Source organism: Curcuma longa, chromosome 8 (assembly GCF_044706935.1).
Source record: "Curcuma longa cultivar G26 ecotype Majalengka, Jawa Barat chromosome 8, ITB_CL_G26_1.1, whole genome shotgun sequence".
In the NCBI taxonomy this organism is placed as follows: Eukaryota; Viridiplantae; Streptophyta; class Magnoliopsida; order Zingiberales; family Zingiberaceae; genus Curcuma; species Curcuma longa.
The window spans coordinates 8,712,431-8,842,395 of NC_133868.1; the positions used below are offsets into that span (position 1 = coordinate 8,712,431).

The 129,965-nt window shown below is 39.8% G+C and overlaps 21 protein-coding genes, 1 long non-coding RNA gene and 2 pseudogenes across 27 annotated transcripts in view; 12 read left to right on the plus strand and 12 right to left on the minus strand.

The window, feature by feature from the left end:
* LOC141833686 (14-3-3 protein 6-like) overlaps positions 1-715 on the plus strand; it is a 3,237-nt gene extending 2,522 nt beyond the window's left edge. Inside the window, exon 4 of the mRNA XM_074721173.1 lies at positions 484-715. Within this exon, the coding sequence (XP_074577274.1) occupies positions 484-543 (60 nt within the window). The 3' untranslated portion in view covers positions 544-715. The remainder of the gene's footprint in view (positions 1-483) is intronic.
* Positions 716-1,377: 662 nt separating this feature from the next.
* On the minus strand, positions 1,378-2,577 carry LOC141833823 (homeobox-leucine zipper protein HOX4-like). Of its 2 annotated transcripts, none has more exons than XM_074721321.1 (3): positions 2,448-2,577; positions 2,024-2,361; positions 1,378-1,948 (listed from the first exon to the last, which is right to left on the minus strand). In XM_074721321.1, the coding sequence occupies exons 1-3, from the start codon at positions 2,500-2,502 to the stop codon at positions 1,523-1,525; spliced, it is 819 nt and encodes a 272-aa protein (XP_074577422.1). In that variant the 5' UTR covers positions 2,503-2,577; the 3' UTR covers positions 1,378-1,522. The 2 variants fall into 2 exon arrangements, with proteins under 2 accessions (XP_074577422.1, XP_074577421.1); XM_074721320.1 differs by having other exon boundaries at positions 2,024-2,364.
* A 1,607-nt stretch (positions 2,578-4,184) lies between these two features.
* Positions 4,185-5,708, plus strand: LOC141832851 (RING-H2 finger protein ATL52-like). The gene has a single exon (XM_074720218.1). It carries the CDS (start codon positions 4,276-4,278, stop codon positions 5,290-5,292), a length of 1,017 nt encoding a protein of 338 aa, XP_074576319.1. The 5' UTR covers positions 4,185-4,275; the 3' UTR covers positions 5,293-5,708.
* Positions 5,709-7,109: 1,401 nt separating this feature from the next.
* On the plus strand, positions 7,110-8,462 carry LOC141832770 (serine/threonine-protein kinase-like protein At1g28390). Its single transcript, XM_074720153.1, has one exon. It carries the CDS (start codon positions 7,179-7,181, stop codon positions 8,286-8,288), a length of 1,110 nt encoding a protein of 369 aa, XP_074576254.1. The 5' UTR covers positions 7,110-7,178; the 3' UTR covers positions 8,289-8,462.
* A 3,345-nt stretch (positions 8,463-11,807) lies between these two features.
* LOC141833402 (cyclin-D4-1-like) lies at positions 11,808-13,829 on the minus strand (annotated as a pseudogene).
* A 3,510-nt stretch (positions 13,830-17,339) lies between these two features.
* LOC141833775 (uncharacterized) lies at positions 17,340-19,161 on the plus strand. Its single transcript, XM_074721272.1, has one exon. The coding sequence runs from the start codon at positions 17,724-17,726 to the stop codon at positions 18,843-18,845; it is 1,122 nt and encodes a 373-aa protein (XP_074577373.1). The 5' UTR covers positions 17,340-17,723; the 3' UTR covers positions 18,846-19,161.
* Positions 19,162-22,451: 3,290 nt separating this feature from the next.
* On the plus strand, positions 22,452-30,080 carry LOC141833398 (ubiquitin carboxyl-terminal hydrolase 17-like). Its single transcript, XM_074720829.1, is given in 12 exon segments — positions 22,452-22,990; positions 23,994-24,960; positions 25,056-25,144; positions 26,150-26,235; positions 26,328-26,490; positions 27,723-27,840; positions 27,964-28,121; positions 28,411-28,495; positions 28,619-28,828; positions 29,237-29,298; positions 29,383-29,424; positions 29,426-30,080. Coding segments are annotated over 12 exon segments (2,871 nt in total). The 5' UTR covers positions 22,452-22,664; the 3' UTR covers positions 29,991-30,080.
* Positions 30,081-32,171: 2,091 nt separating this feature from the next.
* LOC141832794 (AT-hook motif nuclear-localized protein 28-like) lies at positions 32,172-33,540 on the plus strand. The gene is made up of 2 exons (XM_074720176.1): positions 32,172-32,480; positions 32,554-33,540. Exon 2 carries the CDS (start codon positions 32,555-32,557, stop codon positions 33,434-33,436), a length of 882 nt encoding a protein of 293 aa, XP_074576277.1. The 5' UTR covers positions 32,172-32,480; position 32,554; the 3' UTR covers positions 33,437-33,540.
* Positions 33,541-37,440: 3,900 nt separating this feature from the next.
* On the plus strand, positions 37,441-40,368 carry LOC141832804 (zinc finger protein ZOP1-like). Its single transcript, XM_074720183.1, has 4 exons — positions 37,441-37,485; positions 39,370-39,570; positions 39,672-39,792; positions 40,124-40,368. Exons 1-4 carry the CDS (start codon positions 37,477-37,479, stop codon positions 40,366-40,368), a joined length of 576 nt encoding a protein of 191 aa, XP_074576284.1. The 5' UTR covers positions 37,441-37,476.
* Positions 40,369-42,457: 2,089 nt separating this feature from the next.
* On the minus strand, positions 42,458-43,949 carry LOC141833744 (uncharacterized). Its single transcript, XM_074721240.1, has one exon. It carries the CDS (start codon positions 43,760-43,762, stop codon positions 42,641-42,643), a length of 1,122 nt encoding a protein of 373 aa, XP_074577341.1. The 5' UTR covers positions 43,763-43,949; the 3' UTR covers positions 42,458-42,640.
* Positions 43,950-47,265: 3,316 nt separating this feature from the next.
* On the minus strand, positions 47,266-48,241 carry LOC141832792 (uncharacterized). 2 transcript variants are annotated; one of them, XR_012602144.1, is made up of 4 exons: positions 48,006-48,241; positions 47,748-47,942; positions 47,611-47,660; positions 47,266-47,292 (listed from the first exon to the last, which is right to left on the minus strand). It is a non-coding gene; the product is annotated as an uncharacterized LOC141832792 (long non-coding RNA). The 2 variants fall into 2 exon arrangements; XR_012602143.1 differs by lacking the exon at positions 47,266-47,292 and having other exon boundaries at positions 47,406-47,660.
* Positions 48,242-50,725: 2,484 nt separating this feature from the next.
* On the plus strand, positions 50,726-52,172 carry LOC141833239 (heat stress transcription factor B-1-like). Of its 2 annotated transcripts, none has more exons than XM_074720635.1 (3): positions 50,726-50,920; positions 51,011-51,234; positions 51,347-52,172. In XM_074720635.1, the coding sequence occupies exons 2-3, from the start codon at positions 51,022-51,024 to the stop codon at positions 51,929-51,931; spliced, it is 798 nt and encodes a 265-aa protein (XP_074576736.1). In that variant the 5' UTR covers positions 50,726-50,920; positions 51,011-51,021; the 3' UTR covers positions 51,932-52,172. The 2 variants fall into 2 exon arrangements, with proteins under 2 accessions (XP_074576736.1, XP_074576737.1); XM_074720636.1 differs by having other exon boundaries at positions 51,350-52,172.
* A 2,506-nt stretch (positions 52,173-54,678) lies between these two features.
* On the minus strand, positions 54,679-56,330 carry LOC141833468 (aspartic proteinase nepenthesin-1-like; annotated as a pseudogene).
* Positions 56,331-56,907: 577 nt separating this feature from the next.
* LOC141833238 (putative glutathione S-transferase DHAR2, chloroplastic) lies at positions 56,908-60,465 on the minus strand. Of its 2 annotated transcripts, none has more exons than XM_074720634.1 (6): positions 60,178-60,465; positions 59,857-59,947; positions 59,618-59,761; positions 58,557-58,632; positions 57,819-57,959; positions 56,908-57,346 (listed from the first exon to the last, which is right to left on the minus strand). In XM_074720634.1, exons 1-6 carry the CDS (start codon positions 60,398-60,400, stop codon positions 57,260-57,262), a joined length of 762 nt encoding a protein of 253 aa, XP_074576735.1. In that variant the 5' UTR covers positions 60,401-60,465; the 3' UTR covers positions 56,908-57,259. The 2 variants fall into 2 exon arrangements, with proteins under 2 accessions (XP_074576735.1, XP_074576734.1); XM_074720633.1 differs by having other exon boundaries at positions 58,557-58,674; positions 60,178-60,463.
* A 1,179-nt stretch (positions 60,466-61,644) lies between these two features.
* Positions 61,645-68,201, plus strand: LOC141833702 (aluminum-activated malate transporter 4-like). Its single transcript, XM_074721190.1, is given in 7 exon segments — positions 61,645-62,055; positions 62,642-62,779; positions 62,881-63,150; positions 63,504-63,640; positions 63,724-63,870; positions 67,126-67,743; positions 67,746-68,201. Coding segments are annotated over 7 exon segments (1,740 nt in total). The 5' UTR covers positions 61,645-61,679; the 3' UTR covers positions 67,800-68,201.
* Positions 68,202-69,352: 1,151 nt separating this feature from the next.
* LOC141833081 (protein PLANT CADMIUM RESISTANCE 3-like) lies at positions 69,353-70,550 on the minus strand. The gene is made up of 4 exons (XM_074720478.1): positions 70,256-70,550; positions 70,089-70,160; positions 69,785-69,997; positions 69,353-69,673 (listed from the first exon to the last, which is right to left on the minus strand). Exons 1-4 carry the CDS (start codon positions 70,446-70,448, stop codon positions 69,600-69,602), a joined length of 552 nt encoding a protein of 183 aa, XP_074576579.1. The 5' UTR covers positions 70,449-70,550; the 3' UTR covers positions 69,353-69,599.
* A 1,261-nt stretch (positions 70,551-71,811) lies between these two features.
* On the minus strand, positions 71,812-72,703 carry LOC141833029 (cell number regulator 2-like). Its single transcript, XM_074720413.1, has 4 exons — positions 72,508-72,703; positions 72,360-72,431; positions 72,057-72,272; positions 71,812-71,976 (listed from the first exon to the last, which is right to left on the minus strand). Exons 1-4 carry the CDS (start codon positions 72,701-72,703, stop codon positions 71,894-71,896), a joined length of 567 nt encoding a protein of 188 aa, XP_074576514.1. The 3' UTR covers positions 71,812-71,893.
* Positions 72,704-72,819: 116 nt separating this feature from the next.
* LOC141833028 (zinc finger protein CONSTANS-LIKE 16-like) lies at positions 72,820-74,443 on the minus strand. Of its 2 annotated transcripts, none has more exons than XM_074720412.1 (2): positions 73,330-74,443; positions 72,820-73,239 (listed from the first exon to the last, which is right to left on the minus strand). In XM_074720412.1, exons 1-2 carry the CDS (start codon positions 74,287-74,289, stop codon positions 73,018-73,020), a joined length of 1,182 nt encoding a protein of 393 aa, XP_074576513.1. In that variant the 5' UTR covers positions 74,290-74,443; the 3' UTR covers positions 72,820-73,017. The 2 variants fall into 2 exon arrangements, with proteins under 2 accessions (XP_074576513.1, XP_074576512.1); XM_074720411.1 differs by having other exon boundaries at positions 72,820-73,242.
* Positions 74,444-77,563: 3,120 nt separating this feature from the next.
* LOC141833710 (uncharacterized protein At1g66480-like) lies at positions 77,564-78,864 on the minus strand. Its single transcript, XM_074721200.1, has 2 exons — positions 78,035-78,864; positions 77,564-77,713 (listed from the first exon to the last, which is right to left on the minus strand). The coding sequence occupies exons 1-2, from the start codon at positions 78,617-78,619 to the stop codon at positions 77,669-77,671; spliced, it is 630 nt and encodes a 209-aa protein (XP_074577301.1). The 5' UTR covers positions 78,620-78,864; the 3' UTR covers positions 77,564-77,668.
* Positions 78,865-82,478: 3,614 nt separating this feature from the next.
* On the minus strand, positions 82,479-85,707 carry LOC141834113 (replication protein A 70 kDa DNA-binding subunit B-like). Its single transcript, XM_074721561.1, has 10 exons — positions 85,459-85,707; positions 84,998-85,271; positions 84,826-84,922; positions 84,602-84,726; positions 84,432-84,510; positions 84,199-84,328; positions 83,900-84,051; positions 83,636-83,756; positions 82,742-82,997; positions 82,479-82,626 (listed from the first exon to the last, which is right to left on the minus strand). The coding sequence occupies exons 1-10, from the start codon at positions 85,597-85,599 to the stop codon at positions 82,505-82,507; spliced, it is 1,497 nt and encodes a 498-aa protein (XP_074577662.1). The 5' UTR covers positions 85,600-85,707; the 3' UTR covers positions 82,479-82,504.
* Positions 85,708-89,085: 3,378 nt separating this feature from the next.
* On the plus strand, positions 89,086-99,170 carry LOC141832906 (putative 1-phosphatidylinositol-3-phosphate 5-kinase FAB1C). The gene is made up of 11 exons (XM_074720272.1): positions 89,086-90,180; positions 90,267-91,037; positions 91,123-91,276; positions 91,352-91,696; positions 92,724-93,551; positions 93,647-93,981; positions 94,075-94,201; positions 94,284-94,445; positions 94,553-96,064; positions 96,139-96,396; positions 98,660-99,170. Exons 1-11 carry the CDS (start codon positions 89,741-89,743, stop codon positions 98,912-98,914), a joined length of 5,187 nt encoding a protein of 1,728 aa, XP_074576373.1. The 5' UTR covers positions 89,086-89,740; the 3' UTR covers positions 98,915-99,170.
* Positions 99,171-106,012: 6,842 nt separating this feature from the next.
* On the minus strand, positions 106,013-107,321 carry LOC141832992 (myb-related protein Zm38-like). Its single transcript, XM_074720366.1, has 3 exons — positions 107,147-107,321; positions 106,934-107,063; positions 106,013-106,838 (listed from the first exon to the last, which is right to left on the minus strand). Exons 1-3 carry the CDS (start codon positions 107,277-107,279, stop codon positions 106,313-106,315), a joined length of 789 nt encoding a protein of 262 aa, XP_074576467.1. The 5' UTR covers positions 107,280-107,321; the 3' UTR covers positions 106,013-106,312.
* Positions 107,322-108,298: 977 nt separating this feature from the next.
* Positions 108,299-109,433, plus strand: LOC141832788 (prohibitin-3, mitochondrial-like). The gene has a single exon (XM_074720169.1). It carries the CDS (start codon positions 108,351-108,353, stop codon positions 109,200-109,202), a length of 852 nt encoding a protein of 283 aa, XP_074576270.1. The 5' UTR covers positions 108,299-108,350; the 3' UTR covers positions 109,203-109,433.
* A 15,755-nt stretch (positions 109,434-125,188) lies between these two features.
* Positions 125,189-127,564, plus strand: LOC141833262 (protein indeterminate-domain 16-like). The gene is made up of 3 exons (XM_074720662.1): positions 125,189-125,633; positions 125,741-126,140; positions 126,584-127,564. Exons 1-3 carry the CDS (start codon positions 125,543-125,545, stop codon positions 127,377-127,379), a joined length of 1,287 nt encoding a protein of 428 aa, XP_074576763.1. The 5' UTR covers positions 125,189-125,542; the 3' UTR covers positions 127,380-127,564.
* The last annotated feature ends 2,401 nt before the right edge of the window (positions 127,565-129,965 follow it).

Here is a 129,965-nt window from a genome sequence, read left to right on the forward strand (position 1 = left end):
TTCACATCTCTACCATTGTAGAAAATACTTCTGAACTTTACCTCAAAAATGACATCATTTCAAGTGTTCAATATTATAAAACACGTGTGAGAATTATCAGCCAACAAGTTTATTGTACTTTGGTGGTAAACGCAGCACAATAACACAATATTCCAATATTAGCATACTGAATAACAAATAATTTAACTTTTGTATCATGCAAATATTTCATTCTGAATGGGGATTTCATAAGTTAACAAGTTCAAATGATTGATGCTTAAATTGTAAGTGGTAGAGGTAGGTATGCCAAAGAAAAATCGAATTATGTAATTAAAAGTGATTGAATATTAGTATCGATATAATCTTCAATCCAGTTTAATAGAAGGATAATATTTATGTAGTAACTTGGTTACAATCAGAATTAACTTTGTAGTTAAGAATATGTATGTTTACGCTAAAACTTTTTTTTGGATGACTGATGCGGTTAACATTAAACTTTTACAGGAGGATGGTGTAGACGACATCAGAGAAACTAGCAAGCCAGAGGATGAAGATGAGCATTGATTTTAAATGGTTGATTATATATGTGCTTTTATTTAAGATTTATATGGTGCTTTAGCTTGCAGATTGAATTTACTATCAGTACATGAACATGAAGTGTGTAATGAACCACCTGCGTGCTTTTTCACAGAACCATTTGTGTGTGTTAAACCTTTGCCTTGTCTCTTTTCTTCAATCTTTGTCTGCTGTCTTAAATCTAATCTAATTTCAGCATACCACATTTGTGATACAATTATTTGGCATACACATTGCATTTGGTGGGGAACAATGAAGCTCTAAATATTTCTGGCTACTTGCTTGCCTTTAGTATATGCATTTAACTCGAGTTGAAATGCCAAGAATTTGATGTACGACATTGTTTCCTAGGCATAGACGTTTTTAGCTCTGTTCCATGCAAACTCTTTTTCCCATGATACTTTAACAAAAGTTTATTGTAAAAGGTTGCTGGCCCAAACATGTGTTAATTTAATATTTCTTTGTACATAAACTAGTTAGTATTGAGGAATAGTTGTTTTCGGAGTATAATTGAGTTGGTTATGACGGAACAAATTTATTGAAATGGATAAGGTTGAATCTCGGCGAAGTCGAAGTAATGTCTTCCTTCATTGTGGTGATCAACTACAGTTTCTTAATTGACTTCCTCATAAATAATCGTGAGATAAATTTCTGAAATGATGGATTTTATCTTTTTGTTGAAGATGAATAGTTAAATATGCCTTTGGAGTATAGTTGGATGGGATAGAATTATTGAATTGGATAAGGGAATTTGGACTATGTCCTCTCTTATAATGATTAATTATGTTTTTTGATTTATCTCATATGATCCACTGTCTCGGAGCGTTTGGAGGACCGATTTAACTTTTTATGATTAGTTAAATATAAATTCAGAAAATATAATTGTTGCGGATAACCCCTCCAATTCCCCTGATATTGTTTTCGAATCCTTCGACGCGCTTCTCGATTAGCTCCCGCGCTCGCCGGACTAGTACCAGCTCAGCATCGCCGCCATTTTCTCGTCGGCGAAGAAGTCGAAGCAAGACGCACCGATGAACTCCTCCTCATCCTTGCCCTCCTCCTTCATCTTTAACGTCGCTCCAGGGCTCTGGTATAGGAATTCGGTCCTCGAATCCACGAGGTTCACCAAATCGGGACAAGAAAATTCGTCGGCGGCCACCTCGAGGGACAGTGTGTCGGAGCCATAGGTCAACTGGGTCGTATTTCCGACGAATTCGTTGGTCGCAGTGGCGTCAGTCACGACGGCGCTCGAGTCGCTGTCTGACACGCCGTCGGCCTTACCGACTGCCGCAGCCGGAGGTGGCTCTTCCGATTCCTCAGCGATCTTCATCGAAGTATCGGAGTTAGCCGTGGGATCTTCCTTCATTCCGAGCTTCGCCTGCAATTTCTTCATCTGCGTCGGAATCAAGAGATCAAAAATTATCAGTTCATCGAGCATAAACGACAATTGTGTCTCCTTCCTACTAACTTGGGAGAGGAGCGACTGGTTGTAGCGGTGCAGGGAGTCGAAATCGCAGCGGAGGGCGTCGTGGGAGGCCTTGAGGGCAGCGTAGTTGCTCTCGAGTTGCTTGGTCTTCCACCGGGCGCGGCGGTTCTGGAACCAGACGGCGACTTGGCGTGAGTGGAGGCCGAGCTCGTCTGCCAGCCGCACCTTGCGCTCCGGCTCCAGTTTGTTCTCCTCTTCGAAGTGCTTCTCCAGAGTTCTCACCTGATCTGCGCTCAATCGCCGCTTCTTCGCCGTCCCACCTCCGCCGGCTTTTTCCTCCTCCTCTTCCTGGATCAATCCAGCTGCTTCCTGCTCTTCTCCTGCTGATTATAGCTCAACACTTACAACTTGACTCAAGATCTAAGGAAGAAGAACAGAGCACCAATATATATATATATATATATACCAGAGGAAGAAGGGATCAGAGAATTCTCTGAGATGCTGATCGCCCTCCTCTTCATGTTTGCTTCTGACAGCTAGCTTCCTTCTCGAAGAACGCTGAAGAGTAATGGCATGGCCGGAGAAGAGAAGAGAAGGAGAAGGGGAAGAAGGTGGCAGCACTGACGTGAATATTTGAGTCGGAGTATATATAAACATTAAAAACTACTTCTAAATTTTGTGGAATTAGAGAACTAATAACACTAATTAACTTTTGTGAGAGCGACATTGCGGTCATCTACACACTCAGTAATTGAAAGCTACTTTTTCTTAACCAAAGAATTAAGAAAAGATTAATGTTCTCTTTCATGCGTCAACGTCCGAGCTGTGGAACTCTAGAAGAAAACGAAAGCAAAGGAAGAAAACGAGAAGAACACGACAAAGTTCATCCTACTCTGTCAATTAAACAAATTTTGGAGACGCTGAATAATTTCTGAGCAGAAAGAACAGTGTAACCTATTAATAGCAGAACAAATACCATATTGCAGCAGTAATTACTCATTAAGAAACACTAGATTTCATAGTTACAGCACTCCTTGAGAACTATCAGCTGATGATTACAGAAATAATTGGTTCAGTACCTAAAACAAAGGACATGAGAAATCTAAGAGTTCACCATGTGTTTGTCAGATTGCGAGGTGCATCTCTTTCCCTGCTTAGTACTCTAAGCTTCTGAAAGGAGGGTGAAATCTGAAGTAGCAGTGAGCAGACAAGCAAGCTGGTCTATTGAGTTACATGAGATTGATTCCAATTGTTTTCTTCTCCTTTTCCTGGTATTTTGGCAGCGCCCGAAGAGTCAAAAGCACAATGGACCCAAAGACGAAGAGGGACGGAAGACATGAAAGTGGAGTTTCTTTAGGGATAAAGTAACTTTACTCGATGAACTGCAAAGCAGAAGCTAGACTTGACGTCTCCCTTCAAAAATGGCTTGCAGTTGCAGGAAGGCACTGACAAAACAAGAACATGGAATGGAATGGGGATGCAGAAAATGCAGCCAAAGCGTCCTCGATTGACAGGGAAAAAGAACTTCACTTGGTTAATCTTCAATTCCTGCATGTTCTAACTTGGCAGGGAATCTAAAACGAAGCTCACAGGACAGAACAAGATGTCGTCTCACTGAACATCGATTGCGATTTCAACGCTCTGCGAATGCCGAGCCTCTGTTTTTCCACGTCTTGGAGCAGGTGGAATCCTGCACACGTAAAGAAAGAAGATAAAGTGGAACCGGAAAGAAATTTTTGATATAAAAATATTTTATATATAATATTTTTAATTAAATTAAGTTAATTTTTATATATTTTAGTCTATTAATTAAGGATGTTTTTAAAAAAAAATTGAATGAAGATAAATATAATTAAATAGTTGGGTATTATTTTAATTAATTAATAGTTGTTTGAAAAAAATCATTACTAACTTTAAGCTAACAGCTTTGGTCCTTAAGCGGGGCCCACCTCGCATCCAATAGAAAGGGCCGGTTATCACGCGGTTTCCGCTTTCTTAAATGAAGCGTCGTACCCGCCCCACCAACGACCTCACCAATTCCAGTAGGGGCCCACTAATGCCTCTGGGGTAGGCAACGGGTATGCAGTCGAAATTGCAGGGAAGGTGAGCACCGGCACCACGTGATCCGAACCAGACGATGGGCCACGTGGCTATTTGTGGGTGATGCGGCAGAACGCCAGGATCATTGACCTCGCCGATCGGAAACCGACGCCTTCTCTTTCCCATCGGCGATGCCGACAGAGCAGTTCTCCGGTCATCATCCGCCCTCTGATCGTGCGTGAGATCCACTCCCAATGGCTCTCTACCTTCGGATCCTTTCCGATGAGACTGATCCCGACGAGGAGGTGGAGTATCAGCACAACCGCCGCTTCTCCAACGTCCTCCTGATCGGCGCAGCCTTATTTGCGGCGAGCCTCCTCCTTTGCATCATCTACTACGCCGTACTCCGCCGCCGCCGTCGCCCCTCACTCGCTGCCGCTGACATAGGCGTCGGAGGCAATCAAGACGATGGATCGTCGTCGGAAGAAGGGGATCCGCTCCATCACGTGTGGTACATCCGGACAGTAGGCCTCGAGGAGTCCACCATCATCTCAATATCCGTCGCGGAGTACCGCGCCGGGGACGGCCATCTTGAAGGCGCCTCCACTTGCTCCGTGTGCCTTGGCGAGTTCTGCGACGGGGATCGTGTCCGCCTGCTCCCTAAGTGCGCTCACGCGTTCCACGTCCCCTGCATCGACACCTGGCTCCGGGCTCACGTCAATTGCCCCCTCTGCCGGGCTCCCGTCGTAGATCCCCAGGGCGAGCCTGCGCTCGCTGGCCTGGACCCCTCTACCTCTACTTCCAGGGACTCGATGGACTCCGTCTCAGTATCCTCCGCTGTTGCGGGTCGCAATATAGGAAACCCTCTACTTGATGAACAACAAAACGGAGGATCACAGACCTCGATCAACGTGGTGATTCCCGTCAACCCTTTTGGAGAATTTGATTCGCTCCCTGAGAGTTCATCGTCGCAAGAGAAAATTGATATGGGCGCCAACAGTCTGCAGCCAGTTACGCGATCCATCTCAATGGACACACCATTAATGAATTCTGTCGTTGTTAGAATCGAGCCAGGACAAACAATCTTTGATAAGGATGGTAAAGATGCAAACTTTATTGGCGGAGAGAGTGCAGGAAAGGGTACTTCCTCCAAAGAGCTTTCGAATCAGAAGGATCGTTCTGATATGGAAAGATCGGTTTCTACCAATGGAAGGGGGTTCTTTTTCTCCAGACATGGGCGGGTTGCCAGAATACACAGTATGCCTATGTAACATCGGCATCTATTAGTTTTCAGACTGCGGTATACGCAGATCATGGATACAAGGAGCAGCCAGCCAATTCAGGAGTTTCTCATATCTCTGTTTTATACGTGATTTTATTAGGAAGAAGGTTCAAACATAGTTTTCCCGAGGACTTTGTTGGCAGTGAACTCCTGAATTATTGGATGCATAGCTTCATCAACTTTCTGCTCAGCAAAGCAATGATTGTCCAGTCATTGGATGTTGCAGAATAAACATTTTGTTTGCTTCTCTAACCTACTTTGTGTTTTATTTCATAGATTGCTAGCTCATAAGGTATAATTGTGCTTGAGATTCTGTCTATTAGCAGAGTTTATTTGCAATGTGATATTTTGCTCTCTGGAACCATGCATGCATGCTATTATATATGTTTCTTTTTGTTTGCATAATTGCATTAGCAATCCAGTCTATGTTTGTCTTCAAGACACTGCTTAGCCGGGGCATCATCTTAGTCGGTTTTGCATTAGCACTGGACTTAATTCTAACACATCATCATACATTCAGTTTGAATTACTTAACAGTTTACAGAATTTTACTAGGCTTTGCTTGTTGCAGGTTACTTAATAGAATTCTACTAGAATTTTCAACTGAGTTCTTTTTATTTCCTTTGCAAATCACAAGCTTTCACAGATACATTCTTGCTATGCTTTTGCTCATAATTGCAGAACCACCTAATTTGGCTGCACTTTTATTTATTTTCAAGATATAACCAATTAAACTTCTTTTATTGGAATATGCTGCCTGGTAGTTTTGAATTGGCATGCTTACAGTTTCATTTTCTGTTGTGCTGCAACTGCAAAACAATGTTCCTTTTTTTGTTATCTCTCTTACTGTAACATCGCCATGGCCGGATCCATGGCGATGGAGTTGGGGGTAGCTTGGGCTTCGATAGTTCGCTCCCTTCCTTGCGGCGGTGGCCTCCCGTGTCTCAATTCGTGCACTGGGCCGTTCGCAGGGCCGAGTTCTCTATACACGGACTTGATCAGTGACGCCGACACACATAAATAACGGCGTGATAACTGGTATCGTTTTCAAAACAGATTTGAAATTTCGTCCGTTACCAATAAATAGCGCTCGATATATTTAACGACAAACGTGGCATGTTACTGTGAAATTAATATCATGTTTTTTTTTGGCATTTGTGAATAATTTCATCATCTACAAAGAAAAGCTAAAAGAATTAAATTAAAAAGGTTAAGGCTAACAAGTCAGTGGTCGGTTTTAAATCATAATAAAAATGGTGGCCCACGAAACACAATTAATTGCAGTAACTACAGCAGACAGACGCTCACGTGCTGTTTGATCATCTTTGATTGAGGGAGAAAAATAAGTACGTTTGAAAGCTGTCCTTGGACCAATTAGATTACGTTGGCTTTTGACTCGTGTAGCGTGGATATCTTCATGGATGCATGCCAGACCTATGGAACGGGTAAAGTCAACCTTGGTTGACTTCGCCAGCTTGTACAAGATCTATGACAGGGAGGCAGGATAACACTATCGAATTGATAGATGCGAACACCAGCGAAATGCCATAATCCTTTGTGTTTTTCCTCGCACTTATTCTCACTAAAAATAATTCTACGTGCTTATTGCAAATTTTCATCGACGCTAAAAATGAAAAGAAAAAAAAAAGAATATGTTTCTGTCGCCCAATTTGTAACTTGACGATCACGCGTGGGTCCCACAAGTTGGTTGGACGAAAAATCGGGTGGGCGGAAGAGTTAATTAACTTAATTCGCAAGTTGGTGGTCCGTGGATTAGTGGAGTTCACGGTGTCTAATTAACAGGCATCCTCGGCGGCTCTGCCACCGCCGGCACGCCTTCCCCACTGATTCGCCACCGATCAACTTCGCGAGGGAATGAGGCTTTCCGTCATCGCCTGCTGCAGCGCGCCGCGTCGATGGGAGGAGGAGGAAACTAGGAGAGAGAAGCAACACAGGGTGTTTACGTACGACGAGATCGAGGTCGCCACCTCTGGCTTCGCTGCTTCCTCCCTTCTCGGCCGTGGCAGCCACGGAGCCGTCTTCCTCGCATCTCTCGACGGCGGCCGCCTCCTCTCCGCAGCCAAGGTCCCCTCCCAGTCCTCTCTCCTGTTCGACTCTCGCTCCCCCACCGACGCCGAGATCGACCTCCTTTCGTCCCTGCCGTGCAGTCCTCTGTTCGTCAACCTCGTTGGCGCCACCTCCTTCTCCCCCCGCATTGCTGTCGTCGAATTCATGCCGCGCGGCTCCCTCCACGATCTCCTCCATAGACCTCTGCATCCACCTCCGCCCTTCCCCTACCGTCTCCGCCTCGCCCGCCTCTCCGCAGTCGCCCTTTCCCAGCTCCACTCCCTCCGCGTCGCCCATCGCGACGTCAAGCCAGCCAACCTCCTGCTCGGCGCCGATGGCTTGCCTCGCCTAGCAGACTTCGGCCTCGCCGTCCGCCTCCCAGGCCCCGGCTGCCTCGGCGCAGCTTCTTTGCCGCCGCCGGCGGGGACCATGGGCTACCTCGACCCCGCCTACCTCCGCCCGGAGGATGTAAGCGATAGGACCGACGTGTACAGCTTCGGGGTCGTCCTCCTAGAGGTCCTCAGCGGGAGGGAGGCGATCAACATGGAGCACAGCCCCCCGTCGCTGGTGGACTGGGCGACGCCTCTGGTGGCGGAGGGGCGGTTCTGGGAGCTGTGGGATCCGCTAGCGGCCCCGGAAGGGAAGAAAGAGGAGGAGGCAGCAAAAGCCGTGGCGGAGATTGCAGCTAAGTGCTTGGCGGAGGACGCCAGGCGCAGGCCGTCGATGGCGGAGGTGGCGGCGGCGCTCAAGGCGGCGGACTCGCGGGTGGGGCCGCGGCGACGCCTAGCAGGGTGGGGCCCGAGGAGGGGAGAAGACAGGTCGTACGAGCCCGGCAAAGGAAGCGTCCGACGTGGCGAGGTCGTAGCGATTCCTGTATCATTCCCTCCTCCTGGATTGGATGACGTGGCAGTCACGTGACAGACAACAGTCTTATCCGGTGGTATCCCAACAGTCGAGTAGTCTCTGTTTTGGATCTGTCAAATTCTGTCATTTTGTCATTTCGTCTTGCCCTCTTAAAAAAAATCAACTATACAGTATTCATCCAGGTCATCCGATCAACTATACAGTATTCATTCAGGTCATCCGATCGAAGCCTTACAGAGTATAATTGAGTTGGTTACGATGAAGTAAATTTATAGAAGAGGACAAAAATTTGAATTTCTACGTCGAGTAATACTTTTTTTCGTCTTGATCAATTATAATTTCTCAATTTATTTCATTATAGATAATCAGTGAGATGACAGAAGAAGATCAAAGCCTTAGTCCTTCTTCATGCACAGTGGGCTCCTCATTTCCTCGTTTCTTCAAGATCCTGATTGAGATAGGTCCTCCAATGGATTCGCTGTCTACGTCTTGCAAATTGAAACACGGCGGTCAGGAATCAACATTACCACTAACGTAGCCACTAGCCAAGTTACAACGATAGGGTGCCACTGCCTCCCTTGTTTTTTTTAATAATACTAATTAAAATTAAAATATATTTCAAATAATTCTCAGTTACTTTAACCAACTGATTCACCGTTATCCTCATTAAAAATTTGAAATTGACATAATATTTAAAAAAGCACTCGACCTAACATATTCATTGACATCATTTTTGTAAAAAAATATCAGGAGACCATCTTCTCTCTTCGGAGTTGCATGATGCATTTATTTATCATCATGGAGTTCTTCTTATCAAAAATCATAATTTGAGAAAATTTAGATTTGATTTTAGTATCTACAGTGTGATTTTAAAGATTGTAAATAGAATCTCAACTTATTTTTTAACTGTTGGTTCGATTTTTAAATATTTATAGTCGAAAATTTTGAACTCTAATTAATTAATTAATTGAGTTGTATTGTGTTCTTAAATACGTTTAGAAAAAATAATTTCGGATATCAACAAATCATTGCTTCAACTAGAATCCAGGGTTGAGATTGAAATTTTTGAATTTAAATTCATTTATTCCTTAAATTCAAAATTTAGGCTTTTGAATTGTAAAAATTGAACGTTTAGAATTTTCAAAGTTTTCAATTTGTTTTTAAGTATTTTTGAATTTTTAGAGTTGGTTAATTCGATTTTAGAAGTGTTGATGCATTATAATTGTGACATATAATTTTTTAAAAATATTGTATAAAAATATAAAATTTTAGAATTTTAGAAAATTTAATTTGAAGTCGCGCCTCCTAATTTAAAATCCTAGCTACGCTACTGTATCATTATCGACGCGACTCCTCCAACAATTAAGCTACTGACAGACTGAAAAGAAAGGTTCGCGTGCATGCGCAAGAGAGCGTAAAAGCTCAAAGAAGAAGACAGAGGAGATAAACCTTTGCATGAGAAGAAAATCATACTTTCACTTATCATGGTTGAACCGTTTATAACTGAAGGGAAAGAATCTCTAGTGGATTCTCACATAGGATCTGCAAACTGATGTGCGAGTTATATAGACAATCACACGAATGAAGCATTGTGAGCCGGCGAGTGGGCGACAACAATTGGACAGTACCTCTAACATGGTCAAATCGCTAGTCAGGTGTCGCTTTCAGTATAGACTATTTTACTATGATCGATAATATGCCTATCAGGAATTGTCAGAGGTTGAGGTCAAAAAAAAGCCCATTCAGAATGGATGTAATACATGATTTGAAGTCGCTAAGTGGCCGAGCAAACAAGTGACTAGTCATTACAGTCGAACTGGATGGAGAAGTTGGGGCCCAACAAAGCCCTTAAAGTTATAACATCCCGAGCATTGTAACTCCTTGAAAATTATAATTTATCGAGTAATTAGCATCTGTAGTATTCCAGACACTATAGTTTCTCAGCCACTGTAGCATTACGGGTCTAATAGGACCCTTAGAAGGTGTCAGACCATGTGGGCATAGAGATCGGGTTCGCTCGAATTGCATCAATAGTTAATTCTCAATCAATCTCACGGCTCAAAGTTAAAATGAAAGCTACAGATCCACCTACAGTTAGCAGCGTATACACGCCAATCAGATAAACTCATCGATCTGAGAAAAAAATGTATTATTTATATCATAAAGGCTATAAAAAATAATCCGTTTTTCAAAGTTTTAGCAAATCGTCGCTTTATGCTTAAACTTCTTTAGGCAAATAAATTCAGAGTTTAGAAATACTGTACAGCCCAAATTTACGTGTTTAAGATACTAAAACTACATTTTTAGAATATAATTATGTATTAATCAAATATTCTTTTGGACAAACTAAATAGGAGTGGCATGAATAATAAAATATATGTTACCATGTGAAAAATGAATGATTGAATTCCAAATTTTTTTAAAAAATATTTTTTACCATATTATATTAATAAGGAGACTATTGACTGATAATATTTCTATGAATTAAACATTAAATATATATATATATATATATATATATATATATATATATATATATATAATTCAGTTTTTTATTGTTTGGAGTCTACGAACCATAAATACCATTAGAGAGTTGTACAGCACTTAGTTTGTCTGATTCATTTGGTATAGCCAGCTCAACTCCACCACTTCATTGAAGTGGAAAATACACTGCCTCTCTCTGCATCTATCTACATAAAACCAAAACAACAACATCATGCGCAGTGATTCCACATGTCACACTGAAGAAGAAAGAGTTCATGTGCCACCATCTCTGGGGCTGCCATGCATCTACTCAGAAAACCTTCATCTTTAAATGGGCTGTACTGTATCTGACCAGACACTATCAATAAGCTTACATAAAGTATGACAATTTCAGGCACAGCACAGCACAGCTCGAGGGTCAAGTTAAGTTATATTTTTCTAAGAAACTATCACCCTATCCTATGAAACGCCATTGGATATTGGTGGATTGGATCTCTCGCCATGATTGTTAACTCTAACTAAAGATGCTTAGCCATGGCAATAAGAAGCTGCATGGAATCATTCCGCTAGTCTTTTAGTACTGCTATTATTCATATCTTTATATATCTTAATGCAGAAACTGAAACTTCCAAGAGAGGTCCACCTGCTGCAGCTCCACAGATCCTTCAACAATTTTATATTTACTGACGCCACATGGCGAGCAAATTCTAGATTCTAAGCAGGCAATCAGTCAAATGGTAGGATGGTAGGCACTGCAAAAGCCAAAAATTGAATTCTTGGCAGCAATAAATGAGGAATAGTGCCCACACTAGGGAGGGGTCATTGTTAATGTTTTACAATGCTTTATCTTTTCCTCTCTGTTTTGTTTTCGGGATGCACAGCTCACTTTTGATCCTCAAAATGATTCTGTTTCATCTTGAAAAAGAACGAGTAATACATTATTGCTCACTGGCAATGCTCCTCGGAGGCATTTCTGATCTTCAACATCACTGGTTCTTGTTTCTTTTCATGGTTTTAAAAGCTTGATTGCCCAGGAAAACACAAAATCCTCCTTGACTAACCCAAAAACTAGCCCTGTCTTTGTGTTCATCATCTGCTCGTTTTCCTCCTTTTGCTGGCTGGAGATGGTGCACCATGACTTGTGGATTGCGAGACGACAGTTGCATCGTCACTCTTGTAGCTCAGGCATGCAGCATCAAGCACCCCGAATGGGCTTCGTGGCACAGAGGACACTGAGGGGCTAACATTACCTTTACCTGGTCGTCTTCTCATCAGCACTTTGTTTTCAATTGCTTCGAAACATTTCGACACCTCTTCCTGATCGAGATATCCACAGTGAATTAATCCTCAAATCATTTCTTTTTAATCGAAATGTGCACTATTTGTAGGAAAAAGAATCTACCTTTGCTACAAGGGAACAGCAAGACAAGGTGCTCTCAAAATTCACAACCTGAGTCTCTCCCAGAACAGTCACTGCAATGGCAGCAGCAATTACTGAAGGTCTGAATTCTAAGAAATCAGCACCTGCATCGAGTAACTTGACCCTTAATCATTTAACTCAAACCCATCTGTTCTTCTTCTGATGAATCAGAATGTACCTCGAATCGTTGCTAATACGAGTTCAGCAGAATGTGAGAGGGATAGCTTGGAAGGCGCATTGCCGCCATTGAATTTGTGAAGGAAGAAATCTATGAACGAGAAAGGAGTCACAGTTTGCATTCTCCATTTGAGGGTGCTCAGCACCAGAAGCTCCATTCTCTGGATGGTTTTAGCTTCGAACACAAACTTTGCCTCGCTGCCGACCTGTTCCATACAATTCACAGATGGTTAAAACACCGATTTTTCGTAGCAGATTACATGGTAGACTACTACTTTTAGTTCATATTTCACTCGCCTGTAGATCCAAGATCAAAGGCACTTCAGTTTCCTCCATCTTGGCAGCCAAAGATAAGCAGGCAACTGATAGTAGTTGTGTCATCCAAGACTTGCCTTGCTAAAGAATAGAATTGATAAAAGATATGAATCATGCATCAAACAAACATCGGAATGCAGGGAACTGTAGAGATTCTTACTGGAAGCTCATAGGCATTGAGGAACCGATCCACGTAGTTGACACATAAATAGGCACTCAGTGCTCCAAATTGATAGTAGGCATGGGCCTGTTCATCAATTCAGAAACTTTGTCAATTCATAAGTGAAACTGCGAGAACACAATATTGAAAGAGGAAAAAAGAAAAGTTAGAGGAGGATGGAATCAATAGCTCAGGATAGATATAAAAATACGAAGGAAAAGCTATCCTGTAAATTTGCAGTTATCAATATATATCACAAAGAATCTCAGAAGAAAACATATCTGGGTCAAATGATCCAAACACAATTGTGAATCTCGATGCAACGGATCGTTAAAAAAATTGTTGTAAAAATAAAATAATGGGAGGATAGAGGAGGCAGACAGAACAAAATGGAGATTTCTTAGTTCTTCGTTTTCTGATTAAACAGAAATGTAGGGGGAAATCCACCTTCCACATCCAATCGATAATCTCTCCCCTGACGGCGAGGTTTAATGCTCCTGAGTGCAGCCGCTCGCCGTAGTCCTCCCTCGGAAGGTACTCCATTTCCCTCTCAACCAACAAGCTCAAGCACTCATCTGATTGCAGGGGGAAATCCATGAAGCAATCTCTCTCAAAAGCGCAGCTTTTTGGTTCAGGAGCCCAACCAGGGCTCCGCCCGCTCTCCTCCTCCTCATCAAATCGCAGGATGCTGCCGTTGTCCTCGGCGCAGAAGAGGATGGATGGAGCGTAGTGAAAGCTTGGACTCATGGCGCAGGGAGATGGAAAGAGATGAACGTGCGTAGCAAGAGGAGCAGTGAAAAGACCAGCCGGCGGAGAAAAAAAATGCCTCTCCTCTTCCTCCTCCCCTCCAAAGGCGACTCCTTTTCGTATAGAAAACCAGTTGTACCTTAATAGGGCTCCAATGGTGAGGCAGAGGGGCAGGCGGAGAGGAAGGCCTCACTGTTGCATAGAGAGGAAAGTAAAGGTTTTGCAGTGTGCGTATGGGAGAGAGAAATGGTTATAAAAAGAAGGGTCCAACTGTGGGCGCTTGAGCTTGCATGGCGCGGTGTTTAAGGAGTTGATGATGCATCATGGATGACAAAGAAGAAGAAGATGATGACATAATAATGGATTGGCGGCAAAAATTTTGGGTGATAACTAGATTTGCATGATTTGATTGTCCTAACAATAGAGAAATAATTCGAAAGAGTCAACCAACACAAACACAAACACAAACAAAAGCAAGATGTTGGCCTCTCATGGCTCGGAGAAGAAATGAAAAAAGGCATTTTTGTAGCATGAGGAATCAAAAACAATTTGCCGTTGAGAGAAAAGAAGGAAAAACATTAAATAAAATTTGTTTATTAGAAAGTATTGAACAGGAACACAGCTCACCAAGCAACCACCTTCATCTCGGGCAGTCAAACAGGCTTAAATAGAGGGAAAGGGACGTCTCTTTCGATGGACCTTTTCAGGAAAGAGGAGGGCGTTTCTGGAAAGAAACATGGTGAGTGCTGACCATGAAAATTTTAACAGCAGCCCTTTTGCCATAACATAAACTACTTTTCTTAAATTTCTCCTATCATTTTTTTTAATAAAAAAGTGATATTTAAATCCTTTTTAACAATCTTATTATATAGCTTCCATCCATGTCACGTCATGTCAGTGCTCCCATACCAAAGGCATGCATGGTGCATCTCTCATAATTCTATTTGTATCTTTTTCTCCAGCCCCTCCACGCAAGTCAATTATATTCAAAACGAACAAAGGAGTTTTGATCATTGGATCTCAATCAGTAATTTGTTTTGTTTCATCTGGAATTAAAAAAAAAGAACTTGGAATTTATATCTGAAAATGTAATACTGAGAAACAGCAAGGAAGCTGCCTGAGGCTTTTGCTAGGGTTCTTGCGAGCATCTACTTTTTTCAGAGATGAGGTTCTCCTCCCTCTGCAATCCTGCTCAAATGCTCCTTTGTTCCCTCACTGCCATTCACTTTAAACCATCTACCTTTTGTGACTCGATTTCCAACATCTCGTTCGCTTTGCATGATCATTACATTTCTTTGTTTGTGATGATAAATTAAATTCCAAAATGCTTAACTTTGCGTGTTTAATCACCATCTAAGCATTGACTGTGACAACATATTGTGTTTCCTCAGTCTTGAGGCCATGAATTTTTCACCGGGCTTAATTTTCAGAATCTGGGACAGTTAGTTTCATTTAAGAAAGTAATTAAGTTTTTGACAGTAATGCAAGTGAAAGAGTTTCCCTTAACATATATATGTTTAATTTACTTGAGTTTGTTCAGTATTCTCCGAACCCTAAAGCTCCATAACACCTGCGTGTGCTAAATTGCATGCCCCATGCACGCATGAAACAACTTCACATTGAGTTTTTCAGGATTCGGATCGTTAGTTTAGTGCAGTGCCCATATGATACGTTCCTGTTTGTTCATTTGGCAGTCAAACTGCAAAAGTACTGTACCGGAGATTAAAGAATGGGGACTCGTGCAGAGGCATCCATGCACGGTGGGCACGCATGTGCTTCTTTGCGAGCATGGAAATGGTGAAAGTGGTTTTAGTGGGGATCCATGGTAGCAGCACACAGCCATGGCTTTTGAGGTGCTGATACGTTGCTTGCTTGCTTCCTTCCTGCTCTCTTTGGATCGAGTTGGTGCATGCAGCAAGCTGTGTGAAGGGTTTAAGTCTTTAAGAACACACTGTTAATTATAATTTCTACTGCACTTTTTCTGTTTATAACTTAAAAGGAAGAAGAAAGAGGTTCGACTGCCAAATTGAAGCTCCTTTGACTAAAATTGTGCTCCCATGATATCCCTTACGTGGGCCTTCGACTATCCATCAAAAGCCCACGTAGTTTGCTAAGTTCACTAGACCCATCCTTACGTGGGCCTTTAACTATCCATCGAAAGCCCAAGTAATTAGCCCAATTCACTAGATCCAGCTATCTTTCACTTTAATCTCATCTATTTAATGAAAAATTATTGAGTAAAAGTCAAAAAGCGTTTTTTGTTTTATCGAATGGTAGAGGTATTTTATATTATTTTTGTTATCAAAAGTACATTTCATCCTTTTAAAATGACACAATTGTCATTAGTACTATTTTAATTATTATTTTGCCTATATATTATAACTAAATTTTGAATTGGTCGGACGAGTTATAGCAGCTATAAAATCATAATTACTATGTTATATAGCTATGAAATTATATTATAATATAAAATTTTTTTTAAGATAAATTCTTAAGAGTTAAAGACTTTAAATGATATTTTTTAAGTTTAAAATTGAGTTGTTTTGAATTTCACTTAGTAATTTGTTGTAAATCTCTGAATAAACTTCGATTTAATATATTATACGTCGCATGATTCAACTTGAATAAAAAATTATAATATCTCAAAGTTTAAATTTAATATTCATGTTATAGTAATTATGAAATTATAGCTATTACAACTGTATAACAGTTTTTGTAGCAACTACGAAATCCTAATTGCTATATTATGAAATATTAAACCTTAAATTTTGAAAGACCATAACTTTTGATTCGGATTGAATCACAGAATGTACAATATATCAAATTGAAGATTCAGAGATCTACAACTAATTATAATATGAAACTCATAACAATTCAATTTCAATCTCAAAAAAATTATTTAAATCTTTTTCAGAGATTCCAAATAATATTTAAAAATTATTACCGTGTTATAGTAGTTACGAAATTGTAACTACTATAATTGTGTAATAGCTACAGAACTATAACTGCTAGAATTATGTGTTGCAACATCTACGATTCTATAGTTAATTATTATAACACGTCTAATTTAAGTAAGGAATAAGATAATAATAAGAATAAACGAAGGATAATTATATTATTTTATAAGAGTATTTAAATATTCTTTTAATAAAAAAATAACGTATATGACATTCTTTCTATAATTTGATTTTAAAAAAATTATGACTTTTGTCAAAAAAAAAAAAAAAAAAAACTTACTCGAATGCGCTGGACCTGAGCCCATGATCAATTTCCAACACCTCAAAAGTGTATAAATAATTGATGCGTCACTATGAGTGTGTCGCGTTGGTTGTCATAGGTGAGAATGATGGGCTCCCTAGTCATTACTTTCTTAAGGAGTCCATTATTTAGTTTCCAACCATCAAAATTCTAAAAATTCAATTTAAGCTATTTTTTATCGGGTAAACAAATACTAAATGTATAGCAAAATTAAAACATTACCTTTTGGAGAGGAGGAGGAAGATGCTTTATGTACTTTTTTAAAAATTGAATTTGATTCGAAATGATTTCAGAAAGGACATATTTAGTGGGCAAATATCAAATGAGGGTCCTATTGAGAATTTATTTGAAATAAAGGGCGCCCTTAATGATAATCTAAAATATATGCGCCATTATGTGTTTTTGTTCTCTCCCACCGTGGAAGGACAGCGTGTCACGTACGGTGGTTTAACGCGATTCTCTCTCACCCGAAAGTTTACCTCCTCACTTCTGTTAAATACTCTCCTCCTGCTTACGCCCAATTCGAAACCCTTCTTTCGTTCCACTCCGCTTCACTCTCCAGTCGTCGGGATCTCCGCCTCTTTCTTCCCACTGCCATTTTCCGGCGGTGGAGGCCATGCGCTGATCCGTCCGATCTATTCACCGCCGCCGTGTCTTGGTCGTCCTCCGCCACCATGGAAGCCGAGCGGATGCGCCAGTTGATGGTCCTCTGGCTGAGACGCCTAAGTACCCGTGTGGCCCTCGTGGGTGGAAACCACACCGCCGCCCGCTTTTGCTCCCGCTAATTGTTTCGCCCGCCTCGCTCTCCGGCATTCTCCTTCCTTTCGAGGTTTGTTTCCTCATCGATCTTGTCTCTCAATTTGATCCGGCCTCTTTTCTCTTAGAGAAATCGACAAAGAGAGCACTGTCTCTGGAGCGGCGCACCGCGATGAAGAGCTATCCGTGGGCTGTTAGGGGCCACGGGGAGAGCCACGCCGCCCACCCCGTCGCCCGCGGAGGCGATGAACTGGTCATCAGACTTCCACACCCGCTGCTACTCAGCGTGATCGCCAGGTCGGTGCTGCTAACGACGGCCATTCTGGCCTTCCCCTGGCTCCGATTCATACTTCCGCATGCCGCAGCCGGCCTCATTTTGCCTTCGCCGACGCATCGCTGGGCGGATGAACCCTTCTTTCTCCCAATGCTCCTCCGCGATCTGCGGCGCGAGGGGCTTCTCGTTGCAAGCGCACGCGGCCCTGCCATCTTCCTCGGGAACCCCGGGGCGCGGATCGCACTCGTGAAGCAGAACAAGATGTTCCCTGTCATGACGGAGATAGGCCGAATGGCCGTTCCTGATCACTCCGTCGACTTCGTGCTCGACGCTGACGGGTTCTGCGACGCCTCTTTCGTGTTTGTCGATAGGATTCTGAGAATTGGGGGCGTCGCCATCATCCGATTGAGCGTGGATCCTTCGCGCATCTTTCATTTGCCAACAAATTATAAGATCGTATACATCCGGCAGTTTGGATCCACCATCGTAGGGATCAAGAAAATGACCCATGCCATTGCCCGCGGGGACGCAAATTCAGCTGAGTTCGAGGACATTCATATCGGAAGGAAGCTGCTCGCTGTCCCAGAACAGAACAATAAGCTGCCAAAGAATCAAATTGGGAGAAAACTCCTCGCTCGGTCGAACATTGACTTGCTGCGCGCATCAAAGAACGCATTGGCACTGGATCTGAAATCATTAGCCCTGTTCCATAAGAAGATCAAGAAGAGCGTTCATCGACATTGGGCTCCCCGCACGAACGAGCAGAATCCCGAGTTCGAGGTGATCAGACTTAATATCATGGAGGAAGGAAATGGTGCAATCGAAGTCACAGGAATCGGCCCAGATGAGCTCGAGCTGATGAAGTTCGAGGCCGAAGTGATCGAGTTCTTGCTGGAGTGCACCAGCCAGTGGAACAATTGGGGAGGAGGAGGTCGCAGGAGGGCCTACTGGGAGTGCTTGACCCTCTACGGGCGGCTCAGGAACGAGGTGGTCGCTGTCCATCAATGGTTCGAGGAATGAAACCGAAAGAGACCAACAACAGCAGCAGTGGTCTAAGACAGTCTTCAGGAACCAATAAGAGCTTTGCTCAGTTCCCATGAATTAGAGAGTAAGTTAGTGTCGTAGACAGTGGGCTGGATCAGGTCGATTCCTTCCCAGTCTACATCATCTCCTATTTAGTATTTGATCTGCATCGTGTGGTTGTTGCTTTTTCCTAAACTATGAATCTGGGGATTTCATTTTCGGCGACTGGTTTTTTCTTCCAAATTTCAATCGGATGATGCCTCCCCCAGCAACAACCTTCGAGACGAGTTTCCACATCTCAATCATGCTGCATCAGTCCCACGAGCATCATCCTCCATTCTTCGACACGTATGCGGTAGTAAGACGAACAACGTGCTACCTGGAAACGAGCAGGCAAGCCAATAACGCACAAGAAATGGCCGGTGTGATTGCCAAAATTGTATGGGAAAATTGGACGGACGATCTTTGAGCACCGACAGCGCTTCAGCTCAGAGAAAAGGAAGGCAATTATACACAGGACACGCGGCCAGACAATAAATGACAGCAGAACCGAAGATAATGCTCAATAATTGCATCCTTCTGGCTTCTAGTTCGTTACTTAAAATAAATTTTTTTTGGGTGTACGAAAACTGTGGGCCGGAATTGGGCCGAGCCAGGAAATTATACGAACTATTTAAAGTAGAAATAATAAAATCAAACCTTAATGATTGAAAGATATATTAGATGGACACGAGAATAAAATCCTTGTTAGTTAGAGATAATCCAATCTGATATTACTAGATTTGGCTCGATTTTTAGATGAAACTACTAAATCATGGTAGTTTAGCTTTAGCTTTTGATTAGTGTGTAGAATGGATGTGATTTAAAGTATAGAACGAACGAGTCTTTTTTTTTTTTGTTGTTGTTGAAATTTTGTGTTTTTTTCCCCTACTTTCCCACTAATTATGATGTGAGGATATTTGGTGTCGGCTTGTCATTGTCTAGGTATTCCATGCTTCCGCTCAAAGAAAAGTTCAATGCTAATCGTCAATCTTTCATAAAAAAACTTTTTTGATGATAAGTTAATTTAAGGAGGAAAATTAGTAATTTTCCTTTCTGAACTATTTCTTTCTTCATTTCTTTATTTTATAATTCAGATTATTTTTAAAAGATAATTTTACTTTTAAAAAATAAAATTTTAAATATTTTTAAGAAGTAAAATTAGTAATGAAATTTTTTATTCAAATTTTGATAATAATGTTTTTAATTAATAAAATTACTAAATTATAATTAATCTTTAGACATTATTAAAAAATTTATTAATTTTAATTTTAAAAAAATTCTTTGGATTGAAAATATACTAATAGGTATTATTAATAGTATTTTATAAGTTATTTATATATTGAGAAAAAAATATTTTTTATAAGATTTAATATCTCAAGTATTATTTTTAATTATAAATTTATTATTTCTTTTAAAATATTTAATTCTGAAAATAAATCTAAACTATCAAATAACTGTCATATTTTAAAAATATTTAAAAATTCAAATACGCTAATTGTAAAAAAAAAAAGTCATCTAAAAATATATGAGGAAAAACTAAAGGTGATATTTTTGAATTTATATAATAAAAAAATTAATTTGATATTTAAAAAATTAACATACATCTTTACTTTTTGTTCTCATCGGAAAGTGAAAGTCTATGAGACAGAAAAAAAAAAAAAATTCTCGATGCAAGATCAATGGAGAGAACAAAAAGTGCAAGAATATCAAAGAAAGAGAAAAATAACATGAGAACATCCACAACTATCAAAGCACATGTTTTTTGAGAGATCAATAGAAGAAAAAATATTTGATTAGATTTAAAAAAATAAGATATATAATAAAAAATAAACAATAAATAAAATTTGAAATAATCTAACATTAAAAATAGATGTTTTTTAAATTAATATAAAATTAAAGTGAATGTTTTTTTTAAAAATTAAATATAAATAATATAAAAATATTAAAAAATTAGGGGGTCTCAATAAAATTGGGGCCCACATAGGCCTTACTTGAGCCCGACACTAAGCGTTTTACTTTTACATCATGGAGGTACCTTTCTATACTCTTAATTGATAATTTCGTGAAGCTCCTCTAATCATCAATTTCATAATTCATGATAATTTATATTGTAGGCTCTTTTAAAAGGTACATAATAATAATGATCATGCAATCAAGGTGTTGATTGTTAAATTACTTCAAGTCAATTTTCAATTCATCATGGATATTTATTTGCTTTAGAATATTTTAACTAGTTTAAAAATCATAATGAGTAGCTATGACTTATTATCTTAAATAATTATATTATAAAATGTTCATATATACTTAATTTATTGACTTTGTAGACATCAAGCTATCATCTATTAAGAAGGGTCCTAGTAAACTCGAAAAATATTCTTTCCTTCATATGCTCAACCAAAAGACAACCTCAATGTTCACTTGTTCCCCCCTATTTCATCTAGCAAAGTGATTGCCATCTCGAATCTCCACTTTCTTACTCTTTTTTAAGATATGTAGAATCGAAGAAAGATCAATAGTTATCGAATAACTAGTGGAAGTAGTATTTACCTATTTCTTTTTCTTTTCTTTTTCTGTTTCTAAATTGAGATGATTTTAAAATAATAAGCCTCCACAAGAGTTGCCATGAATAGCAAGTATCTACCTTTTCACAATATATAATATCACACACACAAGTAATGCTACATAAACACAAATTCTCCTTCTAAAAGTTAAAAGCTTAAAGATCTTGAAAAAAAAAAACTTTTAAAAAAATCACAGGGACCTAACTTTCTGTTCCAAGTGATTTAGAGAACCTTCCCATTACACCAATAATGCCACACTAATAAGACAAAAGCCATGACTTGGATCCAATGCCTTTGCTCTTGGTCATTTCGGAGAGAGAGAATATGGGCATAAGACGCAAGAGACCATTCACCTATCGAGTAAATTCAAAATATAATTTATACACATTCAGAAGTTAAACTCGAAACAAAGCCTCTAATGTGACACCGAGAGGACTAGGTTTGAATTACTTACACACCCACATCACAATATAACATTTTTTTCAATGACCTATTGCATCCAATTTCAAGTCCTAGTTATTGTTTTTTCAATTCAAATTTGCACGCATGAAAAAGATGGCTTCAAAAATTCCAAAGGTTGAATGCGGGCTTCAAATTTTTGACCACTATGATTTTTCATAATTATTGATTAATTTTCTAGATTAATTGTATTAATGGTGACGTCATCAATACAAATGCTCCTCATTCAATGGCGGGCATAAATGGCAACGACCAGCGTCAGCAGAAGGACGCAGAAAATGGAAACATTATGACTATACTTTCGATATGAATAAAATATTAGCGTTTTAATTATTGATATAATAAAAATATTTTGTAATAAAAGAAGAATTATTATTTTTTTTTTGAAAAATGGAACTTTAATTTCATGATTCACGGCATTATTGGAGGAGTCCTGTTGGAAGGCTCGATACGCTTTTGTGAGTGTTGGCATTTGTGGTGTCACGGAATTAATTGCCCCCGATAAAAACGTCCTTGGGCCTTCGTTTTGCCTTCCCTTTTGTCTTTTCGTTCGTTCGTCCGTTTTACTCTGGCGACGGTTCTTATCGTGTTCCAGCGGGCGAGTCGAAATTGGGGATCGCTGCCTGGAGATCCGGCGACCGCGATCCTGATCTCGTCGGTTGCGGGCGGCAGCCGGCTGATCTATGAGCGCTGTCTTACGGACCGGAGCAGGTCGGAGATCGGGAGCTGACTGCCGGCGAGCGGCGACGGGTAGATGCCCCTCCACGTCGATCTAGGGTTCTTGGGGGCCGCGCTGCTTCTGGTGTTTTTCGTCGGGCCCGTGGTCGCCTTCGTGGTGCGCCGGAGATGGCGCATGGTGACGGCGAGGCAGGAGGAGGTCCGGCGGCTGGCGTATCTTGCGGCCCAAGAAGCCGCGCTGGCGGAAATGGATGCGATGGCGGCCTACTCGGCCACAGCATCTGTGGGTGCCTACTCATATCCTACTTCCGTAACTAGGGAGTCGGTGGCTCTGCCGGAATGTCCCGTGTGCTCTATGCCTGCCAGCGCGAGGTGTGCCCGATGCAAGGCTGTCAGATATTGGTAAGAAAAAACTGAGCTCTTCTTCTTCCTTCTTCAATGTTTTTCTTTTTTACTTTTCATTCAATTTAAGGTTTTTCCTTGCTAATTTAACTCCTTGCTCAAAATTTGGTTGCGTTAATTTCATAATTTCACTGTTGATTTCAAATGCTGGCTTGTAAAAACTGGAACCTCGATTATAGATCTGAAGAAATTTCTAGTCATAGTTTTATTTTTATTCGTTGTTCACTATGTTGAGTCAGTTTATACTTATCTGTGGGTTTTGGAATATTTGTTACCTATTCAAAAGATGCTAACTTGGAGTTCAAGAAAAATCTGGCGCTACCTATAGTCACTGTATAGGTCTCATGTCATTGTTTGTTCCCATCTGCATTATGAAATTGCTTCCTGCCCTCCTTACGTCTTTGGAAAACGAATCAAGTTTAGGCTCTTCGTTTTCACACATGATGTCTATAGGATAGCTCTTTGAACTATCATTGTCTATTAATTTTAGTCATAAAAGTGTTAGACTTTACAGATAACATCACCATCTCCCATCGATAACCTCGTTGGTCTTTCTATGTAAAGAATATCAGCCATCTTTATTTTTTTCCAAGATAACTTAAGCTGTATGGTAAGTTGATTTATTTATTTATTGATTTCCGTCTAAAGATCATCTTTTCTTTTATTAGAAAAAGAAATCACTAAATACATAATAATATCGTTGATGGATTTAATGCAGACATTTTAAAAACATTTTGACACTTGATAACGTGATGGAGAAGAATATAACTTTTGATTGCTCAATGTAACTTGTATTGATATTTAGCAATTTTGCACCACTTGCATTCTTCCATGTTTATTGGTGGCTGAGAAGTTAAAGTGTTGGCTCATATGAAATTGATGTTCAAAACCATAAGGTTTGCATTTGTTCCCCCTTCCAATTAGTTAAAGAAAAATTTGCTCTTTGATAAAGTCGAGTAATGCGAACTCATGTGGCTGATATATTTTCCAATGTTCATTTCAGCTCTGGCAGGTGCCAAATCATTCATTGGAGGCAGGGCCACAAGGATGAATGTCAACCTCCACCTGTTAATGATAACGGTGAAGACAAATTGAGTTCTTCTAGTCTCAAGGGAGTGCATTCCAAACAGTCTGGCTTATCAGAGAAGAGGGTAGATCCCAAAGAGGATCTAACTGCAAAGGTTGAGACATTTCTTGAGAGGCCTTTTGCATCTAAATCCACTTCAACTGATGATGAAATTGATGGAGACAAACATCAGGACAGCCGTTCTAAGGACATTTCTGCCAATAAAACATTTTCCGGTTCATCTTCTCCAACAATACCTGCTCAATCAACATTTCCTAAGATCATTAGTTCTCCTGATGATGCTTATGCCAACAAGTTAATTTCCAAAGAATCTCCATCTTTTGGTATTTATACTGGTGGTCTCAGAACTGCAGTTGATACCAGCAATGCGAGTAGTACAATGTCTTCAACTCCTGAGTTGGTTACATCAAATCCTTTGGCTAATTTCACCACATACTCCAGTCATTTAAGGGTGGAGACATCCACATGCAAAACAGAGGCAGATGAACAGATAAGTAGTAATTCATCTGGCTTAAAAACCACTTTATCTCACAATCAAGTTAGCACTGAGCAGTCTGAGATGGTTGGTAATGGGATTAAATCAAGTACATCCTCAACACCTGAAGGCTCTGCTCCAAGAGCTGCATCATCAGAAGCCAGATCTCACTCAGAAAGAAATGAGACACAAATTGCAAAAAAAGAAACATCAAGATTCTTAGCTTCAGCTTCGGATCACTTTTCTACTAATGGAGGTGTGAAGTCTGTTCCATTCTATGAAAGGTCAAATGGTAATGCTCATAGAGCATCTATTGGTTCACACAATATTCCTTATGTAGCCAATGGTCTTTTGACACCTGTGAAACAAGTTGTTACTAAAGTTTCGAGACACTACTCTTCAGAATTTGTAAGTAGTTCTTTTAAATTGATGTAAAGGCATTGCTTAGCTTCTTATGAATCACATACAGTTAATCTGATTAATTTCTCATTTCAATTTTGTAGATGCTCTTTCCATATGATCTTTTCATCAAACTCTACAACTCTGACAAGATTGATTTGCGCCCTTGTGGTCTGATTAATTGCGGAAACAGGTATAGAACTTTCTGCTGTTCCACATGAACACTTGCTCTTGTTTGCCTTATTTTATTTCCTTAGAAAACTTGTAAGTGTGTCTTACAATTTCTCATAGGTTGTGTAATACAATCAGGAAGGTCCTCCGGCTTTCTTGTTGACCATCTATGTCAATTGGCTGGCAACTTTTTGGACAAGATTACTATGTGCCAGGATCACTTGAATTGGAAATTATTTGTCAATTATACTGGTTGCCACCTAGATAATGTTGTAATGTCAGTTTCTTGAAAAAAAAAACAGATTAAAAAATGTTAGTAGTGTTGTTGGACAAATTATAATATCTACCCCTGGTTCTTTAGTGGACAAGGCTACTGTGAGCTATTACTTCTGTACCATCGATTGTTTCTCTGAAGCCTTGTAGAGATCCTGCAGTTGATGGCATATTTAAGTTTGTCTTATCTGACAAGGCCCAGAGATGCCTTAGATGGATTCAATTTATTAGGCCTGTGATTCATTCCTAAATATAATTGAAGATTTTACTAAAACAATAGAAAGAGGCATGGAAGATTCATGTACCCAACCTAAATAATTGGAGTTATAAGTTGTATTTATTGCAATCAACTATAAATAATTTATCGCCTTATCCTTCAAGGAAGACCTGTACAAGCTCTAGTCAGGTTTCAATTTATTATGATTATGGTTTCAGGGAAGGAAAGTAGAATATTTACTTAAGAAATAAATAAAGTTTTAGAATATTGATGCATCCAACCCCAGATTGTTCATTTGTTGCTTATGTTTCATACTTTGTAGGTTTCTGAATTGAAACATAGATAGATATTTGTCAGTGCATTGATCTCTTTGGATATTGTTTGTTTACTAGACATTTTAGGACTACTATGGGTGATATCATAGTATGAGAAATCCAACTGTAATTCTTTGTTGGAATATGCTTGTAGGCTATCCTGTGCATGTTTGCTCAATGAACTAACTTCCATCACGAAATGCTTTTTTTTTGTTGATTGCAGCTGTTATGCAAATGCTGTTCTCCAGTGTTTGGCATTTACTCGGCCTTTGACTGCATATTTTCTTGAAGGTCTTCATTCTAGAATATGTATGCTCATGCTCCACTTCTATTGTATTTTTTCTCTCTCTCTTTTACTCGCTAAAACAACCAATTAAATATATTTTGTACCATAACTCTAGGTCCAAAGAAAGAGTGGTGCTTTACATGTGAACTTGAAAGCCTTGTGAGGAATGCAAAGGAAGGGAAATCTCCTTTATCCCCCATTGGAATTCTCTCTCATTTGCACAGCATTGGAAGTAATTTTGGCCATGGACAACAGGAAGATGCCCATGAATTTTTGAGGTGAGTTTGAACAGTAATGATCTATAAAAGTCATAAATGCTAATTTTTCATTTTACCTTCAGCTAGTCATGATGCCAATAAGATGTATGTTGATATTATCATATTAACTCTTTATGAGCATAAATGGTTTAGGTAGGTGTATAGGATGTTCTATCTTGCATTGCAATTTTTTTTAGGATTACTAGTTTTTATTGGATCGATAATGGTCAGCTCTCAGCTCAAGGAGAAGGCCCAGGGGGTGGGGGGTGGAGAATAGAGAGTGAGCTCATATCGATCATTCCTTGTACAAATAGCAAAAAAAGTCAAACATTAGAAGCATGAGTACTTGTGTGTGGTTCATGTCAAGTATAAACCCAGTTGAATAAGGAAAATAAATAATACACACTAATACTAGAATATAATGTGGTACATTTCCTCGTTCTTTCTCCAATACTTATGATGCAAAAACAGTCAAACATTAGAAGCATGAGTACTTGTGTGTGACGGTTAATGTCAAGTATAAACCCAGTTGAATAAAAAGGGCAGCCCGGTGCAAAGCTCCCGTCATGCGGGGTCCGGGGAAAGGATCCATGAGCCTTACCTTGCCTTTGGCAAGAGGCTGTTTCCAGGATTTGAACCCGTGACCTCTAGGTCACATGGCAGCAACCTTACCGTTGCGCCAAGGCTCCCCTTCTTATAAACCCAGTTGAATAAGGAAAATAAATAATACACACTAATACTAGAATATAATGTGGTACATTTCCTCATTCTTTCTCCAATACTTATGATGCAACCGGTAAGTCACACCCGAAAAATTCTGCTCATTCATCTATTAACATGAGACAATAGGGTAATCCTCAATAAATCAAGGCTTGTAACCTCTAAGGATAAACCTTGACCTAAACAACGCTCCCCGAGTTTGACCTAGTTGCAATAATGTTACACCTCTCCCCAAAGATGAAAATGAAAGAAAGGAGGAGGTAAATTACCAAGAGCATGAGATGTTAAATCCTTCAACCTTGGTCCAAGTTCTTGGATCCTTTTGGATTAGAGCCCAACAGGTTTTGAGAGCTTTTTGTGAGTCCTAACCCAAAAGCTCTCCAAGAGCTTACATAATAGTAAATCTTTTGTGAAAATTGAATTTTGTGTTGAATTAGAATTTTGATCAGGACAGTGACTGTAGCAATTAACTTTTCTTTTTTCTAAATGTTAGTGAGCATCTATGAGCATTCTTTGTATCTATACTTTGTCAGGTATGCTATTGAGGCCATGCAGTCTGTTTGCTTAAAGGAAGCTGTAGCAAAACCAGATGGATTATTGGAGGAGACAACACTCATACAACAAACTTTTGGTGGCTATTTGCGGTCAAAAGTAATTTAGCTCATTAATTTCCTTGTTTTGATAGTTAGCACTTACATTTGTTATTATAATGTTAATGTCATAGCTTGCTAGCTAGTTAGCGATTCATTAATGGTGGTTGATAAACATATGCAGATAAGGTGCAGTAGATGCAAGAGCAAGTCTGAGCGATGTGAAAGGATGATGGATCTTACTGTCGAGATAGATGGTGATATTGTCACCCTTGATGATGCACTTCTACGTTTTACATCCCAAGAAATTTTGGATGGGGAGAACAAGTATAAGTGTGACAGGTTGGTTCTTTCATTCTTTAGAAGTGATTAAACCAGACATGCATCATTCTGTCACCAATTCTTTAGTTATTCGTAGAACTAATTTTTCCAGCATTTAACCACACTAAATCTGCATTTTTGGGGGACTTTTTATTATTTATGTACTAAAGAAAAATCAATTAATCACTTGTCACCTTAAGTTCCTATTTTTGGACGTATTTTGCTAGAAAATCTCCTGTACTGAAACTGTTTCTCTTAAAAACTGTGTTTTTCTTAACTTGATGTTCTTACTTTGTATTTTTCTTGGCAGATGCAAGTCCTATGAGCGAGCAAAAAAGAGATTGACTATATTGGAGGCTCCTAATGTCCTGACTATAGTGTTGAAAAGATTTCAGGTCATTAATTATGAATTGATATTTCTGTTTGCCATTTTATGAGTTACGTTTGCTCATATTTAGGTCAATTCTGTTGTGTTTCAGTAAATGAATTCAGTTTCCTGACTGTGATTCTATGTGCAGTCTGGTAAATTTGGAAAGCTCAACAAAGCTGTCAGGTTTTCTGAGTACCTTGATTTAGCTCGTTACATGAGTGGTGATGACAAGTCCCCTGTTTATCGGCTTTATGCCGTAATCGTTCACATAGATACGATGAATGCTTCCTTTTCTGGTCACTACGTCTGCTATGTGAAGGATAGACAGGGCAAGTGGTACAAGATTGATGATAGCAAGGTATGCTATTAGTTAACTTCTAGTCCAATTGAATTGCTTTTTGACAAACTTATCATGGCAAGCTTGATAGAGGGCATCGACTTTTTGCTAAACTGTCTGAATTTCTAATCAACTTTTTTTCAATTCGATCTGCAACTGAAATGAACCTGTTTAGTATTCTTAACTAGTAAGGTAAAATGAAGATGAACGTGCTTGTTAAATAGTTTTTGAGCGTAAATTCTTGAATGAAAAGCTCTCTTCAGCATTTGTTTGGAAACCTGTATCATGTGTCAGTTCCTCATAAACATATAATACATGCTTGACTCCAGAAGCAGTGCATTTGTTTCATTTGATCTTAATGACGGCGTTCAACGTAAACACTTGCATCTAAAAATAAATTGCCATGATATGAATATTATTTTTGAACAGGTACAACCTGTGGAACTTGAGAAGGTCTTGTCGAAAGGTGCATACATGCTTCTTTATGCTAGGTGAGTCAAATGTACTGGATTCAAAATCTTGTATAATTTGCTTCTTTTGTTCAAAATTCTTACCCTATTTGCCTCTCAAATCAGGTGCTCGCCTCGTGGTCCAAGTTCAGTAAGGAGAGCGATGGCTCAACTTGTACACACAGAGGAAGATCATGAAGGATGGTACAGGAAAACCTGGAGATTTATCAGTTGCTCACCATGGAGAGCACTTCTATCCATATCTGTCAAATCTCCATCCTCACCCGAACGATTCTGCTAGCGACAGTTCCTCTCTCTTTGATGAAAGTTCCACTTGCAGCACAGAGAGCACTAGGGACTCGACGAGTACGGAAGAGTCATGGGAACACACGTCTGGAGAATCTGATTCTTTCAGCTCAAATAGCCCCTTGAGAATCTCTGAGGATTATGATGGACTCACTCATTCTCCTCTGGGCTCTCGGCATTCCTTTAAAGCAAATCGCCCTGCACCATCAACGGCGGACTTGGGATCGAATGCTACTTCCTCAGGCAGGGAAACTGAGCAGGCTGGCATGGAGAGGTCTCTTTTGTATCCTGACAATATTCAACATAGCAGGAATTTAGTTGAACGTCGTAGTAGTATAGCGACTGATCGATTTAGGCAAAATGAGGGGAATTCTGGTGTACTATTGAGAAGAACTACAAGGGAACGAACTACCCAAACATTTTTGTAACCTGTTTGGGTTGTAGATGAAATATATACATGCTTAATTAGGGCCAGCCAAAAGGAAATGGAAAGAAAAGAATAGCGTAATTTTTTGTTTTGTTTTTTTGGTCTCTTAATAGACGTAGTAATGTAGCGTAATGGTCCGTCGAATGGTTTCACACAAGTATTATCTCGAATTCTCTATATCTCTGTAACTCTAAGCAGATAAGGGAGTTTCAACTTTCAACTAACACCATATGGGAATTGCTAGAGCAAATAGGACATTATTCTACCAGGATTATTTGGAGTTTCAACTAATATTATTTACTTGGTTATTTGAATTCTTTTATATTTGGATGGGATGTTTAAGAGAAAGTTCATTACACATAAAAGAAAAGGTTCTATTTCAATGGAATCGCATCAAAGGAAAATAAAAATTAAATATTTGAAAGTTAATAAAGTTGAAATAAACAATGCAACACATATATCACATATATGAGCATGGAAACCATGGATTTAAAAAAAAAAACCCATAAAGATTTTTACTAGATAATAATATATAAAATTATAAAAATATTTTTATTTTTTTAAAAAAAAGATGACGCATATTCTTTGGATAAATCGTTATCTTTGGAGGATAAAAAGAAAATTAGGATTACTTGTACAAACGGGTTTGTCAATTTTCTATCCATTTTTATTTTTAATTTTTTTTAAATCTCTGTCCTCTTGTTGTCCTCAGGTAGAAAATGAAGAGATTTATGTCAATATTATAGATGAGGAAAAATCCTAAAATCGACATGCTCGATGTTGCAAGAAGGAGTGCGAGCGATTGGATATTGAACGGTAATAATGTACGTTGTGTGAGGAGCAATGACGTAAAGACGAGATACTTAAACAAATGAATTAATTTGAAAATTAATATTTTAAAATAGAGATAAAATTAAAATAAAATATTTTTAATTTTCTTTTAACATATATTCTAAATTAAAGTATAAGAAATAATAATGATTCATGAGCAAAGTAAAACTTATCTTTCTCTCCTCTTCCCCTCAAATTACTCCATCCTAAATAAACATCAAAATTTTCTTTCTCCTTCTCTCTCCTTCCCTCACCTCCTTCCAAATAGAAAGTTAAAATCTTGTTGGTTCTCATACAGTTATCATGTCTCTAAGACCTAACGACCAAGATTGACAATCATCAGAGGGCCTGCAATCTTGCTAGAACTCGAACACCTTGCTCATACTTACTAATTCTCTCAACTATCTAGGCACATATCAGAGATTAGATTATAGCAAGGGCTTAATTATATTAATTCCTTATTGCCTTGGTTCATGAAATGCTAATTAGGTTTCACCATCTCTCAAATCCTGGTAGCTAATCAGTAAGTTATCTAATTCCACCAATTTGCAGCTGTTTTCGGAAGAAGAGGACGACCAAGAATTGATTATTGACATTGCCTTTGTTTGTAGGGAGCTCGGATGCACACGTCTGGAGACAAATCCATTTCTTGCTTTACTTGACCATCACACTCCTGCAGTCATTGCTTGTGACGGTGGAGTTTCCTCGAGACTTTGAACAATGCCCAAGACAAATTTTAGATCCGGACAAAAACATTACTCAGTTTCACACCTCCACTGAGCCAATGGCGTCTTTCCTCGACGAACTTCGTCGCCTTCGGCGGACAGAGCGCGGCTGGCGATGAAAGGAATACGTGAGAAACAAGGACCATAGCAGGCACATCACATAACGTCCATGATTTGGCGTTTCATAGCCCACAGTCTGAAGACACCAGACACCACAGACGCGTAATCTGCATGCCCACAGTGTGACAATAGCACCACCTTGCCGTAATCTCTCCTAGTTGACAGACGATAGATTTGCTCGCAGGGAGAGGTGCCAGGTAGTTTGTAGCTAGTGCCTTTGCTGACAAAAGTATGGCTTAGGTACCAATTCGATACTTATCACATTGGCAATACAAGCAATGGATAGAAGGAATATTTGACAACCCTCTCGGGCCATCACTTAATTATTCAAATCCGATTGCTTTATATACTAATTGACTGTTCTAATTTGACTTAGGGAGTCTGATGTTTGTATATTAAATGCTCGTGGCTGTCTGTTTTCCTGCAAAAATTCTAATCGAAGTTTGAAATTGTTGTCTGAAAGTATTATTTTGAAGGATGTTATTTCTGAAGAAAGAGATTAAACAGAAGCGGGAGGGACAAACCAGAAAGGAAAGGAAGAGCCTTGGGTCCAGTCTCATCTTCATCTCTATCCCTTTCCTATTGCAAGCTCTCGATCGCTCCCCATTAGTTACACCCTGCCCTCCCTACAATTGTCAAAGGTCCACACACTATCAAAAAGGGTGGGCGGCCGGGAAGATCGACATGGAGAAGCTTCACCAACTCCCAAGTCCAATCTATTTTCTCCTCTTCCTTGATTCTTCTCAACATCCCTCTCCTCTTCTTGCGCTGCGACTCGATATTGATCGATCCAATCTAGATTGATTGAGAAAAAGGTTCTTTTTTGAAGTCTCCTTCTGTATTTTCCTCGCGCAGTTCTATGTTCTTCACTACCTTAGTTGACGGCAGCATGAAGGACGAACCTTTTCAACACCACTATCTCCACCACCGTCAGCAGCAGCAGCAGCAGAGGAGTCTCTCCGATGAAGTCGACAGCAGCAGGAGCAGCGGGGAGACTAAGAGGATAAAGGTCGACGAGCCTAAGGACAAGGAGCGGGCAGCGGCGGAGGGGTCGACGATCGAGGTGGCGAAGCGGCCCCGAGGGCGGCCGCCCGGTTCCAGGAACAAGCCTAAGATCCCCGTCGCTATCACGTGCGACGAGGAGCTGTCTTCCACCATGTGCCCTCACGTCCTCGAGATCCCCTCAGGCCATGACGTTGTCGACTCGCTGGCCGGCTTCTCCCGCCGCCGCAACCTCGGCGTCTCCGTCCTCTCCGGCACCGGCGCCGTCGCAAACGTGACCCTCCGCCAGCCACCGCTCGGCGGAGCCGCATCGGTTTCCACGATCTCCTTCCGCGGCCACTTCGAGATCCTCTCCATCTCGGCCACGTTCCTGCCGCCGGCTATGGCGGCGCTGTCGTCCGCATCCGGCGCGAGCGGGGGTCTGATCTCGATATCTCTGGCAGGGCCGCAGGGGCAGGTGGTGGGAGGAATCGTGGCGGGGCCGCTGGTGACCGCGGGGACGGTGGTGATAGTAGCCGCCGCATTCGCCAAGCCAACCTTCCACCGCCTTCCGTCAGCAGACGACGCGTCGGTCTCTATCTCGGTCTCCGGCGACATGGAGGACCACGAGCAGCACACGTACGCGCAGCGGCGCCACCAAGGCCCGGTGGACGCGGTCTCGGCAGCAGCGGCGGCGGAACCCACCGGCCTGTCGGTCTACGGGAGCCACGCAGCGTCGGACGTCATTTGGGCGCCCATGGGGCGCCCTCCACAACCCCACACATTCTGATGCCTAATTACTATAATCAATTCCTCCTATTTTATCATCTTTAATCAGACAAGATGTTGGTTGAAGTTCTCATATATAACTTCCAAACATTGTCTTCCGATTAATTAATAGCCTCTTTAATCTGGTGTTCCTTTGTATAATAGCACTGCACAATCTGCAGGGGGGAAGACAACAGTAGAGTTCTCAGTAACACTGAATACTGCACGCATGTTTCGTTCTCTCACCGTACAGTAGCAGGGATCTGTTCCTTGCTGCATTGGATCTCTGCCTGTTTCGTTCACTGTATCTGATTTTCTTCTTCCTCCTCCTCTTCTCTTCCTGGACCCTCACCTGTTTGGCTGGCAGGGAGCAAGTGAGGAGGGGGCGCATCCACTTTTTGACTCTGAGGGGAAGGACTTTAGCTTTGGGGAAGAAAGCAGCAAGGGCTGGCGCATTAAAAGCAGCAGCGCATCCATGAAGTACTCCGTTACTATGTAAGAGGGTTGTACTTTGGCTATCTAGCTATCAGGAAAGTAAAAGCTGCATGTCTGTCGAAAGAGAGATCACACGCCATTCTCTCACGCCTTAGTTTCCTTTCCTTTCTTTTCTAGCTTCGCGTTTGTGGTCAGTTATGTGCCGTATGGAGCTTCTCTCTCTACGCAGGGAAATCGTGGTGACGATGGAAGCATCGAGCAAGCAATATTAGTTCAATAGAGAGAGAGAGAGAGAGAGAGTTGCAGGTGCAGAAACCCTGCTCACTTGTTGCCGTAGCACTGAGTAGATTTAGTTAGTTATACATGCACTAGCAATAGAGTGGACGATAATTAGCTACTATCTCATAACATAAACTATAATAATTTAATAAAGAATAAAATTTAATAGTATCATGATATATGTATACCAAAGATTAATCTTTAAATAATGTTATTCAATATCGATCAATCTCCAGAGATCGAGCTGCAACCGTGTGAAGAAGAAGAAGCTATGAAATTAATTAATTAATGGCACCTGAGGTGAGATTTGTCGGCCGCAGGCAAGTGAAAGATGTGCGATCGATCGAGAGCATGCATGGGGTTAGATCTGGATCTTTGGACGCCAAAGTTGACATACGATCGACGACAAGAGCAGCAAATACATCTCCTAATCTCATTAATTGACTTGAAGGACAACCTCACAACCGGACGTGGAATTGGAGATCAGTCAGTCAGTCAGTATTAATTGTCTGAAAGGGATGGCAATTGGCAAAGGCTAGCTAGCTACAGGTCGACTCCAAGGATCGATTTGATCGAGGGTGGGTTGATCGATCGTTTGTTTCTTAATATTGAAATAAATCACTGTCGAGTATAGTTGGAATTTGGCTTCCCTGCCCTGCCCTACCATGTGTGCATCCCCTGCTTGAAGTCGCTGGTTCACTCACTCTGTGCTTTTCGTCATCCCCACACCGTGTCGGGTGCTCTGCACTTGCCCATTTCTGCTCTGCTGAAGAGTCAAATAAGGAGGCGAGGCAAGTGAAGTGATGGCACGACGGCCTATTGATGTCTTCTTCTTTATTGAATGAAGCTAGTGGTGTGTAGACAGACCACCGGAAGCTTCCGATTAAAGATTACAGATTGGATTAAGGGATTCGAATTCGAGATACTAATATGAATTTAATTTAAACTGGAACATTAACGTCCCAATTAATAGATAATTAAAGTGGAACCATCGCTGTGCAAAATGACTCATTTGATTCGACCGCCCATTGTAAATCTCACCTAAAAAAATATTTTTAATTGAGATTAACCCCTACTAATGTTATTATAACAGCTAGTTAGCTGCTATAAATATTTTAAAATAATTTTATTAAAATTGATAAAGAGTTTTAGTGATTTTGATTATAATGAAATAATTTTTTTTTTCAATTATAGTAGGTATAATCATCTCGTAGCTACTACTCCATAATTACTATAATAATATTAAAAAAAATACTCTTGGGAAAAAAAATATATTACCTATTTAATAATTCTTTAAATATGGAGTGCCCTTTTGTTTTAGTACCTTATCATTTATAACCTGATAATATAATACTCCAAAATGGCATTAAGCGTCGGTGCAAATAAATCGGATGAAGTCAAATAATATAAAAATATTAATATTTAAATTTGAGTTTAAAAAATATATATGCTATTCAAATTTGATTTGAAGTTCGAAAATATAAATAAATTTAATTTGAGATTAATTCAAAATAAAATTCATAAGTTCGGTTCGAATTAACGTATTGAATGATAATTTTAAATGATTTAAATTCGAGTTCCATTTAAGTTATTTGGATTTTAATTTGGACATATTTAAATTAAAATTATGTAAATATAATTCGAATTCAATTTAAATTCAAATTGGCATCATGAATAATCAAATAAAATATTATAAATTCAAATTCTAGTTAAAAAATTATCAAACAGGTTCGAGTTCAATTTAAATTTCATAATTTTAAATATAAATTAAATATTTTTTTGAGCCGACTCAAAAAACTTGCAAATAAACAGATAGGATTCGTTTGCACCCCCTAATTAAGCGCATATATTATTTTTAGGCTTGATGGGCCATTGCGGGCCGTTGCAGAGCTCGGCCCAACCGCTTTGGACCCAGGAACGGCCCATTGACAGACTCGAGCTTGCGTTTCATTTTTGACAGAAAAAAGTTTAAAAAGTAACTTAATGTGTAACAAATATAATGAAAATATTTTACTAGAAAAAAATAAATATTTTAAAGTATTACAGGTTCTATTGAAAAACAAGAAAAATTATTGGGGTGCGATGAAATTTTGTCGCGGCGGTTTTCTCCGAGTTCGTCGCCGTCCGTTCGTCCCGCCGTTCCGAAACCCTTGAGCTAAGACTCCATCTTTTAGATCTCAAGACAAGATGTTAATCACGAGAAAGGAGAGTTTGGAGTGGAACGATCGACCGGAAGAATAAGAAGCGGCAGCATTGACGGCGGAATCGGCGCGAGAAGAGCCATTTGAAACTACCAAACGCTGCAGCATCTCCGAGAAACAATAGCGTAGTCTTCTCTCTTCGGTCTTCTCCGGTTGTCTCGCGTTTGTATCAGCTCCTGCTCTTGGAGGACGGACCAGGGGAGGATTCACGTTGAGGCACGGTAGGGTGCCCTACCGTAATTCTGGGGGGAAAATAGTTATTTTTACCAAAATTACGAGTTCGTAGTTCCCATTCCTTACCTCAGGTCGTTGCCTCACGGTGATTGGTCCTCGTTGCAACTGCATCGGCTCCTCTTCTGTGACTGCGGCCGGCAATTAATTCGGTAATTCCTCCCGACTCCCTTGCTCGCTGTGCTATCATTACAACTGCTAACCTCCATGGTGGAACAAGATCATTGCATGCTGCTTCACATCAACAAATTCATGAACTAGATTCTTTAATGGTTGCACATGAATTATTATCTCTCACCACACTGTTCTCCAAAATAATTATTGCTAGTTTCTCCGTCTTATTAAAATCATATGTCAAAATTAAATATGATATTTCAATGTTCTTGCATAATAGTGTAGTTGGTTTTCGACTTTTTAAAGTGCTCCAGTGCAAAATGCATCTATCTATCCTGATGATCTATTTTTTGAGATGAAAGCATTTAGTGGTGATAGAATAGAGGGTCGGTGTCATTTCAGACTCATTTAAATACTTGTACATGAACATTCTTCATCTTACTTTATGACGTAATAAATTTTATGCATGCTATGCTTTAATTAACCACATAGATCTCAAGCACCCACTAAATTTTATATTTGATCAATTTTAATATTTTCTTGTATTTTGCTCGTATAACTTCTTGAACTATGTGTACTACTCATGGTGAATTAGATGTTTCTTGTTTGAAAAATTATATTTTATTATTCAGTGCCCTGCCAAGGAGAGAATCCTAGTTCCGCCAACTGAAGGAGGCGATCCTGCCCATTCCAGGACACAAGTGTCCATTGTAAACCTCGATAGGAGGCTCTAATTTCCTTTTTGCAAGAGTTCTTAAGTCATTTCTTCCCTGCAACAATATCATTCTTGTTCATTTCCAACATGACAGAGGTATTTTTCATTTGTCAAGTTAGACTATACATTTTGCTTTTTATTGCATGTTTGAAAAATACTAGACTTGTGGATGACTCTAATATGACTTAGTTTATTTGATAGAGAAAATGTCGCAGTTATTTAAGATTATTTCAGCTTAAAGACATGCTTTAATCAAATTTTGAATATGAGTAATGAACATGATTAGTTATTGTTGTCTCACTTGTTCAGATATATACATACTCTTCATTTGTAACCTGTCTTCCACCAGATTACTCTTATACCACCAATGTTGGGCATGAGACTTGGGTAGAAGTATATGGCAAGAGTATGAACCTTGGTATCTCACCTTTTTTTTTTGAAACTTTTTTGTGTGGTCAATTTTGAATGCTGATAATCAACTCAATATTTCTACATTGGAGCATCGGTGTCCAATGCTACATGAGGGGGCAGATCATGTGTTTGAATAACTTAGTCTATCAGTAAGGGAAGGATGACAGAAATATCTCATATTTTGAATGTGTTGAAATTATTCTAACTTGTCACCTATGTTCATCTATATTTTATCAATTTTTAATCTTAATCCAAGACACACACCTTCATTGGGATATGTTGGTTGTTGTTGTAATCCAAGACACACACCTTCCTTATATGATCGATTATTTATATTTAGCTTTTTCACTCTTTTGACTCAATGTACATCTGGGTAAAGGCATTATGCTTTAAATTGTGCCTTTTCCACTTCTCACTGATAAGGAACTCATTTCATGTCTTTGTTGGCATGCAAATGATTTCATGACTTTGCTAACCCTCATATGTGCTCATATTAAATGGACTCTCTTCTCAGCTTGTTTCTCCTATCTTCTCATCCAACCAGTCAACAAATCCACTCACCTATTGTATATCCTTTTTTAAAATTAAAACATTTTTTTTTACTTTTTACTTTCTCATCTCTGCTTCTGCTAGCTGGAGCCCATGTGCTTAAAGGCACGTTCTTGCAATGTAGCACCTTGAAAACTTTAGTTGATTACCTTTACTGTGAATCTTGTGCTTAAAACTTACCTGAGGATCAGAACTTGTAGCCACTTCCCAATCTATCTAAGAACTCTTTTTTATAGCAAGCATCATTTTGGAATTGTCAAAGTGCTAGTAGTTGTGTAGCCATTTCTTGTCAATCTTGTTCAGGATTCAGGGGAGCAGCATATTTCTTTTCTTGAAAGTTCCATTGTTAAAGCAGTGAGGGCTCGTCGCTCGTCTCCTCTATAGGAGAAAATTGTTCTCTAATGTGTGATCAAGTATCAATGACGTGATGCACCAAAGAGAGAGAGAGAGATCTTCTGGCTTATGTACAGTGAAGGTGATAACCTTTCAAACAAGTGCACAGAACATAGATTATTAGCAAAGGGATATTAGGACCAGAATGGGAAGTTTTGGTAAAAGAAGGCAGAAAACATGATGGGTATGTCTAGATGAGAACCTTATTCTCACTAAAGCAAGGCAAATGAACTGAATTTTTCTCACCACCTAGATATCAAAAATGCTAACAAAGGATTTAGTTCCAGTCATACTGCAGACACATAATGCCATGGAATGTGGTAATGGTAACAGTTTAAATGGGTAAATGTCCACTTTGCATCCATTCTTTTGGTTCTATTAATTGAATCCACATTTAATGCGTTATGGGAGGGAGAATTAATGTGAAAAAATTGTCCAGTTATTTGTTCACCATCATGTACATATCTTTACTCAATTGCATACTTGCTTTAGATTTGTAAACTTTAAGTTTGCTGCTTATACTCCGGAGAAACTATACATTGAGCTTGGTCCCCCGGCTCACTTCTTTGCTATCTCTACCAACTCTAAGGGACAGGTTTATGATTTTGTTTTGAACTACTTCTACAGTATTGGGTCAGTCAAGGAAACAAATGGTGTGATTTCTGCAAGATATATATCTCCAACAATCCTCTAAGCATAAGAACCCATGAGCTTGGTCAGCGTCACAAGGACAACGTCACAAAGAGACTTGCTACTATGAGAAAGGAGAGTGCCGCAAAGGATAAGCAACTAAAAGCAGCTGCACGAGCTCTTAAGGATATTGAAGCAGTATGCTTCTTTTGAACTATAAGCATTGTTGCTAAGTTTATCTTCTCACGCTTGGTAGAACACTTGATTTGATTGATCTTTTACCTCAACCTGCCTTGCAGAAAGCAAAACAAAGTTATCAGAAGGATTTGGCTTCTTTGGGCAGAACTGGCCCTTTCACTGGACTAGAGCCTAACAAGAAAAATACGGATGAGCCTCAATGTTTATCTGTAACTAAAAGTGGTAACTTCTTATCCTTTTTTTTACTTTCTTACTCGTGAACATAGTAGATTATTTCCAGTATGCTATCACTTTGGGAGGTAGATTTGCATCTCTCCAACAATCATGTGGATGAACAATATTTGCGCCTTCACTTGACATTTCATAACTTATGCATTTTCAAGGGCAATCGTTAGTTTCCTCCACATCTAACTCTTCTGGGTATGGGATGATCGACAAAACCTGTTCAGTTAATCTTCTAATTAGTTTGAGCCCATCGTCATGTTAAGTCTGTCAATGAAGCCTGATAACATGAAAGTATTTGTTTAAAACATTTATAATGTTGATTATATAGACGGGATGGCTTCCAATTCCAAAGGTGGTCCTGCCCCAGGGAGGGTCGTTTCAACACTTCTGAACCCCACAAGAGCAGTTAAAGGTGCACCATCTTCTATCGCTGTTAACAAAAGGAAGAGGGATGATGGAAAAGTGAAGGTGATAACCAAGGAGGAAGCAGAGGCTCTGAAAGCAAAGGAGGATGCAAGGAAAAGAATGGAAGAGAGGGAGAAGCCATTCATGGGCCTCTACAAGTCATACTAGTTTTGCTTGGGTGCAAGCAAATGTGTCGGTATTCCATGTGTTGCACTGCACTGAATTGCGATGGGAATCTTATTTTTGGCTCATTGGGCATGAAAGCAACATCTACAAATCCATCCAACAGGTAATTTCACCTAACGAATGCCGGTGGAGATTAATTCTGTTTTAGAATACTGCACATTCAATTCACATTAGATGTGATGTATCAATCAGGTAATTATGTAAGTTAAGACACTTGTTGGTTGTTCAGATATCATCGTCGCCTTCGATCTTCAGTTGGATGCGTTGGAGCTGTTCTCCTGTCGGTGAGCTGTGGAAGATGAACACGCATTCTACACTTGTTCACATTGCTGCAACCCAAAGCTGCTGCTTGTTGACGTGGTCACTCTTGTTCTTTAATATAATGCCAACCACCGCATGCGAGAAGAGGCTTGTCACCGACCTTTTGAATGGATCGAAAATTCAAATTTCTCTCAATTGTTCATCATTCAACTTTGAATATACCTTCAAGTTGGACATGCCAACTTCGACCACCATCAATCTACAATCCACGGAATAAATGTTCTGCCCTGCATTTAGTTTTTGATTTCCTGTGTTGCTGTTTAGTGATCGAGTGGAGCAAAATGCCATAATTGATTCACTAGTTCGATCCTGGTATCAATTCAAGAAAACCTCTTGGTGGCTCAAGAAGTTCTTCACTGATTATGGCAAAAGTTAATCTCCAGAATGTTTGTAATTGCTTAAACTGGTCCTTCATTCATGAAACGTTATCACGAACTGCATCACCATGGCTTAGTTTCAAGTTTTATTTAATGACAAAAGTACGTCAAGAGACAAATTTTGTTTTTAAAAATCAGCTTTTGGCGTCCAAACGCCCTCATTTAAATCACCAAGCTGCATGCTTCGTTTTCCTTTTTGTCCATTGCAATCCCTTCAATGGCTTTGACTTTTATATTAAAGCTGCTGGGAAAAGGTGTAGCCCCCGTACCCAAAAAAGATATCTCTCTTCCACGTTAACGCCACCATGATCGATCACTGTGCCGACCGGATTGGACTGTCCACCATAAAGCTGTGCGCAAACAGGGGCAGAATTGTTTGGAAAAGCCGTGCAGACGCCGAGAAGGTACATGGAAAGGCTCTGCAACCGGAAGCGCTGATGTAAAGTCAATGAAAGCTCACTGAAACATGGTCACTGTAGCTGAACACAGTGGCCAACTCTGAGCTGTGAGGAACGACTATCTGACACTCTATGCGCTTCTGCCCCCGCTTGTCCTCGATAAACCTTGACACTTCATGCGCATTTATGTTCATTTATCACGCGGATGGCTAAATCCTGCTTTAGCAGGGCTTGCGGGAGCCAAGGATGTGCAAAATAAATGCTTTCCTTTGTGCTAGGATAGATTTCTTGAGGTTGAAGGAAGAATGAATGCTCATGTTCAATTCTCCTAAACGTCTGAGCATTCATTTCAGTAACAGTGTCTAGCAACAATGAAGGCGCTGGTGTGGGTTTTGGTTAAGTTTGGCTAGCAATGAATGGTTTTACAAGTATTATCAGATTCATTTAAAAATGCTCTGATTCAAAACTCGTGCGCACATTAAACAAAAAAAAAACTCCTTTCATGAATGATGGATGAGCTGGAGAGTAGATGGATCTACTGGTCACCAGCTAGAAGCTCAAGTATTGAGCTATCAATGGAGAGGTAGAGTTGCTCGAATAATAACTCTGATTTTGTCGGTGTTCACTGTTAGTTTGAAGACGGCAGCGGGGACATGGAGCAAACAACAAACCATGAGGGTCACGCTTCTCCACAGTAGGAGTGATTTATTTTTTAATATATATATATATAATTAATTAAATCGGTTCAATTTCATTTTAAATTTTAAAAACCCGTTAAGCTGATTTAATCATTTTTAAATGTTTTAAAAATTGTGAGACAAGGAGCTAGAAGAAACAGATCAAAATTGTGAATTCAAAGATTCCTTGTAAATGTAACGTCGCACGTGCCAAGGAGATACACCAGCCCTACCGATAGGCGGGCACGTGAGGCAAGGAGAGCGAGGTTGAGAAAGTATGGAATTCAAAAAAGGCTACTGGGAGGGAGTGGAACACCACGGACAGACAGATTTTTCATCGATTCCATCGTTTACGAGGATTGAGATCGGATTTAACTTTGATGGAAGTCAAAGACTTATCGTAGAGTTTCGATTTGGGTTCTACAGATTGACGAAGGACACTGCGCAAACAGACGCATGGCGCGATGTTCACCGCCGGTCATCACTGCCGGGCGAACCCCTTGGTAATGCTGAGCAGGGCCGGGTTGAAGCGCAGGCAACCGAAGAAGCTCTGGCGGTACGGCAGCGCCGTCTTCCTCCTGTGCTCCTCCGCCGCCGCCCTGTTGGTCGAGTAGTGCATCTGGTGTGAAAACGAGCTCGCCGACCTCATCGACCCGCTGCCGTCCGTCGACGACCGGAAGCTGGAATTCTTCGAGTCCAGCTTCGCCGAGTACTCGACTCTGTTGCTCAGCGACGGCAACAGAGTGTACTTGCGCAGCGGGTCCTTGCTCCGGTTCCCGGTGGCGCGACCCTCCGACGCGCTGCGGAACAGGAGCAAGTCCTTCAGCCGCCACTTCTTGCTCCCGTTTCCGTTCTTTAGCGGAGCCGCCGGAGCGGCGGAGGAAGGGGAATTGGGAGTCATCGTCGACTTGAAGAACCTCCCTACTCCTCTAAGAGGAGAGAGCGATCTCGACCCCTTCCGACTTCTTGAGAAAGATGATAAAGGAGGGAGGGAATCGGGTGGCGCCTTCTCTCTCTCCCTCCCTCGCTCTCTTGTAGCTTCCACCATCGCTGCGGCAAAGGGGTCGCACTCTTCTCGCGCCTCCACTCTGCCCCGGTGGCGGGGCGACCACAGACCCCGCGAGGAGGACGGGGAGGAGGCCCTGCTACTCCCATCGTCCGTGGACGCCTGGAGGTGCAAGCGGGGAGGGAGCTTGAGTGGTCGAATCTTTCCTTCCTCGAAGAGCTCGTCGGCAGCGGTCAGTGCCGGCAGGCCGTCCTTGTCAAGGTGTCCGCTGAAGTCGAAGGAGAACTCGTAGCCGCCATCAGAGGCGAATTCTCCGTCTTCCTTTGCTTCGCAAGACTTGGGGGTGCCGGGCTTCTCCTCCCAGTGAAAGGGCACGCCAGACGAGGCGGTAGGAGGATGGGAACGGTCGGAGGCGACGGCGTCGAAGTGGGCGTAGAGGAGGGAGGCGCGGGTGGGGCTGGCGGGAGCGCTGGTGTAGTGGCGGAAGAAGTCGAACGGTTTGCCGGAGTGGTGCTTGGGGCTCGACGGCGCGCTCACGTATGGCGTGGTGCAAGAGCTGTCGAAATGGAAATCCGGCGCCGACACCGCCACCTCCATCTCGGATCCCTTCCCCCGCTCGCTGTGTCTGGTGTAGTCTCTTTAGCGCGCAGGGGCCTTAAATGGAGAAGACATCGATGGAGGAAAGGGAAGAAAGAAGGTGAGAGGAAACTGGAAAGGAGAACACAGCGGCTTCTGTTCTTGTGCTGTTAGGCCAAAGAGGAAAAGACACGAAATCTCGCACTGGATTTTTTGGTCGGTAGCTAAATTTTGAGCCGCCTTCTAGCCTTTTACTACTGTTCCCCAATTGTTTTTCTTTATTATTTTCTTTTCTTTATATATGAAAATGCTATGTGGCGCGATCCGTGCGTGACACTCACGATCCACTACCGCTGTCACCGTCTTTGTCACACCGTCCGACTACCATTGAGTGCCGCCTCGGACGTGATCGATGCGCCACTCGCCGGCGCTCCAGCCGACATCGGATTTCGATCGGATAGTGGTCAGAATCTGACGAATTCAGGCCCGATCGCGATCGGCAGTGGCGCGCGCCAAATCGCGACCGATGACGATCGAGGAAGGACTGACATGCGACGTCGGCTCATCCTCTGCCGTCCGACAACTGCTATTCGGTCGGAATCCGAGTCAATCGCGGTCGACAATGGTCGCGCCACTGCCGACTGCAATCCGATCGGAATCCGACGTCGGACGGAGCGCCGGCGAGTAGCGCATCGATTGCACTCAAGGTGGCGGCAGCTGCGGCGGATTGGCAGTGTCGTGCACGGATTGCGCAGGAGAAGTCGTGCAGCATAACATTTTTCTATATATATATATATAGAAAATTGATATACTGCGCGACGAAGAAATACGCGACACGCGCGACCCGCGTCCGTTGCCATCGCCGTCGCCGCGCCGTCCGGCCACCGTCGGCCGTCGGATCGGACGCGATCGACGCGCGACTCACCGGCGCACCGGTCGGCGCCGGATTCCGATCGGATAGTGGCCGGAAACCGTTGATTGCGGTGCCGAGCCATTTGCTGGCGAATTGCGGGCGGTCCTTCCTTGGTCGGTCTCCGGCCGCGATTTGGCCGGAAACTGGCCACGATTCGTCGGAATCGCGGCGAGCAATGGCTGCGCCGGATTCTGGTCGAATTGCGGCCGGATTCCGGCCACAATTCGGTTGGAATCCTGTACCAATCGATGCGCCGGCAAGTGACATGTCAATCGGGCCCGGTCCAGCTGCTGGCGGTGGCCGGACGACGCGGTGACGGTGGCTGGAAGCGGCGGGGGTCGAGGGAGTGGCACTGTGCATTTCCACTTTTGGACGGTCAGATTTGTACGATCGCGCGTAATGGACGGTGAATTAGTTGTCGCGCACGATGGTGTCGTGCAGTATATCAGTTCTCATAATTACAGGCGTGGGGTTGGCGGATGCAGTAGCTGAAGCGTATAATTGCTATTGCAGCAATAGAATTGTCAAAATGCACGTGAAGTCTTAAGAGTACATGTGCGGGTTTCATGCATAAAAGGAACCATGCGGATACTGTAGTAGCAAGATGTTGTGTTGATCATGTGCTGAGTTAGATTATTGTTCTATACTTAGAATATAATGATAGTATTTTAAGGAGATATAATTTAGATAGGAAAAATGATTGCATTATCTAGAAGAAGATGGACCTTTAAAATTAACACGTGCCAGAAAAAAGTAGTTAATCATCATATAAACATCAAGATTAAATGAGTATATTCTAAGTTTAGTCAAATATACACATCACTTGAGTATAGCAATACTATCAAAATTGATTACTTTTCTATAATCAACAACATCTTATTTATGAGCATTCGTTTAATTACTTGTTCTTTGTCACGTCAACTAAAAACTCAATAATCAATCCGATCTAGCTTTGAGATCTCCCTTACACGTCAAGTAATTAATTAACTTGAAAATTTTAAATTGAGGTAGAATTTTAGTGGAAAATTGATATTATCATTTACGACTTCTATGGGATTATGTGAGATTAAGCATCACATCCATAAATGATAAATGTCAAATGTATGACATAGAATTTTATATATATATAATTTTCATAACAAGAAATTATTAAAAATATATAATTAAATGTAAAGTCTTCGAGTTATAATATGCCAAAGAATTCTAAGATAAAAAATATATACGTGGAGTCTTCGCTAAAACGTGAAGTGAAGTGTTCTTTTTCACGATTACTTACTGATGAGGTGGATAAGAAACATGTGGTAAGGTCATATTAGATATCATGTCAATAGTTAAGTATAGATAGACATCAAAGTCAAGCATGAGTAGAAGTCAAAGCGGCCACACAACACCTTTAGCTCGGCCACATGGTTCCCTTAACTCAGTCACCAGCTCTCTCAATTTGATCATCTGAATCCTTCAGCTCAGCCACACAACTCCTTTAGCTTTGTCATCCTTGAGATGGACAATAACGATAAATATTCTGAAACACGTGGTATCATATGAATGGTGAAACGATTATGTGGTTATCATATTTAGTTTCTTGGATGTCTTCCATCAAACACATGACGCTTGGTAAAAGACTAGACATTTAACGAATGTCGGATCTGATTCCGACCCCTTACTAGCTTACATGAGGATGATGGAGGAAATATAGCATCTAACATGTAGATGCTCTTCTAAGTTTTAACGGCTATCCTAGAGAAAACAAAGCCAAAGAATTGCCATCTCTCCAAGGGAAATACCCTAAACTCTCTCTTTTTTCCTTTTTTCCTTTCTGCTACTTCAATACCGAAAGAAATTCTAACTTGATCATCAGTGTAACGACCCGGCCCCTTGGGCGGCCCAACTAGCGGCCCAATTGGCGACCCAATCGGCGGTCCCTTGGGCGGCCCCCTTGGCGACCCCTATGTCGTCAATCGACGACCCTCGGCCGTGTCGTTACTCACTAGGACTTTCCACCCCTGGCCAGTGGATTTTTGTCTCCCCCAGGATTCGAACTCTAGACCTCCAGGTTAAGTACTAGAGTTTATGAATCCTGGTAGCCAAGTGCGCCTTTTTATTGTAACGACCCGGCCCCTCGGCCCCTTGGGCGGCCCAACTAGCGGCCCAATTGGCGGCCCAATCGGCGGTCCCTTGGGCGGCCCAACTAGCGGCCCCCTTGGCGACCCCTATGTCGTCAATCGACGACCCTCGGCCGTGTCGTTACTCACTAGGACTTTCCACCCCTGGCCAGTGGATTTTTGCCTTCCCCAGGATTCGAACTCTGGACCTCAGGTTAAGTACTAGAGTTTATGAATCCTGGTAGCCAAGTGAGAGCCTCTCACTTGGCTACCAGGATTCATAAACTCTAGTACTTAACCTGGAGGTCCAGAGTTCGAATCCTGGGGAAGGCAAAAATCCACTGGCCAGGGGTGGAAGTCCTAGTGAGTAACGACACGGCCGAGGGTCGTCGATTGACGACATAGGGGTCGCCAAGGGGGCCGCTAGTTGGGCCGCCCAAGGGACCGCCGATTGGGCCGCCAATTGGGCCGCTAGTTGGGCCGCCCAAGGGGCCGAGGGGCCGGGTCGTTACAATAGGACCAATAAGATCAATGTCCTGCACCAAATAATATAGCAACACTAATTACACGTCTATTTAAATTACAAGAATTTAATTCAAATCCAACACTCGGGTTAAACTAACTCATCTAGTATAACATAATCCCACGATTAAACGCAACTTAATCCACAATTCAACCAACCGAATAATTCCGTAGTCACCAACAACCTCAACCTCAATCAACAAGATACATCAAATTTAAGTTACATACTCAACACTCTTGCTAATCACAAATCCGATAAAATAACTACATCCAGCATAATAACCCATTGTTAATTGAAATTAATCAAACTAGAATCACAACCAAGAGCTCACCTCAAACCACTGCCCTAACAATAGCTCCGATCTACCCAATCTCTTCCAATCTGTGCCATAACAGAATCCATAAATCACCATTTACATACACCACTACTATTAACCGATCAATAAATTTTAATCCAGATTTGCCTTACCTTAATCTGGCCTAAACCAGTTTAATCACACCACAACAGCTCGTCAACCAACCAAGGAAAATCGGTCCCTCAACCTTGCTGCTGAATTCCACCAAAGATCAGCGAGTTACCCGACGAATCGGCTTCGCGTTCCTCCGATTCCTCTTCAATAGTTGAAGCCGACCGATCCCTTCTCAAGATCTGAACTCGGAAAACCTAAAAACATCGATCTAGTCTCACAATCCAAGCACAAACCACAATCTAGCTCAACATCCTTACCGATTTCCTTCCTTGGCCGATCGATCAGTCTTCACGTGGAGGCGGCGTCTGCTCAGCGACGGGGAAAGCAGCGCTGGACCGTGGTGGGGCGCGGCGGTGGTGGCGTCGGTTGGAGAGGAAGGCGGCGCGACGAAGGAAAGGGAAGAGAAGGCGGCGGCGGCAGGCGAAGGTGTGGGCGACGTGGCTAGGGCTGGCGAAGAAGGCAGCGCGAGGGAGAGGTGCGGCGCGATCGGGAGAAACAGGATCGCGATGAAGCGGAGTAGGGCAGCGCTGTAGCTTATAAGGTAGAGGTTTCTTAAGGCTTTCTTAATGGGTCTAGATCCAATAAGCCAATAACCATTAACCCATTAATCCATTAACCCTTTGCATATAATAACCAGCTTTATTAATTCGAACCTATTAAATTGACTAGGTTATAAATTAATTATAGTTAATTTATTTTCAACTTAACCCCCTTAATTTTCGGTATTTTACAATCAGAGTGGCTACGTCGAGCTCCACCTCGACGTCCATTTTAATCCTTGATTGAGTGTTGCAAACATGTTAGACGTTCTCTTCAACTTCGTCTTCTTCAACCTCTTCCCCTTGGCATCTCAAATTTTGCCAAGGGTGGTGATTTAATTAAAGCTTCAAATTTTGCCCGCTAGCTTCATTTCAGCTTCGTTTCATTTTGATTCCTACTGAAGACATGCATGCTACTAAAAGACAACAAATTAAAACAATGTGTAGTTTGCAACGACTTTGATATATAGTCAAGAATTTAAAATAAATAAGAAGAGGATCTCGAGAGGAAAGGAAGGTTAATTTCTCAAAGGGTTGACTTTGGCTTCTCTTAGTTGAGGGAAGAAAAAAAGAACACTTAGCCTCTTAGTATTCCACCAAATAAGAAGTTTTGCATTATATAACAAAAAGAAGAGGATAAAAAGATATTTAAAATACTCAAAATCTAATTTGAGATTCACTTTGTCCCAAACCAAAGTTGTTTTGACCAAAACCCTCCAGTTTAAGTACGATTCAGACTCAAAAGCTAGCAGCCCATCTAACTCTTAAAAGGGCTGACGAAGTTGGCCTACATGAAAGATTAATTCGTTTGACAGTTCACAAGTTCATCCAACTCCAAGAAGGCCATTGTGCTGAGCCCACTCAAAAATTCTTGTATCAGTTCGAAGCAATGACCAGGTATCAGAGAGAAAGGAAAGGGGGGGGGGGGTTCTAAAGAATATCCAGCTGGAACTAAGTTGGAAATTCATCTGCATCAGAACTTGATTTCTAGTAGAACAGCACAACGGATGTCATGAATAGCAGAAGCTCGATCTATTCCCCAGCCAGTGTAAAGAAGTCTTTCACTGGGACATGAATCAAATCAATTGTTGCCAGTACTTAATTGGCTAGTAAATTACTTAGAACATGTATAGTTTGGTAGGTAAGATGTGACTGAACTTACACACTTCAAACTTAGAATTTCCTCCATAATCCTTCCTTGTTCTTTCTGTCTTTTTTTTTCTTCTTCCTTCATGACTCTTATTAATGTTATACAAAGTGTTGATATATATCATGAACAAATTAAGTTCCAGTCCAATGCAGAGTTAATTACTTAAGAAGCAAGGAGTTTGAAGTTTACTTTTTCTTCCAAGCATGCAGATGCAGTGCGACCACGTACGCGTCGAGGAAGACACAAGAAAGTTTGCTCTGTATCAAACGAATTTAACGCGTTATGTCTCAATCAGTTTCCATTGACTCAAAGGTGATGGTACTCATGGTAGAATTTCTCCAACCACGCATTTGATATATATTCAAGTCATGCCAATGAATTCTTTGGCAATATATATCAAAGATGATCCTCTCATGTCCCCACCGACCTTAATTTGGGTTTGAAGACGACATTTAATTTTACTACATTCATTAGAAATCCATCAGAAGTAACAAAGTAATTAGTGAGAATTGTTTGATAAAATTTCTTTTTGATGGATTAAAATTTTACCTTCTTTTCTAAACCTCTCGATGGCAAATCGATGGATTGGAGCCTTTTTAATTGGTCGATTTGTGGAAGGGAAGGGGTGTTTTCAGGGAAAACTCAGAGCAGAGCAGAGCAGGTTCTTCGTCAAAGTTTTGTTTTAATATTCTGTCCTATTCTATTCTGAGAAGCAAAAGTCATGCTGCCAATCACCCGAAACTTCATCGTAAATTCTGATTCAAATCTGGCGTTTAGTAAACAAATAGGCAGGGATTAATTGGATTAGTCAAGAAGCGTTTTCACATATCAAATTTGATTGGGTTGCTCTCTCTGGTCTCAAGAATTTCAGTCTCGGATACGTGCATGGATGATGGATTGTGTGTACGGCAATTAAACAGGAAGCAGTCAATTAACATAGCCAAACATCTTGACGAGGGATTAGAAATATTCACCTAGTCAATATATATAGTCTCCACGTGAAACAAGAGTCTTTGGTTTGATCAGTTAATCTCTGAATTTCAGAGAAGAGATATTCCCTGAAGTTTGGATGATCTCGTTGAGTCATCATTCTCCATTAAAGTTCGGATCCTTAAAAGACAGATTCAGTTAACAGATGGAAGCTAAGAGTTGATCCATTCTTCCTTTTCCGAAACACATGTATTTATTCTTTAATATTATATGTATAGGAATCAAGAGTGTAGGAAATGGTCATGGTCAGACAACACATAGTTAACGAGGATTTACATTAAGTTTTTCAGTCAAGATGAAGGATCTCTCAGTATATAACATGCACCAAATCCAAGCCACTTTTCCTCGTGAAAATTTCTTCAGGTGAAGATAAATAACTCCTCCGTTTGCGCCTTTGAATTCTCTGGGATAAGCAACCAAATGGTTACGGCGATTCCAGCGGAAAGGCAGCGACCGCAGAATCGAAGCGTGGGCGTCTGAAGAAGCTTTGTGTGTATGTATAGCCAAGTGATCTTTATGTTCTCAGATTTGTCTGCTTTTATGAAGTGATGGAGGGTGATGATCCGATCGTGTGATGTTTTAGTTCAAGGATACATGAGGAAGAAGGGCGGCGGCGGAGGGCCGGCGCCGTTCTTGGTGAAGACGCACCAGATGGTGGAGGACGAGGCGACGGACGAGGTGATCTCGTGGGGGGCGAAGGGGACGTCGTTCGTGGTGTGGAAGCCGGCGGAGTTCGCCAGCGCATTGCTGCCCGTGCGCTTCAAGCACAACAACTTCTCCAGCTTCGTCCGGCAGCTCAACACATACGTGAGTTCTACCGTCATCTTCTCGATCGCTAATTCTCATGCATGCTTTCTTGCCTTCATATACGAAGTTGTCCGGTAGGGAACGTGTTTCAAGTCCGGAATTTGATTGCCAGCAGGGTTTCCGCAAGGTGGTGCCGGATAAGTGGGAGTTCGCAAATGACAACTTCCGGAGAGGAGAGCAGAGGCTCCTCTGCCACATCCGCCGGCGAAAGGCTAAATATCACAAAAGCAGCGCCCACCTTCCTCCTTCCTTAACCACCTCCCACGAAGTCCACAGCTCCTCCTCTGCCTCCTCGTTTCCGCCACCTGATCGTCGCGATCACCTTCTGGAGCTCGCCGGCGAGAACGAGAAGCTAAGGAGCGACAACCACATCCTCAGCTCCGAGCTCGCCGGGGCCAAGAACCAGTGCCGCCAGCTGCTCGGCTCCCTCTCCGGCTTCGTGGACTTGAGCCAGCTCGACTTCAGTGCTCTGATCCGGGAAAATTCTACAGAAACAGAGGATCAAAAGAACAAAGCAGCAGCAGGAAAAGAAGGGCTCAAGCTTTTTGGGACGTTCCTGGAGAGAGGAAGGAGCGAGGAGGGAGTTGATGTGCGTGAGACTGGCGTCGGTGAGCGGTCCATGAAGACGGGATTTGGCTCGCCGTGGATGGGGGTGTCGACCACGGTTCGACACGCCGGCGGCAAGGTCTGCAACTGAACCAACTTGTGTCAGTCCTGGTAGTAAAACATGCATCGATTCAAGTGTTAATAGAGTTCCGATAGCAAGAACATGGCGTCGTGTGTTTTGTATGTGAAAGGCGATCAAGCATTTCTCTTTTGGTGTGGAATTCATAGAATCTGACACGGACAATATAAACGAATTTGCACCTTATATCAATAGCTTTGATCACCACGCAGGAAGAACATACATACTCTCTTCACGGTTTAGAATTTAGTAACAGTGCCTTTGGAGCTTATTGCTTGAAGACAAACAGGTTTTTGATTTACTAACAGATACGAGGATCCATTCTATTCAACAAAGGTATCTGATACTTGAGATAGTTTTTAGTTGAAGAATCCATTCTATTCAATTGATAGAGGGAATATATGTTCAAGAGTTTCTTGATTCGAGACGCCAAGGAAAAACATCACTCATGTGTTCGTCCCCAATCTCGTGCAGTTGTCAGAGTCTTGAGGAACGAGTGGCGGTAGGCCAGGAAATGCTAGTGCCAACATCCTTAGAGATCTTAAGAACCATCCTTCCTTGTATTCTGGCCCTACAACATATCCAATTAAGAAGCTTCTTACAAGCTCCTACCCTGAGTTCCAATACTTGGGGACGAGTTGTTGAAACGAGAAAGAGTTCTTGTTTGCTTCCTCTTCCACAACCTGTTTGAAGAAGACCCATAATTATTCCATAAATTATAATCATGACAAATTGTCACGCTCCGTACGAACTAGATTTGCTACGACGTTAGCTTTGCTCGTCACGCGTGAACTATAACAATGTCAGAGCAAAATATAAAGTAAAACTAAATAACCTAACTATATGCATACATTTGAAATAACTCTACTAGTATTTTATATATATATCTTAACAATTAATCTGGGTCAAAGAAAAAAAAAGCGAGAGCACAAAGTGCAAAGTGAAGATAAACAAGATGTGCATGAAAACATAATCAGAAAGAGCAACAACATAATTTACAATTTATGTTTCCTTAACATTCATCTTTTATTATTTTCTTAATTATGTTAATCAGTTCTCCTTAATTTTTTATTTTTCAATATTTTTCACATTATATTCTTATTTTATCTAACACTCAACATAACATATTGAGTGGGTGAATAATATATAATATCCTCAATAAGGATGTGTTGTATAAATAAAGGTGAATGATCTATATTTTACCTAATACGAACATATTATGTATAAATGAAAATTTCAAGGTGAACAACTTACAATCCATTCGAGAAAAATGCATCATATATGAAAGTGAATGACTTACAATCCACTCATAACAAAATATATCATATGTATGTACATATACATACATAGATCGGGTGAACAACTTACAATTCACCCGAGAAAAATGCATCATATATGAAAGTGAACCACTTGCAATCCACTCATAATAAAATACATCATATGTATGTACATATACATATATATATAGATCAGGTGAACGACTTTCAATCCACCCAAAAGAAATGTATGGTATGTCTATGGGATGATCAATCCGCAATCCATCTAATATGAAATGCATTATGTGAATGCACATATACAAACATATATATAGGATGAACAATCAACAATTCATTCGAAAAGTGTCTCATATAAAAATAGGATGTATAACCTGCAATCCATTCCATGTGGTACCTCATATAAAAATAAAATGAACAATCTCCAATTCATGTCGTGAAGAAAAATCAACTCAATTTAGCCAAAGCTCTTGAACATGTAAAAAAACTCAAAAGCCCTCTTTGTACACAGAGTCTACCGTTCTATATTATAAGTAATCACGCAAACTCTTAAAAAGCAAAACCAAAACTCAAGACTTCAAATATAATCACACAATTCAAAATCGAAGCTTTATAATATAAGTACTATATTTATTATCTTGACAATTTAATGTCAATGATAATGTGCCTCTTTTAAAACATAAAATTTTAAATTTTAAATATAATTATTATATCTTTTATTTTGTTAATTAATAAAGTGCTAGAGTAACTTTTAAAGTGTGAAGTTAAACTATTGATATAATTAGTTTCTTATTTTATTAATTAATATAATTAAGTAATCTAATTTATTAGAAATCTTAAATAAGAAATAAATAAGATAGATAGGTATTAATTAAGAATAAAAGGACAAATAACATGATAAAAAATAGTAAGAATAAAGATAAGATTATAATTAATTTTATTTTTTATAATATTTATTTTTATAAAATTTAAATCATATACAAAATAAGTGTAATGAAATAAATAAAAAAACTCCATCTCAATTGCGAGCTTTTGGATAAATACTACGAGAACAAATATAGGTTCGAGCATCCGTGTATATACTAAGTTTTTATACGGTGTTAAATCAATACATATGGTATCGTACTCATCTCTCTTCTTTTAGTGACACAATGGACATCGGAGCTGTCGTCTCTTTTTTTATTTAACTAAATCACATGTGTAGCTTATTGGCATAAGAAAGTCTCCATATTAATTAGTTTTCTGAATTATCATTGAAACTTTTTGAAATATGACAAACTCTTATTTATTATAGTCAGGTCAGATGCTTAATATTATTCTGAAATAAGCTAATCTTTTATTTTATATCTTCCTTATTAGGTTTAGCTTAGGAAATTTAAATTCCATAAAAATATTGGATAAAAATTAATAATTATTTAACTGAAAATGCACTAACATTAGTTGTTAGTTTGACATTAATGGGCATGCAGGTTCACCGTAATCACGTATCGACGAAAACAAACAATTATATTATCGATCAGATATAATAAATAATATGCAATAATTCCCAATATTTTTATAAAATCAATTAAGCAAATCAGAGCTTATCACACTGCGAAGGGACGAAAGAGAGCGCCTCCCGCTTCAAATCGTAGAGAATGTGCAGGTTCTGCTGCTGGAAGTTGCCGATGATCGACAAGCCCCTCGATCCCATGATGGTCAAGCACAGCAACCCCGTGCTGGAGTCCGCGATCATGTAGTTCTCCGCCGGCAAATCCAGATCCGCGCCGTCGAAATTGAACGTCATCTTCGGTACCTCAACCGACGACGACCCCGCCGGCAGCGAGAAACAGACGTCGAGTCCCACGTCGGAGCCGTCGGCCACCGGCAGCCGCACCTGGTTCAGGAAGGCCCTCTCCACCTGCCGGTACCCCGCCGCTTCCAAGTAAGTGATGGAGGTGCCGGAGTCGATGATCACGCCGCCGGTCCCGTCTTCCTGGAGTGCGAAGGTGGAGCTCGGGATCTGGAGGCGAGTCCCGCCGACGGTGATGCCTTTGAGGGGGAGGTAGTAGAAGGACGGCTGTTGCGGGTTCTTCAGCAACCGGATCGATTGCACGGCCGCCGCCCCTTCGCTGGCGCTGAGGTCGGCTAGGGAGCCAAAGAACAGAGGACTCTTCTTGGATTGGTCCAAGGAGGTGAGGCAGTAGGAGAACTTGCCCAATCCCAGCTGAGATATCAACGAGAGCGGCCCGCGGCCGAGCCCCACGATGCCGGCGCCCTGCCAGAAGCCATGTTAACCGGATAAGAACAGACCAAAGAACAGAACCAAGATGAGAACCCACCTGCGAGAAGCCGCTCCCCACGTTGGTGTCGCCGCATCCGAAGGCGACTCCGGGCACAGTCGTCGGCTTCGCGTCGCCTCCTAACACAAAGGTCTCGTTCGCGAGCACGCCTTGCGTCGACGAGGAGTCACCATAGGTGTACAGGTACTCGCAGTCGAAGGCGGCGGTGCAACGGGAGGTGGGCAGGGCCTGACAGAGTCCGCCGCTGCAGGGGAGCTTCTTGTAGGTGGAGGATCTCGAGGGGTCAAAGACGGCGGTGGGCTGCGAGAAGCACTCTACGCAGGGCTTGCACTGCGTCCAAATGAGGTCGCTGCCGGTGTCGAGGATGGCGGAGTAGGCGAGGCTGGGCGTGCCGATGGCGAGGTCCATGAGGAACTCGCCGCTGCCGGCGTGGACAGACGCCCGGACTTGGCTATTTCCGGCCGCGGTGGCTTTCACACCGCACCGCGCCGCCGCCGTCGGCGGAGGTCAGCCTCGCGACCCGGTGACTGCTGCGGAGCGCGGCTCGTTGTAGAAGCTCGAACTTTGAGAAGTTTCCATTGGAGTCGACGTGAGTGAGCTCTACTCGGAGGCCGCTCAGCGACGAACAACGAGCCATGTCAATTAACGCCCATAACTGAAGTAAGAAGAACACCTGGACCGCTCCCATTCCCATTTGGTAGAATCCAAATTAAAGCAAACAGGAAGCGAAGATTTAAAGCTCCTATAAATAGAATTAATTTGCTGAAATTGTATAAAGAACAAGAAGACTAATTATATATAAGCAAGATGATATGCATGGAGTCTGAAGAGCAAACAATAAACAATATGCATGTTTTGCGAATTGATTCACAGTTTATTGGTGTGAGAAGGTGTCATTCTTAATATTGGTTCTGTTCACTTTTAGGTTTAGATAGGTAAGGTAAGATATCTGTTTCTTCACCACCTTGACTCCAGAGCAGTGTTTAATTTAATCATCAAGGAATTACACTTAAATCAAGGAAACACTTGGAAATGTAACTTTTCTCCTCTTATCTTAAAAAAAAAAGAATACAGTTTGTAGTCGACACGCAATATGCATAGTGGACAACAGGTCACCACGAAAGATGATGGATTGATGAGAATAGACTGAAGAGTAGGTGAGCAACTTGAATGGCAAGCTCATTGCAGATGATCAAGAGAATATGTGCTTGTTTAAAGTGCAAGTAAGTCATGCCAATAGACACCACGGAAGGTCTTCTGGCTTTTGGTGGAGGTTTGGTCATCCATCAACATTATCAGCTCACTTCTTTAATTTAGAGATCAACAACTGATAGGCACTTTCAAAACCTGCTTGGAAGAAGAGATGTGACAGTCGATCGTTTGAGTTTAGCCAGGCACAGGGATGAAGTGGAAGTAATAGACTCCATAATCCTTGGTACAAAATAAAAGCAAATATGAAATTGCTTCATCTCACAAGTTTCATAACAAGACGAAACTAACACAGTTCTATACATAAAATGAAATTCCATACATATTTAATGACTAAATTACTTGGCAAAATAAGCTGTTTGCAGATTAAAGAGGGCAAAGCATGGACTAGCGTTGACTCTTCTCAGAAGCTTAGTTTATGGACTTTATTCTGGTTCTTTCGACGTAATGAAGGATTAAACAAGATTAGAAGGGAAAGTTGACTTGCTTTGCATATTGCACCACGCTAAAAAAACATGGAAAAAGTGAGGTAGATGTCTGTGCCTAACTACTATACGAGAGTTGTCTGTTGATGTTTAAGCGAATACTTTGGGACGCCATCCAGCAATCACGTCCTCTGGAAGTGCTCTAGTCTTCACGAAAGAATCTTTGGAGAAAATTAACTGCAATACCAAGACAAGTGAAGTTATGAAGAAAAAAGTGATGATTCTATCAAGAGAGAAATGAATGACATTAAATATCTTCACTTATATGTTGCATTCCAAGTAAATTGTTAGGGACCTAAATGTGGAGGTGGCTTCAAATGCATTAAACTCGCAAGTGATTTGTTTGAATTGCTAGTCCTAATATTCCTTTTTGAAATGATATATCCTTCCTCCCTGCTATCACACTTCTTTGTGTTTCTTTCCTTCAAATGAACTAGAAAACCAATATTTTATTTTATTTTCCAATGATAATTCAATCTTTTTCGTTCTTCCCCTTTTCCTTCCCCTTCATTTTTGCATCATTCAAGTGAACACAATGTTCCAATTCAACATCTTTCCAGTTAATAAGTGTTCATTGGATAAATATTATATCATAAATGGAAAGAATGCAACTGTCAGGAACCTAGAAAATGTAAAGCAGTTGGCGTACCTTCATGTATGTAGTGACATAGTCGAGTGATTCTGGAACCGACCAATTCTTGTAGTGACCCAGAGCAATTTCCATGTGAAAAAGCTTAGGCCCAAGTGACAGATCAGCAGCAGATATATTGTCACCATTCACAAATGGACCCTGATAAAGGAGAAAATATAGTTGATAGCACAGTAGGAACTACTCCCATCTCACTAAAGTAGTGCAAGAAGGTTACATGCAGGATAGCACTACCAAACCAAATTCATGAAGCTGCAGCTCAATTATATCAATCATGAAAGCAAATTCTAAAAATATTGACTGAATATAGAAGATATCTATCTAAGAAATTCAATGAGAAGCAATAGAACTTGAGAGCTGATTGAAACATACATCCCACTGTCATGTTTAATATTAGAAATTGGTTGTGGTGAACTCTACCAGCTAAATAGAGTGTTTTTATTAACTTCGACCACAAAATTCAATATGAGGAGAAAACACAAGAACATCCAGAGTTGATTGTACTGTCAGAGTTGTGTCTTCATCATGACAATTTGCATATCCAATGAAAATAGCAATGTCAAATCCACCCCACCTACACATCATACATCGAGCAAGCAACTTGAGACTTTCATTGTCAACTCAAATAGTCTGTCCTCTGATTAGCAGACGAATGCAATAGTATGCACATTGTTTAAAGAATGGAAGCATTAATGCTTGGTCTAAGTAGAGTAAAAGTAAATGAAAGAATAAGCTTACATTTTCCTTTAAATACTCATTAAAAGAAGTCAGCTCGTCAAGCAAGGCCTGCTCTGTGCCATCAGTAGGATCTTGGCTTTTTAAGAAACCAATGAAGGTTGAGAAGATCTTTGAACCACTATGAGAAAGACAAAAGAACATACAAATTATGTTAACACTCTATCCAAAATAAAATTGTATGAAGATTTATAAAGCACAATTGGCTTTGATGGTAATAACTAGTTAATCTCTATAGCTCCAATTTGTCCACTATAACAAATAAGGCACAATCCCTCTCTAGAAAAGATGAGTATATGGCACCAAACTAGAGTTCCAGCATATAAGCTTCTCAACATTTAACAGTATGTGAGTAACAATCTTGTTAAACTGCTGGAACACATGGGTAAAATTAACAGAGATTAAAGGATGACGTTGATATCTGATTTCTTAGTTTTTCCAAAGCCACTGAGTATCAAAATAACTGAACTTTAATGAAATTTCTCCATGCTATAAGCACGAATAATTAGCTACAGAAGTGCATTGGAATTTCTACCCATTCTCATTATTCCCTTTGAAGGGGAGCCTTGGCGCAACGGTAAAGTTGTTGTCGTATGACTTTGTGGTCACGGGTTCGAGTCGCGGAAACAATCTTTTACAATGCAGGGTAAAACTATATACAATAGATCCAATGTGGTCCCACCCTTCTCCAAGACCCAATATTGGGGGGAGTTTTGTGTACCGGGCTACTCTTTTTCTCATCATTACTTTTGTTTTGACAAACAAAAACAAAACATGCCCAAGAAAATTACCTAAAGCCTAAATTGATATGCCTGCTCAAGAAAACTTTGTGATCCATGGTAAGCATTAATATGGAAATTGCTTCGAAATGCTTTCAATAAAACCAAATACTGAGAAAGCTTGTGGTATAATACTAAGTAAAAGAAATCTAGATAACCCCAAGCAAATCATATGCTCTTTAGTGAAACTAGATAACCATAATCCATAAAAGAGATGGAAGTGATTTCTCTTCCACTAACTATACATTTAATACAGATGCAAAGATAATAAAGTAAAATGCATACGCTGATGCCTTCTCTGGAGGAGTCTCAAGGGATGGAACAGGATACATCTCTTCCAATGACTTTGTGATAATGTCTGAATCAGCAACCCACTTATCATCAAGTTTTATGACAGGAACTTTTCCTTCCGGGCTTACTTGTAAAAACCTGGTGAAGCAATTTTCGAATGTAACATGAGCTAAACCTATCAAATCCTCCACATTTGTCCTCCTTTTTTCAGTAATCTATAGTCAAATGTTTACCAATCCGGCTTCTTTGCTAAGTCTACCAACTTTATATCGTAAGGTAGATGCTTCTCTTCGAGGGTCAAAAGTACCCTTTGCGTGAAAGGACCTGAGAATCATACGAACGCTCATGCAATGTCATAATTCTGAGAGGAATGTTGAAGACAATAGACAAATCAAAGAACAAGTGAGCTAGTCCCCACAATCACTCAAATAAAAAAAACATTGTTAACAATAGATGGCGAGCTGAAGCACGAGACTCTAATGAAATTCAAAAGAAAAAAAAAATGCCTCTTTTGAAGTCAGCAAAGATAGAGGAAAGAAATCGAGAGACATTACAATCGCCGAGCCGATTGGGCACGGTGACGGACGCCTTTGCGCAGACCTCAAGTGGCGAATCCAGCGAGGTTGAGGCGCGGACAGACATCGCACGGGCGAGGCGCCAGGAGGAGGCTGGGTTCGACTTTAAGGAAACAGAGGAGTGGATGAGAGCCGTGGCGGCGGAGGAAGAGAAGAGGGAGGGAGAGCGGGAGAAGAAGGCCGCGGGAGAGAGGGTCGCCATTGCTGCTTGGCGTCTCTACGCGGTGGTGGATGCTTCGACCCTATCCGCGCTGCGGTGAAGCGATAGCGCAGCCGGCGCGATCGATGGAAGAAAAGTGGACACGAGTCAGGACACGGGCTGAGTCACCCTGCACAGCTGCTCGCTTTCTGGCGCCTGTCATATTTATTTATTTATTTATTTATTTTATCAGTAAATGTAAACTTTAATTCTAAAAAAAATTATATATATAATGTTTGCGCTAATTTATTTTGTTGAGACATTTATCTTTTCTAAAATAAATTAAGCTTTAAATATTTTAGAAATTAAGCCGTGTTATTTTATGTAAAACATGTTTTTTAATTGTTAGATTAGAATATTAATATTTTATCTATCTAACTTAATTTATTTTAATTAAAAATTAACTGCCTCTCTAGTAAAGGATCGTCATTTGCTAATTTTTTAATTAATATGCCAAGAAAAGTCAATTGTAATTTTAAAATCCTACCCAAATGGAAAAGTTCCTGTATTTTAAAATAATAAAAGGAAAGTCATGTTTTGATTTTTATCAAAAGCACCCCTCCTATTACCAACTATGGCAATTAGCAACCACTCTTGAGTATATTATTTCATTAAATATATTTTCCATTTAAAGGAAGGGGTTAATTATAGCACCTGATTTCATAACTGCTTCATATTTAACCTATTCAAAAATATTCACATCGTAATGTAGCTACTGCAACTATTATTTCATATTTTAACCGCTACTAAATCGTAATTGCTACAATATATATTGACTTATTTATCTAATATTCATGTTGTACAACTATAAAAATCGTAACTACTATAATATATGTAACAACTATAAAATTATAACTATTAAAATATATATTTAATTTACTTATCTAATATTCACGTTATAGTAACTATGATTTTTTAATTGTTATAATATGTGTAGCAATTAAAATTTCATAACTATTACAACGTGCTCCCAATTTATAATTTGGATGTAAAAACCATAGAAAACTTAGGTCTATTGACTGAAAGGGATAATATTCTTAACTACATTGCTGAGGCAACCAAAAATACATCCATTGACATTCCTTTTAATAAAAAAAAAAATATAAAGTAGTATGCTCTTTTGGTATTTGGAAAAATGAGACTTTGATTTTTGCCTGTGTCAAAAATATTTAAAACTAACGAGAGAATATCAGTGGTAAATATTATTCATAATTATTTTTTGCCTTCTTATTTTAACACATCGAAGATTGTTTTTTCCTGATTTGGCTTTCGACCATCGACCATGGAACCAAATCGTCTGCCTCCCAATCCCAAGCTCGGATCCTTCCATTACACCTTCGAGCAGCGGAGCAAGGAGCGCCTCCTCTCTTCCACCTTCTTCCCCAATCTCGACGATGAGCCCTTCGCCCCGCCGCGCGGTTGCTTCCGGCGCCTCTCCGACGGGGCCGCCGCCGCCTGGAAAGGCCTCCAAGGCCTCGCCCTCAAGGGCTGGGAGTTCGGCCGATCCGATCCGCGCAAGGTGGTGTTCGCCGCCAAGATGGGCCTCGCCCTCACCATCGTCGCGATCCTTATCTTCTTCCAGGTGCCATTCCGCGACCTCTCCAAGCACTCCGTCTGGGCGATCCTCACCGTCGTCGTCGTCTTCGAGTTCAGCATAGGTGCGTTGGCCCGTCGATCGGATCTTGATCCTGCCTTTTGACCTTGTTTGCGCAAGTTTATCTAGGCTCGAAATGCAGAATCGCTTTTTGAATGGTCATCCCTGGTTCGTTATCGATACGCTTCCTCGTATTTATTTATGTCTTCCTCGTGCTTTCTCCCATCTTGTTTCCTCCATTGCCGGATGCTTGGATGAATCGTCTCTCTGGTTCCATCTATACTGGATTCTCCAAACTTTTGAATTCATTTCCAATCGTCATCTCATTTTGTCAAACCAATAGATTTAAATTTACAATTTTAACATATTCTTCGGAGAAAGTGGATAGTGAATTACTAATTGGATCTATAACTTCAGAATAAACAAGTCTTAGATCAATAAAAAAAGTATTTTCGGCTTCTCAATAAACTATCATTGAGTCTCTAAAAACTATTTATATACAACTATTAACGGGTCGATTCGTCTCCGATTTCTCAAAAAAAAAAAAAAACAGGTTTTCTCTTCTTCTTCTTGTTCTTTTTTTGTTTCTATCGGATTCTTCCTTGGTGCATCGCCCACGGACTAGAATAAATATATATTGCGTCTTGCAGGGGCAACACTAAGCAAGGGTTTTAATCGCGGTTTAGGAACGTTGCTTGCTGGAGGTCTTTCTCTAGGAGCTGCAGAAATATCATCAGTGACTGGAAATTGCGAAGAAGTGATTGTCATCATTTTTATCTTTGTTGCCGGTGAGATGCATAATATTTACGTCTTGCTTTACTTCTATGAACTGGATCGTAAGTGTAGAGTGCTAACCTTTGCCTTATATTTGTGTTCTACCGTGATGCAGGTTTTCTTGCATCCTACATAAAGCTATTCCCAAAAATGGCACCATATGAATATGGATTTCGAGTTTTTTTACTCACGTTTTGTTTCATTCTAGTGTCTGGATACAAAACAAGGGAATTTGTTGAGACTGCTGTGAGTCGGTTTTTACTGATTGCACTTGGTGCTGGTGTTGGTTTGGGGGTAAATATTTGCATTTATCCAATCTGGGCAGGAGAGGACCTACATAACCTTGTAGCAAAGAACTTCATAGGCGTGGCTAGGTCTTTGGAAGGTATTATTATTGTAATAGTATGCTTACAGCTTAGTTATCTATCTGAATTTTTGAATCGTCCTGGAAAGTTGATCTACCATTCTTTGATCAGACCAGAAAATGTTACTGCTAGGGTTCACGGAATTGTACATTTATAAAGTTCAAGTAATTGGTAATTCAGTTCACTTTGCTAAATGAAATTTCGTCTCACTAGCAATACTCAAAATTCTGACGCATGACTTCTGCAGTTTTCTAGTATGAAAATATGTACTATTAATAGTTTGGTAGAAAGTGCAATAGTATTTTCAGTTTCTTTAATGCTTGGTAGAACCACAACTGGTTATCAGCTGAATTGCATATCCTTATCCATGTAGGCTGTGTCAATGGATATCTTCAGTGTGTTGAATATGACAGAATTCCTTCCAAAATCCTTACTTACCAAGCTTATGATGATCCTATGTACAGTGGGTACAGGTCTGCTGTTCAATCAACGAGTCAAGAGGATTCTCTTGTATGTCTATTTTTGCTTATGTATTTGCAATCTGATGTAGATTGAATTGAAAGGTACTGAATATTTTCCATGTAACTTTGCAGTTAGGTTTTGCTAGCTGGGAGCCCCCACATGGTCCTTATAAGAAGTGGCGGTATCCTTGGAGCTCCTACGTTAGAGTTAGTGGTGCACTCAGGCATTGTGCCTTTATGGTTATGGCCCTGCATGGCTGTGTACTTTCAGAGATTCAGGTAGATTTTTCCTTTTCTCTGTATCCTTGAGATCACTCAAAATATTTCTTACCATTCTCTAAAGCTTTGTTTCATCTTACAGTCAGCATTCACCTGTTAAATAATATATTTGAACATATTACACACCTATTTCCAATTTTAGAATGATTGTCCAGGTCTATCATCTATTTTAAAAAGTTTCAAATATTTCAATGGATGTTTTTTCTCTCTTCTTGTGTCCTGGTGGCATAAGATGAAGATTCTGATTGGCAACATTCTACAAGGAACTGCTTAGCAACTATCAGAGCTACATTCTTTTGTTGAAAATTTTTGGAACTAATAGCACAGATGAACTTTTAGTAATTGAATAGATACAAACAAACTACATTCTGATGGGGAAAGTTCTAAGCCACAAATTAAAACTTGACTGCACTCCAAATTGATTGGACTTGATCCAAAAAGGTCTCACGCTAAGTCTCTTTTGAAGGTTTTGAATGGCTGACTAGAGGGGTTGATAGATAGTTAAAAACTCCTACAAACAACAATTCAAATTCAATGCTAGTAGCAAGTGTGTGCGTGGCAAGAATAAAGTGTGGAATAGCTAAAACAAATTAAGTATGTGCAAAAGCTAAAATGAAACAATGCTAACACCAAGGGCTGGATGTGGTTTTGAGAACAACCCCGTCTCGTCTCCTACTCCACAAACCTTGTGTCGGTGCGACTTCCCAAAAAACACTATGATGCTCCTTGGAAATAAAGAAATGAAGCAAACCCTAACAATTTTGTCCAAAAGATGACTAGAGAACCTTGCTTTTTTACAATAGCAATAACAACAAGAACTAAGCTCTCTTGTAAAGATGAACAAATGTAAGACAAGGAGAGCCAACAAACCTCACAGACTTCTATTAGGTGAGCACAAGGGAGAAAACGAGATCACTTCTAGACCTTAAGAACCAAAAAAGATTTGAAGCCTTGATGGGGATAAGCTCTTAGAGTTGTCAGGAGTACTTGTAAGCCGAACAAGTGATAAATTTTGTGTGTAAAAAATTCAAACAATTCTAATGAAACTTATATACCTAGCTCTAACGTCAAACAATTCTAATGAAACTTATATACCTAGCTCTAACATCCACCTTAAAAATGCTCCAATCGACTAAACAAAGTACCCAAGTTAGTTGATCGTTCAAAATTTGAATGTTAGAACAATGGTACCATACACAGTTGATTCAGATGGGCTTCCACTTGACTGGCATGAACAAAAACATTTTATTCCCAATATCCTTAACCCACTTGATTGGATTCCCCTTAGTCGATTCACAACCTTGTAAGCCACTTTAAAGTGCAAGACCTAAGGTAATGACAAAAAATGATTTGAAAACTCTCTTCAGTTAAATTGATCGCTTAACCATGGCATTGATCTACTCCTAAAAATTGCTCTATTCCCTATGACCATAGGTAGTCAACAATACTTCGATACATAAATCCATGCGAGGACTCAATCAATAATACAAGTAAGTTACAAGGCATAGAAAGAATACATAGCTCTAGGTAAATAAGCTCCCATCCTATGCTATCATACATTCATGGACACATATAACATGACAATATACATAGGTCATATGATTTTTAAGTTTTTCACACTCAACATCTTGGCACTTGCAATGGTTGCTATGCTCGGCTCCACAACTCCAAGTCTATATCGAGTTACCTCAAATCATGATATGCATAACGAGACCTACAAATCATCTTATTTGGGCATTTAATAAATTTTATTTTGTTAAATCACAATTTCTAACTTAAACACATTCATCAATGATCAAAAGAACACTAATTTTCACTAATCACAAGGGAGAAACCAATGTCTTTGTCCAGTGCCCATCCCTATGGAACAACTTGTAGGGACCAATTATATTATTAGCAGTGTCAAATTCCTCAACTATTAATGTTATTTGTCACAAGGAAGTAGAAGGTAAATCTCCTTGGCATTCAGTTCATACATAATAATAACTTTCGTAGTTTCTTTTTCCTCTACCAACTTATCTTTTTCTTTTTATAATTTTCTATTATCTATCTAAATTTGCTTATAGTCCTGCCTATTCACCTATAATCATTTTAGTTTTCTAGTTTAGTTGCAAATAAAAAGCTCAGATTATTTTACATAATGAAGGCTAATATTACTGATTAGTTCTGAAGTACCTGTAAAGAAGCAGCAAATGTTGTACTTGAAACTTTTAGGTCTGTTAATTTCAATATGGTTGTAACATTTTCCCTGTACTCTAGGAATAATTGTCTAGCAAAAGTAATCATTCCTTATTCATGGAATAGCTGGAAGTAAATTGAGCACGCTATCAATAAATTTTCAGCACAACTCTTCTTGCATTTTTATGAACTTTTCAGTGATTGCATGCGGCACAACATGATGTAAAACTCGACCAATTGAACAGTCTAGAAAGTCATACTTATCTAACGATGACCTGATTAAGTGGACCTCTGCTTTATCCAGTGATAGTGGTTTGTACCTGAGTTAGTAGCCACTACAAGCTTCGTACAGTGAGTCTATCATCCCTAGCGATCAGTATGAGGCTTGCTCTATTTGTTTCACCACTCACCAAATATCAGTAGTTGTACCACCTTGTACTTATTTCTTATTTTTATACACATTGAACAGCTAGTTATTTATGTTGTCAATCCTGTTCACACGTGCTTTCAAACACGGTCTATATACTGCTGGTAAACTTTACTTGATGTTCCATCTGTCATGCAAGTAGCTCTTGTGCACTTTGTGGCTTCTTCCGTGTCCACTGAAACATGTTGGTTCTCAAGCACAAAGGAAACAACGCTGCATTTTAGTAGCTTTTTTCCTTGAGACTGCAATAAGCGAGGTTTCTGATCCGTGAAGTAGGAATCATTTGTAGTTGTAGAACCGGTGAATTATCATGGGGTTCAACCATAGGTATTGTGGCATTTTGCTATAGTCTCTACCACAATAACGGTGTCTGATTTCTTGTGAAATGCAAATTAATTATGCTATTTTGGTTAATTTTCAAAAAATCATGACAGCATGATTCATACCAGATTCTTGCTACGCTTACCCTATTTAATAGTCTTCCACTTTCTTTCACCATCCTTCCGTACTGCCACCATGTCCTGCATTTATACGAGGGATATTTCACCATTTCTTAAAGCACTAATAAGCAAACTATTGAACAGCAGGGGTTTATTCAGGTGTTCTTGTTTACTTTTTCACCACTTTTTGCTATTTGATTAATATTACAGGCTCCACCTGAAAGCAGACAAATCTTTAGGAACGAGCTGAAGCGAGTTGGCACAGAGGGTTCTAAAGTATTGCGTGAGCTTGGAGATTTATTCAAGAAAATGACAAGACTAAGAAAACCAAATTTCCTTTTTGAAGTCCATGAGGCGGCTGAGGTGTTGCAGAAGAAGATAGACCAGAAATCTTATCTCCTAGTGAATTCAGAAAGCTGGGATGCCGCCGAGCTCCCCGATGGAATGAAATGGATGTTAAACAGACCCAACGCGGAAGGTGAGAACAAATCAGAACCAGTGCATGATTATCGACTGCCATCACTGTCAGTCAGTTATGGCGCCCACAACTCTATCACTAGTGACATGGGTTCTGTGTACAAAATGGACTCTTTTCTGAAGAGGCAGATGCAATGGCCCTCGAGGCAATCATTCCTCGCAGAAGCCGTGCCGGTTCCGCAAGAATCAAGAACCTATGAAAGTGCTAGTGCACTGTCATTGGCAACCTTTGCTTCTCTACTTATTGAATTTGTTGCGAGGCTTCAGAATTTGGTGGATGCATACGAGGAGCTATGTGAAAAAGCTAATTTCAAAGAACCTGTAGACGAACCAGCATCAGAGCCGCTGGCCAAATGATATGGACAAGAGTTAAGGAGCAATTTTACAAGATAAAGGAATTAGTTTAGGTAGTCAAGGATTTTGTTGACTGAAGAAAGTTATAAGGGTCGTTTGCAGTGGAACTGTAGGCTGTTAATACACCAGGGAGAAGTTGAAATCTCTTTCCTCTGAAACTGCAGATGAGATTGATGCCCGATCATTACTGAGTTGGTATGCATATGGTGGACAAGAGGAAATGTTCTTACGCTCAGTTTTTTTTTAAAAAACCATACCTTTGTTATTGTTTATGTACGAAGGCCTTTTTCATAATTTTTTAACGCGTAAACTTGCGTCGATGCAGACAAGAACGACCAAGTCAGGATGGCGTGTTGATTTTAATTATTAGGGATTTTTTTTTAATTGGCAAATATCACAAGGCCAGATGCTTGTAAAGTACGCATTGCCAGAAAGGTTTACTTTGTATTTTAGTATATTGATGTTAATTATGTGGAATAGTCAATACAGTAGTGCTAGACATGTAGCAGTATAGAAATGGAGAATGAGTAGTCGCAAAGCGTGGAAATCAATTGATTAGTTTGGCTATTTTCATTGACTTGACTAAGTCTGGTGCGTGTACTACGCGTGCTTTAATTTCATGTCTGTGAGAAGGACCGTGATCTTTAGTATTAATTTGTGGTAGGAAGAAACGTAATTTAGAAATTCAACAATTAGCTCAGAGTATATTTTTATTTATTGGGTGAGCTAATCGATTGAGCTCGTACTGGTTTTCAATGGATTAAGCTACGACTTTCAAAGATAAACAATATTTTTATTTTTTAAATGTTTATTAACAAGCATCATTGGTGGTTGTGAGACTTTGATATTTTGTTGATTTGTGACCATTTAACTAAACGCTCGTTAAAAGTGCGTTAATAACTTTATTTTAATCTCTCTCCACGTGACGTGGAAGAGTAATCATATGAACGCGTTCATATGGCAAAGGTGGGTTCTACATATTTTTTTTATTTTTTTTAAGTATTATTAACACTCAAATGCTCTAATAAATATTTATCTTTGGGGCAGTTATTAGTACATGAATTAATTATGTCGATTTCAGTGACAATGATGTGTGCCCTCCCTTATCGGTCAAAATTATACCAAAATGAACCCCCATCTCCAAAAAATAATTGATGAACAAAAAATATATAGAAAAAATAGAAAATCTTCAAATTAATATTTGTTATGCCAAATTAAACCATTTGATGAACAAAAGTGTTATAACAGAATTGAAGTGAATTTAATCCAGTTAAAACCATAATTAAGTTATATATCTAATGATTTTAATCAAGCAAATAAATTTTACTTAAAAGTTATTATAATATAAGATATTTTTACCACGACAATAAGGAACCCTTTTAATTTTAATACTTTTTTAAGAAAAAAAAATGGGAAAAAAATACCAAGCCACAAAAGAAGAGCAAGAAAACAAAATCGCTTTCGTGCTGATAATTGGAGACAGCCTGTGGCGTGCCCCCACACAAATCGTCGTCTCCTCCAATTATTATTTGATCGGCGGCTTCCGATTTTTAGCCACACCTTCTTCGAAATTTCCAATTTTTATAATTTCCCCAACTAAATAAAGTTTTCCAGTTGACTTGACCAATAAGCATAAGTATTTGTTACGTCAACAACACCACATACAAGATTTACATTCCCATAATCGACAATTATCGATCAACCACGTTGAAGTTTGAACGATAATTAAGGGCTGCAATATTATTGACACCACACAATTGCAAAGACGCATGCAGTAAATGGTAAGAAAGTGATCACTATATCGGCATATGCAATAGAAGAAGCGGCCGGCGGCCGGCGGCCGGCGGCCGGCCTCAGCGACTCATCGACTGGGGTGGCGGCGGCATCGTCGCCATATGGCCCTGCCTTTCCATGTTCGCGTGCCATCCTGCACGAACAGATCCATCGAATTAACTTCCTTAATCTCAGCAACCTCGATCCCAAACAGATCGTCATCGTCATAATTCACCGATCGCAGTGCCCAAGTAGTGTAGCGTACCTATGTCCATGTCGAAGCCGCGGCGGGTGAGCTCGCGGTACATCTGGCAGAGGGAGCAGTACTCGCAGCAGCAGTGGACGAGGCAGTCGTTGCAGGGATCCTCGCGCAGCCCGTACTGAGCCCGCAGCTTGCTGCGGTAGAAGCACGAGTACAGGCAGGAGCACCCGGTCACGCAGAGGATCAGCACGTACAGCGCCCCGCTCGCCCCGCACGCTGTCCATACATACAGACTTGCGTTAATTATACATATAAGTAATCGATCATCATATAGATCGTTGACTAATGAATAATCGAACTCGATTACAAGTGGATCCTTTGTCGATGATCTCGGCGATCTGGCCGAACGTGATGCAGGGGCAGAGGCAGGTGATGCAGCCTGCGAAGAACACGCACGTCCGAGTTAATTAGTCATTTATAAGCATGAAATTGAACTGGCGGATGAGATCTGAAAGTGGAGAGATGTGTGTGTACAGTTTCTGCCATCATCGCCGCAGTCGCAGAGGCCGGTGGACCAGGGGCCGATGGTCGGAAGATGAGCTTGGAGATTAAAACCTGGCGGCACGGTCACCGGGAGCCCGGTGGACGGTGGTGGCGCACCGTAGTAGGCGTTGGGGGCCGGCGGCGGCGGGGCACCGTAGATGGGCTGCTGCTTTGAAGGGTACATGATGAGGAAGAGCAGGGGAAGGGAAGAATGAGATGAGTCTTCGTTTGCTGCTCTACTTAAAGTGTCTGCCTCGACCAATAAATCGCCGGTAAACTACGGGCGACTTGCCAAACTCAACTTGTGAAGGAAATTTCGAAGTCGTCGCCTTGGACTTGACTTTAATGGATAAAATTTGCACGGGGTAATCCTGCAGTTGCCGACGTTTTCCAATGAAAAGAAGTGGTTGCTGATTTCTTCCTCTACTAAATTATTATTTTGAGATAGATGAGACATTTACAATACGAGATTGATTATCATGCTAAAACTTTTGAAAGATACCACACGTTCTGCCAAATCGCTAGCGTGTCATTGCGCCAACCAAACACAGAACAAAAAAACTCAAATTGCACATACTACATTTCATACTCGGCACACAAATGCCTATATTTGATGTTACGGCAGTAAGGTGTAGACTGCTAGCAGGAGACTTAGGGTTCTGTATTTTACCGGATCCAACCCTTGTGTCGGCCTCCGTGGTTGACTCGACGAACAACCTGAGTCAGTCTGTGATTTGTGACCCGGATCCCCGAGTTCCTTTCATTATCGAATTCCACTTTACTCGGGGGCACAAAGCTGTCACCCTTCAGTGTTTCAATCTTAGTCCCGAGCCGAATCCTCGTGGAGACAAACTTTTAAGCCGAGTCGAATCCTCGTGGAAACAGACTCCTAAGCCGAGCCGAACCCTCCGTGGACTTGGCTCAGACTCGGTTCAGACAACTTTCAACTCTTGGTGCCCCTGCCCCATTAAATCTTACTCTTTCGATCATACAGAATCCCATGACTACCCATCATTCCTCCTGATCTACCTCTGCCACCAATTATGATCCCTACTTTGACAAACACGTACGAAATGAACCTTCAACTGAGTGTCAATGATGGGACTCCTACTCTGATCACTCCATTCCTTCTGACAATGTAATCACTAGTGATGGAACATTCTCATTAATTAGGATGGGATGTGATATCCCTCTCGCATATATAAGGAATTTCTCCCTTCAAAGCGAGGTATATATATGAGCACGTACACAAACCCTTATTTTTTACTGTTCTCCTTCTTCTTTCTCCCCTTCTTTTTTACTCGCTGACTTAACCATCGGAGTGGTTGCATTAGGGCACCCTTGACCTTCCTTTTCACGATTGCAATATTTGTAAGTTCATCTGGAAGTCCTCCACGACGCAACCTTGCTCCATCCTGATACTGAGAGGCTAGTGACGCATCCAGAAGTTGATCTCAACGGAAACATTTGATTCACAACACAATCATCATCAACCATATGATTAATAACTAATGAATGTCACACTTCATGAACAGAGTCAGAGAGGCATGCAGTAATGAAGTATCAAAGTAAACAGCAAATCGGCACATGGAAGAAGCAGTAAGCACCAAATCTAATGTCTATCAGCCTTCAGCGAGTCATGGCTTGAGGAGCCGGCGGCGGCGGCAATATCGTCGCCGCTTGCCCCTGCCTTTCCATGTTCGCGTGCCAACCTTAAATTCACAAATTAAATCCATCAAACTCAACCAATGAATCCCCAAACTAGCTAGCTAGCAGCGATTAATGTTCGTACCTATGCTCATGTCGAAGCCACGGCGGTTGAGCTCGCGGTGCATTTGGGCGAGAGAGCAGCACTCGCAGCAGCAGTGGATGAGGCAGTCGGGGCAGGGCTCCTCGCGCAGCCCGTACTGCGCCCGCAACTTACTGCGGTAGCAGCAGGAGTACACGCAGGCGCACCCGCCCGTCGCGAACATTATCAGCGCGTACAGCAACCCATTCGCCCCGCACGCTGTGCGATTAATTGCATGTTTCAATTATATTCCATCACGCCCATCACCAAAATCAATTAACCTACAATTATGTGTGATGAACTTACAACAGGATCCTTTATCGACGATCTCGGCGACTTGGCCGAACGTGACGCAGGGGCAGAAGCAGGTCGTGATGCCTGAAAGAATATATAACACGCACAAGCATCAAAACTAGAGGATTGAAGTAATCCGTATCCATATAAATGTACGTACAGTTTTTGGGATCGTCGTAGCAGTCGCAGAGGCCGGTGGACCAGGGACTCGTTGGCTGAGGAGTTTGGAAGTGGAAAGTACCCTGTGGCGCGGCCACAGGGACGCCGGTCGACGGCGGTGGCGGCCAGTGCGGAGGCGGAGGCGGTGGCGGAGGGGCGCTCGGAGCGTAGTAGGGATCTGGCTTGAAGGGATGCATGGCGCCGGAGGAGGAGACTAGGCAAGAATAATGGGATGAAGTAGTGTGTTCTTCATCCCTACTTAATTAGTAACTGCTTAATTCGACGGTTAGGGAAAAACCAAATTGCCTTTCGATATTTAGCAGATTAATTTAGTCGACTTATCGCATACACGTAGAGATCACCAAAACAAATTACAGGAAGCAAAATCCTAGAACATGTTTTTTCTCTCTCTCTCTTTTGTTATTTGTTTTTTCTTCTGAAATCAATTTATTTTAATTTAAAAAATCAATCAGATTCAGACGGGGATGCAGTAGCAGCGTCAGCCGTCGGATCAGTGCAGGAAGGCGGCTGCTACTCGCTTTACGAAGCGCCCCTTCATCCTCGGCCTCTTTTCGGCGTTAAGCTTCCTCACCTCGTACCGTATCTTCTTCGCGAACAGCCGCGTCCGCCGCTTCTCCCTGTACCGACTCACCCTCGCCTGCCTGCCCACGTCTACGGTCCCCTGCGCCACGCCGCCTCCCGCTCCTCCTCTTCCTTCCCCCCATCCGCCTCCCTGCTGCCATCGTTAGTTTAATTCATGACGTCGGAAACAATCGACTGAGACAAGATTTTGAATGATTTGTTGGGTTAGAATTTTAATTACCATGCAGTCGTTCCAACAGCTTGCTAGATTAATCTGCGGCCGCTCGCCGTCGGTCCACGGCGAGGAGCCGTTGGCGGACCATGCAGAGATGACGGCCTCGTAGTCGAGCCTCAGCCTCGCTGTCTTTGGTTCGTCGTGTTGGTCCTCTGTTTTTTCTTCATCCAGCTCGTCCTCTTCTTCTGCGGTCGACGACGAGCCTGGCCAGTCGAAGTCTAAATCCAGCGAGTCCCTCGTCGTGTGGATGTCCACCGGACAGTGCTGCTCTGCTTCGTCGGCCGGCTCTGCCTTCAGTTCCTTCGTGAAGTAATTCGCGTTGTCGAGCAGGCCGAGCTTCTCCATCGAGAACGTGGTGACGTCGCCACTGGCCTCGCCGAGGAGGCTTTCCATGTTGGCCGCGAACTCTGCGATCTCCACGTCTGACGGCAGGTGCTCGGCCATGCGGTCGGCGGCGTCGACGGTGGTAGTGGAAGAAGGGGTGTTGCCGTCCGACTCCACCGGCGGCTTCGCATCGTCGTCCCCAGACGAAGCGGAGCGGAACTCTGCCAGCGCGGGATCGAACTTCGGCACGCAGTAGAGCAGCTGCTCCTCCTCGACCGACGGCGACGTCTCGGCTAGCTCCGGAGGCCGCGGCACCACCCCCTTCTTCCCCTTCCGAGGGGTCCGAGCCTTCCGCTTGAACCCTCGGAGCCACGAGGGGACATAAAAATCCTCCTCAGCCTCTTCCTCGTCCCCGTCGAGTGCTGCGGCGCCGGAGGAGCACGAGGAATACTTGAGCCGGAGGCGGCGATGACGGCGTGCGAGCGGGTTGGCAGAGTGGACGGACGAGTCGCACGTCTGGCAAAGGAACGCGTCGTCAGCCGCGCAGTACCACCTGGCCCGGCGACTCGCGCAGCCGTCGCAGGATCGCGCCGTCTTCCCGGCCACGGCGGCGACGCACCGCTGCTTCTCGAGGTCGCTCATGTCTCTAACTACAACAACAAACGGCGCAATACAACACCGTCGAGCAGTGAGATCTCTAGTGACAAATATCCAAAATTGAAAAAACTTCGCTTCCCTTCCACTGTTAGGACGCAAGCGAAGTTAGAAGACTGTAAAGGGCGTAGGCCTCGGCGGGGACGCCGGACGCGCACTTTTGGGGCCGGAGGAGTGCACTTTTGCTGGCGCAGGAGGGACCCACAACCAGACCTTATCCCGTTCTCCATTGGACGAGAGGAAGGAGGGCATCCGCTTCTGCTCTCCCATTGGCCAGATCCTAGATTTCCAGCGGGGCCCACGAAAGCCCCTCGCGCTCGCCGCTCCCATCTCCAATAATTTAATTCCTCGCCTCGCCGTCGCTGTCGTTCCTGTTTTGCTATCGAATTAGCCTGCAAGAAGAACCAGAATTGTCTCGGTTGATCGATCTGAAGACTAGCAGTCAATTAAACCAGTCCGATATACTGAGGGTTAAAGTTTGATTGGATTTTGATGTGGTCCAGTTGTGTTACTGTTTGCACTTTGGCAGAAGAGACAGTAGGCATGGCGGATGGAGAGCCACGGTGACTCGCAGAGCTCATAGATAGGCACACTCTTTGTTCATTGGTGCTAAGTTTGATCCTTTGCTTCCATTTGTTTGGTGTCTGATATGTGCAAAGCACGAAGCAATGGCCAGAATGATTGATTCGCACTCCACTAAATGAACATCGTCGTCACCATGATTAATCCCACTTCAATAATTGCTTGGCGTAAATGAAGCAACCTTTAAGAATCTTGTATTGCAGCAAACACAGTTTCATACTGAATTAGCTGCGACACTTGTAATATCCACTTGTCATTTCACAGACATCTTCACAGAGAATACCATGTTTTATTGGGAATTCAGTCGACGTTTGCTGAAGAAGAGAAGATGGCAGGCAAGCATTTGGATGGCCACTGGGAGGGCGACAATTCACCGAATGAATGAATCAGGTGGATTTTGGTCCCTATTGGGGCAGTGTCAGTGTCGACGAGAGGGACCTGCGTTGGTGCCACACTAACATTGATATCTTGGACAGTGAAGCCTTGTGCATACCACCACCGTGCATGGGCTCATCTCTATCCAAATTAGATGAATTAAGGTCCCCTGCCTGTCCCCCTCCTGTAAAAGTTTCCACAACCCAACAAAACATGAAAATTCTAAAATACATTTAGGTGTTTGCATTCCAAAGAAGAGCAGATGAAAGGATGTATGAGAACGAGGGTTGTAAAAGTTAGAAACAGTTCACATTTAGATGATCTAATTGTATTTGTCTGTGGAACTAATAAATATGGACTTTTGAAATGATTTAGGTAATTGGCCTCCTTTTGTTCCTCTTTCACCTCACAATTTGTTGGGCTTTAATTCTTCATGGACTTTTGCCTCATTAACTATCTTAAGTTATTTGAGTTAATCAATAAACTTAGCAAATTATTTATCACTTGTTTTTCAGATGGCTAAGGTATGACTGAACTGCCCTCGCCTCACCCAACTCTTAATTTCTCAAGGAAATTTTGCCCTTGGCCTTCTCAATCTTAACCTCTTGTCCACTCTGCTGATCCCCAAGTTCGGCAACTCCGGCCATTGGAGGCTAAGCTATGAACGGAATTGAGCTCCTTCTCCAACTTTAACAGACCTATACGTAAGTCTTAGCATTGATCTAGCTGAATTCCAACAAGTTTTCTTATGTGCTGAATCTCAATCCAACACCAATTGAACCAGGGGAATGCAAGACAATCCTGTCGAACCTAATTAAGCCTCACTTTATGTGATTAAAATTCTCTGCCTACATTAACCTCAACCCATAGGTCTGGTGTCCATCATATTCATAGCCATGTAACATGGTTGACTACTGAGCCACAAGTGTTCTTACCCTGTTCTGTAGAAAAAGCCAACACTAGTTTCACATGTAGCTTAATTGTATGCAGCAATCTCTTCAGCAAGGCATAGATACTGCCATCCATATTACTGTGGATTGATTGAACTTGCCTCACAAGTTCAGCGATTGTGATGGACTAAAAGTATGTAGCAAGTGCTAAATCTTTCCATACGTTCTTTTTACATTTTTGAAAGACTGTGGATGTGTTCTCATCTCATCACAGTAGCAAGATCATTTTCAAAGGTAGAAAAACAAAAGAAAATAAAAAACTAAGTTCCAAGACTTTGATGGCTTGCTCGCTCATGTCGTGCCCTTCTTCTCTCATCTGTCGTTTTCAGTCTTTTCCTGATTTGTCGTTGGAACTTTGAAGATTTGTTGACTTACTGCTTGTGGTTAGTTCAAACTATTAGGAGGATTAGTGACAATGAGCGTTGATGGTGTGCTGTAAAGCTAAGACTTGTGCCAAATTGATTGGATTAGAGATATAATCTCAATGAAACTCGTGTCTTAAATAAAACTGATGATGGACACTTCACTATCTGATAGAACCTTAGTGGGTTCCATTATATGATACAGATTATATGAAATACCAGCTCACTATATTTTTCCTTACAGAATAAGAGTAGATTAGTCATGCAATTCTCTCCCTCCTATCTATGATTTATACACTTTTGTTGCCTTTTGGAAGAAGAGTCCATCTCTTTGATGGCTATGTTTTTGCCAAGATATGCCACCAATTACCTAATCCTCTGTCCTTGCCTCCCAACTCTGTAATCCGTGATTCCTTATGCATTTTATATTAATTTCATATGCACATACAAAATGGTAAGAGATTTACTGCATTCATCCAACTTCAACCAGTGTTCCCATGAAACTTTATCTTTCTCCTTATAAAATGTAAATCTCTGAAACTGTTGCAAAATGTTATCTTTCTTCCAGTTCATCACTTTTCTCTGCCTCATTTCTATATAGTTTTTGTTTGCCTGATGCTTGCGTTAGGTTGGTAAAGTTAGTCGCGGCATGCTGACAAACTGAACTACCCAGTCATCTTCATAAAATTAAATATTAGAAATACAGATGTTTAAGAATTGAGTTGGTTGGTGTAAATCAAACTAGTTTTTTCTTTTCTTTTCAAACAACTGAAAAGATCCATGCATACTTTTTTTACTTCGAAATTGCTCCATGAAACTCATTCAGAAAGTGTTGGTGGATAGTGAAGCACAAAATTTTACTTTTAGAGCACCATCTACCCAACAATTGCAGATTCCATTCATAAGACTACAAAAGTCCACACAACTAACGTGGAGGGAAAGGAGCTAATGTAAACTATGATACTTTCTGGTGGAGAATTGGAAGCCATTAGCAGCTACTCAAATTGCACCAGTGAGTTTCCTTGAGAATATACAAAGTTATGTTTTCCCTTGAGCATACTGAACTAAATATCAGCTATGGCATGTTTTGATGATCGATTAGGCAATAATCTCATCCGGGATTTCAGCAAATCTCGTTCGCTTCTGCAAGAGCCAAAGAGACAAAGTTAAATTCGATAAATCCACAATTTTAGATCCTAAAAGGTAGCACTTGCAAAAGTCAACTTCAGTCTGAAAGAAAGTAATCAACTTAATTTAAGGAAGTAGTTTTTGAATCTAATGGCTTCTCGAGATAAATTACTGACGTATTAGATTAGTTTGAGTACTGAAAGGGGTGAAAGATTGATCGGCGTTCTGAAATATAAAACTTAAAACAGAGTTTTCTAATCAATTTATCGTTGTTAAAGGAGTGCGTTGAATCCCAGGAATGATGTGTGATATATCAGAGTTAATGGTTATGAATACCTCCTTCCGGCCATTGGTAACGGCCGAGATCGCCGGCTCCGCCGCCGCCCCGCCGTCCGTGACGATGCATAGCTCGGTGATCTTCTTGGCGGCCTCGGCGGGGCTCCTGCTCTCCCGCATCAGCTTCTCGACTTGGGACTTGGGAAGGCGCATCTTGAGCTGGACCACCCCGTTCGCGGCCTCGTCTACCGCCATAGCTGACGTCCGCCGGGCCACCGACGACACGTCCGACATGGTCCGGCGGGAGATCTTGAGGCTCTCCAGCCTCTCCTTGGCGCTCACGCGCAGCGCACCCGACCAGGCCCTGCCGGCCGGCGACCACGAGTCCGCCGCCGCCGCCTGTGTCGGCTTCAGTCGGGGAAGCTGGACGAGGAAGTAGAGCTTCCCTGGCTTCAGGGCGGCGTCCTGATCCAGCGGCCGAGCGCGGACACCGCTCCGCGTGACGTCGTCGGAGTCGAGGAGGTTGTATCCAGGGTAATCCTCGAGCACTTGGCCGGCTAGTGCCGGCGACTTGAGCTTGATGGTGCTACCGTCGAGCTTCATCACTTTCACGAACTTCTTCTTTCTGCTGAGGCCGTTGCCCATCTTTTTCTCGACGGCGAGGAAGAACTTGCGACGGTTCGAAATCGAGAAGCGAAGAAGAACTATAGTTTCCAAGAATCACCGCAGTGCGAGCAACGTGGAGTGTTGGTGCTGGTCAAAAAAATCCAGCAAGGGAAGTTCTGAGTGGCGAATTTATCTATTATTTAACTCACGTTGAATCTCCATTGCGGGCAAGGCAGCACAAACCCTGAAACTACGGGTGTCTTCTTCACCTTCGACGCTATCCATCCCAGCTCCTTTTAACCGGTGCGGTGAAAGGGATTCGCGTAAAGTTGGTAGTGAAGATCTAGAGGCACCGCCACCTACCACTAATCAGTTTGGCGAAATCCCATGCGATGACCAAGGCGCAGCAGTCAAATCTATCAGTTTTTCCACCTTTTTAGGAAAAAAGATCTTTCTTCCTTTCCCTCCTGTTCTAATTAAGGCCTTTTCTGTTTAACTGTTTCTTTGAAAAAAAAAAGTTAACAAGTCGTCGATCGAGAGAGTCATATCAAATTAAGAAGGTTTAACTCCTTAGATCTTCGTGATGTATTGTATAACGTATCGAATCAATTTTCTCTTCTCGCCTTAAAAGAACATTCAAAGATGCTCGACAATTAGACCAGGAAGGAATCATTAAGCAGTAATTAATGAACACATATCTGTGCCATGCATAGGCCGGCCTTTTATCTATGAGAGCCTGAACCCTCGTCATCCATTATTTTCAGTTGTATTTCTTTTTTTTTTCATCAGTCATCGGCCCAATTAGAACCTTTCCTGATATGGATTATTTTCTGGCCCAATTAAATGATGGGCCGTCTGTAGAAGCCCAAGTAAGGTTTCCATGATGAAATGATATAATAGGAATTGTCAGTCATCCTCGTCTCCGGTTTCTGTACGGATCGAGCCCAAGAATGCTATGAATTGTCTGGCATGTTTCATCAGGAGACAGCGAGCAATAATGAGTTATGGAGCAACTATATATTCTTCCTCCAATCTCTCTCTTTGGATCCATCTCTCCACAGCACATGAAAACATGCATTTCGCCTCAATCCCTTAGAAACATTCGCTTGGATCGTAGCTAATAATTCGCTTGGATCGCTGACGAGTTCTATCGTGGTGGTGTTCTATGAGCAGCCAGTGGATCGGATAGTATCAGACGACCAGATCGAGACAAAGTTAACTAAATACTCAGCACCAAGCCAACAGCTAGATAGTGTAATATAAGCCTCACCAGCTTTAATTCATTTTCAGTGTTAGGTAGAAGATGATCAAGTCCTGTGCATCCTGTTCATGATCCTTGGCGCCTTTAGATGATGGAGTAGTCCGAGCTATCATGGTTTGGTTTGGTACACCATAAAACCCAGCAGGCTACTACTGAACTCTGCCTTAATTCTCACACATTACTAGCTGCTGCAGATTAATGAGGGTAGGTCTGTTTACCCAAGTGCAGATTGAAGTGCAGTAAGAAGGTTAGTGCACAAGGAACGTTGCCTCAGTTATTGAGAGCTCGAGATGTATAGTTTCTATTGGGGGCGGGACAGTGACGTAGGAAGGTGGCGAGGCCATCAATTCAATCCTCGTCGGCTTAATTGTAAGAGTGCGATAAAAGGGCAAAGAAATGGAAAGGTTGTGGCACAATTGCATCGACATGTACGAAGATGTTAAGCGAGTGCAGAGAAAAGAAGGGCAGCTTTTCTGATAGCTGTGAAATGGATGGCGACGCCACAGGGAAAGGAAGAAGAAGCAAATAATTATGATATATATATATATATATATATATATATAAATATAATTCTTACTGTCTCTGTTGGACAGGCGTTTCCAATACGTCATTGGGCAAGTTGAATTATGGATATTGTTTCACTGTCGATCACTGTTGAGCTTGATATTAACTTGAGAATGAAAGGACATTTTTTTCCCTCCGTTTGACGATTCTTTGTTATTTTTTATTTTCAAATGTGTAACTTGTCTTGTCGTTGCTTGGCAAGAGGAAGTTTTTCTTTATTCTCTTTGTTTCTTTATGTCATCTGTTAATCAAGCCATCTTTGCCTTTGCCTGTTTATTTTAAAGCAGAAGAAGCTGAAGCATTTGTTGCCACTCGTTTATTTTAACGAGCATTTCCATGATCGATCGCCATTAGTCCACTCGATCGCCTTTTGCTGTTCTTTATCTTCTGATTTTCTTTTCTTTATTTTATCCCCTTAAAACATTGGCGTTTGATCTTTTGCTAACAATTCTTCCATATTCATGTAGTCGCTCGATCGAGAGAAGAAATTCAGCATGCATGCTTACAAAATGTCTGATGTTATGATGCGTCGTAGCACATTCTTGTTAGTTATTGCATTCATTAAAGAAGCTTATCTTTGTTGATGTTAGATCTAGATAGAATTCATATATATTTTTATAGCGGTATGATATTGTCTATTTTGGGTCCACGCCCTCGTGATTTTGTTTGTTTTTGGGCGTTACCCAAAAGGTCTCGTACCAATGAAATATTTTCCATTGAGAGCTCCTCCTTAACAGTCCCAACATATCGCTTATTAGAACGAATCCCAATGGACCCAACCCCTTAACAGTCCCAACGGACCTCTAATAAGAGTCTCTACCATATGGACCCGTTCTGATACCACTGTCAAATCCGATGAAATCCAAATATATCTCAACGGTATTATATTGTCCACTTTGGGCTCACGCCTTATGATTTTATTTTTGAACTTTACCCAAAAGATCTCATACCAATGGAATATTTTCTATTTTATGACATTAAGATTTTTTTCATGCATTTTTAATATGAAACTTTGATTATATTCTAACAGTTGATGGGATGATCATCTTAATTTCTAGGGCTGATCTCATGATCGCATAATCAAGTAGGATAATATATATTGTGTTTATAGAAAATTAAATCATCGGCATATTAATTTAAACTATTCAAATTCGAATTAAGAATAGTTAATCCATCTAGATTTATAAAATTATTTTAACATCCACTACTTTAAGCGCCATATATAGGAATTAATACAACTTGGAATTTATATATAGATAATTAAGGTCGGTCGACATGTATTTTGTGATGATTAATTATACTCTCAAAATATAATCTAATAATAACCAAAAAAATCCAGCGTGGACAACTGTGTGATGAGATAAATATGATAATTAATTAATTAAATGTGGTAGACCGATCGATATTAATTGCTACATCTGAAAGAAAAATCACACCTCGTAACAAAAACCATAATAAAAAAATGGTTAGTTGAGGCCACTTTAGTGCGCGCCTTTTATTAATACTAGCAGGTGGTACATGCACCGCGCGATGCGCGGTGTGTGCCATAAGTATTGGTATTCGTAATTGGTAGTTTAAATATAAGTATAAATACAAACATGTTCACGTAAAAAGAAAGGCTTGCATATGCTAAAATTGAATTAAATATATAGAATTGACATATAATATTTTACTAATGAAAATAAATTTGAAACCAAATTAAGTTTCAGACCAACAAAACGTTTAGAGGAAGGGCAATAAGCTAATCCCTAGAAAAGATAATGAACATAAAAACTAAAATAAACAGAATAATTACATATATAAGCACAATTTCGCTTCGCTCTAAAATTCCCAACACCTTTGGGCAGCAAGCAAAAGCAAATGCTTCATGCACCAAGGATGCACCAAGGATGCATCATACAAAAGAGTATACAAAAGTTTTTTTCATGAACATTGTATCAAACAAAAGTTTCTTAGTTTCTTCAGTCATGAAGAACTGATTACATCTAAACACATTCTTCATGTATGAAGAATCCATCAGAAGCACTCAAAATCAGCCTGATAAAAAGATTAACTTAACAAAAGTTTCTTCATAAACCTTAGAAAAGCGATGCTATGCTTTAGGCTTTGCGTCTTTTGGGGTTTCTTTCTTCACTATCGTCATCAGAAGCAGCTGGATCTTCAAATCTAAATTTTTCAGTAAGAGATGTGCGCATGTCTAAGCTTGTAGCTTTCTCAGTGTCTAGAACATTCAATAATATTTAAGAATGTATGTGTCACAAATCTCTTAAATTTTAAAGACAAGCATAGTGTTTACCTAAACTAATTATACAGTACAACAATGTCAGTAATGTTACCTGGAGAGAGCAATGGCAGAGTAACATCGGTTGCATACTCCTGAATATTTAGGTTTTCTTCTTTGGAATTTAACACTCCTGAGCTTTCACAAATTGGATGAGTCAGTAGATTTGATGACTTTTCCACATGCTTGTATTCGACACAATATACAATGGAGTATTTGTGCTGCGATTCTTTATCCTTTTGTTTTGAAGGTTTGATCTGGATTATATATTCTTTTGTTTCCAAAGATGAATGGACACTATCAATATGCATCTGCCAAAAACATAAGGAAACTAATTATATTTCTTACTGACCGGTAAATGAATGCATTGATTGGTTTGCTACAACATGAAAGTGAAATATGATCCATTCTGATTATAAGTTTTATAGTTAATATTATAAATACAAAGCTATGTATATAAAGACTTGTCTACATTTGAATAATTTTGTTAATATGAACATGTGACAATTAAAATTGCGCACCATAATTTAATCATAATATAATCACATGATAACCAAGATATCAAGTCTTAACAACACACTTTAGTTGTTAAAAGGCCAAAAGACATAGAAATATAAATGGGGCCAATAGTTGGTTAGCCTCATGATAAAATGGGTAGAAAGACACAAAATTTCCCAAGTATTTCTTACAAGCTTGCCACAAACAAAGTTTTCATAAAATTTGCCACAAGTGAAGACTGTCTTGTTTCTTTAAAATAGAGATAACACTAAACCAAAAGGCATTTTCTAGTTGAAGAAGAAAGATTTCAAAATAAACTTTGAACATTGATTATGAAGAAAAAATTTTTATCTCAAAGTATAGATAAATCAATTCACATAGATAACTGAAAGGAAAAAAAACCTTGGAAAAAAGCATTTAAAGAAGAATAAGATATAAAAATATAACCAACTTTTGAAGGTGTCTTCATAGCTTCTGTTGCAGTTAAGCCTAAGATTTGCTCAGCCATTTCTCCAAAAAGAGTTGCTGTAATGGCACCACTTTCATCACTTAGATTAATCTCAAACCGACACCTATAAATATTTCAAAACATGATGGCAGAAAATTAGAGCAATATATAAGAAATTAACCTCAAACTGACATCTATAAATATTTCAAAACATGATCGTAGAAAATTAGAACAATATATAGGAAAAAGAAAATGCTATCGAACTACCTTGGTTCAGCTAATTGCTTTTCATTGCAGAAATTGCATGTGTATTCATAATGATAGGCAGCTGTGGTTGCGTGGAAGCATTTTTTGCATGCCATATAGTAATATTTTTGGATGATTTCCTTGAAGTTTATTTTGGCCTTGATAAGAGCTACCTGATCATGCATGAACAAACAATAGAATAGGAATTTCCTTGAAGCTTAATTTTTCCATATAGCAATTATCTTTAAGCAAACAATTATGTTACTCATGCATAAAAACTTTAGATTACTCTAAAAGTGGATGGATAAGTGAATAATTACCTTTTGAAATGGCAAAATATTGGCAAGCAATGTAATGTTGCTATCTGTAGGAATGGTCACATTGTGAGTATGCTGATTTGTGCCCTTGCCAATGACATAGTCTTGAATCATTTTTCTATTTCTCTTTACCCTTTAATAACAAACAAATAAATTAACATGTTACTTAAAATAGGAAGAAGAAATATAATGTTTTATTTTTTATAGGGAGGCAAAATAAGATATATAGTACTGACCAATTTTTCAAACGCATAGCTTCAGCAATAGGTGGGTCAACAAGCAAAACTGAGTTGAAATGTGTAGATAATTCAATCCCTATGAAATTGATTGGTTGATTAAAAATTGGATATAAAAGACAAATAGTTATATATAGCAAAAGAAGCAAGTTAATAAGAAAAGGTGTTACCATTGAAATAGGACACCCGAAGTCGCCGTGCTATCAAAATAGGAAATTTTTTCACTTCGTTCAAGAGAATTGTCCCTTCATTAACAAGAAAGTCTTTCCAAATTGATAACATTATGGAATGCATGCTTTACAGAAAGGAAAAAAAATAAAACAGTTAATATGGAGAAAATAAAAGTGCGCAAAATTAATAAAACAATGGTAAATCAAAACTTGTCTCAACATACCTATCATCAATTAGAAGAAACTTTTGGACATTAGTGGGGCCATGTTTTGTTGATACAGCTTTGACAGGAAATGCTTCAACCACAATTCCGATGATATCTACAATGTGTATACCAAATATTGTAAGAAAGACTAAATTCTAAAGTAATGGGATAAAAGTTAATTATTGCTCACCAACAACAGCATCTTTTTTGTCCACATGTTGGCCAAGATCTTGAAATGGAGTGAAGTCATACTTGATTGGAAGAACAATGATATCATCATCGATTTCTTCAATAACTGTATCAACACCTATTACCCATTGCATCAGAACATTAGCTGGTCTATATTTTGGATCTTTGATCTCTCTAATTTGAGCATTGCTGATGCGATACTTTTTATAAGGTTGGAGTTTCGAGGCCATTGTTTCAATTGCTCTATTAAACATGATTCCTTCAACCTTAGCTCCCTGTGCAGCGTTAATTTTGAAAGTTACAATTAGGAAAAATTTGTATGTAGACACATCTGATAAAACATAACTACATCTAACAGAGCATATATAACAAAACGAGGTATATGATTTGCTAAATAAAAAAAATTCAATCTAATAAGGAATATGAATTTTGCTAAAGAAGAAATTGAATACTAAATTTTACCTGAGTATCAGAAAAAATAAATTTTTGAAATTTCGTAGGGCTTTTCATAGACTGAATAAGGTTCAGTTTTTCTTCAACAGTAATAGTAGCCACCCAAGGTTGATCATCATTTGTCAACTTATCAATCGGAACAGTAGCCATGACACTAAAAAAAATTGGTGTAAAAATATATTAGAAAAATGAAATAGTAAATTTACTATCTTTAATTTTGAAGCATGAGCAAAAACATGATAATGTTATTGAAATGGTACAAACCTTAACACACAAAAAAAAAGAAGAGTTCTGAGTGCGTATCAATGTTGTGCCAGAGCAAACACTTCTTTATAAACTACATTACTTGTTTTTGTGTCATTTTTTTTTCATCAAAAGTAGGAGGAATAATAAGAACCCTCACAGCTTCAGTAGTTTTAGCTCTTGAAAGAGCAACATATAATTGACCATGGGAGAAAACAGGTTCTTTTAGATACAAACCAACATAATCTAATGTTTGGCCTTGGGATTTGTTTATTGTCATGGCAAAACATAATTTAACTGGAAATTGCACTCTCTTGAATGAAACTCCACAGTTTTCGGTGTTAAGGCTATGAAGAGAAATTTTAGGTATGAAAACAATTTGCCCCTTGTGTTGACCAAAAGCTATTTCAGCAGTAATTATACTCTGTCCTAATTCTCTGCAAATTAACCTTGTTCCATTGCAAAGTCCATCAGTTGGATTTAAGTTTCTAAGAAGTATTATGGGACAATTATGTTTTAGCAGTAGTTTATGAGGAGGCAGTCCTCTTGGATTCAAGGAATTTAAAAAATCTTCAAAATCTCCTTGATGTCTCTCATCAAGAGTTTTATCAACACTTGTATAAATATGTAAAGAACCAGGAAATCGCTCAATCAGTAGATGGTTAATGTCATCAACAGCATTGTTTCTTGGAGCTAAAACACATCTATTGATCATTTGTATGGGATCTTGTGCATAGAAGTTTAAGTCTCTGAAAACACAGTTGATCAACCTGTCGAATATCTTTAATCCATTAAAAATGAAGAAAACTTGAATGCAAAAGAAATAAAGTAAAAAATGTAAATAAATTCTGTGTAAGGAATAATTATCTCATGTGGTAAACTGATATCATCATTTTCATCAACCAGTTCTCTTCCTTCACCCACCCTTAATAAAAATTCAGAAAATATTGGATCAAGAATGGCTCTAAAATAAAAAAATATTTTTGGTATTTGAATAACTTATTTTTAGGCCTACTAAAGTCGCTCACGGGAGTCACTCACGAACCAACCCGCCGTGGTGGCCCGCTCGTCCACCAATTAAATAGAAGTCTACGCGAATACGTGTGCTGTGCATGCATGTCGCTGCATGCCGCCTCCGACTTCACGTGGATCTGAGTCACCAACGGCGGAAAGGCAATCGTAAAGAAACAAATTAACACGAATTAATTAAAGAAAGAATATTAGTTAATTAAATAAATAATTAATTAGAATTGAAGAAAAAAGAAGAAGAAAAAAGAGAATCAAACTCTTCTATCTTTTGCTTCTGGAGCCAGGCCAGGCTGATCAAATGAAACTCCTTTAATGTTTTTCTTTTTTATCGTCCACGAATTAAGGGCACAAAAGTAGTAGGGGGGCACGGATGGGACCTACTCATTTTCACTTGCTCCTCATCTTCGTGCGTTGTCGTTACCGCGATCGGCCGCCCGATGGAGGATTGACTTTTGTCTAAAGTTGTGATGCGACTTCCGGCTTTTCATCGAGAAAGTTTGTGACATTAGTTGAAGGATTGAACATGAACATGAACATTCAGATTGATTGGATTGGGAGCGAGGGATTGAGGGCTGCGGTACGATTCAGTCAAATATAACCACGCATAATTCATAAACAGGCACATGCATCTAATTGACATATTCATTTCACGTACGGCAATTGATCCATCGAGGGCGCATTCAAATTATGAAAATTCTACGTATTTGACTTTCAGATTTGTCAAGCGGTGTTTTTTTTTCGTCGATTATTAAAGTGCTGGATTTAAAGTTCATGTGATGTTTATGTCCTTTCATATCCGTGAGACCAGTTTTAAAAGATAACTAAGGGGGCAGATTCATCTTTTTGTATGTGATATGATAGATTTTTAAAAAATAACATTACTTTAGTGCTACATAAATCTTAAAATTAGTATCACCGTGTGTGTTGATTTTTAAAATTTAACACCATATTAGTGTTGATTTTTAAAATACAATACTATAATGAAGTTGTTTTTGAATGCAACACCATATTGGTTTGGAAAAACAATATCAAATTGCCTCATTTTTAAGCAACAATTTCGTTTGTCAAACATGAGAAAATCAAATAAGATTATCATTGATAACCTTGGACAGATAACCAAAGTTATCAAAAATAACCCTCAACTAAACGTCTTCTCAAGGTTACAATATAGCATCAAAATACCTATATAATTTTTCAGGTATTTAAGAATCGAGTCCCAACTATGATAAATTATGAGTGATTAATCTAAGAACACTAACCCGCTGCTAATTAAAAAATAAAGAAAAAAATAATTAATTATATTAATTTTAATCTTTTTATTTAAATGCAAATAAAAGATAAATTTAATAATATGGGAGGATATATATTAGTGAGATAAAAATTTAGTTGTGATTATTGTAATTAGTTGGTTTAAAAGGACATTCTTCATCATTATCCATCCGTGATAATTGACCATTGGTTGGGAAGCTGACCCTACACCAGATCTAACCTCCCGACCAATGGCCAATTTAAGAATATATCCATGGGATGGATTTTTGTGTTTAATTAGCAAAACATTATTATAATTGCATGCTTATCTCTTTTGAACCTGATTGTTATTATTTTTATTTTTTGGGGGGAAAATAAAAAATTCACACCTAAACTAAAGTTTGGTATTCTCTTCATTTTACCCCTGTGAATTCGGTAAATTATGTTTTTTTACCTTCAAACTATAAAATTGTGAATTTTTTTTTGACCGTGAGGTAAGCACGTGCCACCATAATTAATGGTCATTTTGCTAGAGCATTAATAAAAATATTAAATTTATAAACTTTTTAAAGCAACGATATTATTAATTTTTTATAGATTCATTGGTAGCGTGAGAGACTAGCTAATTGATGAGACAATAATAAGTGTGAGAATTTTTGATTTTTTTTTTATAAAGTTTAAAAGTAAATATTAAAATAACATCTTAGCATACTTTTCATTTTAAAACATTTTTAATATTTTTACATTAAAACTAGTTTTATCAATTTATTTGAAATAAAAAATATATTAAAATATTATTTTACACGAAAGGAAGTTCTTTTAATGAAAATGATAATAAAGGGCGAAATTAAAAAGTTTTTAAATTCGAGGAGGCGAGGGGAATTTCACTTTCCTCTTCATATTAATCGTTTTCCTATTCATTCTATCGTCGTCCTACCGTGCAGAGACCTTTACTTCTACCTTAATAATAATAATAATAATAATAATAATAATTATTATTATTATTATTTTTTGAATATTTTCTTTTTTCTTAATGCCGTGGGAAAGCTTTTTGGGGGCGGTGGTGTATAAATCCATCCGCCATTAAACAAATCGCTTCTTCCATTCCCTTTTGTTTATTTCCATCGTCTCCGGCACCGCCACAGATTTCTGCCGTCGCCGAAGATGGGATGCGCCGCCGGGATCTGGTCGCCTGCTGCCTGCCGCCCCTCCTGGAGATGTCGAGCCCGCACCTTCCTCCGCTTCTTCCTCCTGCCCTTCATTTAGCGTCGTCGGCTCGCTCCGGTTCCCAAGGTCGAGCCTTTTTCTCTGATGGTCAGAGGCCCGAGTGGGGTCTTTGCAGAGCAATCAGGGATCGGCTGACGGGTTGAAGCTCCTTATTTGGCGTCCGGATCTGGGTTCGGGGCAGCAAGAGCCAAAAAAGGGATGCTGTTTGTGCTTGCTCTTTCCCGCTTCACCCTGCTTGTACATAGTAGCGCCCGTTCGCCGGTTAGAGAAAGTTTTGGTCTCTTCCGGAGGTTGTAGGTTTTACGGCTTTTGGTTTTTTTGTGCTTCGTGCTTGGCAATCGGTTTTTGGGGGATTGAAAGGAGTCGGAAGACTCGTTTTTTTTTGGGGGTTTTGTTTTACCTTTTGTTTCTTGGGTGGGTGCTTATCTTGTCAGTTTGAAGTTCGCGATAGATCTTGACAAGAAAAAAGAGGGGAAAAGAAAAAGAATTACGGAGGGAAGGGGAACTGCTAGGTTTTTTTTATGACTGAGAGCAGTTTCAGTTTATGGGAGTTGCTAATTACCCTATTCTTGATCTGATACTAAAGGCCAGATCTTTGGCGAGCATTGTTCCTGACGTGTTGTCGGAATCCGTGATGTCGTCCGTCGGTGTTCCTGCCGTTTGCAGCGAGTGTAGAGAGTACTTGTCGCCCAGGTCTGGCTACCGATGCCGCAGCTGTGGCCGGTTGCTGTGCCGGAAGTGTATGCTCGGTGCTGCCTCGACTTCAGATCGAGCTGAACAGCAGATGGGTCTTTGTAACTTATGCTTTCCAGTTGACAATGGGCCCTGGGAAGAAGCACAGTCTAATGACATCCCAATTGCAAAAACCAGTCCTTTTATATCTCCTGAGTCGCCCTTGTCCAGATCTAGAACTGATAGACTCAGCCAGTTGGTAGAGCTGCGACAGTTGTCTTCTCCTCGCCCACTTCATTGCTCAACGTACAGGTACCTCCATCTTTTCTCATCCATCTGTCGATATCCTTAATACGTTTACTTTGTTGAAGTTTTGATTTGCTTTCTCATAATTGCAGAAGTTATAAAGACGATCAGGGTGAGGATGAGGGGAAGCAGTTTTTCACGCCTATGAGCGTATTCTCTCAAGAGTTTTTGGACATAGATTCTATGAATGTCAGTGCTGGAAATGAGTTGTGCAGCTTCAAGTCAGCAAATTCAAGTCCTTTTGACAGTCCGTGTAGGTCCATTGAACAAGGGCTAGCTAGTCCTCTCCTGGAACAAACTGTCTTTTTTAGTCAAGGTTCACCAAATCAGTTCAGCAAACACAGAGCAGATGATGAGGATTTACTGGAGAATGCTAATGATTCAATTTCTGAGGATGTCATGATATACCATGATCAAGATAGTCTAAAAGTTGCAGAACATTGTGATTTTGAGAATGATCAAATCTTTTACCCTCCTATCCCTGAGGATGAGCAGGATGATAATGAAACTAACTTCTTTGGATATATTGATGAGGATGATGATGTTGATGAGTTATCCAAGTTCTTCAGAACTAGTAGCTTCAGTAGCGATCCCTTCCACAATAGAGAGAAGTCTAATGAGTCTCACAAGGAGGCTTTAAAGAATGTTCATGCACATTTTAGTGCTCTTGTATCACAGTTGTTGAAGGGAGAAGGTGTTTGTGCTGGAAGTGATCCAAAGGGGCAGGACTGGCTGGAAATAATATCTTCATTAGCATGGCAAGCTGCTAATTTTGTTAAACCGGACACTAGCCATGGTGGTAGCATGGATCCAGGCGACTATGTTAAAGTCAAGTGTATAGCATCAGGTCGTCCAAGTGATAGGTATGATATTTTGTTACTTCAGTGTAGTTTATAATATACTTCTCTTTTAGTACTGAGAAATTAATGGGTTGTCATTATTTTACAGCGTCCTAGTCAAGGGAGTAGTCTGTACAAAGAATGTAAAGCACAAACGTATGCTTGCACTGCATAAGAACCCTAGGCTGCTTCTTTTAGGAGGCTCACTGGAGTATCAAAAGGCTCCAAATGAATTGGCATCTATTGTATCTGTTCTCGAGAAGGTTGTAGGATTGGCCTTTCATCTATATTCTTCTTCTCTTTATTTTTTATTGTTAACTCAGTTTCATCATATCCAGGAAACCAATTACATGAATACAATGCTTTCTAAGATAGAGGCACTTCGTCCCAATGTGCTTCTTGTTGAGAAAAGTGCTTCCTCATATGCTCAAGAATATCTTTTGGAAAGAAAAGAGGTATCTTTAGTGCTAAATGTCAAGAAACCACTATTAGAAAGGATATCCAGGTGTACAGGTGCTCAGATTGTTCCATTCGTCGATGGTGTTTCTTCAGCAAGGTTAGGGCACTGTGAAATGTTTCGGATAGAAAAGGTATATGAAGAATTCTCATGTACCAAACAGGCAAGGAAGCCATGCAAAACTTTGATGTTTTTTGAAGGCTGTCCACGACGTTTAGGGTGCACGGTAATGATAAATTTAATGTGATTATCAGTATTAATTGAAGATGTTATGGTGCGATTTTCTTAATTTGTCAAGCCACTTTCGTTTTGTTTCATCTACTGACAGGAAACCATGATTTATTTGAGAGTTTCACTATTGCAATTAAAATATAAGCTTTATGACTTTGCAGACTAGTATATGAAAAGAGATCGGATTGCACTTCCAACATGTATATAAGTTTTATTTTGTGTTTGCTTTATGATTCGGTCCATAGTCCTTACTCCAGCTACAGCTTGTGTTAGTGATGGGCAGCCATATTGCAGCCCATTGGAGTGCTGCATGTGAAGTGGGATAGAATCCTCGTGCAAAATAGTACTTGCCTGATTGGCTAGGTTAGATGTTTTTAGTTGGCTTTGGTGCTTATCGTGTCTGAAGTACTGACCAAAGGATGTTCTTTAACTTCTTAGGGTTTGGACTTTGGCATCCCTCATGCCTTGTCAGCATTCGTCATTGGTTCTCTTGTAAGAGTCTAATGTGTCGAATGTGTTAGTTGCAAATGAAGCTACATTAGCTGAGTAGCAATCCAGCCAACCGTGTAGTTTTGGATGTAGGAGGGAAATAAAATTTTCTGCTAGGTTGAGGGCTATATTTAAGATATCAATATATAATTGATTCAGTAATAATAACTGTTGTTGATGGCATATCTTGCTGTGAGTCGTTTTCAGATTCTTGAGCTAATTGCATCAACATCGAAGTACTGAGAATTGAAGGAAATGAAACTTATTGTTGTTTGATCTAAAGCACTCAATGTTACAAAATGGAGATGCAATATTTAGTGGAACTAAATGTTGTTTTACTTTCAGAGATATTATAAGTTTTACTTTGATGGTACAATAACAACGTGAAAAATGGAATTTATTATATGCCTGAATCTGAATTTGAAAAAAAAAGTTTTACTTTTGATGCTACATCAATAATGTGAAAACATTCTTATATGTCGACTTATTCAATATTAATTTGTGATAATTTTTCTCTCTATACTTATTTATAGGTTCTTCTGAGGGGTGCATGTCTTGAAGAATTGAAGAAGCTAAAGCATGTTGTCCAGTATGCAAGTTTTGCAGCTTATCATCTATCATTGGAGACATCATTCCTAGCTGACGAGGGTGCTTCTCTGCCGCCTAAGTTTCCTATAGTGCCTTCAATTGAGTTGCCTAAGAAGCTTATTGAGGCTGATCAATTTCACTCTACAGTTTCTAGTGTGACTTCTCCTGACAAAAGTGTTAGTAATAATCATCAAAATGATAGGACAGGCATCAAACTTGACATAGAGAGGTTGTCTCTTTCATTGGATATCATCCATTCAAACAAAGAATTACTTGAAAATATTTCAGATCCACAAAAATCTAACTCTTTGTTTGAGTTAACTAGCATTTCTGATATAAATGAATTTTCTAATCAGTGCCCTGAGGGCACTGCTTTCAAATCCTCTCCATATGTTTTCATTTGTGGGCCAAGTGGGCCAAAAACTGGTTTCTCTGCCAAGGAACCAACTTGCATTTCACCTTTATCTAACCATCCTAGCAATCACCAAGGTGCAATGCTTGAACAATCAGTTAAAGAAAGAAGTAAGGATTCTAATGACAGGCTTCTTAGACCAGAAGATGAACATAATAAGTCAGATATTGCTCTTGAGAATGAAGTTCCTGGAAATTACTTTTCCACTGCTGATAACCACCAGAGCATATTGGTTTCCTTATCAAGCACTTGTATAAGAAAAAGCCGAGTTTGTGAGCGATCCCAACTTTTCCGAATCAAGTTTTATGGTAGTTTTGATAAGCCTCTTGGTAGATATCTTCGTGATCATTTGTTTGATAAGGTAAGCAATTTAGCTGAAGGAATATGTAGAACCCTGTTATATGTTTGCCTTTTTTCGCATCTTCTGATGTTTGCAGCTTCTCTGTTTATGATCAGACATATTGTTGTCCGTCTTGTCAAGAGCCAACAGAAGCCCATGCTCGTTGTTATACTCACCAACATGGCAGCCTTACCATCATGGTCAGACGACTTCCTTCTGTAAAATTACCTGGTGAACATGATGGAAGGATATGGATGTGGCACAGATGCCTTAAGTGCAAAAGAGATGAGGATGGAGTTCCACCAGCTGCACGTAGAGTCATCATGTCTGATGCTGCATGGGGGCTTTCTTTTGGGAAATTCTTGGAACTTAGCTTCTCAAGTCATGCTACTGCTAACCGTGTTGCAAGTTGTGGTCACTCACTTCAAAGAGATTGCCTTCGCTTCTACGGGTATTTGATAAAAGAGAATATGTTTGATTCAACCTCTAGTTCAATTTGACTCTTGATATGTGAAGTCCAAGCCCTTTTCCTTTTCTCTGGCAGGTTTGGCAACATGGTTGCCTTCTTTCATTATTCCCCTGTTGATATCTTATCTGTTTGCTTACCACCATCAGTTCTGGATTTCAACTGCCATGTTGAGCAAAAATGGTTGAAAGAGGAGGCAGATTTGGTAAACTATTTATTTTGCTTGTCAGTTTTATTTACATTAATATTAGGTGTTATAACAACAAGTTACAATTTTCTGCCTTCAGGTATCCAGTAAAATAAATATTTTGCATGGTAAGATATCTGATGTGCTTCATGCAATTGAGAGGAAGATCACAACATCTGAGAACGAACCCTTGAAAGCAAGCATTCAGAGACATGTTAACAAGCTGAAGGATTTGCTTATTGAAGAACGGCATGACTATGATGTAAGTGCAACTGCAGCTTCAGAATATTCTTTGTTGGTCTTAACTGAATTTATTTCTCAAGGGCAAAACTGTATGATAAGAAAATTACCTCTCGTTTGTGTCCATAGGTCTTGCTTCAACAAGTTGCATTTGGAAATACTCAACCCCTTCAGGAAATGCTTGATATCTTAGAGCTTAACCGGTTGAGTCGTGCACTTCTACTTGATTCATACATGTGGGATCGTCGACTTTATTCACTGGACTTGTTGTCCAAGGAGAAAAATTGTACCTTGACTGGCTTGCATGTTGTAAACTTCCCCTCTAGAAGCAATCTGAGCAATTTGAGGGAAGAAATTACTTCGACAGATGAATCATTTAGTAGCTTGCCTGGAGAAGCTGCTGCAAAGTCACCTTTTTCAGGTACAATGGACAATTCAAGTTTCCAGAAGAAGAAGAATGGGGATCATAGCTTGGAGATTTTTGACTGTAACACAAACAACATGGTCGAAATGGACTTGTCCATAGAGGGGTACTTAGGCTCAGCGGGTTTTAACTTTGTCTCTAGTCAATTCGAAGATGACACACCTGTGTTTGGTGACAATGGAAGTGCTGTTTTGGAGAACTCAACTTTGCCCACGTCTAGCCTTTCAGATAAAATTGATTTAGCGTGGAGTGGTTCTGGTCAGTTACTGATGGATCAACCAAAAGATTGTTCAGAGGTTGATAAAAGTGGGTTTCTAAAGGATACTCCATCCTACAGGAGGGTTAATTCCCCATTAAGGGTTCATTCGTTTGATTCCGCTTTAAAATTCCGTAGAAGAGTAATCGGTGGTTTCCTTCCTGCTTCTTTGCATTTAAGTTCAGTGAGATCCTTTGATTCCTCTAGGGGGCTTTCAAGCATGGCAAACAATCCACTTATAAGCATGAGAAGAGCGTACTCACAGAGTTCTCCAGTTCCCAAATTGGATAATTTTCTCAATCACACACCTATGCATATTTCACCGATAATGGATAAGATGGCTGCAGGGGCACGCTTACTATTACCTCAAAGTGCTCTTGACAATATTGTTATTGCAGTCTATGATGATGAACCCTCCAGCATCATATCCTACGCTATGACTTCCCAACAATATGGTGACTATATAACATCCTGTTTAGATGAAATTGAGAACTTTAGTATGAGGAAAACTAGTAGTTTTGGTAACCATTGCAGCAACTATGCTGATGGAACAGGTTTACTACCTCATCAGCTTGATCTTGGATCTGATGAGCCTAAAGTTTCTAAGGAAACTCATTTCAGAGTTTCTTTTGATGATGAGTATTCCATTCCTTCAGACAAAGCAAACTTTTCTGTTACTTGTTACTTCACAAAACAATTTCATGCACTAAGGAAGTTATGCTGTCCAAGTGAATTGGATTACATACGCTCCTTAAGCCGCTGCAAGAGATGGAGTGCACAAGGTGGTAAAAGCAATGTTTATTTTGCCAAGTCACTAGATGAGAGATTTATCATAAAGCAAATCACGAAAACAGAGTTGGATTCTTTTGAAGATTTTGCTTCAGAATATTTCAAATGTTTAACAGAATCTATTACTTCGGGTAGCCCAACCAGCCTTGCCAAAGTCCTTGGTATCTATCAGGTTAGTAACTGCTAGTCTTCTACCATTATACTTCAGGTAACATTGTTGTGTGATCTTGTCATTACATGTATCAGGTGTCTGTTAAGCACTCCAAAGGTGGAAGGGAAATGAAAATTGATGTCATGGTAATGGAGAATCTGTTCTTTAATAGGAGTATTTCAAGAATTTATGATCTCAAAGGTTCAATACGCTCTCGTTATAACCCTGATACCACAGGAAACAATACAGTTCTACTAGATCTAAATCTATTAGAGATGAAACCAATATTTATAGGAAGCAAGGCAAAGAGAAGATTGGAACGTGCTGTTTGGAATGATACTTCTTTTCTGGCGGTAAGCAGCCATTCCCTTTTATGTCTGTTACAATATGTTTAGTATATTTTAATTGTTTAAGTATATAACTATTTACTTCTTTTTTTGAACTTGAATTAGAATGAATTGTATATCTTTTTATCTTGTGTAGCGGTTCACATTATATAAAACTTCAAATTGTATTAGGTTGTCTTTGTTAATCATTATGACGACACCTTTGCTAATTTCCCCTCATTGGAACACATTAAATTTGCATGCTGCTTTTAATTCTTCAAATGAAATGATATGGTTTAAAATCAAAACTCTATCAATTTTTAGGACATTTTGCTAATATTTAGCTTAGCTTGCACTTCACTGTAATAATTGAACATGAATGTTTCAATTAATTATCTCAAGATTAGAGTTGCCAGCATTAGTTATTGCAATTATATTATTTACCCTTACAATCAGACATTTGGACCTATGGTGGTCCCTGTATTCTTCGCCGTGCTTAATCCATATACTGATAAATTTTGAGTTAAGTTTCACATCTGCTTACCATGTTACAATTGTATGTAGGTACTTTTTATAGCATTTGGAATTGCAAAATAACGTAGATCAATTTGGTAACACAGACAGAGAAATGAATATTCAGAAATATCATACTTCTATGCACATTATTTACATAACCGTTCACATACACACTGGAAGCTTTTTGCACTTCTATGATTGAAAATAGTAATAGACCTCAGTAAGCATTTGATTTTCTAGTGTGATCAAGTGCTAATATGAAGTAATAAAATTCATGAGATTAACACACGTTGAGGTGTTGAGTATTGGTATGACATGGTATTGAAACCTTACTATTTTTAGCTAATGAACATAGAGTGAAAAGTCATACCATGCTATTGATCAATACTTCCCTTTGTCTTCTTTCTTTGCCTCCACATGTGATTGAGTGAGTCAGAGAGAATGATCACATGTCAACAATTGATGAGTACTGAAGGATACAATGATTGGATAGTTTGGGCGGCAATTACATGGTGGGGAGATTGTGAGTAGATGATCTGATAAAGAGCAACAATAGATTGGATGAACAAGAAGAAGAGGAAGAGAAAGAGTAAAAGGGGGAAGAATACCTATTAGGTCAGTGAACCTTACAGATATTGTTGGAGCTTTTATAGCTCAATAAGAAAATCGTGTCATCCAGTACAAGCAATACCTGATTGGTATATGGTGGCACAACTTAAACTAGTGATTTTTGCTCATGCTTATCTAGTTTTGATATTGGTTCATGTGTGTATAAATGTATATTTTGACTGTGCTCAGTTGCCACATAGCGAGATTAGTAACCATGACTATGTTATTTGGACATGGGTATGAATACTCGATGCTGATTGGTAACCATGACTATGCTTTTTGCACAAAGCGAGATTGGTAACCATGACCACCTTTAAGTTCTTCCTTGATGGAATTATTAGCAGGAGTTTTCAATGATCGGACATACGGGTGTGGCTGATAAAGATTTTTTACATGATAATTAGTTAGGTAGCTCATGGATAAGCATCTTACCTCTGAAATTAGAATAGTTTGGTTATTGCAGGATTCTTGCTTGGCACTTTTGATGATGCAAGAAAGTGCTTCTCGTATAAAATACTTGTGTGACATTATAATTCCTGGATGCTGCACTAGCAGGATTCGTGTTTGACACTTCATTAAGAACATCTCTTGAATTTTGCTTTGTTTACTTTTGATAATGGAAAATGAATAGGGGTAAAGTGATCGTCCAATGCATTTGGAACATAGAGTGTATTCTTGAGAAGAGGCATAGGAAACTTAAAGAAGAGGAAAGGTTTTCATCTCTTCCTCCAACTTATGTTATTTCCTTTGTCTCTTCAAATTAAGGATTAGAGTGGATGAGAAAATCAGTAAGCAAAAACAAAAAAAAGTCATTTGTCTTGATCATAAAAGAAATCCCTTCCCTGACACATCCATAATTATCGAGCTTATATCCTCCAATGAATTTTTGAACTCGCACATTTTCATTGTTAAATGTTTCAGACTATCATACTAGATGTGACCAAAGGGTAAACTAATTTTGATAGAAATACCAGCATGTCATCAGTTGGATAATGCTTTTAGAAATGGAGTAATGGTCTACGTGCTGGTTCTTCTTTACCTTTCCCAATGTTTTTGAATTCTCGATTGTAATGGTATCGATTTCTCTCATCCTACTCAAATTTTGCTATGAGTTATATTTTTCATCAGTCAAATTTTCTAAATTCTTTCTCCCCATGCTTTGCAGTCTGTCCATGTCATGGACTACTCATTGCTCGCCGGCATCGATGAGACGAAGAACGAGCTTGTTATAGGAATAATAGACTACATGCGGCAATATACGTGGGACAAGCAGCTCGAAACCTGGGTAAAAGCCTCAGGCATCCTCGGTGGCCCAAAAAATGCTCCTCCGACTGTAATATCGCCATTGCAGTACAAGAAAAGATTTAGGAAAGCCATGTCAAATTACTTCCTTTCAGTCCCTGACCAGTGGTCTTCTTGAGCCCTCCCCTCGGCCGCAAGATGTTCGACTCGTCCCCACGAATCTAGAGTCGAATTCGTCAATAAAACTTATTCCAGAAAGATGAGAATAGGTACCTATTTATGCCCTATTCCATTGATTTATTCCCCTACTACCTGTATCATGCGTTTGAACCATATGGGATGATGGATCTATCTTCTGGGCATTAAGGATACATTATCTTTTGAATGCCCAGACGCTAACTTGGGGGGTTATCGTCGCTCATATTCTTTAGTCTTGTTCTCATATGTTGTAAGATATTAGTTGAATTAATTGTGTACTCGATGAAATTCAATGGCTTGTTTACTCGGGTGGATGAATAGGAATGGGAAAACAAAAAACAGGGAGGGCAATGAACAAGTTTCTGATGAAAAGTGATCATCTATTCCCATAATGAATCACATTCAAATTTGATCTGTCATCCATGATTGTTAATTAATGAGCTATAACACTCAACATCATGTACGAGCAATCGAGTTCTTTGTAAGGATTAAGACCATGATATTGTGTTTCCTTAACAAGAAGGATTATCTTATAAGAGAATGAACTTTACAATAAGGATTAAGACCATGATATATATATCGTGTTCTAAACATATTTCAGAATGAATTTACATGAGTTGCAAATGCATAGTGAATTACATGTTTTACAACAAGAAAAGTTTCATTACTAAAAAATTAAGATAAAATTTATCAATTTACATGAGTTGCATCCAAGGAAATCATTGACTACTAACTGACAGATGTAATTATTGACAATAAGACGAAGATGTCTCTGACCTGCAGGAAGCCAGTTGAGCATTGCAATATCGTTCATAATATAACAAATAAATACTAAATATTTGTATATATTTTTTTAAAATTGTTAATGAAATTTTTAATAAAATCTTGATCGAATTCGTGGCAAATATTTGCAAAGAATTTATTTTTAACGCATGCAGCATTGCAACAAAGTATGTGATGTTTCACTTATATTCTAGAACTTTTATATCTTCCATTTAGAATAAATAATCACTTCTTTAGTATCTAGAAATCTAGAATAACTCATTTGAAAAATACTTTTTAGCATTTTGTAAATATTGTAGAATGCAAAAGAATGAAATGGAGTCTTGAGGTAACGATAAAATTTTTACTTTGTGATTGGGTGGTTACAAGAGTTTTAGTCACTGAAACAATCTGAATAAACATCCGTACAATACATTCAATATGGTATGATCGTTCTTCAAAACTCCACATTGGCAGAAGTTGATTTTTTTTCTGTAGAATGTAAAAGAATAAAAAGTAAAAACAACTAAGTTAGCATTAAACAAAGCAGGAAAAACAACATATTACAGTGTATGTATGAGTTGTAGAATCCATACCTTCTTTAAAGAAAACCACACAAAATAAATAGAATAACTCTCAAACTGGTGCTTTATCCATGCCAAGCCTTATCAAATGTGCAGTCCTTGATTGAACACTCATTTTCATTGTCTATTCCACCTCGAAGTTGGTTAAGTCAGGAGATAAATGATGCTTAATTGATAAGTTTACATAAATACTAGCCCCGAGGAAAGATTAGATTATATTGGATCAATTATACATAGTCTCATATTGCATTGCAAGAGACTATTTCTACAATTCGTATCCGTGATCACAAAATCACATGACAACAACTTTATATATTATTGCATCAAAATTCATACATATCTTATAGAATAACATAATTCCTCTCAATAAAATTTTACCATGATTATTTTGATATTTGAAACCCCTTATTTTGTCATGAATAGGCATAAATTTTACTAAATATTTAAGTCTATAAAAATCTTATCATAATTTGGAAAATGAATTAGCTCATGCTTTCTAGATTATTTTTTTGTTAATGTCCTTTTGAGGTCGGTGCAACATATATATATGATTCATGTGAGATCTCTAGTTGCAGAATGACAGATCAGTGATCATTAATTATGACACATGACTAATTTATTATTTTTTTGTTTGCTTTCGAGTTTCATTTTCATACAATTATTATTGTGATTATATATATATATATAAATCTAAACTTAATGACTGTTTTCTATGATAATTCAGGCATGCACATGCATGATACTAATAGCTATGACACAGTATCATTATATTGATAATAACATACTACAATACCTTAATCAACAAATACATGTTGCTAAGAGGACTCAAACTCGGAATCTTAGACAACATATATTTCCATGCTTACCACTTGGGATAAGACACTTCAACTAAATTGTAGTGAGTAAACTTTTTATAGTGACCGGCCTCACCGTCGAAACGGCTCCATATCAAAAAACCCCCTAAGGGATTTTTTGAAGGTACGATATCACTATGTTGATAAGAGCATACTCATGCCGAAACAGCATCTCAGTCAACAAATACATGTTACTAAGACTTGAATAACACAGTACCTCAGTCAACAAATACATATTGCTAAGAAGATTCAAATTCAAAATCTCAAATAACACATGTCTACATGCTTACCACTTCAGATAAGACACTTCAACCCTCTTCCTCCTCTGTAATGAAGCTGACAGATGCATCAATTCAGACAGTGAATTAAATCAAGAGAGGGAGATTTGATCAGCTAATGGGCCAACGCGTGCACCACTCAAGCTATACCTACCTCCCTTGCAATTTCACAATATATTTTATTTTCTTTTGTGGATAGATTGCAATTAATTCAGTTGGGTTAATTAATATAATCAGTGTTAAATAGTCATTAACTTGTTTTAATTTGCCTAAACAGGTGTGTGGACACTTAACTCCAAAATAGTATATATATATATATGAAAATGCACTTTAATATCTCAAATTTAGCCATTTTGATTAGAAAGTCATAACAGATGACTTTGTAGAGCCTTAATTCGTTAGAGTATTTCAGCATTTTCAAGGTAAAGTAAAATGAATTAGTGTTGATTGGAAATATATGCTTATCAAAACACCATGATAACTCATTTATTTATTTTTTAAAGATCTTTCTCTTTGGATCTCTTGATACCAGCTTAAAATAATTAAATTTTTACGATTAAAAATTTAAAAGAAAGAATTTAGTTCTGCAAAATCAGGGTACTTTTGGTAAGTAATTTTCACAAAAATTAAACAAAGTAGGTGATCCATATCTGCTTAATTTAATTGTAAGTGATCAGCTAGCTAGCTAGAGTCAAATTAGACTTTCAGTGAAATTTAAATCTACATAATAATATTATTAGGAAGGATTTAAAAAGACAATAAATTCATATTGGATTATCAAATAACACCCTAGTTTCCTCTATAACTGTACTAAAACCACAAAACCAAACTGCTAGATCCAAACCAATGGGAAAGTTTTTGACGAATTAATTACCCCCAAAACAATCTACTAACCCTACTCCCATCAAAAAGTGCATGTCTTCGATCGACCTCTTCTTGAAGAACTTAATCTCATAATCACTCATCAGCACCATCTTCTTACTGTCTCACCAGATCGTCATAGATATTTTACTTAGCTTCTTCAGCAATTCTCTCCTCTGCTTCTACGAGATGATCTTATAATTTTATCACCATCTTCAACTCTTAATGGTTGTTCGAGGTCAGTCATTCATTATTCTCCTATTAATTGACATCTCTATGCTCCTCGACATTATTCTTTCGATCATCGTGTCTCTACATAGACATACTCCAAGAGCCTAATGGGTACTGATTTGAAGATTCAGAAGAAAAAAAATAGAAACAAAAAAAGGCTGCTAGATCTATGATATATCGTTGCTATTTACGGGCCATCATTATTTGCAGAAAACTATTAGCTAGTTAGTTACTGAAAATGGCTTCTCCATAAACTAAGAGGCATAAATGGGCTATCGACGATGGCGAACATACAGCAACTTACCGGCCGGCGGACCTTCAGTTATATTCGAGGTCGAACAGACAATGAACAAGAGCTGCATCAGCTAAGGACTGTCCACTTGATAAAGCCACAGCATGGATATCAATCCAGACGCACGCAAGCAAGCTCGCACCGTGCATGAGGCATGCACTGCAACTGCAACTGCAACTGAAATCTCCATGCCACTCGCAGATTAAGCTCTCGCGTCTGATGACGATCGATGAGTTTGGAAACTTAACGACGACTACTGCGAGTCTCTAGCTCCATGGAGATATCTGGATAAATAGATTTGGATAATGTAAGGAAGTTCTTTGACTAGTGGTTCAGGTTCGCTGCACGTGATCTGCAACGACCAGCCTGTCCACTCCATAACGGTCGGAGACTGCTTGAATTGAGTACATTCACGGGTTGCAACTGTACGAGCACGCCCTACAGTGGAGTTGGCCGGTTGCGTAAGGTTAGAGAAGTTAGATGGGCTCGTGGGCTTTTGAACGTACGTAGACCCTTCAACAGTTGTATAGTGATCAGTCTCTGTCTATACGAAAGGTGTAGCTGGTGACTGATCAGTTTGCTCCGCTGTCCATGGTACGTGGTAGACCACGCCAATCATAATAAGGCAAAGATGCGTGTATCCCACCGTGGGATTATATATAATAAATTTTCATGGTCTAAAATAAAAAGATCATGCATTCATTAATTATTTTCTACACTGCAATTGAGTATGTAAGGTGTACTGCAGTTGGTTAGGCAAATAAAGCTTGCCACAACTCATGAGTCTCTCATCGATCCAGTTTTCAACGCTCTCTCACTGTGTCACTGAATATTGATGCGTGCATGTAGTCGCAGATGAAGGACGGTTGCGACCACACCACAGCTGCTTTCGTTACTGGCCGGGTGCTAATTTAAGTGGCGACGGTTCCAGATCGTACGTCTTTTTGGGTGGTCGGCCGTGGTGGAATGGAGGACCCGCACACAATCCGGTTCACGCGCTGCTCTTTCCTCGTCATGCATGATTCAAGTGTGACGTATATCGTCGGCTTTAATTATTTTTAATATTTGAACAACTTAATTTACTGTACTGCGAGAGAGCAATTTCGGCGTAATTCAAAGAGGGGGGAGATCAAAAAATATTGCAGCAGTATTATAGGATGGCAAATGAATTAAATTTTCAAGAGCAAATTTGATACTAGATTTCATAAAAATTTATTTATATTTATTTAATATAATTAATTAATTAATTAAACTCGAATAACTTATTAAATTAAATAAATAAAAATAAACTTGAATATATACGTGTCAATTCATTAATGCTCATACCAAGAAGGATGATGAATTATTCGAGAGTGAATATTCATAAAAAAAAAATTATAAATCATGTTGGTAGGGATTGATCTTTATTCAATGTAGATAATAATATAATATAATTAATAAAATAAAATATATATAAAATTTTATAATCATACAGCACTGTAAAATAATTATTTTATAATTGTTCTTTTCGAATCTTTTTATTTTAAATTTTATATAATAGTGATCATTATCAACAGATATATTTTTCCTCTATATATATATATTTATATATTTCAAATTCATCATTAAGCAATTTTGAGGTTTACCCTTTTTCCTTAATTGTAATGTTATACTAAGCACACTTGGTAGATTTCCTGTTATGCGCTCCTAACTACAAAATTCTCCTTTATAAATTTCAATGAACTGAAATATTTTTTGACTTTACACTTAGATTGTATAGTTAGTCTGTCAATGCTATACAGGTTACTGATAAATCAAATATTATTTATTACTAGTCTAATTACATTGTAACATTGCAGATAATGGAAAGCAACCGTACTAATGCTACATTATTGATTACACCGAGATAACTCTTCTGCAAAAGGTACGGTGGAATCCGTCACCATAGTGGCCTCACACGGTCGGGTCACGACCATCTGTGAGAAGGTAAATTAAATCAAAAAATTACAGTTGATCATGATGCAAAATGGTACACCCAGACAACTCATTAGTAGCTATAATATCAATCAAAAATGGTTGCTTTGTTATGATTCTATGCACAGTTCTTATATTTGTTTAATAACTAATCAACAAATTTAAAATTATAAATTTTTAAAGAATCAAATAAGCTAAAAACTAAACGAATCAAACAATTTTAATTTTTATATTTAGTTTCACCTGCCTCCACTAATTTATCAAACAATTTATCAAATAAATTTAAATTTAATAAAACTTGATTCGTCTCGTGTACAGCCCTAGGCGGCGCCCCGCATGTGAGATCGAGTTCCTGCAGTAAGCAACGTCGTCTTTTGGTCAACTGAGCTTATCCGAATGCACGCAGAAAACGGAAGAAGCTAAAGCCGCATAGAGAACTCAATGTATCATCGCATGCAGCTATTTGCACACGCACAGCTTGTCGGACCCTCAGTCATTCATTGAACTTTAGCGGCGAGTCAACGCGACTTCCGTACTCGAAGTCAAAACGAAGCATGTTTGTATTCGGTTCGCACTAAATGAAGCCGTCGGCGAGTCGATTAGACGAGAAGGCCACGCAGAATGCGGCCGCATGAAAGTCGTCGATAACTATTAAATTCTTTTTTGACTGATCGAGGTCATTCTTCTCGCCGAGTTGACTTTTTGCAGGCGCGGATTTAATTCAGAATCCAGGTGGCAACAGCAAGTACGAGATGCCCTTGCAAAAGGTCAAACGGAAGAGAAATTTATGTTTGACCAACAGTAGCAGCTCGTCGTAAAAGATTTATACAATTTGAACACGTCTCTGTTCAAGCCAAAATTATCCAGATACCTTTAATTTCCTCAATGAATGGTTTTGAGAATAGTTCAATTAATTGTGCATCATAGCTCATTGTCTCCCCACACACCAGTCATCAAACCCTACATGCCTCTCAGTTGCTCCTCTTCCCTCTCCACTTCTCGGCAATTCTATAGTTTTCTCTTTTTCTTTTGTTCTTTTCTAATTCCATGGCATCACAATTTTCTCACTCAGACTTCAACTTTGTCTTCACCTTTAGGCATTCTAATCTGTGCGATCGATTGTGAAGGCCAACAAAATAAATAAATAGCAGCGTAGATTTGTCTCTTTTTGTGTTCTTGAAAGGATAAGAGGATTATTAAATAATGCAAATGCAGCTACGTGGTGAGATGAACTTGTAGTATCCAATATTCAAGTTTTTTTTCTTTTTAAAAGAAGAACTTTCTAGCATTATTGATCATTAGTTTTGGAACGGAACAGAGCCTCAGCTGCATCTCATCCCTTCTCTCTTCTCGTCTTCATAGCTCATAACAAGTACAATAAGCCAAACCACCAGCAAAAGAAAATAAAAAGAAATCCAGCAGCAGCGACGGGGAGATAAAAAAAATGATCGCGCTTTATCGTGCTGCTTCCTTTTCATATGATTACTTTTTCTTAATTATTGTGCTTCCTTAATTTCTTTAAGATCATCTTCATGCGAGCACAAATGGCAGAAACAGTGGCGATCAGAAAAGCTCAAATTTCCAGCATTCCTGATCCAAAGAAGTTCTCTGGCACTGGGCGAAGCCATCGAGGCCAAAGAATTTCTCATCGACCGAGTCCCACTCCCCATTCCAGTCATCCAGACCCCAGAGACACATGGACTCAGGCCACTCCGTGCAGGGGAGCTGCATCTCTGAGGAGCCAGAGGAAGAGCAGCACGAAGAGAGCGAGCAGGGGACGGCAGCCATCTCATGGGGCACCATCATGGGCACCTCGTCCGTGCAGAACCCCGGCGAGCTGGCGACGTTCTTCTCCTCGACTTTCTCCTGATCAGAAATCTTTGCGCTGGATTCCGAGGTTGAGCTTGGCCTCCTGTCCTCCATGCCACCCTGCTGCTGCTGCTCCTCCTCGTCGGCAGCAGGAAGGATGGGCTTGTGAGTCAGCGGGTCGATCCCCATCTTCCTCAGCTTCTTCTTGATGTGGGTGTTCCAGTGGTTCTTGATCTCGTTATCAGTTCTCCCTGGCAGATGAGATGCAATCTTAGACCATCTGAACACACAAACCACGCACAAAAGGCTTAATTATAGTAAACAAAAAGAGTGAAAAGTAAATCAAGAAAGAAAAAAAATTTAAAATCATAGAACCTGTTTCCGAGCTGGGAATGAAGCTCAATGACCAACTTCTCCTCCGCTTCAGAGAGCAGTCCTCTCTTGAGATCAGGCCTGAGGTAGTTTGTCCATCTCAGCCTGCAACTCTTGCCACACCTCAAAAGCCCTGCATCAAGTTCAACTGCCTGCTTTGGATGCTTACTCGACTGGAAAATACAAGAAAAGGTTAGAGGGAAACTGGTGAGGGACCTGCAAGCTTGGGCACAGCCCTCCAGCAGCAGTGTCCGTTGGTGAGGATGAAGTTGATCAGCCTGCTGTCCTCCTCTGCAGTCCATGGCCCTTTCTTCAACCCCACCTTGTCACAGCATGGCTGCCTCCCCATTCTTCAGTTTCTTCTTCTTCTTCTTCTTCTTCTTCAGTAGAAGACAACATGCATGGACTCTGCTTTGCTTGAGTCTCCCCCTCGCTTTATAGCTCTCTGGCATGGCTTTGGCCTGAAGGTCTGCGACTTGACCTTCCATACAAGTCCCATGCACACGTGTCAGGGAGGAAAGATGAACTCGTCGCACGTGGGAGGTCAGTTTTGGGAAACTGCCACCTCACCGGCTCATGCTTGGTCTGCGAGGGCAGAAACCGAGCAAGCCTGATGTATTGAATTTATGCAAATTAGTAAGTTAATTAAGCCTCTACGCGTTCAAATCCTTTATCATGAAAATAGCTCCTAGGGTCTATGGGACATGGTGGCGCGGTAGGATATTCAGATTGTCACTTAGTACTTAAGATTTGATCTCCAATTACAACGTATTTATAGAAATTTTCTTCTAAATGGAGAGTGCAATCAAAGGATGCTGAGCGTCTGGGCTGACCGCTGCGTGCACTTCCTGATTTACCCTAGTAGTCGGTGGAAAATTTTCGTAGGGTTGGATCAATCACCCTCAAGGATAGTCAATGAGACTAACTGAGATTTATCATGAAAATAGCTTCTGGGACATTGTTGAGTTGGTTACGACAAAATAAAATTATTGAAGTAGATATGAGTTGAATCTCGACGAAACTGAGGTAATGTCCTCCTCCGTTATGACCAATTTATAGCTTCTTAATTTACCTTTTTATAGATAATTATAGGATCGATCGTGTGAAACTGCTGAATGACGGATTCGATCTTTACCATGAAAATAAAGAGGATGATAATTGAATGCAAATTGATAATTGAATCCTAAAAACCAATATATAAAAGGATTGATGCCACAAGGGCTAAACAAACAATTCTGGATCCAGCCCGGTCCGGCCCATCTGTGGGCCGTCAGGCCCGATTGACATCCCCATTAACTAAACCACATTAGGGTTTTGCTAGCAGCGCCGCCTTATCGAACAAATAAATGAAAAGGCTCTTCGTTCTTTTCTTTTCCTTCCCATTTCCTCTGATCGCTGCGATCGATTTTGACTCGAGACGATGGCGGCGGGCGGTGGGCAGGCGGCGGTGTCGTTCCTGACGAACGTGGCGCGGGCGGCGATCGGGTTGGGTGCCAGCGCGACGATACTGAATGCATCTCTCTACACGGTGGACGGCGGGCAGCGCGCGGTGCTGTTTGATCGTTTCCGCGGGGTGCTGGCGGAGACGGTGGGAGAGGGAACCCATTTCCTCGTCCCGTGGTTGCAGAAGCCCTTCATCTTCGACATTCGCACCCGCCCCCATACCTTCACCTCCAACTCTGGCACGAAGGATCTGCAGATGGTCAACCTCACCCTCCGCCTTCTCTCTCGCCCCGATGTTCAACACCTGCCTACTATTTTCACTTCCCTCGGCACGGAGTACGACGAGAAGGTCCTCCCCTCCATAGGTAACGAGGTTCTCAAGTCTGTGGTCGCGCAGTTCAACGCCGACCAGTTGCTCACCGAGCGGCCACATGTGTCTGCCCTCGTTCGCGATGCCCTCATCCGGCGCGCGCGGGACTTCCATATAGTTCTCGACGACGTCGCCATCACCCACCTCTCCTATGGCGTCGAGTTCTCCAGCGCCGTCGAGAAGAAGCAAGTCGCTCAGCAGGAGGCAGAGCGGTCCAAGTTCCTTGTTGCCCGTGCCGAGCAGGAGCGTCGTGCTGCTGTAATTCGTGCTGAGGGTGAAAGTGAGGCTGCCAAGCTTATCTCTGACGCCACCGCTGCAGTTGGTACTGGCCTCCTTGAACTCCGTCGGATTGAGGCTGCTCGTGAGATCGCCACCACTCTTTCGAAGACACCCAACGTTGCCTATCTTCCTGGAGGGAATAACATGCTTCTCGGGATCAACCCTACCCAAGGACGTTGAAGAAAATGTATTCCCTAAACCCTGCTTTTTTCCGCCATCATCCTACCAATGCAAAAAGAGATGTTTTCTGATTGAAATTTGGTAACTCTGCCTGTGGATCATTAATGCTTAGTTGCATAGGAAAACTGTGATGCTTAGTGCACTTTTTCCATTATCAACCTTTCTGGAGTTTTCAAAACTCTTGATACATTTCTGATGCATGCATAATATCATTGAGAGTTTCTACGTCCATTTATGCTTTTTTATGTCTGTTTGGTACCTTGAAGTGTTATATGCTGCTCGTAAGCAGACCACATGTTTAGCAGATGCACATGTAATCATTGTTTAGATAAACGAAATAATTTTGTGCGTATCCAAATACTATCATAGTGCAACCATTATTTGGATAAGTATAATCATTTTTTGTTTGGTTACTGTTGTTTCATAAATACATTAATTAGTAGATGTAATCTACCTATCTTATATAGATAAATTTGAATGTCGAGGACCTATGTTTTCTTGCGTTATGTCATAGGTGCTTTAGAGTTATACTCCATATGAGAGTTTGAGGATAATGGGGAGTTAAATTCTTTGTATTTTTTATTGGTTCAGCACAAGACCTAGGCCTTGGTCTCAGGTTGAGCATGTTAAATGCTGAATGCTTTGGGATTGAACTAAAAATTCCCATGCGGAGCCTCATATATGTTAACTAGAGGATCCATATACTGTTACAGTGAGGCATGCAATCATTTAAAAATCTGATTGTCGCATTTCACATCTCGTCCGGTTTTTACACAATATCCTTTCAACAATCTGTAATATGAAATTTGGAATTCAGAATAGGAATGAAAAAAATGATGTGAAGGTTTTGTCCGTATGCCTTGCACTATCTTAAAGTACCATTGCATGAGGTGATTCACCAGTTAACCACAATTGATATGTGAAAGTAAAAGATATGCAGTTGTCCAGAAGTGTCAATGATTTTATCATTAAGTTTGTTTTGGTGGACTTGGTCTGCACCTCACACAGCTAGGCGGTTTGATAGGTCATTGCTAGAAGAGGAGATGCTTATGAGTATTTGGAGATTTTTACACAGTGGTTCATAGGCACTTATCCAACTGATGATCATGCAATTATTGTTTAGATAAATATAATCATTTTGTGGTTAACAGAATCATTACATAATAGTTGTTTAGATAATCACAATCATTTTTATGCTTGGTCGGATAAATTAATGAATGAATGTAGTGTTCATATTATTCTATAAATTGAATAGGATTTAAAAGATTCACCATGCCATTGGGTCTTATGTTCTAGACACTTGAGAATTGTATTACTTGGGGGAGAAAGGGAGGTAGATCTTTGTATTTTTTTCCAAATCACTTATACATGATGGGAAAATGATGAAAATTGCCTAGAGCTATATTCCAATCCTTTGTCTCTTGAAATTAAGATTTTATTTTCTTGTCAGTGTAGGCCTTGGTCTTACACAGAGTTTTATTAAGTTTTTGTTTTTCCCCCCCCCCCCACATTCAATTGTCCAAGCATTGAAGTCTATTCTCATCGCACCTAACATGGGAGCGTTGCATCCCCGACATTGAATTCTATTTAGCTCAATGTTTCTAGGATTGTAGTAGTCCTGCAAATCTGTATAATCTTAGTTGATAGAGCTTTTATATTTATGTTCTTCCTTTTCCTTTCCTTGTCAATGTTTTATTTTATGAAGATTTGTTAGATTTTAAATGTCGCTTATTTCATGTTTTATTGTGCCTCTCATATATTACAGTTAAACAAACATTTATACATTTACACATGCACACTGTTGGACTTGGTGGAATTGGTTGTGTTTTCCTTTATATTCAACTTAGTCGAGTTGTATTCAAACTAATTTGCCTAATGATATCATCAGTATTGTTTGTTGCCAAGAAGGTTATATTTATATAATTTGTTTCTCTTAAAATGTTCATTTAAATTTTGTTGCTATAGCCTTATTTTAAAGGTATATAAGTTTAAGAAAAAGATAATTGAAGTGGTAAAATTCATTTGAATTAATCTTAGTATGCACGTCAAAGTGGGGTGAGTGTTAACACCCTATTTAGTGGACTATAATTCAAATATGATTGAAGTGTTATGCTCTTGTTTTTAATAGTAAAAAAAACTAAAGTTTTGTTTTCTATAGTTGTTTTGTAAGTTGAAGTGGTTTGTCATTACATGTGGTTGAATCTCATTGCTTTTTTCTTATTTGATGTAGAATTACGGTCCTTCAAATTAGAATTCCTCTGTGATTTATATATTTGAAGTTAGCTAGTCTCAAAAAAAAATGCCAGAGTTTCAGTTTGAACTTCTCAAATTATATTTTGTATGTGTTCTATGTTTGATTTCGTAATCAAATTAATAGAAGCACTTAACTTAGCCTTATGGTACATTCAGTTCAGCTATTTTATAAATTCCTTTGGTATTGCTAGTTTTTTTTATTATAAAAATGATCTCGGAAAAATAATTTTCATAGAATTGTGTTTCCATGTTCATAATGATGCCTTATTCAATAATAATTATTTCTCATGTGTTCAATTTTTAAAAAATATTTTACTCTGTTCAATCTCTAATATATTGTTAATGTCGGGTTGGACCAAAGAAATCATGGGAAGTAAGCTAGGTATTGTAAAAAGCATTTCTTATCTAATCCTTGCTTCTATGCTGCTTGCAAATCAAACACAAGATTACATGAACTAAATTATAAAATATTTAATCTTGTTCTATTGTTTCGTGAGTCTTTCTTCTAAGAATATTCATTTTAATTTTGTGTTTATTCTATTTGTTTTTTTATCCATTTGAACTGAAACATTTCATGATGTTTGTTCATGGTGGAATGATAAGCACACTTAATAATCTCCCTCTGGTTCGTATGTAGGGTTTGAATTATATATATATATACGAAAATGATATCCTGAGCGACAGATTCGTACGTGTTTGTGAGCGACATCGCCGACCCACAACTACTGCGGCCGGTCTTGCTTCGCTGTCCAGCTATTGTTTACGGCTAGCTCGGGCGCGATCAAGGCGTCGTTTGTCGACGCTTTGTCCGGCGTCGGATTCCGATCGGATAGTGGTCGGAATCTGACATAATTTAGTCGGAAATAGCCAAATCACGCGGCCAGAGATGGCGTAGCCACTGCCGATTGAGATCGGGTTGGATTTCGGTTGAATCACGGTCGGAGACCGGCCGAGTAAGGATCGGCGTGCGACGTTGATCCATTCTCAGTCAGATTCCGTCCCGATCGTGGTCGGCAGTGGCGCGGTAGGTGATTTGGCCCATTGTTGCTAGTTAGCTGGATCTGGATGTTGTCAAGAAAAGAAAACCCAAAATTTGGCACGACAGCTTTGTGAAGCCTTCTTTCAAATAAACATATATAACCATGGAATAACTTTGTGGGATGCACATTGCCTTCTCCCCCTCTCAATTGGTATCTTCTTATTCCCCTTAATCTCATGATATGTGTGCTAAAAGGGGAGGAAGAAAAAATATTAAGCATTGACAGGTAAATAAAAACAATGATTTTTAATTGCCTCTCTATTTCCATGACCTCACCTGCGTGACTATGGTGGCGCCGGGTGATGGCTGCCGCCAAGGATTAGTGGAGCGTGTACCTGATCAAGACAATGGGCGGCCGGACCGGCACCATCTCCGTGCTTTTTACATTAATTTTCTTATTACAAAGTGATGAAGACAGTGTAAATCTATTTACAGCTTACAAGATTATGAAAGAAGGCTTCACAAAGCTGCCGTGCCAAATTTTGGGTTTTTTTTTCTTGACAACATCCAGATCCAGCTAACTAGCAACAATGGGCCAAGAGTCTGAAATCTTCATTCTTCAAGGATCTGGACTTGGCCACTTGGTAAGCTTAAAACATTAAATTCTTTGCGATCTGTTTGTTTTGTTGATTGAGGCTCCATTCATGATTCTTAATTAGATGAAAGTGTCAGCCATTAAATTGGGAAAGACTTTGACAGTCATAGTGAGGTCCTCCTATCGAAACTCACCATCCTATTAATGAATGAGCTTTCAGTCCTGAAAGAGAATTAGTGGATAAATTTTGGTACCACAAGAAAAGAAGCATAGAAAGTTGGCTGTAGCTTCCTCTGCACTTCATTTAAAAGCAAACTTAGTCGTAGTTGCAGTAATAGCCCTAATTCAAACTTCTATACCTATACTGACATGCTTAATTATTTTAAATGTAAAAGGGATGTCTTTGTCACAGCGACACCCACATGAACATACAAGCCTTTCCTCCCACCTTTAATCATTGCGTCTTTATGCCATTGTTGCTGCCTCCAGCTGAAAAGTAATTGCCAACATCCAACCCAAGCAACTAGTTGGTCCCCTGAAGCCATTTATTTGTCTACCTCGCAAGTCCTTCTGGCTGTGGTCCTGATCAAAAGGAACAGCTAAAGTTTGCCACAAAGTTGAGTTTAATTTGTGAAGTCTCTCTTTGTGATCCTATCTACATGTTAAATCTCAAGATGCAGTTCAATCCAATCCAAAAATGCCAAAATATGTAGATGAGATGTAAGGATAAGTTTCAAAGTCTGCTTGCCCTGTTCAATATACCTCTCCAGGCTTCAATATCACTAAGATGAGGGCCTGCTTTTATACCATTAGCCTAATTTAATTTAAATTTCCAAGAAATTTAATCTAAATGAGAAACCCTTGATATTTAAGCTACTGATGCATTAAGGTTTCAAGGCTCTTGCTCTGCTCCATAACCTACTATATTATGTATGGAAGAGGATAAAGAAATATGCAGGGGGCTGCCACCTGTGTAGTTGGAGTGCCTTGTGAAAATACCGGCCCAAATGTGTGGATGAGTGTGCCAGCATAGCTAAGCCCAATAACACTGAGTTGATATAAAAGAGCTTAATCAGTTTGGTTGATTATATATATATATATATATAACTAAGTTAAAGATGGGCAGAAGAATTAAGAGAAGGTTTGATATCTTAAAAGATTCGATTGTTTTGACTTTTGCATTGTATAGGGTGAGAGTTCACATGGTCTGTTCAGTTCCTTTGTGGTCTCACAATGGCTTTTGGAAAAGGAGAGCTCCTACGACCCTACCAAGCTTTTTCACAGATGCATGAAGAAGAAGCCATGGATGATGGATATGGAAGCATCCTTCCCACTAGTGCACCCCATTGAATCATTTGTGTCAAGCTTTGCTTTGCTTTGCTTTGCTGAAAAGGAATCTTCCTTGTCATTTAAAACAATTTAAACCAATGTACCACAAATTAAAGCCTTCTTTCCATCTTCCTCCTTTTCCCTTGGACATCACTTTTGCGTTGTAATGAGATTATGAGAATACTCTTCTCTCTCTATCTTTTCCATGTCCAAATCTAAATCTATATATATTTCAGTACTGTGACATGATTCCACTCTTATTTCCTCTGCCTACTTCCGCTCCTTCTCTCTCTTTTTGTCTCATTTTTTTTGTCTTTCATGTGAAATGATCCACCACCACGACTGATGGAGATGGAAGCACATGGTCTGGTGGCTCATCCAAAAAGGGACTCCCCAACTAAAAAGAAAATGAAAAAGAAGCAATGCAGAAGAAAATAAAGCATCCATATGTATATATTGATATTTTTTTTATCCTGGAATGGCGGATTTCATTTTTTGCTGAAGTGATAATTTTTCTATCGCTTATTTAGTGCATATGCTTACTTTCTGAATCATGCATACCGAAGTGATGTACGTTTTGCTACAATCTTGTCACTTTGACGAGAAGCATCTCATGTGGCTTACCATAGGATATATAAGAGATATGAAAGGCATTTTACATGAAAGGGGGATTTATATATACATAAATCTTAAATTAATATTATGTGTATAAATCTCTAGATATTAACTTATACTAGTATATATCATATGAAATTATTTTATAGATGTTATTAAATTATCTCATAGGCACTGATAAATTGTATTTAGTCGATACTAGATTGCTTTATTATTGCTACCAACATAGGAAAGAAATAGTGCATCAAGACTTGTACACAAATATACTTTAGGATAGATTGATTTGTGAATAGACTTGCTTCTTTTCATACCATCATATGTGAAGGTGACTTTCATGTGAATCATCCTATTCTATATGGATCGGAGTTTATGAAATAAAACTAATGTAAAGGACGCTTTTACATTAGTTTTCCATAAAGGTTCTTTCATATATACTCATTGGACTGAAGAAAATTGGCAAAGAATTATTTTCAGTTGTTGATTGATGATTAATCAAAGTTGAAGTTTTATTTTACTCAGATTCTCGACGGCAAACAGAGCGAAGAAGAGACCTTTATTAATAGTTTTTATTCGAGTTTAATTACTGCGTGTGGCTCAAGCAGTGCCTGTCACGATGCGGTTAAAGGTTCCCTTCATGCATGTACTGAAGAGCTCAAGATGCCGAGGTGATGCGATGGAACAAATTAGACAACTGTTGAAGATGAAAGAAAAACAAAAAAGGTGATGAATGATAGGTGGTATTATCCATTGCCAGACCACTCCAAGATCCATTGATTTAATTATGATTTATAAGAAGGGGATGCTGCAGGCTAGAGGCCAAGAGGGCATGGGGTTGTGGGGGAACAAGAGGAGGGATATGGTGGTGGAATATTTCTCTCGCTAACTTTTCAGAAACAATGATCTCTCCATATCTTTCAAGCCTGGACTCATTGCATCTTCTTGCATGGGACCTCCTCCCATTCGGATATTGGAAGAAGACAAGTCAAGCAGAAATAGTGTTTAATTTGACAGTGCCCTGCCTCTTCAATCACACTGTGTTGTTGCTCCACATGGCTCATCCATGTTTGCTAGTGCGTCACTGCCCTACTTTAATCTTGATATGTAACCACTGTGACAACCAGTGATCTGATTTATACAGACAGTCAAAAACAAATTCTATGGAGGGGCATCCTTAAGATTTTACTGCTGATTAGCCCAGATTAGTTTTTTCTCTTTACCGAAGGAATAACGTTATAATTAACCACTGTAGTTCTTCATTTCAAGGAAGTTGACGAGTCAAAAAGTAGTTTAATGATCATGAGCATTAAACAGACGAGAATCTTCGATGCATGTGCATATCATGATGATGATCATGAGCAATCATCGCCTTATGATTTTAAATATTTCTAGATTGTCCTAAAATTACTGAGAATCTTCAATGCAAGTGTAGATCTTATCTTGTGCCTTTGCGGGTGTCGTTACCGGAACTAGCTCACTGAATTAACAGGGAATGGCTAGCTTCTTCCAAACATATAACCTCCGGCGATCGACGTCTTGTAATGATCAAGTAGCAGTCAATAATTCTGATGTTGGAATATCAATTAATTAATTAATTAATTGTGGCAAAACAGTGGTATAAGCAGAGTATTTTGTTTGTCCTACTCCTTCACGTATCGTTTTCTTCATTTTATATTCTACCAAACGGAAGCCTGATTTGGCTGCGGGGCACCGCTGTTCTGTCCAACCACCAGCACGCTCATGTGCCCTTCCCTCCTCTCGCCCATCAACTCCTGCTCGCGCTGCGCAAGCAACGTCAAATCAACATTAACATCTAAAAGGAAGATGATAATCGACTAGATATCGAAAGGGAATGGAGACGATCACAAAAAATAACCCCATCGCCGCACTGGGCGCCGATTGAATAGGAACAAGAGTGACTTAGCATGCATGCAGGCCAGGCCAGGCCCCCTTCACTCGATCAGGTTGTCTTGTATACATCACAAGCTCTGTTGTCACGCCACCAGGTGGATCCGTCTGAGTATGTAAGGTCGCGAGGAAGCAGACTGGGTAGCAAACTCCAAAGAGAGCTACTAAAGTAAGTCTATTCCTCCTATTGGAGCAAGAGGATGATCTTGAAGTCCACCCTCTGACGTGCATGGGACGTGCATTACACTGTGAGTGAGAGTGAGTGAGTGAGGAAGACGAGCACAGTCAATAATTGGAAAGAGCATATATCTGTATACGAACTCGTACAAGTACAAGAGCCAAAGTTGAAGGCACGCATGAATAATTAAGCTAAGCTAGCAGGGCATGCATGCTTGTGAAGTGAGGAGATGACGCACGCAGGCGATCGAAGGGTGTGTGGGGGGTGTGTGCGCGGTCCCAGCGTTGCCTCCCACTTAGAAAAGTTGTGACAGCGTACGTGGACGGCGACGTCTGGTCGGAGAGGTGGACGCTGGGATTTGTCACTACGTGGGCAAATGGGACAAAGAGGGCGGTCGACGGCGGAGCACCATCGACGACGCTAGCTTGCTTTGGGAATTGGGACTGCAGCCGATGGTGGATGTCAATTGGCCTACTGTACGTGTCTCTGCCTCTGCCTCTGCCTCTGCCTCTGCCTCACTCCCCAGCTCGCCCAGTACTGCTCGTGTAGCTTGCAGTGGCAGCAGGGCAGCGCATAGTCTCGCTTCTACTGTGAGTCTGTGCTTCAAAATAAATCATTTTTCAGACGATCCAATAATTTTTTTACAACTGGCAAATATGTGCTAATTGATGTAATTATAAAGAATTATGTCCGATAGAAAATTTATATATATATAAAGAAAATGACTTCTTTTTCCATCACCTTTTGCCCACATTCAGGCAAGTCGATTGATTTGATAGATCGATAGATCAAGCCATATAGATCGGGCTGTCAAACAAGTCGATGCATCGCTTAAACCAATTGAACCGATCGAGCAACCCAATCGTGCAAAGAGGACGACTGCTCAATTTGGTTTGGTTAGCCCAAGAAGGTAGGTCATGTAGAATATAATGAGTCGGACAAGCCAATCAAGGTAGATATCTACATTTGTTCAATAAATTTACTGTATATATTCTCACTCACATGCCTACACAATTTAATCAACTATCCAACTAACCTAATAGATACATCTAAACGAACTTAAACGGTTGTTACAGTCAAAAGTGTAACATATAGATCATAATTAAATCTTACTTTGAACAGAATATATAATTAAGTTTCGATTTGCAAATGAAGAGAGAATATATCTGAGAATTGAAATAGAGGAAACTGAGTAGCAGTAGTAGTGGAAGATGGGGCCCTCCACTAGAGGTTGCCGCCCATGGTGGGAGTCCACGCTCACGTTTGGTGAGGTGGGAAGTAAAAGATGAAAAGGTCGAAAGGAAAAAAGGAAAGAAGAGGAAAAAAAAACACGAAAGAAAGAAAGAAAAAAGTGAAAAAAAACAAAAAACAATTCACACACTTGATGCTAGCTAGCTCTTTATCGATTCTCGTGACTGACCGAGACAAAATGCAGATCTATGCGAGTCAATGAGCTTTTGACCAAGTGCAAGTGTCATCATTTGGTTGGATTTTGCGTATCCAGTCATATGTAATGTGTGTCATATATCAACAGGATGCTCACTTACAACTCTTTCTAACCTCCATGCTTAGCTAGTAAGTTCATTTAACCTTACTGTATCGTGTGTGTGTGTGTGTTACTAGTCATTTGTTGTTGATCATCATCGGTTACTGTATATAGTTTCTATACGAAGCTCCTGTTAATATGAGATATCGAAGAAAGATCTATTTGGTAAGAGACTGTTTGATGAAAATCACTGTTGTAAATATAACCTATGTTTTCTGTTATGAATTAGAGCACTTGTAACAATGAAACCGTTGTAATTTTATAGCTGAAAGAATATGCAAATATAGGCATAAGCTACTTGAAGCAAATCACCAGAATTGAACTCTTTATGAGTTGTTCAAATCAATAAGATCTTCTAGATTTACTAAAAAAATTCTATATATATTTATAAGTTGTTTTTGTATCTTAGAAATTACTATATCCATATCAATTAGATGTCTAGATTTGAAATTAGAACATGCTAAGCTTAGTAATTGTCTCCCAAATTAGCACAAGCAACAAATCTTTAAACATTAGTAAGTGTCAATATGGGAGCTTCTATAAAATATTTTGTTACACCCAATTGTGTATTTTATTGAGTTCAAGAAGTTTTGATTCTCTACTGTTTTATCAAATATTATGTTCGATAAATTTGATACAATCTTCTACATTCCAAACCACTTTTTTTTTTTAAAAAAAAAGGGAGTTTAATTGTAATAATCTAAATAGCTGGTCCAAGTGTAGTACTGTGCCTAAACACAAAGCTGTTGCTATGGTTCAAGCAATAGGTAGGGGCACGTCAATGTGTCGTCTAAATCAGCACAATTTTCTTTGAAAATTGAAAGTAAGAATCCATTGGACCACAACACAATCAACTAATCAATTATTAATGGTCACACAATACATAAATGTTCTTTATTTAGGGCGATATTTTAGTTGATCTATAATCAGCAATGTTATAAAGATGATTTGATGTTTAATACATATACACGACATAGGGAATAAATTGTAAATTGCAAAGATCATTGCCCAAACAGAAAACAATGTCACAAAGTGCTCAAACAATTGTTTTTGTTTAGGGTACATAATGTAGGATTGGAATGACCTAGTTAAAAGAGGGTGAGTAAAGAATCCTAGTAGACATGTTCCTTGTGCACCACTACTCAAATTTAAAGTTAGAAAGAAATGCATTGAAGATTTTGATGTCAACGTGCTATTATAGTTTATCCACTAATGCTCACTTACTAGCTAGATGCCTTTAGTTAATTAAAATATCATTAATCATTTGAAATAACCTTCTCCTTTTAACTTTCTACAGTCATATATTCAACTGATTTATGTTTAAATTATCCAAAAAAAATCAAATATGAAAATTTCTAATTTGTAATTATTTAGTATTTAGAATTTTTCTTTATCTATGATTATGGAGTATTAGATACAAATATCAAATACTAATCTAATTTAGTCTATCAAATACCCAGCCTAATATTCATGATATATATATGACCAGAGAAATGCCACTTCAAATAATGGCCATGCTTAGCTTGCACGAACCTTCATGTCTCCCAATCTCAATATCAATGCGTGTCGCATGGTCGACGTTGAGGCAACACCCCAATAACCTTCTAACAAAAGGCTTTATTTAGCTCGTACTTGATCATGCTCGATCGAAAATGATTTAGGTATATATATATTAATATAAATTAATTAATCTGAAATATATAGTGAATTCCTTGTCCTCTGGCTCGCTTGCCACAATCAACATATATAATTAATAAACAAGTACGTACGTAGCTGGCTAGGAAACAAAATTGAACATACACGTAACTACTCGCGATCTAATGGAGAGGACGTACGTACGTCATGAGCTAGCGAGCTTGCTATAGCTCTCATGTGGTCCTAGCTAAGTCCACACATATATCAGCACCAAGATCATGAGAAGCCAACAAAGATCATGCTTGTCGGCCTTCTCTCAGCTTTTCCCTTCCCTCTCCATGTTCCACCGCGACTGCATGCAAACATGATCATGACGCTCTACGACCGCCCTACCCACATCCACCACCCTGCAACCCCCCCTGCCCTGCTGCTCCTCCATTAATGCTGCAAAACCGGCCTTAGATCATCCATATATATAATTAATACTACTGTGCCTGTGCAGTATATATATTTATATATGTATATCAATAATCCTTGGACGACATTCTAAATCATGTCTTTAGGGCCGGTAATTAAGAAGGCATGATTCGATTCGGGGATGCAGTATATGGGGCGGATGATTGCAAAGGACATGGTGCATGTGTCGAGATCCTCCTCCCACCTTCAACCACCGCAAAGGCCAAAGCAGAACAGTAGGCGCACGCAGAAAGGCCAACTTTTGAGTCGATAGATATACATTTATATATATATATCAAATTAGGTAGCTAGCGAGCTAACTGTAGCTTAAACTGACTGACGATCGACGACGCTGCTATACTTTTTTATTTTGGGCGAACAAGACATGCATGCAGCCACACCTACCTACGCTAGATTAACTAACTGTGAACTAATTGTTGTTGTTGTTGTACATAGTCATATATACATACGTATACACGTACAGAGAGGCTCAGGCTGCTAGCTAGGGCATGCATGAGCAAGTCTGAGCGTGGTGATGAATGAGCATCTAAAGAAAGGGGAAGAAGAGAGAGGGAATCCATTAATCGTCTTTTAACACATGGATCTGCATGGTTGTAAAGCTAAGGGGACATAAAGTCACCGCCAAGATCAGCCAATCAGATGAGGCAGGCTTCCTCACTGTTAGAGGGCGATGCATGCACAGAGAGACAGATAGAGTGTGTGTGTGTTTGTGGGACTATTTATTGACTATAGCTTTGGGATTAAGCTAGTAATTAATGTGGTGGAATAATAATGGCATGAGCTTTGCTGTGGGACATCTGCTTTTTTTCACATCGATCCAGCTAACACTAAACATGACACACACACAGTCCCCATGCCGTCCTTCAAATCTCTTCTTCTTCTTGTTGCAATCATGCATTTACTTACTACCGATTGAGGACGCCATAAAAAATAGTTTCAATTATTTGAAGTTACGTTAATGCTGTTGTTAATCTAGAATTAATATGATTAATAGAGATATAAAAATAAAATCTAAAAACAATATATACGATATGTATAATTAATCCTAGAGATCAATTATACATGATGTTTTGATACGTACGTTGAGAGGTTTGCCATGTTATGAAATTATGAACATAATAGACGTAGTTACATAGGTGAAAAAAGAACAAATTTGAAACGTGAAAATAAATATTATTTAAATGATAGGGATTAGAATATAACTAATAATTATTTGTTTGAAAATTTACGCATTTGAGATAAATGCATTGATTGCTATTCTGAAACTTGTTTTACTCCACTGCAGGGGGAGCCCCCATCTCTATATAATTTTACCAAAGCTTCTTCATATGAGATTTGGGCTTAATTTGTGATATTGACAAAAAAAATTTATATATTAAATCGAAATGAAAGATTTTGATATACTGATTGTTTAACCATTTCACAAGAGTATTTATTATTATTATTATTTCTAAGTCTCTTAATTAAGTAAATCACAATTGTGGGGAGAAAACAATTGACTTGGTGTAGTACCAAAATTTCCGCCGATAATTAATCCTTTTGTTGTTCCATGATAATACACATCCAATGATGCAAAGTAAATGGTACCATGTGGAAAGATGAGACAAAATGATTAGACTGAAAGTTCCTAGTATTGAATCATAAATGAATAAGATCTAACACATCCTATCTATTTTTACCATGGACAAATATTCTAGCAAGTATAATTTCATAAATTTTTAAGTGATTATTTATTGAGTTGAGTTTTGTTGACAAGAAAAGAAAAGAAAAGAGGGAGAGGATTTTAAAATGGAGATGAATTAGAATCTAGCAAGGGACTTTGCTCAACATTTGCAATTAGTTCAATGATAAATGAGTAAGATTCAAATGTTATTGTTATTGTAAAGAAAGCAATTAAAGCATCTTTAATAATTTGATATTTTGATTCATTATGTTTAATATATTATATATAGATTTATATATGCTAAGAAAGTTAGTGTATATAATTAGATGAATATAATATTGAATTAACTAAAAAAGACTATATATATATATATATGGCAATAAAGATTATCATAAACAAAAATATTACTCACCATAAAAACTTAATTATAATAAAAATCAATGAGAGTTATTTCTATGGTATGGTCGTTAATTACCCTTAGTTTTAAATTTATAAACACATAAAAGTGGATAGAAAAGAGAGATTGATGTCTTATATGGAATACAAGCGGAATAGTTGAAATGAAAAAGAGTGTCAGATGTTCTTTGTAATCATAAAATACCTCTAATAAGATTTTTAAAAAAAGTTTTATAAAATGATGGTTAGACATACTATATTTGTTGTATGGAGTTAATGTTAGGTCACATGAATAAAAGATGAGAGTTACAGAGATGATGATGTTAAAGTGGATGTACAAATATACAAGGACAGATATGATAAAAAATAAAAATATTAGAGTCGGATTTGCACCTATTAAGGAAAAACTCTTGGAGACATATTTAAGATGGTACATATATGTACTTAGACAATCAATAAATGCTTCAGTTAGACGATGATACGAAACTATAAGAAATGTGGATATCAAATGAGAAAGAATAAAATAAAAAAAAGACTTGATTAGTAATAATAAAATAAGATAAAACTTATTTAAATATAAATAATGATATAATAAAGGATAGGGTCTAGTAGGGTAGAAGGATCCATATAACCGACTGATGCAGGACTAACGCAAGAGGAACTGAGCTTCAACGAATAATAATTTTTGACTCGGATATCACAACGAGGCACGATCTATTGCTCATGGAACCTTTTTCAGAGACCTTTATTTAATATTAAGTGGAACCCATACTGATCCAGTTTCGGATCCATCAGATATTATTTAATATATTTTTGGAGGCTTTGAATATTTTTTATTTTTATTTTGATAATTTTGAGTTTTTAAGATTTAAGGGTATTTTTATCTTTTTCAAGTTAGAGTTTTATTTTGGATCTATTTTAACACGTGTTTAGTTATATTTGTGGAGGACTTTTGATTATTGAATAATTTTTTTTTTTTGGACAAAAACCCTAGAGACACTAATCCCATACTAGTGGGATAAGATTTCGATTGTTATTGTTGTATAAAAGTAGATAAAAACTAATATATATTGCAAACCCCATAATCATATCGAGCAATTAATGCACATCATAATCACATTTATTCCCAATTGATACAAGACATTAGTCGAATTAATCCCAACATGATAGCCAACTATAAACTAAACATCTCAATTTTAGCCGCACATGGAAGTTAAATCCAAAAATATCCCTCCATCCATAAAATCCAATTAATCACCTCAATGAAGGGCAACATTTCTCTAGCTCAATGGTTGCTCAAGAGTAACATCAAGGTCCAAGCAACATATAAAATATAAATATGTGACGCAACGAGCTTCGACATCGATCATCAACTAGAAGAAAAAAAAAAGACGAGACAACTATCAAAGAGCGAGACTAATACAAGAGGAAGACGAAAAATTCCAATATATCATTGCGAATGAAATTAATATATATCCAATATAATCTAGTGTACATGTGATCGAGTGAACATGGACCCATGAGTGAAATATGACTAGTCATAAATGGTTCAATTTTAGATGTAAGAGACCTTGTCGTCAATTACTCAAAGATAACCTTATTTCCTCTTATCCAACAATGAATTTATTATTATTATTTTTTTGTCGGCCGCATAATTAGATACAAACAGGTAAATCAAGTACCGAGCAGACCCACAGATGAGAGGATATTTCACGATTCAACCCTTATTCTCGGCTACCCATGGGGGCTGACCATTCAATTATATGATAATATTGCAGCTAGCGGTACATTAATAATTGGCCTGATAAATCGATCGCCATTGAAGATGCGTGTATATCCTGCATCATCAAATACACTTTTTCATTCGCCACATGTCACGGTTTGCCCAGAAAGAAAGAGCCATCCAATATAAATTCGACAAAACGAAATTCATGATCTTTTATTATTATTATTATTATTTTCACAACAAAATTAAAACTCTCTGTCCATTCTTTTCCCCAGAAAAGTAACTCTGGACCAATTTCAAAAACAAGAAAAGAGCTTGTGCAATAGTTTTCCGTGAATTAATTAATTAATGATCAGAGAGGCCTGAAAGATAAGAAAGAAAGAAGGAAAAAAAAACTCCTTGACGTCTGCGCAACTGTACCTGATCGAGATCATGCATACTCTCAGAAATAGTAGCAATAATATCGTATTTGATAATAATTGTAATAAATAAGTGAAAGAGAGAAGAAGAAGAAAAAGAATTAGAGGGAGAAGGAGATCTCACGTGTATTTGGAGACAGGCCTGCATTAATGCATGCAATTTATACTGATGGAAGTAGCGATGAAATTATGGTCGCTTTTGTTTCTTTGTGGGGATGTTTGTTCTTTGTCCCAATCCCCTCGTAGTGGTGGACCTTCAGGACTCCCAATTTAATTGTCTTCTCTCTCTCTCTCTCTCACTCTCTTCGTCTCTGAACGATTATCAGTCTTCTCCTCTCACCATTACAAGACCAATTCCATCTCTTCCCCAAATATTATTAGTATTGTTATTGTTATTATTATTGTTGTTATGGATCTCTTCGATCGAGCTAGTAGCTGTTACAAAGCTGTCTTCCTATGTTACATAGATATGATCTCGCTCGCTTCCAAACGCACAAAACAAGATTCTTGAGGAAGGACTGACCTTCTCTTCTTCCTTCTCGGGCCTTCGCCGTTCTGCCTACTTATAGCGCACTCGCTCACTATTTTGGGTTGGAATTGAGGAAGGAGGAGGCAGGTAGTTCAATGTTAGGCTCTCCGTCGCCGGCTCCTCCGTCTCCGCTGGGCTTCAATGCCGGGGGAGGCAAGAAAAAGCGGCGGCCGGCGGGGACTCCAGGTTAGAATAATATTGTTTGAGTTGATTAGACCTCTTTGATTCGTTTTGTGTGATCGGGAAATTGATCGGGGTGGAGCGCCGCCGGTGATTTGATTATTAATTGATAGATCCGGACGCGGAGGTGGTGTCGCTGTCGCCGCGGACGCTGCTGGAGTCGGACCGGTACGTGTGCGAGATCTGCAACCAGGGGTTCCAGCGGGACCAGAACCTGCAGATGCACCGGCGACGGCACAAGGTGCCATGGAAGCTACTGAAGCGGGAGGCGTCGGAGGTGCGCAAGCGGGTGTTCGTCTGCCCGGAGCCGAGCTGCCTGCACCACGACCCCTGCCACGCCCTCGGCGATCTGGTCGGCATCAAGAAGCACTTCCGCCGCAAGCACAGCAACCACCGCCAGTGGGCCTGCGCCAAGTGCTCCAAGGCCTACGCCGTCCAGTCCGACTACAAGGCGCACCTCAAGACCTGCGGAACCCGCGGCCACTCCTGCGACTGCGGTCGCGTCTTCTCCAGGTCCAATTCATTAATATCTAGCTATCTCTCTTCCTTCTTCCAACTAATTAAATTACCTTCACTGCAATCTCAGTTAATCAATGGCTTTTTTTTTTTTTTTGATCCAGATCGATCTTTAGATAAATTTATAAATATTAAGTTTCCTAAATTGATCTCGAGTTGCAGCAGACGATCACACAATTCCCAATACTGAGCTGCTTTTCCTATGCTGTCATTTAATTGCCATCCGATCTTAGATCTCGCTCGCAAATAGATTTTTGTAAATCGATATGAAAGAACTGATCATTCTCAATTTGCTGATTGAAATTTAACTTATTCGAGAGAGAGTGTGTGTATATATATATATATATATATATATATATAACATGTAGCTGGATCTTAGAAACTTATTTTATTATTTGCTAAACTATTTTTTTAATGATCGGCGCGGCCGCCACATGCAGAGTGGAGAGCTTCATCGAGCACCAAGACACGTGCACTGCCGGCCGAGCTGGGGCGGAGCTCCACGTAGGACCGCCGCCGGCCGCGTGCTTGTCCAGGACGACCTCCAGCGCCAGCCCCTCCAGCGACACCAACTTCACCCCCGCCACATGGCCCGGAGGGCCCGCCGCCCTGAGAATGCCCATCCATCCCTCCTCCGTCTTCAACCTCGGCGCCGATCAACCCTCCTCCTCCTCCTCCCGGCCCGTAATTCACCCGCACCGCCGCAACGAGCTCCAACTCCTTCCTCCTTACACCCGCCCTGGTTGCTCCTCCCCCGCGTTAATGTCTCCGGAGACCGACGAAGCGATGGATGCGACCAAGTTGCAGCTTTCAATCGGACCCCCGGCCGACGAGGAGACCCACCGCTCCATGAACGATTACGGGCCGGTGGAGCAGCTGAAGCGGGCGATGGTGGAGAAGTCGCTGGCCGACGAGGCGAGGCAGCAGGCGAGGAGGCAGCTCGAGCTGGCTGAGCACGAGCTGGAGAACGCGAAGCGGATAAGGCAGCAGGCGCAGGCGGAGCTCAGCCGGGCGCACGCCATCCGCGACCGCGCCGTGAGGCAGATCAACGCCGCGCTGCTGCAGGTCACCTGCTACGCCTGCCGGCAGCAGTTCCAAGTGCCGGCGGTGACGGCCTCCGAGGAGAACAACTCCTTCGTCGTCAGCTACATGTCGTCGGTGGTCACCGAGGGCGAGGAGGACATGACGAACGACGGCCGCAGCCTAGCCGCCGGGAAAAGATCTAGCTATAGCTAGCTCCGACTTGATCATTGCCACAAACTCGATTAATATAATTAATTGCATTCCAATGATCGGATATATATATCTATATCCTCTTCCATTTTGTCCTTAATTCTCTCTAGCTCTTCCTAAATATAATATTGTTGGGTGATGCATGTAAATTAATATCGAACGTCGTGCTATTTTGACATGCAATTGGATTTTAATATATTTTATGTTCATTAATGTTCATCATCATATATATATATGGCCATCTTTGTATGCTTCATTAACTAACTAATCCATTATCTACTATTTTTGTAAGGATCACGAGAACACCGTAGCATGCTATGATCGACAATATTGATCAGCTGGTCTTTAATTTGTATACTTTCTGATGCATCCTTTAGGAAAAATGCTAGCTCGCGTGATCTAATCCCTATTCACTCTTTGTTTTTATTCAAGAAAATTTATTGATTAATCATCCAATGGATAGTTTCTACTGTCGTATCTTTAGGAAGAAATGGTAGAAGGAGATATATATATGTTAATTAATCCCTTGACAGTAGGGTTATTTGGCGACCTCGATCGATGTCTTCTTCTCGTGGCCATCTGATTCGAGGAAGCTAAGAGGCCCACCTGCTGTTCTTCAGCTAGCATTGTATTTAGCGAATTATAATAGCCATGTACTTGGAAGAGCAGAGCTTCTAATTAGGACATAGTGTGGCAGCTGAGTAAGCAAGAGAGGGGGAAGCAGTGCGAGGCAACAAGACTGAGCAAATGCTGACCCAAATCCACTATCTAGATCGCAAGTGATAAAAGTCGAGAGCCAATTCGATAGTGCAAGTCGCAGCAGCAGCTCTTGTCTCTCTAGGCTACAGATAGATTCAGGGAGAGAGAGAGAGAGAGAGAGAGAGGTGATGAATGTGTCAATGTGTTGGTGATGAATGTGCCTGTGTGTTGGTGTGGAGGTCAGAGCTTCAGTTTGCCATGGTACTTTTCATTACTGTTGGTCCCTACGCCATTGAAGTAGACAGGATACAAACACACAAACAAACACAAGCATCATTCATGACGAGAACATCAAATGCGATGCCATGGTATTCAGTGCCACTCTGCCCCCTCGCCCTCTCTCTTTCGTGCGCTCATGTACGCGACTCTGAAAAGGCAGCAGGAGGAACAGCGAAGAGAAAGGTTAAAACAAACAAAAGCATCTTTTTCTTCTTCGCGCATCTGGTTCCATTCTCATCATCGCCACCCGTATATTATACAAGCAACAAGCATGCCTGAATTATATTATACAATTACTTAAAAATAAACAAATTCAACAAGTGCTAAGAAAAAGGCTACAGAAGCTTTAAATGAGCTGATGCTCTTGTTTTGTTTTCCTCTCTCTCTCTCACTCTCTCTTTTGTTTGTGTGCTAGCTCCTTTCTCTTCTTTTTAACCTTTGCTCTGGCTTTGTTTTTTTTTTTTTTTTTGCCTTTCTTTTCACTTTGGGTGAGTGCCTCGCGCGTATGTGAGTTTGAGCTTGGCAGCGACTGGCATTGGCTAGCTTTGTGCAGGAGGAGGCAGAGGAGGTCAGGAGATGGCAGGGGGCAGTAGGGGTGGGCTCATTGTGGCTCATCAGCTATGTTTCAGCGTAGCCTTTTGCTTTGTTTTGCTCCATCCTTCCTTTGTCTCATTGGACTTGGGTACAGTTGTAGGGATTGACAGGGGCTCTCGATCTTTTGCGAAGTAGGACAATGGTCTTCCTTTCCTAATAACTCAGTCAAAACCCCTTCTTTCTTTCTTTCTTTCTTCATGTGCCAGTGTGTAAAAAGAATAATGATTAAGTTTCCCCAGCTCCTCCTCCTCCTCTAGGGTTGGCTGGTGTTGTTGGATCATTCATAATCGAACCAGAAGAAACAAGAAAGAAAAAAAATTCTTTTTTAAACCAAGACAGGATGGAACTTTCAGTTATTTTTTGTTTTTTTTAAACACTAAGTGTTGAATTTCACTCCTAAAAAATTTAATACTTAGATACAACTTTTTTTTTTCAAAAACAAAGTGTAAACAGCTCAAACGTCACATACTTAAAATATTTAAACATGCATTAGAGAAGTTGTTGATCACAAATAACACATTGCAATCGTGAATCAACTCTCAGGAAATTTTAATTCTGAAATTAGAAATAGTACTTTGCAACACTCAGTAAATTTTAAACTATGAGAACCCATGGACTTTCATCCATGTCTATCTCATAAAAGTAAGGTCTAGAGTAGGAAGACCAGGCACTGTACTCATTGTTCCCGCTAGAGGATAAATGAAACCAGCCACAATGTTAGCTCTCACATGATCACAACTCCAATTGGAAGAACAAATCCATTGGGGCAACCCTTTTGAGATTGAATATGTAAAAATGAGTATCCTAATTTCACCTAGCTGGCTGTGCATCTCAATCTGCTTCTCTGCCTCAAGGAAGGAATAATCAGGTTAGCATAAGCCTTATTTACAAGACCATCTAAACTCCAATGAATAGTACATATATTAAGCAGCAGGCAACAATTATCTTTCTTGAACAGCTAAATGCAGTATGTAGAGCATGATGAGATTTAGATATGATACTGGAGAACTATGTTCA

Excerpts from the sequence above, each read along its gene's own strand:
- LOC141832804 (XM_074720183.1), top strand. Across the intron at positions 39,571-39,671 it reads CTCTTAAGGATATTGAAGCA|AAAGCAAAACAAAGTTATCA; the intron begins GTATGCTTCTTT and ends CCTGCCTTGCAG. Across the intron at positions 39,793-40,123 it reads TTTATCTGTAACTAAAAGTG|ACGGGATGGCTTCCAATTCC; the intron begins GTAACTTCTTAT and ends TTGATTATATAG.
- LOC141833239 (XM_074720635.1), top strand. The coding sequence starts at position 51,022 with ATGAGGAAGAAGGGCGGCGGCGGAGGGCCGGCGCCGTTCTTGGTGAAG. Across the intron at positions 51,235-51,346 it reads TCCGGCAGCTCAACACATAC|CAGGGTTTCCGCAAGGTGGT; the intron begins GTGAGTTCTACC and ends TTTGATTGCCAG.
- LOC141833029 (XM_074720413.1), bottom strand. The coding sequence starts at position 72,703 with ATGCATCCCTTCAAGCCAGATCCCTACTACGCTCCGAGCGCCCCTCCG. Across the intron at positions 72,432-72,507 it reads CTACGACGATCCCAAAAACT|GCATCACGACCTGCTTCTGC; the intron begins GTACGTACATTT and ends ATATTCTTTCAG. Across the intron at positions 72,273-72,359 it reads CGTCGATAAAGGATCCTGTT|CGTGCGGGGCGAATGGGTTG; the intron begins GTAAGTTCATCA and ends TTAATCGCACAG.
- LOC141833238 (XM_074720633.1), bottom strand. The coding sequence starts at position 60,400 with ATGGCGACCCTCTCTCCCGCGGCCTTCTTCTCCCGCTCTCCCTCCCTC. Across the intron at positions 59,762-59,856 it reads TTAGCAAAGAAGCCGGATTG|GTTTTTACAAGTAAGCCCGG; the intron begins GTAAACATTTGA and ends TTGCTTCACCAG. Across the intron at positions 57,960-58,556 it reads ATGAGTATTTAAAGGAAAAT|GGTCCATTTGTGAATGGTGA; the intron begins GTAAGCTTATTC and ends CTCCTTTATCAG.
- LOC141833775 (XM_074721272.1), top strand. The coding sequence starts at position 17,724 with ATGAAGAGCTATCCGTGGGCTGTTAGGGGCCACGGGGAGAGCCACGCC.
- LOC141832906 (XM_074720272.1), top strand. The coding sequence starts at position 89,741 with ATGGGAGTTGCTAATTACCCTATTCTTGATCTGATACTAAAGGCCAGA. Across the intron at positions 94,202-94,283 it reads TGAAAGAGGAGGCAGATTTG|GTATCCAGTAAAATAAATAT; the intron begins GTAAACTATTTA and ends TTCTGCCTTCAG. Across the intron at positions 94,446-94,552 it reads AAGAACGGCATGACTATGAT|GTCTTGCTTCAACAAGTTGC; the intron begins GTAAGTGCAACT and ends TTGTGTCCATAG.
- LOC141832992 (XM_074720366.1), bottom strand. The coding sequence starts at position 107,279 with ATGGGGAGGCAGCCATGCTGTGACAAGGTGGGGTTGAAGAAAGGGCCA. Across the intron at positions 107,064-107,146 it reads GGCTGTGCCCAAGCTTGCAG|GGCTTTTGAGGTGTGGCAAG; the intron begins GTCCCTCACCAG and ends AACTTGATGCAG. Across the intron at positions 106,839-106,933 it reads CATTCCCAGCTCGGAAACAG|ATGGTCTAAGATTGCATCTC; the intron begins GTTCTATGATTT and ends TTGTGTGTTCAG.
- LOC141834113 (XM_074721561.1), bottom strand. The coding sequence starts at position 85,599 with ATGGCTACTGTTCCGATTGATAAGTTGACAAATGATGATCAACCTTGG. Across the intron at positions 84,329-84,431 it reads GCTATGCGTTTGAAAAATTG|GGTAAAGAGAAATAGAAAAA; the intron begins GTCAGTACTATA and ends TTGTTATTAAAG. Across the intron at positions 84,052-84,198 it reads ATATTTTGCCATTTCAAAAG|GTAGCTCTTATCAAGGCCAA; the intron begins GTAATTATTCAC and ends ATGCATGATCAG.
- LOC141832770 (XM_074720153.1), top strand. The coding sequence starts at position 7,179 with ATGAGGCTTTCCGTCATCGCCTGCTGCAGCGCGCCGCGTCGATGGGAG.
- LOC141832788 (XM_074720169.1), top strand. The coding sequence starts at position 108,351 with ATGGCGGCGGGCGGTGGGCAGGCGGCGGTGTCGTTCCTGACGAACGTG.
- LOC141833262 (XM_074720662.1), top strand. The coding sequence starts at position 125,543 with ATGTTAGGCTCTCCGTCGCCGGCTCCTCCGTCTCCGCTGGGCTTCAAT. Across the intron at positions 125,634-125,740 it reads GCGGCCGGCGGGGACTCCAG|ATCCGGACGCGGAGGTGGTG; the intron begins GTTAGAATAATA and ends ATTAATTGATAG. Across the intron at positions 126,141-126,583 it reads TGCGGTCGCGTCTTCTCCAG|AGTGGAGAGCTTCATCGAGC; the intron begins GTCCAATTCATT and ends CGCCACATGCAG.
- LOC141833744 (XM_074721240.1), bottom strand. The coding sequence starts at position 43,762 with ATGGAGGTGGCGGTGTCGGCGCCGGATTTCCATTTCGACAGCTCTTGC.
- LOC141832794 (XM_074720176.1), top strand. The coding sequence starts at position 32,555 with ATGAAGGACGAACCTTTTCAACACCACTATCTCCACCACCGTCAGCAG.
- LOC141833028 (XM_074720411.1), bottom strand. The coding sequence starts at position 74,289 with ATGAGCGACCTCGAGAAGCAGCGGTGCGTCGCCGCCGTGGCCGGGAAG. Across the intron at positions 73,243-73,329 it reads GCTGTTGGAACGACTGCATG|CAGGGAGGCGGATGGGGGGA; the intron begins GTAATTAAAATT and ends TAACGATGGCAG.
- LOC141833710 (XM_074721200.1), bottom strand. The coding sequence starts at position 78,619 with ATGGGCAACGGCCTCAGCAGAAAGAAGAAGTTCGTGAAAGTGATGAAG. Across the intron at positions 77,714-78,034 it reads TTACCAATGGCCGGAAGGAG|AAGCGAACGAGATTTGCTGA; the intron begins GTATTCATAACC and ends TGGCTCTTGCAG.
- LOC141833081 (XM_074720478.1), bottom strand. The coding sequence starts at position 70,448 with ATGTACCCTTCAAAGCAGCAGCCCATCTACGGTGCCCCGCCGCCGCCG. Across the intron at positions 70,161-70,255 it reads CGGCGATGATGGCAGAAACT|GCTGCATCACCTGCCTCTGC; the intron begins GTACACACACAT and ends TGTTCTTCGCAG. Across the intron at positions 69,998-70,088 it reads CATCGACAAAGGATCCACTT|CGTGCGGGGCGAGCGGGGCG; the intron begins GTAATCGAGTTC and ends ATGTATGGACAG.
- LOC141833823 (XM_074721320.1), bottom strand. The coding sequence starts at position 2,502 with ATGAAGAGGAGGGCGATCAGCATCTCAGAGAATTCTCTGATCCCTTCT. Across the intron at positions 2,365-2,447 it reads TCTGATCCCTTCTTCCTCTG|CAGGAGAAGAGCAGGAAGCA; the intron begins GTATATATATAT and ends AGCTATAATCAG. Across the intron at positions 1,949-2,023 it reads ACCAGTCGCTCCTCTCCCAA|ATGAAGAAATTGCAGGCGAA; the intron begins GTTAGTAGGAAG and ends ATTCCGACGCAG.
- LOC141832851 (XM_074720218.1), top strand. The coding sequence starts at position 4,276 with ATGGCTCTCTACCTTCGGATCCTTTCCGATGAGACTGATCCCGACGAG.